Below are 144,179 nucleotides of genomic sequence, written 5' to 3' on the forward strand. Positions count from 1 at the left end.
AGCTAGCCGCCGTTCCACCGTGGAAGTCCATGTGCCTCGGTTTGTGACCATATTCCTTGCATTGTAGATAGATGTAATCCGAAGTTCTTGGCAGCTGCTTTTTATGTTGGCAAGCCAGCGTTTTGGGGATCTGCCTCTCGGCATTTGTCTAGGTATTCTACCTTCAAGGGCATATATGTTTAGGGTATCTATTCTGTGTCCAAAGTAGAACAGTTTGTATACCCTGTAGTTATTGATAATTGCACGTGTCCGGAGGATTTAATGAGATCTGGGCCCCCAATCACAAGCCAGATCCATTTAAAAATGCATTACATCAAGGCTATTAGTAATATAAATCAGAGTTTCATGGTTAAATGTACAAGTGGACAAGTGTATTATGGAAAGGTCTACTTTATTAAGGTTACTGTTAGTCAATATTACATTAAGCTTACTGTTGGTGAATGTTACGTTAAGGTTACTGTTGGTCAATGTTATATTAAGGTTACTCTTGCTGTCTTGCCCCCGCGGGACCATTATTATATTGGAACTCCATTAGTTCCACGTCCCCATTATGGGAGTTTCTGGCTTCAGTTCTACCGGGCTTGCGGCCTTGATGTTTTTTGATCTGGTCCATGGGGGCCAAAGGCGGCATTTTAGAAAATTGAGTTATTGTAATTATTATATTATACATACAATAGCAGGGCCGTGACATTCGTATTCAATCCCTGTATAAAAAATGAAGTCACTTCGCCGGCAGTTTGAGTGACAGTTGCTATGCCGGTTGCTATGCATCGAGGTGGTAAGCCTAAAACTTACGTACTTGTGAACGGCTATGATGCGCGTTACTGCTTTATTGGTCAAAAGGACTTATCCTGTATTTGATTAACAGTTGCTAGGGCATCCGAGTGCGCAAAATTTGATTGGTTAATTTAAGCATGATCGCGCATTGGCTGTATGACTGACTTCATTTGCGCAAACGAGTGGCGTATCCTATAGTATACTAGTACTCGAGAATCCTTGACAATAGGCTATCATTTACTAAAAGCACCAAAGGTCTAGCATACTTGCTTCTAAAGTTATGAAGTTTTTTGATGTCTATTTTCTTATGTATTTTATTGTCTTTTTACTCCATATTTTTAACTTTATCTCAGCTTTAATTTGCCGCCTTTGGCCCCCATGGAGCCGATCGTGTCACAAATGTACGAGTAGTACCTCGGTATGTAATTAAAGAAAATGGTATATAGCGAACGATTAATCACCGTGTGTTTACAAGAGGTTTTGGATGACGTCATATTTCAAACATATGCGTTAGGTAAATCACATAAATGTTTTATAGTGAATCATTTCAAAGATATATTGCATCCATGAAACATCTGTTGGCAACATTATTCCTGTGATTATCTCCAGGTTCTCGCATCACTTTGTTTTTTATTCACAAATATCCTGGTTTTTTCTTTTCATTTTATGGATGACGCACAATAGCGTTTCCTCAGATCAAGTTATTCTGATACAAGATGTATGTTTATTCCATCTGTTCGGAATATCACGTTGTTTTCAACACTGCAGCATATTGAGGAAATTAGAATCCTAATGGCGGGGCATATGTGTAACGATAAATTAAAGAATGTATAGTACCTTCACATTCGTCACAATAACGTAATCTGGAATAGTTGCCATGTCACGCTCAGACTGACGAATTCCTTGTAATAATTAAGTAGAGCGGTATTCCAGTACTGGTATTCCCTAATGCTTAGAAAAAACTTCTTGACATATATAAAAATTGCAGTCCACGTGAAGCATCAATTACATAATTGGAGTCACCTCCCATGGTACTTCTTCTTTATCCTCAGCTCTTGGTCAATAAAAGTCAAAGACCGATCGCAGGAGTAAGCAAACCAGACAAATTATCAACTCACTCAACGTACTAAACGCAAAATCACAGACTCTGTTACTGTACAATCCCAAGGGAAATATGTTTTCAAAATCACTGTTATTAACCATGAAAGTGTATTAACCAAACGAGCTTGCTAAAAGCAAAGTTCCTCACCTACCTCCATAAACGAGCAGCCTTCAGTTATTTTATTTTTATTTTTAGGTTCTCTTCTTTACTATCTTTCCCTGTGAATAGTTGCTATTGCGTGAATTATCCGACATATAAACCATAGGGGCCTTTCACCATCGTTTACGGTAAGGCAAGTGAGATGAGCACCGTAGAAAATCCCCAACCGATTGTTTGCAATGACATGAGACAAGTTTATTGTGCTGGAGTACATGACATCATAGTCCATTACTATAATGTGAAATATTGGGAAGATAAAAACTTTCTGAAGATATAAATAATTATTTTACTGTGGAAATATGCTATTAAGTTCTAGCATTTGGGACCCCGGGGATATTGGAATTGTAGCGAAGATGTTAAGCTGAATTCAAACTCGATCGCTTTTGTAGAAAAGCGATTCTCACGCATACTCACTGTTTACTTTAGTTTTCAGAGCGTCAAGCCGATCAATCGATACAAATCGCGGAGGCAAAAACGACGTCGCTTTTGCGGGTTCAAGAAATCTCAATTTTCGAGCGATATCGATTGACACGTGAATGCATTAACCAATCATTAACCAATCTCGAGCAAGAGTACAGCAATTTAAAGGCGCCGTTGCCAACCTAAAAGTGATGCAGACAGAGCGATTGCTAAATTAGATGTTTAGGAAGCGACAAAGACCAAGTTATTTTATTGATGTAACTGGAGTCTTTGTTAATGTGCTGTTGTCACATCTATTTAAATATTGGGTTCTCTGAAAAGCCTCAAATTCATACGAATACATTTTGTTGATATCAATTTCGGATTACTAAAATGCTTATGAATCAAGATTTAAACGTCTTCGGGGACACTGCACATTACAGTTCAATGTATTTAAAAGCACATGCTGTTAAAAACCGGGTACCGTGAGGAGTAATGCATTTTGCTCTAAGGCTGTTGTATTCATGCTGAACCATTGTGATTATTCATTGTGTTGTTAATTCGCTTTTTAATTTAACTTTTACAGCCGCTGAGAATATCTGCTGTGTCAATATATGGGATTAGATGGCTCCCAATGCCCGGTGTATATGTGATGCGATTAAGCAAAATCAGTAGGAATTCGGAAATATTAAATTTTCAGTTTCTTATGGGATAGTAAAAAGCATTTACAACGCTGCATTTTACAGAAAACCCCATTGAAATTAAACAACCAGTTCCAAAGATATGAGCAGTTAAAGAGGTTCTAAAACAAGATGAAACAACAGGAAATATTTCCTTTGTTTGGCTCTATCTCAAAATCAATATTTCCGAGTTCCGACTGATTTTGCTTGATCGCATCACATATGTAGCTGTCGTGGAATTAAACTTTATAACCTCAAAAGAATCACGTTGAAGAAAGGATAAGTACGTATTTTCCTTGCCATAAATGTTAAAAGTAATGTAACATTTCTGACAAAAGCACAAAAAATCCTATTCTGGCATCAAATATAGCTACTTTTCATTAAATGCTTCAGTTGTAATTAATTACATGCATGGCAAGAAAACAACAAACCTGAAAGGCATGAAATTTCGAAAAGTATGAAGCCTAATAATATTAAACTCCGTTAGTGCAACATGCAATTACAGGTAAAATGCGATACCGGAACAAACGGAACGTGTGTGTTTGTCTTACGGTGATGTAAACTAATAACATAGTTCTTATATCGATTTTTAAAATCAAAAGGATTTACGAGTCACTCGCGGTTATTTTATTCTATCGCTATCTCCGGCAAACTTTTTTCCCTTTCTATGTCAAATGTGAATGAGAAAAACTTCATTTCCAAGCCTGGCCTCAAGCATAATCTAAGAAATAAGCCGAGCCTGGGAGTGTAATATGTGTATAATACTTCACAGATTCCTTCTGAGATAAGTCTACAGTATGTTTAAAAATCGAGCAGGACTGTTTATGTAAGGCATCGCCTTCAGTATGATTTAAACGTATTTGTTGACTTTACTCCTTTTATTTTCATATTCAACTCTGTTTATATTGTATGATAAAGTACATTCAATGTGATTTACTGTACTCATAAATAAACGTTCGCCGTAGAAGTGACGTAGTTATTCGGATTAACTACCACAACAATAGAGGAACATAAAAATATTCATTTTATTATGTTTATCTACCTGGATGACTGAGAATATTCACAAACAATAGAGGAATACAATTTTGACTATATCGCCCTGTACTACAACGTTTACGCGGTACCGATGCATTGAACCATAGATGTCAAAGAAAGGCTGATCACTCGCACCTGTATGATTGGTATCTTTGAAAAGAGCGGTATTATATTCAATCTATGTTTGCTATAACATACAGAGGTGATTAGTGCAACCTGCTTCGGTAGTGCAGGGTGATCTATTCAAAATTGTTTTCCTCTCTATCTATTGCTATAGTAGTTAATCCGATTCTGACGTCACTTCTACGGCGAATTCCAAGTTGTGATGTCTGAATATGGCAAGGCAAATTGCAGCCATTTTACCAAGGTTTATTTGCAAAAAATGATTGGCTTAATTGTGAAGTTCATACTTTACCATCAATGACCCGTCAGCCATGCAAAATGGATCACGGGTGTCTTGCAAGATCTTAGGTACCATTCCATATCACACAATACGTAATGTAGGACAACGGCTTCTTATGCCTGACCAATGAACTATCGGGCATCCTTTTCGGAGTTATTTTAGCGATATGATTCATAAGGTTACATTGGCTTTTGTGTGAATAAACCAGCTTTACTTTGTTGCGTCTGTCTGTTATATACGATATTCCTGATCATGGGGTGCGAGTTGAGCGCATAGTTATACATCCGCGTCATTGACTTATATAATCACGGCCACAAACAGAAGGATATTGGTGCCGCTTTGGGAATTACATAAGGTGCCGTTTCTAAAATTTTGAAGAGACGTCAAGAGACCAGAACTACTTCACCTAGGTCAAGGTCAGGGAAGAGCGATCTCTCCAGAGACTTTGCCGTAATGGCCGCACGAAGCCTGTATCTCGGCTACGAACAGAATGGCTGAGGTCCATAAACGCGCCTGTTACCAGGAAACTTGTGAACAATAGACTAGTTAGTGCAGGTTTTCGCGCATGATGACCATTAAGAAAGCCGATACTTCTGCAAAGACATCATCATGCGCGCTTGCTTTGGTCACAGAGACATAGGACTTTGACAATAGGCCACTGGCGTAATGCGATCTTCAGCTCCTCCTCTACAGACAAGATGGTCGATTCAAGGTCCGAAGACAGGTTGACCAAGCCCTGCTTGGGGATTGTAGCCTGCCTAGAGTCCAGGTAGATGGCGGTGGAATCACACATGGGAAGCATTTCACAATAGGTTGAAATTGACATATCTACATGCTAGGAGGACACATGAACCAAGACAAATACCTGCATATTCTTGATACAGTTATGCTTTCGTTTACAAGAATACACTTCAGGAACAATTTCATGATCCAAGATGACAACACCACGGCGCACAGAGCCCTACTCGTGAGGGAATTCCTTGAAAATAAGAATGTAGAACACACGGACTAGTCGGCTTTGAGCCCGGATATGAACCCTATGGAGAACTGACGGGCAGAAGTATAACGCAGGTTAATAGGTAACATGGACAACCAATCAATCACCTGCAGGAACTTACACACGCCCTCATTGTTTGCTGACGAGATATTCCTCAAGGAACCTTGGCAAATCTGATCGAGGGAATGTCACGTCGCGTTCATGACCTTGAGCTGCCAAGGGATGGACACACCAAATATTGAGTTTTCACAAGCAAGAGACTTATCTGAACATATCACAGTGAGAGTTTAAGTTTTTGTTTAAGGGTGGTCTTAACCCTGGAATTATGGAAACTTTCGGGCTTCATAACTGCTAAATTATTAGTCTAAAGAATATAAAAGTATACATTTTTAGACTGGAAATGACTTGCTGAATTCATCTGTGAGGTCCAATTTGGGCCAAAATGCTCATTTTTGGAGAAAATCCCCAAAAACGGGTTTTTTGGCCCACATTTTTTCGTGCAACGTAACAAAAATATTGTTTCGCCCAAAATTTTTTTTTTATTAATTTTTAAAAACTAGATAAAAATATCTAGGGACAGTTTTTTCATTTTTTTGAATTTTGACCAACTTTGAGAAATTTGCACCAAAAATGGTCAAAAATGCAAAATTTTCAAAAAAATCATTTTTTTTTTCCAAAAAAGCCTGATTTTTGCCCAAATTTCAAATATTTTTGGTGAAGTTGGTCAAAATTCAAAAAAATGAAAAAACGGTCCCTAGATATTTTTATCTAGCTTTAAAAATTAATAAAAACAATTTTTTGGCCGTTTTGGGGGATTTTCTCCAAAAATGAGCATATTGGCCCAAATTGGACCTCACTGATGAATTCAGCAAGTCATTTCCATTCTGAAAATGTATACTTTTATATTCTTTAGACTAATAATTTAGCAGTTATGAGGCCCGAAAGTTTTCATAATTCCAGGGTTCAGACCAACCTTAAACAATAAAGTGTCGTCAATCTCATTTTGTGATACAAAGCGACTGTATTTAAAGTAGATATCATAGTTTGTGAATAAAAGTATCTTCAGTAGATAACAAAGTGCGAGTATTGTGAGTAAGTTAACTCATAATAACAAGTTCACGTTTGGGACCGTGAAACACCGAGTGCATTTATGCAATGAAACTAATAACGGTGTGATTTATTGCGAATATTCACAAAGTTATTGCAAATATTCGAAAAAAAATGCGAATGTTCGCAAAGTAATTGCAAATATTCGCAAAATTATTGCGAGTATTATTGCGTACTATTATGCTTCCGTAATATGAGGTTACGTTTTCTTCACTAACTGCCACATTTTTTTTCTTTTTTCGCCCTTGACACCATTTTTTCTGGTCCGAGACGGAGCAATTTTGTTTTTGGTCTGCGGTGGAGCAACCCCCCCTAGATGGAGAAACAACTGTTTTCAAAAGACTACCAAGCTCCCCGCCATGATATCTAAAGCTACGTCCCTTACAATGTTACAAGAAGTTTTGGATGACGCCATATTTCAAATTCATACGTCGTACGTTAGGTGAATTACATAAATGTTTTATAGTGTATCATTAAAAAGATATGTTGCATGTATGAAGCATCCTGTGACTGGGACATTATATAGCATGTTTTCGCTTGAGAGCTCTCGAGCAATAATCAAGCATCACTCGTTTATTCACATATTCTACACATTGTCTCTATTTTTCATTTTTATTGATGACATATGTTTTGTCTTATTATATGTTCATTCCATCTGTTTGACGTGTTACGTTGTTGTCAATGCGGCAATATAACATTGCGGAAAGAGAATCTTAATGCTTCGTTTGGGATACGATAAATTAAAATTGAAGACTGCCAGCGGAAGAAGTCGATTTTGCTATAAAAGTTGACAGACGCGTGTGGGTATGCTTGTGCACATGCGGTCTATAAATCAGTGCGCTTTTTGAAAGCCGATTACTGTACTGTGCGTAAGCATAAGCAAGACCCAAAAAGCGGAGGAGAATTTACTGATTTGCACAGTTTTTATGATTTTCTGTGTGGTTTATATTATCATAGCCTGTAGTAGTTAAAACGCGGAAAAGCAATATTTGTATGAATTGATTGGATCGCTTAACCCCCACATTTTTGAGATTTGTAAACATATGAAAATGCCATACCAAAATATTATGAAATTTTATCACGCAGATTCAGATGGAAATTGTTCCAAATATGCGAAAGACACTAGGGATATTTTGTTATACATGTCTGACATCTGATTTCTAAACACGTAATTCCTGACGTGATTGAATAGTTTGGTCCCGCAAGTAATAACAATATCCAAAATAATGATCGCAAGTTCTTACATATACTTGATCATGTTTGTAGAAACTTCTTTATTAATGCGATTACGTGTCTAGCTATACAGAAACCTGATACTGACTTATCGATTCAGAACATATGGCTGACATTTCATTTCAATGTCTGGTGATCGAACCATACTTCATTCTAATCAACCTACGAGCGTACAAGTACGTAGAAAGGTTTTCTTTATCAAACCTCAAGCGCGCGCAATGTATAAAAAAGCCTCAAGATAATAATTTACCAATTAAATAAGAACGATCATGATAATCAAATACGCAACCTGAATTAAAAAGCTTTATCGAGGGACTCATAAATGACCGTTCTGAGTGAACTATCAAATTGTCCAATTTCACAATAACCCGACCTTATTATAACTTAATTGCGTCAAATTAAATAACATACAGAGCAATGCACGAATCATGATGTTGTCATGTGGACCCCTTGCAGAATGAACCAACCTTATAACCTAATAGCATTAAATCAAATCACATACTGAGCAATGCACCAATCAGCAAACGGTATATTGCTGAACCATTTAGTTACAGTGCTGATGTCTGAAACGTTTCTCAACGATTTACCTAGTATCTTCACATTCGACATTAGTCAAAATAACATAATCCGGAATTATGTTTGGCTTTCAGAGTAACGAATCCTTTGTAATAATTAAGTGGAGTGGTATCCTATATTATTTAAGAAAATCACAATAGATAAGCTATCTTACATTCTCTTCTCACGTTTATTTGTCTTACATTTAGCATGTTTGATAAGTCACGAAGCTTCATACAGAACGTGACATATCTGATACGGTGAAATCTAATAACCGCCGGCGGGAACATCGTTACGATTGAAAAGTTATCCTCCCGCCGTATCCGTCCTTTATGTAACGATTTTATGATATTGCGGAAGCGTCTAGAATATTAAAATCATTAGCGCTCCTCCACTAAGTATGGTCTCATAATCCCCGATTCCATATAGAGTGTATGCAATAAACCCAAGCGGAACGAGAGTTGCTAAGTAACCGCTACCCGAACCATAAACACATGCATGATCAGACAACGAGTGTTCAATTTCCCCATAGCTTCCCACGTTGTACACATGTCAGTCGAATTTGGCGGTGTTGGTTTGTTTGTCCTCCAAGTTATAGCATTGTTCACTTTGTGTTGAACATTGTACGTGGGCCTCACTGTAATAACTCAAAGATAACTGTGATCATCATTTCAAGAGGTCACTCTCCCGATTAAGCTAAACAACCTATGTGGAGGAATTTTATGCATGAGCAATCACATCAATGACGTAGTAATGAATACCCTCTATTGCAGGCCTGTTAGGCCTGCATATTGAGTTTAGCACAATAAAGAAATTTGAAAAACTATACTTTTTATATTTTCACCAAAATGTCATCAAATAAATATTTCTTAACAATCATCAGTGGACTTCGGTTGTATATATAAATGCGCATATATAAATGCGCACGTGACCAGATGGCCAGTGCCATGTTCGTGTTACCTCACTGTCAATCACTGAAATTGCGACCACAGTTCCAGGTGGTGGCCGCATTGCATTCTCTAAATTCAGTAAATTTTCATCATCAACCGTGTAATTTAATGGGATTATTTTGAAATTTTAAAACGCTTGAAATATCACAAACAAATAGGCCTATGTTGATAAATAATATAAATACAAGCTAAAACCGTTGGGGTTCGATAATGAACCCCACAAAATTAACCGACTATAGAGTGTATGCAATAAACCCAAGCGGAACGAGAGTTGCTAAGTAACCGCTAACCGAACCATAAACACATGCATGATCAGAGAGCGAGTCTTCAATTTCCCCATAGCTTCCCACGTTGTACACACGTCAGTCGAATTTGGCGGTGTTCGTTTGTTTGTCCTCCAAGTTATAGCATTGTTCACTTTGTGTTGAACATTGTAAGTGGGCCTCACTAATGACATAAAGGTTACTGTTATATCATGTCAAGAGGCCACTTTCATGAATAAGCTAAACAGCCTATGTGGAGGAATTGTATGCATGAGCAATCACACCAATGACGTAGTAATGATACCCTCTATATTGGAAAATGCCATACGGCCGGGCGGTTTCACAAGTTGCCGGCTCGATCATGTCATCCGCCGCCTGCACAGTTCTGACCTTGTCCCTTTCATACTTTCATGCCGTTGCGACAAGAGGCATGACTTATCAGCCATTCACAAGTCTTGATTGTGTCTGTTTGTCTACAATGCGCGTGTGTCACGCCGGTCGGCGGCAAGCAGCATGATAGTATGAAACCAGCACTACGTCATAGATATGGCCAATTGGCACGCCCATTTAGCACAGAAATTATGAAATATAAGTTTGTAAATCAGCTATATCTAGCTTTTCCGTAGTTAATTTTTTTTTCCGTGATGGAAAACGTTAATAAAGAGTTTATCTTTCGGGTCAAGTTATTTTACCCTTTGCAATCAATGCCACTATTTTGCAAAAGCAATTTTCCTTGCGACCTGTCATTTTCCCCTATACTTTTACACGGGGAGTTTATGTACATCCGGGTACCTTATATCGTTTAATACGGTATGGCGACTTGTAGATGTCTCGTGCGCATTTATATATGCGCATTTATATATACAACCGAAGTCCACTGATCATACGTGTTATACTCTTATTTGATTATTTTGAGTATAAGTTAGTTCAGACATTGTTCACTTAGCCAAAAAAGTATCAACTGAGCATTGACAAAGAATTATTATATTTAAACCAATCAGTCTCTTTCTCCAAGAAACAGACTTCTGTCAGCACTGCTCCACTTTATTGACAGATGTGTTGTTTTATAAACCAGACTCCAGCAAGTCTCGAAAAATCTCCATTGTTGCTGTTATTGCATATACAAACTGGTTCAAATGTAACCCCTTTTAAAGCACAACGACGACCAACACACATATATATAGAGAGTCTGCAATCTCTCTTCATATTCCTCCAACAAGAATCTAAATTGCTTTCACTTTTATAATCACTTTTCTATTAATAGTCCATTCTGTCACATTCAGCTTATTTTAGAAATGGGAATTTCCCATGCACTTAGATATATGACCCGGCAGCACAAACGAGCCGTAAATTCCCTAAATTGTATTCTGTGTTACGGTGTAAAATGTGTACGAAGGTCGTATTCATCGATAACTTAAGCTGGCCCGACATCCGTCTTATTTTGATAGTCAAAAACTAATCAATAATCCTATTGTTGAAGTGGATAATAAGTTTCTACCTTAGATGGCCGGCTATAGAACTTTTAATAGCTCTGGTCTTTGTTTGCTTTTGCTAAATTCTGTTCAAGTGGTGGGTTACCAGGCATTGTATTTTGTACAGGTATGCATAACCAACAATTAACAATGAGAGAACTTTTTTAAACCTCGTTGACTTGGGGATGATTTGAAATGACCGCCAATTATGACTGTTTGATATATATTGCCAGCAATGTGGAAAAAGAGACACATGTAAAAACGCAAAAAGCTATAATTTTGTTGAAGGAGCAAAGTTTAACAAACCATAACCCCGCTTCTGGATATCGTTTGAAGTCAAATGATATACCATTTTAAGTTTATGATGTTTATTTTTAAACACGAAATAAAACAAAATTGACTGGGGAGGAATTTACGGCTCATTCGCCGTGGACGGTCACATATGCAGTCTGGGAATCCCAACAATCCAAAATTAGATATCGTCGCCCTCATAACCAAAGTGCCTAAGTCATTATTACATGTTTCTCATTTGCAATTTTGATTTTCTGAGTAATAAACCCATAATTAATCAAATTTCCAGCTGGATTGTGGAATACATCAAAAGAGATGAATTCCACTAGTAAATGAAGTAAAAAGGTTTCCAGTGGTATAAAATCTGAACTTAATTGTTTTGTGACAAAAGTGGAAGTATGAGGCGGTGAATCACAAAAATTCATCTTTAAGAAGTGAGCAAAGATAGACCTTTTTCAATTAAATCAACTCACTCAACGTACGAAACGTAAATAAAGATACTCTGGCGAAGTCATGTAATAATCGGATTAACTACCATAGCAATAGGTGAAAACAATTTTTGAATACATCGCGCTCCACTATAATCAGGTAAGCACTCATCGCCTGTGTATGTCTGCAATCATAGATTGAATACAATACCGGTCTTTCAAATATACTAATATTACAGGTGCGAGTGATCAGCATGATTTGGTTCAACAGAGGTACCTCGTGAACGTACCAGTGCAGCGCGGTATATTCAAAAATTGTTTTCACCTATTGCTATGGTAGTTAATCTGATTATTACACCACTCCGCCAGCGTATGAATTCAGAGAGTCTGTTAATGTACATTTTGAAAACACATTTCTCTTATTTGTAAAGTGTACAGTCATAAGGGAAATATGTTTTAAAAATTCACCGTTAATGCCCAAATGAGGTAGCTAAAAGTAAACTTGATCACATGTATCCACAAACGAGCAGCCTTCAGTTATTGTTTCTTTTCAGCTTATCTACTGTTGATATCGTTCCTTAAGTACAGTTACTATTGCATTATCGCAAATAATCATTCAAGCCTTTGGCCATTATCTACGAGAAGCAATTCAAAAGTTCATACTTCCAGCTCAATAAAGCAAAGGTTTGAAATTGCTTTAAGTACTGCTAAAGGAAGTTAATAACCAGTCTGGTGAGGTGATGGTAACAGTTTTCATTCGGAGAAGAAACAACACGTGACCGTATGAATGATTATCAAAATAGACTGGTTCTATTTGGGAAAAATCACGTTCCTAAGCGACAAGTTTGCGTAAAAGTTGGCAACTTTCTTAATCCCGTGAACTTGAGGAACAGTTTGTACCCATTTTTACGAAATTCGGAGCAACTTTAATTTTTCACCCTGTATAACATGCAAATTGACCTTGGGTCTGTTGAGCCTGATAAATGTTATTAGGCTTATGTCTTACGCGCAAATATTTTACATTTTTGTAATCCTTAGACCTAGACAAATAATTAATAACTATGTTTATATTAATTTATTTTTTATACTGTTTTTAGTGAGTTTGGAGCATATTTAATATTTGCCCCCTATGTGAGCATGCAGGGGGTTTGAGTTCTTTGTTAGGGTCGCGGAGTTCCAAGATTTTTGAATTCATGAATTAACCAAAATAATTGGTTTGCCAGCTTTTACGCGAACTTGCCGCTTGATGCTGAAATAAGCACATGTTTCCAAAATAGAACCAGTCTAAAACAGAAAGCTGGTGAACACTCGATATTACTGATTACACAATAATTCATATGTATCTCAAATTTCCCTGAAAGAGCTTTTATCGGGATGTAGAAAACTATCATGATGAATGATATTTGTGTGCCACTCTCATTATGCAAATATTAAATATAAAATGTTTTTTTGAATAACTCAAATATTAACTTGTTGAATATGCTGAATTTGAGTTGCTAAGAAATACATTAAATTATCTTAATTTAACTGCAAAAACAACTACTTCAGAATGATCACAGTACATTATGCTGAACTGTATTCTGAAAAGCGACTTAAATAATACTTTTAAGTATGGTTTAGCATTATTAAAAATCTCTATTAACATGACCTTTTTCCATAACTAGCAACTTAGCGCGATAAGTAATTAATTCAAGCAGCTTCACTTACCAGTTAAGATGTGTGTTTACCCCGTTTTAAAAATTAATGTGTTGCATAATACAATGGTAAGAAAATCTATTTAGAGCCATATTATAACATATGGTGAGGAGGACGCCCTCAAAGTTGTCAAAAATTCTTTTTTTACACGATTATATTGTACTTTATTAAACCAAAATCAAGACTCTAGGTGCTGTGGATTTTGAATAAAACGCAGGAACCGCCGATTTATTATTACGATGGAATTATTAGTCGAACGCATACACGATGTTCATAACCCAGTACGTACATGGCGTACGTTAAAGGATCGCACCATATCACGACCGAAGGAGTGATACGTATTGGTGACATCGGCGCTGGTAGTAAATTCCAATTTTCTTTGCTTTAATAGCTGTTCGGCTCAAAAATAAACGGGGATATATCTGACAGGAACAGCTAACATTTTATGGCAAAGAAATGCTAATCTATTATGTATAAAAATGTAATAATATGGATTTAAGGAACGCTACATGAAATATATGACATAAAGGAAACATTAAGCTTGCCGTTAATGAACTCGGCAAAAAGATGTAGCGCTTAATTCTTGCCCAAGATGTAGCCTAATGTTTGACATTTGCCAAACAGAATTCAAAACAAATACATAAGATTAGAAAAACCTACTGTTTTTTTCATTACAATCTCTGTGTTACACTAATACTCCACATGCGTCAACAATCGTTACTAAGACGACACTATTGGCTCTTGGCGGAAGTATTGAAGAGCAGTATATAGGGACTTTGGACAACGTCAGGTATAATCCGTTCACCTGATCCGAACACCTCCGGAAAACATTAATCCGCCCAACCACAAACCATCAACTGCTTCAGATTGGCGTCATGCGGTTTCTAAGGCTAAATAAACCTGTAACTCCCAAACAGCTTGATCCACTTAAATTGTTAATGTTTTTTTAGAATTAATTTCCTCGTGATCCAATGCTTATGAATCTTTGAAATGTTCACCACCAGATTCCTATTGCCGCCGCCTAGTGGTACACTACTGCACAGCTACTTTATTGGTACTCCAGAATACTTGGAATCACACAGGTGTCCCATAAAAAGCGGGTACCAACGAATGTGGTGATTTTTTAAACCATCATTTAGTGTTTAAATAATATGAAAGCCTCATCTTTTAGCTCTAATTTCCATACACCACCATATGGAAGATATGACCTTGATCTTTCACACAGGGAAAGTGTGAAATTCAAATGGGGGTTCACTGCATGGGTGGCTGCATTTGAAATCTATACCACAGGGAATTCTCATCTGGAAGAGCCCATTTGTAGAACCCACGGGGTAGAACCACTAGGCCAAAGAAAAGTTGTGTTGCCATCAGCGACCGACCCTAAATCCTGAAAAATCAGGCTAACATTGAGCTTGAATGATAATTATTATTGATACGTTCAAAAAAGGTTTTCACTACAATTAAAACTTTTATTGAAATATTAGTCTTAAATTTATTATACAACAAGTATCCAGTGGTCATTTAATATTTGTGGGGATTTTTGAAAACTGCAGGTTAAAAAAATCGACCGACTGACCCAACCTTTCCATTTTTTCCACTTGAGAGCAGACCAGCATTGTTTTGGCCCTATGTCGGTCTGTGGGATGAAATGAATTTCACTCCACCATGTTATTGTTGTTGTGGAAAGACCATCCTTTAATCTCGCAATAATGTTAATAAACAGTGATTCATCACGTCTTCTTACTAGAAAATTATGGAATTATATTTCATTTCTCTACGCTGTAAAATTTACACCATATTTAGCATTGATTTTGCGTGAAATTGGATAGCCTCACATATACAAAATACCATTTCAAATTATTATGAAATTCTTTTTAGGATATCTAACACAAAAGGAAGAGCCTGGGCAACCATAAGACTCTTACGTGGTTTGTTCCAAACACCATTTAAGGCACCATTAAATGTATAACTGAAACACATTGACATTCACATTTATTTGAAATAAGAGGAAATGTTCGTGCAACTACATCAACGTAATGATCGTATCTAAAAGACACGAGTTATCAGCTGTTCGTCCATTATTTTGTAGGAATGCCATTAATTCGATTTACGTGTCTAGCAAGAAAGCTGATATTGACTTATCAAATCAGAACATATGGCTGACAGTTTCAGTTCAATGTCTGGTGAGCAATACTTTGTTTTAAAAGGATATCAACCTACAAGTAGAATATAATATGCCGTATTTGTATTATCAAACATTATGTGTATAAATATATATATATTTTTAAAGCGCAAGAAACAAGATTCCAGATATGCACAGCATGCTCATGAGAAGCGTACGCAAAGCACTGGCATTGCCTTATGCTTAGATAAACTTCTTGACACATTGCAGTCCAGCGAATCTTCAATTAGATTATTGGCGTTAGGTCCCATGATACCACTTTCTTTTCCTCAGCCCTTAGCCAGCGAGAGTATGAATTTTAAAAATTGGATGACCAACGCCGAAAGCAATAATTATTCGAAAACAATTTTTTTTGCCAATGCATTGCACGTATAAACAACAAGAGTAAAGACAAAAATTAATAATATAATAGCATATGTACATTATTCCATTTGTAGAAAGCTTGCAATACATCCCGGGAGTCAAAGTCCGAATCGTATTTTTTTTCAACAGGGGAAATATGTTTTCAAAATCACTGTTATTACCCAAATGACCCAGCTAAAAGCAGAGTTGATCTCATGTCTCCAGACACCATTTAGGCTTTCTTCTTTTACTATCTTTCCTTGAGAACTGGTACTATTGTGTCAATCTCTGATTGACACAATAGTACCAGACACAACCGAACAAAAGCAGAGTAAAATTTAGGAAAATAATGGGCTAACACTCCACTAATTGCACGAACGTCCATTTAATCACTGGTTCATTTCAGAAAAGCATATTAAATAACACATCAAAAGTCCCCGAAAATCCAAAAAGTGGAATAGAGTGTAATTTGCATGAATCCAAAAAGATCCCTAAGCAGATGCAAAATGACGAGATTGGTCAAACATACCAAAGTATTCATCTAAATCCTTATGACGTAAGAAATACATTGGTATGGTTTTAAACAAGATTTTACAAACTTTGAAATTTTATCCTCTGCGTAAGCGGCCATTCGGGATTAACGCGAATTAGGCCTTTTTCCACTACTTGTATTTCCCGGGAATTTTGATATATTTTGTGTGACCTTTTAGAGATGAGTGCATGTAAAATGGATTTCGATGCAGCTAGTGGTGGGTCATTTTCTTCATTTGACTAGGCTACAAGGCTTTTCGCCATCATCTACATCTATTTAAAAAGTCTATACTCCCAGCTCTAGCAATACCAACAAAACACAAATTGTATACTTTCCCCCGTTTCTCGCCCGTCTATAGTCATGATAGTTGCTCAGTTACCCTCTTTACTGGTCAAAATATCCGAACAAAAAGTATTCATTAATTTGCTCTTTGTTTTATTTGTAGTACGGATTTTCTTCTTTAAATCAACAATAACCAAACCAGGAAGATAGGGTAGCAGCTTTCATTCGGAGCAGAAACAACATATCATTCCCGTATCAACACAGATAAGTGGTAAAAACACTCAATATTACTGATTATATAAAAAATTCAATTGTATCTCATGGGGCTTTCTCTCAATTTACTGGGTCCAAATTTCTAGAGTAACGAGGGTAAATAAATACCTGAAGAGGAACAGTAACGCTTTTGTAGGGATTATAAACACTAAAATGATTATATGCAATAGTGTGTCACTCTCATCGCGCAAGAAAATATAAAATGCCTTTTGGATATCTGGAAACAAACAGATGAAAAATCATAAAAGGATATTGTACACATACGTGTGGAACTTGGCCTTTAAAATAACTCAAGTATTTGCTTGCTGAAGTCTAAATTAAACATCTTTTTCTAATTGCAAATCAAACAGCCTCATGATTAGCAATGTCCTTGAAAGCGACTTCAGAATTGTGTAATACACTTTTACTATTTCTCTATTTTCTAGAAGTTTAAACTGACTTTCAGCACCAAAATTCACTAACCTTGAATTTTCGATGTGTGACACACATCCTCATCTGAAGAAGTCCTAAGACGTTGTGATGGACTTGCCCTTTTGTTGACCATTGGCAACTTTTGGTCGAATGAGGGCGTTGTATAAGGTTGGCAATTCCAGTCCTTGATCGCGATTTAGACCAACAGTCGCCAATGGTCAATAAAAGGGCAAGTCCATCACAACATCTAAGGACTTCTTCTGATGAGGATGTGTGTACACATCGAAAATTCAAGGTTACTGAATGTTGGTGCTGAAAGTCAGTTTAAGCTTCTAGAAATTGTTTGTCACCAGCACGTATGAACTTACATTCGAGTATTTCTCCGTTAGCATGATAAGTAATGGTTTCCAAAAGGTTCAATGACTAGAATTTGTGTTTGCCCCGTTTGAGAAATGAATGTGTTGCAGAATACAAATAAATTATTTATGATATAAAAATAAGGAGGGTGTGACAACCTTCTGATGGTATTATCTGGTATTGACGCTAACTAAAACGACTTAAGCTAATCGTAGATCCTTATTTTTTGCTCAGTTTAGTAATAAAACTTTCCCCCAACGCCTTACTCGGGGTAGGATAGACCATCAAAAATTACCATAGATAAGTAGTTCGCAAGGTTTTACTGGTAGTTAGTTTGAAATAGCCATTTCCTTTCATATTTAGGAGAAACTCCGGTGACAATCGCATGTTCGTAGAATATTTAGCCCAAATCAATTTTACCTTTTGCACATTTACCAATTTTGCATTGGCGCGCTCGCTTTATGACGTCATAGCGATATAAGTGATACATTTTTGTACTTATGTCGGTAAAACTTGAAAGATGATAGGTATATGTGATGCAATCAAGCAAAATCAGTCGGAACTCAAAAATATTGATTTTGAGATACAGGGTGTCCCAGAAAAAATTACCGAGTGAATAATAATGAACGTAGGTCGAGAAATAGACATCAGAATCAAAAAATATAAAATGTAGCACATAGCCTATTTTATTGTGCATCACATACGAACATTTTATTTGATTCGGTTGACTGGTTGTGAAGAAATTAATGATTACATAATGCGCGTATCAATGCAGTTCATTCCAAGTTTGATTAACAGGCATCTTTTTCATACTCGCTCACCGTTTCCAAAAGTGTATCTCATTAAATTTAGTCCACATTATCTATTTTATAATCCGACGGGGTTATGTTATTCATGCTTTCACTGAAGATGAATAACAGTTTGTCTGAGAAAACTTTGATTTCTGCAATTGGAAGCATTCCAACTTTAATAATTTAGGTTGTGCAAATATGTTATATTTTAACTTTCCAAAGAACATATGAGCCAAGAATGACAATGATCAAGTGTTTACAGCTTTACGTGTGATTTTGATACCATACAACATTAATGTTGAAGTTTTAAATGATTTAAACTTTGCAAATACAATATCTTGGAAATATTCCAAAAACATTAATGTCTGTGAGAAATTTTTAAACCGGCTGGAATTCTTTATGCAATAATTCTTTATGCAAAATTTGATATTAACATTAACGAAAAAAGATATTTTACAAGTACCGATCATCATTCATTTTCAATATCGGGAAGGTTTTAAAATTTGAACAAAACCTAATTAAATGTTTTGCAAGAAAAATATTGTTTAAAAAGAATGAAAAGGATTTCACCGAACAAAATATGAAGACCGTAACAATTAGCCACTAGTGCGCATTGTGTTGAAAGACTCAAACTTGGAATGAAGTCAATTGACGCATGCGTTATGTAATCGCTCATTTCTTCGCAATCAGTCAACCGATTCCAGTAAAATTAACGTATGATATGGAGAATACGATGGGCTACATGTAGATTGTTAGATTTTTGGATTCTGATGTCTATTTCTCGACTTACGTCCAAATTTATTCACCCGGTATTTTTTTCTGGGACACCCTGTATAGCCAAACAAAGGAATTATTTCCTTTTGTTTCCTGTTGTTTTGGAAACTCTTTAATTACTCATATCTTTGGAACTGGTTGTTCAATTTAAATCGGGTTTTTTTGCAAAATGCAGCTTTGTAAATGTTTTTTACTCTCATATAAGAAACTGAAATTTAAAATTTATTATTTCCGAGTTCCGACTGATTTTGCTTGATCGCATCACATAAATTATATGTAGGTCCTTAGAACAGGGTACGTAATCTGAGTACAAGACATATGTTTTAATATTTTAAAGTATTAGTTAAGAAATATCGATAATCAGTCCAACAGCTTTGTTCCGTTATCTAAAATAGCGTAAATTGATACGAAGTTCAATGAAACGAAATAATCTTATTAAACGTTGATTTAGCACGTATTTGGTCAATTACTCTTTATTTTATTCTGCTTTGCACTCAGTTATCAGTCACTTTGTATCTCGGGTTTACCATTGGAAACTTTCGAGATGGTAGAGTGACTGACTTATACGTACATCAAATTGCATAGTACTTTAATCGTTCACACAGGTCATTTACACACAATTTACAATAATGATCATTGACAAGGAATTCTAACCCAAACATATGTATTCTCAGTATGGTCACTGATATTGCATTTTAAAAAATCCAAATTTTCGCGCCTCCTTGAAATATTAAAAAGTCGTATATTAAAGGGGGAATGAATGCGAATAGAATGCAGTAACATTGCTAATGCTTTCAACTTTTAAAACCATTCAAATACATTGAATTCTAACGAAGCATCAATTCGGTTATTGGGATAACGTCTTATCGGGCATCTTTCTATTTTCAGTCCTTATCTAGCGAGATATGAATTTTGAAAGTCAAATACCGACGCCGATAGCAATATTGAATTCAAAACAACTTTCCGTAATCTGTGCATTGCACGCTAAGTTAGAAAAGCAATTAGATAAAAGCCACGCATTATTTATACGTCGCTCACGTATAACGTATACATTCCTTTTTTTGTGAACAAATTGCATACAGGATGGTATCTGGTTATAAACACGTATGTAGAGAAAGCTTACAATTCATTCAGGCCGTTAATTATCGCAGTCAAGCAGTCAAAAACCGAATCTCAGGAGTGAGTAAACCAACCAGTCCTACATTTTTGAATAACATTAAGGAATATCCCCTCAACCTCATCGCTATAGACGAATCCCATTTTACGCATTCCTACACCTCAATGGCAGCCATAGATGGGTCCCTGTAGTGTATATCCCACCTAAAATATGAAATGATGCGTCCTTGGCGGTGATTTTAAACAGCCTTACCCGCTGTACACACGCGCTACCTCGCAAAGTCCTTCCTTGACATGTTGGCACTTCATGATCACTAAAAGTTTCCAGTTGGCACTTCAAATAAACTAGTTGAGAAGGCCTGGTCTATACCCAAATGATGGTGATCAAATGTCTCCATACTAATTGCTGTCGGTTTACCTGTTTTCGTTTGTTTTCTGATCCTCTTCTTTTACTTTTTCTTATCTGTGACCTTTTTAAAAAAATCTTTCCTGATTATATCAGAAATTTTGTCAATCAGAGTTATCCGACATTCCTTTCACCTGTATCTACATTTCAATTAGAACAGACTAGAATTGGGAACCTCCTCACAGTAAAATACGGATGTTTCGCGCTCGTCCAACAATGGCTGACACGTCCTGACAAAACATTCAAATAATTTGCACGTTGTTTCATCTGTAGCAGAGGTGCGGGTTTTCTTTGAATCAACACTGACCAGTCCAGGAGGATGAGGTGATAGCTCTCATGTGGAGCAGGAAAAACAAAATCGTTTCCGTCTGAAATATTATCAAAACATTTATCTGTCAAAAACACTCGATATAACTTATTTGATAAAAATGCAAGTACATCTCAGATTTCTCTCAATAATTAACGTGGTCCAAAACTCTAGAGCCTAGTAATACCCAAAGGAAAAGAGAAAGCTTTTATTGGAGTCTGTCTGTTAAAACACTTGCATGATCATTGTCGAGCAAAGAAAATATGATAATTTACATAATAGGAATGGAACTTACTCAAACAATCTTCTTTCTCAAAGTCCAAACCGTAAATACAAAACCGCATTAGCACGGTAAACATGGTAAATGATACCGATTAATATTATACAAATATTGACTGCTATGAGGGACAGGGTTGAAATTATAGGTCGAAAGTGATCTCAAAACCATGCTATGACCCAAGGCGCATGGTTTTGAGATCACCGCGGGCCTATAATTTTAACCATGCCCCGAATATAAAGCAGTCAATATTTTTTTTTATATACCGAATGGATGTACGTTGCGATTGCGCATGCGTAGACTCACACCGGTCCAAAGTTCGTTTCCATGACCGGTTCATAGTTCATTTTGCGGACATAGCTAATTCAATGACCGCACTTTTAATCAATCAGATTACAGGAATCTATATGAGGTATATAATATTGATTATAACTAAAAATACACAATTCACTTCAGAATTCACAACAAAGCACACTGTTTGATTAAGTTAACAATATTTAAATCTTTAATGAAAAGTAAAGTATGATTTAACATTAATTTTGATGAACATAAACAATCAATCAAATACATTCAATTGTCCTGTGTCCTGCAAAGATCACTGTTCAGCGAAGACCACTGAAGTCTTTTATATCCTTAACGTATAAATCCTCGCACAGATGACAATCTCCAAATTAATGCTCTTTTCACTTTTCATGCAATTTCTAATTAAAAAGCATCACCGTTTACACCTAAATTGACAGATGTGTTGTTTCATAAACCTGCCTTCAGCAAGTCGACATAAATATATATTCTTTTCTTGGAAGAGGTACGCACTTTGACGTATTCTAGATCTTCGCGGCTGTTACTGGATAGTAGTAGTAAATTGACTACATAAGATATGTCTGGTTTGCAAATACCTTTCTTTAGGCATATGGACTGTAAGTACATTACCTAGCCCACAACAACACTGTAGTACTATCTCTCCACTAAAATCATGTTGACATTTGCTATGCCAAAATATCCCATTATATTAATAGCCAATTACTTCATTCACACTTTCACACATAAATATAAACATACACCTTTCACATTAAAACACTTCCACACCCCTGACTTTATTCATTGTGATTACATGGCAAATGGGAATTCAAACTTTCATTAAATTGCTTAAATTGTAAACATGGTAAACAAAGATAAGTGATCAAATTAAATTAGCCAGGGCACATCACAATATGCATAGTTGTAACATCATTAAAATATTTATTACGTAAATACAACAAAACATTTTCTGATCTATTAGCCTGATAAAATAATATGGCTTCAAAAGGGTTCAATCTGCAGGCTAGATTTGCTTTTGCATTAAGTTACCAGTATTGTCGTTTCAAAGCACCAAAATATATTGCATTAACGAGCCGCAATACATAGTATTTAGATAACATGTTAAACTTATGTGAATGCCACCATGTATATTCACAACTTCACTAAAAGGAGCCATTAGGAAATCTGGTTTGTTTTTCTTCTTTGCAATCTTGTGTTGTGTTTGCATCACTCAAACTATTATACATTTTTGTGGCTATATAAATACATTGGAGGGTTTTTAACAAGATCTAAAACACTTCACCCCTGTATCATGTAGTGTATCTTTAAAATCAAATCAAAATATCATGAGCACGTGCACATTTCAAAAAAATTAAATTTCTATATGTAGCAGGTTTGAACTCAGCACCCTTAAGGTGGTACTGCACCCCTTGATAAATTTGTGACTATTTTTCCATTTTTCTCAAAAGATAATAACACACTGGTAACAAAAGTTATGTATATTATAGGGACTAGGATTCCAGTTACTATACTGGAATTTCAGTGACTCAAGACAAGCGGTACGTTATTTATCATAAGAAAAGAGGTACCGCTAGAATGTACCTCGTTTCTTAACATAATGAACCACTTGTCTTGAATCACTGAAATTTCAGTGAAGTAATTGGATTCCTTACCCCTATAATATACATACCTTTTGTTACCAGTGTGTAGTTATTTTTAAAGAAAAATGCAAAATTAGTCAAAAAAAACTTATCAGGGGTGTAGTACTACCTTAAACATTGACCTAAATCACCAAAAATATCTTTCACATATTATATAGTTTTATGGTTCCCGAATAAACGCCACCTATATATGGGGCTCCTATTATTTATTATTAAAAAGGACTTTAACCGGAAACTTTACTCACACGAGATTGCCCTTTGCATACATGTACCATGATATTAAAGTAAAGGTCGTGATGGAAAAAAAATCACATACTACTGCATGTAGCATTCCTATAGCGATTGCACTGAATATTTTTACACACATGCAATGATAGTACCATAACTTGCTCCATTCCTATCAGCAAGAGAATGGATTACGTTTTGCAATTGCAATAATATCAAGGTCAAAGGACAACGGAGTTATGGCAGAAAACACAAAAAATGACTTGAGGACAAAGCTGGTCGACGGAGAGGGTGATTTATCGCCAGTATATAATGTTGAGAGTGAGCACTTGAAACCACGCGAGACGTGGAGTGGTAAATTAGATTTCATACTTGCCCTAATCGGATTCTCAGTTGGTTTTGGAAACGTCTGGAGGTTTCCATATTTGTGTTATAAAAATGGAGGAGGTAAGCTGCTGTAGTTTTCAGTTTATTTAATCCGGCCTATTTGTGTACAATAACAGATATTATAACAGAGAGGTTATTATTCAAAACCATTATCCTGTGCCGGTGCGAGGTTGCAAGTATTGAATATTTAGTACGTATGAAATGAACGCACAGGAGAAGTAGAAAAGGGACAAAATTGTGTCTATAAGAAATCATCATAATCATGATAATAAAGATTAGCTAGGTGTTAAAATGTGAGTTTATTCAAATTCCTATGTGCAGATTAGCCACTGGAATGTTGTTGGTAGAAAGAAGGTTTATAAATTTTGAAAATAACACACACAAAGCTTCGAAATTTGGAACGATTTTAACGCACGCTGCGGATTACGCATGGGGGACTTTTTTCCCCACGAAAAGTGTAGTTTTAAAATAGCGTCATCATATAAGCACGTAGTGGCCCGGCGTAGTGGTCCTTAATCTACCACAATTTCTTTTTTGCCACTATGAAAAGAACGAAGAGCGAAATACCAATGTTTTAAAGCGGCATGTTAGCCCTATGTAATGTAGCCTGAGTGATTTAATTTGGTCTTAGTTATTTCATGAGAAATGGGAATTCCTTTCATTTAATCCAAGGCTTCCTAAACTCCTCTCCGGTACTCGTGACCAAAATGTCCTAACAAAAAATATGGCACGACCCACAGCTTAGCGGCTGTGCAATAATTATGAGCCCCCGGGAATTCAAACGGCTCGCCAAAATCGCTTGCCCCCCCTCTCGGCCCGCCAAAATCGCTTGCCCCCCCCCTCTCGGCCCGCCAAAAATTCTTTGCCCCCCCTTGAACATGCCAAATTGTTGGGATCCCAAATTGCAAACCTTAAATGGTCTAGATGTATGTTGCGAGCGCAGCAAGCAGGAAAATTTGCATATTTAAGCGTTTCCGTACTGTTTTCCTAAGCCTTTTTAGAGCGTTTTATTAAAAAGGCGCCCCATGAATGCGTGCCAAAAATCGCTTGCCCCCACTCTCAGTTTGCCAAAAATTGCTTGCCTCCCCCCTTTCGGCTCGCCAAAAATTTCTTGCCCCCCCCCCAAGTTTACCCTCCCCCAGGGCTCATAACTATTGCACAGCCCCTTATTACAAATTACTAATATCAGTGGCGTACCTGGTAAAATTTACAAAGAGGGCACAATTTCCAAGTCGTCCCGCTGACTGGTTCCCACAATTACTGTACTGTGCTTGAAGCTTGCGAAAATTTGCAATTTCAATTCTAATTGATGCTTTTTGAAATCTGATTAAGTCTTACTTCAGATAAGTCTGTCGTAGGTGGCATACTTTCATATCACCGAATAATTACACCCCAAGTTTATTGTACGAAACATAAACGATGCATGATGATGGAGATGATTTGTAAACGATGCATGATGATGGAGATGATCTGATTATGAATTAGTTTATTGTCCCCGCTAAGCACAACCCATACATCTTACCTAGGCGCCCCTACCCCACCTATATAACCTCCTCTTCCCTAACCCAAGTCTTCTTCCCCCCTCCTTGCCCCTACATTGGGTATCTCCTCTACCCTACCCTCTCCTCCCCCTTCCCTTTCCACTTCCAATGCTCTCTCCCATCTATTTCTTTTGCTTCCTACCCTTACCCCCTACCCCCCACACACACCCTTCTTCCACCAATAATTAACTCGGTTGAATAAAGGTATACCTAGTCTATTGGCATACTGGAAGTAATATAGCTTCAATCTTCAATCGATCCCCGTGTATTCGATATGGATATGAATAGACACTTGAGTAGGCTTCAAGTGTCAATTCTTTTATAATCTGGGGTGAAATATTTCGATGGTCTGTATTATTTTGTTCGTAGAGTAATAGGCTAAATGGCTAATTTGGAAATCGAACCCACGCTTTCAAATGTAGATTCACTTGTTCGACTTATCTGCTCGTGAATATTGCACTAAGAAATTTAAACATTTCATTTGTATACTTAGATCAGGTAACTTCAAACCAAGTGATTATGCTCTTCACACAATTATATAACAAACTAAAATGAAAACCGAATCTTCTTGCTACAAATAAGTTTCTAACCAAGGGTAGAAACAAAGATATCGATAATCATGTCAGTCAAGAGCTTATAGGCAGGATAATAGGAAAGCACGTGATCAAAACCAAAACTAAAACTCAATATTTGAAATGAGGGAATGTCAATGGAAACATAGTGGATGAATCCCTGTTTCCTGCAGAATGTGTTTGTATGGTGAAAGCAGTATCCGTTTGTAAATTATCACCTGTGCGAGGATATTATTGTACGCAAATGCTATATATTACGCAAGTCAACAGTAGTCTTCGCTGGAAAAGTATGAAACAGGATACATCAGACGTCTGGAACATTGAGTGCAACACAAATTAATAATCAACATCAAGAAGAAGACTACTGTATAAGTAATTATTGTTATTCATGGTAATTCATTGTTTTTTATGCATTCATGTTTATGCAAGAATATAGTCCAATCATGCTATACTTTTTATTAATGATTAAAATTTATTGACTTATATCAATCGGAACCTCTCTATTATTTTATCGGTCAACATAATATGACCAAAGTCTAGTTCATGGTGTCATGGATAATGAGCATGTCTTGATATGCGTATATTGCTTTATGGATCGAATCATTGTTTACCTACTCAGGTGATTGATAGTTTTAAATATAAAGTTTTAGCACAGCAGTATGTAAAACATATCTACGGGTTCAAAATAATCAGATGGGGTTTGAAAACGGCTTCCACGTGGGTTTCCTTATGACCTGTAAACCTTATCAGATTTTTTGGAGTTATTTTATGAACAATTATGAGGTTTTAACATGCAGAGAGTCCCATGTCTATAGCGGCTCTGAAAAGGGCTGTAAATGACAGGCTGTGTCTTGCCTAATAATGGATATAAAAAGATGAATCAATGTGTAGAAAGCATTCTGCCACAGTAAATTGCATTTTCCAGTTATGCTGTGCTAAGAGCTTTTCAAATAAGGGGACCCATTTACCACCCATTACAAACCCAAACCAACACCACCTTTCCTCCCCCACCCAAGCGACATACACGCAGTTGACCAGACACATGTATCTGAGACACGCATTTAAACAAAAATGTCTTTCCAAACTGAAGGCCACAATATACACGATACTTTTTGGTGTTTTTTTTATCAAGAGAAAACAACCCAAATGGTATGAACTTCAGAGATCTGAAGGTAAGGTCACCTTTAAAGTACAACCTGCCTGATGAACTATAGGGGCAGTTGCTATGCCCGAATACATGTATGTAAACAGATAGGCAAATTACATTACCTTTCCTGAGTAGACATGGTAATTATAACAATATAATGGTTTCCTCGTTCTCATTTTGAAATTAAAATAAGTGTGTTAACATTGAAAGTATCCCAATTGCATCATTTTCTGATGCCCATAATTATGTTCAGTCATGTCACCACAGGATTTTGCAAATCGAGGGCTATAGACATGGAATTCTGACGGTTGTGATCGCTATATTTGTCTCCAAGATATCATAGAACCATATTTCAGATTGTGTGTTATTGGTGACGCGCTTTTGAAATTGTGTAAAATTATATTAATATATGTTTGTTCACATCAGGTGCATTTCTAATTCCATACTTCATATGTCTGGTCGTTGCGGGTATCGCAATTCTTATCTTAGAATTAGCGATTGGACAGTACATGCAGAGTGGAGGTATAACGGCTTGGAATTTAGTTCCGCTGTTTAAAGGTATCTGCAATTCAATACTTCATCTCAACTATTTCATTCTAAGAACGGTTCCACAATTCCTTTGAAACTTTACCTTTACAACTAACATTAAGAAACGAAACGTCGATTCAGTGTAACAATGAATCAGATGATTCATTTCTTCTTTTCCCCGAATGTAATACTTGTAAATTTAAGCAGTGCGCCAATAAGAACATTCTGGATAATCGTGATGAGGCTAATGAAAATTAATTGTGAGTTTCCCGTCGTTTACAAAACTAAGCATATCTATGGACGACGGGGATAATGTGTTAAGAGAAATAGAGCTTCCAATGGACAAGATTTATCCACAAAGTTTACGCTCGTTGAAATGACAAGCCGTCTGTGTTTATAAGAAGAAAAATATAACATATTTCGTCATGAAGTCCTGATCAAACGTTTGCTATGTTTGATTATCTTCTTCACAGGAACAGGTCATGCCAGCATCGTGATTCTTATATTACTCAACACTTACTACAATATCATCCTTGCTTGGTCCCTCTACTACCTTTTTATGTCATTTACCGCAAAGTTACCCTGGTCACATTGCGATAATGATTGGAATACAGAGAATTGTCTGCATCCGGATATTCAGTACAATAACAATAAGTCGGCATGTGCACCGACACCAGGCGCTACGGACATTCCTACAACAACAGAACCGATGATGACAACTGAGGTTACGCTTTGTATCAATGGGACGCTCAGGAATGCAAGTTCATACACACCAGCTAGTGTCGAATTCTGGGAGTAAGTGACACGTTACAATCGTAGTATCATTAAGTATCGCACATCGTCCACGCCAGGTAAAGGCATATATAGGCATCAAAACCATGAAAACACGTGTCTTTATAAACTGCCCGCCGGATAGCTTCTATACACCTATCCGACTTCGCCATTACTGCGGTGTCCCCGATGTAAAACTGCGGTGTCCCGAGGTCGGGGGTTCTATCCATTATTTATTGTGTGCTATACAGAATTGTACCCGGGAATTGTACACAACAGTGATATTCAATACACAATCATGAGTATTGAATTACGAATTAAATCTCCTGCTCTGGTACATCTGTGTTGCCGTCAATAGAGGGCCAAATACAGTAAACGCTTCTCGGATTGGTGTATATCTTACAAAATAAGCCTATACTTGTACTCCGCGCTCGGTGAGCGATTGGTTAACAACCAATCATTGAATAAAAACAATCGCTAATAGCTCAGCGATGTAATTAATTAAGCTATTCTTTCAAAATAAACTGGCTATTGTCACTGTATTGTTGAAAGTCGAGCCTTTCAATGGTCTGTATAGAATGGTAAACTCAGGGACAATAAGATTACATTACTCCGTTGCATATTGAGATTAATTGATTTTATTCCTATAATGAAAATAAACTACATGTACGTGATATGAAGGTGTAGATTATTTTGATATGATTACATTCTCAGAACCTTTAAAATATACCGTTAATTTGGCTATTTGTACAAAACTTTTGTAAGACTTGCAGAAGAATATATGTGTTGAAAGAATATGATAAGCCTTACTTATACACTTTCGAATTTTCTTGAGTTGGTAACGTTAAAGAGGATAATGAGCATGCGCAGAGCGTAAATATTAGTCACTTCAGCTGATAAATGGCAACGCTTCATTCGTAAAGGGGAAGAAGCTTGTATTTTTTTTATGGTAACCGGTGGTGTGCTTAGCCTGAGTCGATCGGCCTATCTCCAACAAACTCGCAATACGTGGTAGATTTATAACTATTGGATCCCCCTACTATCATGGCAATTTATGACACGAAGATATAGGGATGATGACTCTGTGTATCGTTAATGTATTGCAACCTATCAGTCAGTACCTGTACAACCAGACTGGCCCACGACGGAAATAGGTTCGTGACGATAATCCGGTAAAATCAAATGTAGAGGGCGCCAGATGGACATATTATTTATGTTCGTTTGTCTGTGAACCGATTAAGTCAGCCATCAAGTTCAACGGCATATTGTTGTTAAGTGATACCAAAACCGCGATTAAGGCGCCGAATTGGGCTTGTTGCTGCGATAACTGACGGCAAAAGATGGAAATACCTTAAAAATGTTGACACGATTATTTGGGAAATTATACGGACAATTAAATTACCAGATACTGAAGTAAACAAAATGTAAAAGCACTGCAAAGATAAGGAAACTTTTCACTGGCAAACCAGACTGTCAATACCTTGTGCTATGATTTGTCTTCTTTTCCTAATTATGGTATTCAACAGGCGCAAAATTCTACAAATTCATCTATCAGAAGGAATCGACGATCCTGGTGGTTTAAACTGGCAGATGGTTTTAAGTCTGGGACTCGCCTGGGTTATTGTATATTTATGCATCTTTAAAGGTGTCAAAAGTTCAGGAAAGGTAATGTGTCTGGTATGAGCGTTTGTGCAGTATTTTTTGTGGGACATGGGAGCATATGGGGAAAAATGTATATCTCAATATGAAAAGTCTAAATATTCAATTAATCGTTGGCTTTTCATCCAAGCCACATACACATTTCAAATTAAAAAAATATCAAATTTTAATAATTTGTCATAAAATTTGTATTTTATCGTGATTTTAAAAAAAAATCGAAATTGTTGGATATCAGAAGGTCATCTTAGTATTCAGAATGCAATTCAATGTCTGATATACTCTTTATACTGCCCAAAAGCTCATTCCAGAGCCCTTAAGTAATTTAAGCATTAAGAGTTCGGAAAAAATGTATATCTCAATATGAAAAGTCAAAATATTCAAATGATCGTCGGCTTTTCATCACAGCTACATACACTTTTAAAATTAAAAAAATATCAAATTTTAATAAGTTGTCATAAAATTTGTATTTTATCGTGAATTTCATAAAATCAGAATTAGTGGGTATCAGGAGGACATCTTAGTATTCAGAATGCAATTCAATGTCTGATGTACTCTTTATACTGTCCAAACGCTCATACCTGAGCCCTTAAGTCATTTAAGCATTAAGAAAATAATTATTTGCATTTCAGTGGGGTATAAAAGATCAACAATACGTAAGGACAAGAAATACAATGTGATTCCCAATGCTGTCTTTAAACTTAAAGTAGAAGCCCCACTTTTGGTTCAAGTTCCTTAGGGAATTAGTCAAGATTAAAATGTATCCATGTAAATTTTGTTCTGTCTGTCATCAAAGTAACAGGTGTAAGTCAATTCTTCTGTGGCGAACTGGGAAAGCGGGGCTTCCTGTTTAAGTACATTTCGTTGCTGTAAAAGATAGTAAAATCAAGTTTTTACAGACAGATATGTCATTTTTGTTCTTGACATATCTACATAAATACCCACTATCTATTAGATATAATTAACCAGTGTTAACTATGTATTTCGTGTCTTTGCAGGTTGTGTATTTTACTGCACCCTTCCCTTACGTTTTGTTAACAATTCTTATTTGTTTCTCCGTTACATTGGACAATGCTGTGGATGGACTTTCTTATTATCTTACTCCAGATTGGTCGAGATTAGCTGATTCTCAGGTAACGTACGACGAGAATGGCTAGCATAACACTGTTTTTCAAAACTATATCAAAAATTGTGAGCCGATTGAAATATTTGTTTTCGGTTTATTAAAGCTACCAAATAAAGGTTTCTTTTCATACCAAAATATAATTGATCAAATTGTCAAAAATAGGAGAAAAAGAGGCACAATAAGGGTTATGTGGGTGGTGTTTTTTTTTTTTTTTTTGGGGCACCTGTACTTTATCATTCTATTACGAAAACATTGAAATTAAAAGAAGTAACCCTCATTATTTTAGCACAGGTATGGTTAGACGCAACCACTCAAATCTTTTTCTCCTACTCACTTGGTTTGGGGACAATGATGGCTCTAGGAAGCTATAATAAACCAGATAGAAACTTCTTCAGGTACAGTTGATTGATTCATGTGTTTACTAATAATTTCTGTTTTGTAACATGCTACACGTAATTGAATATTAGTTTGGGTGCTCTTGTAACTTTTACAAATCTATGTGGTCATGAAAGTGTCAGTTTGTTTTCTTTGATATTTTGTTCAAAATGTTTGCATTACACACTAGTTGAAAGCATGATACTCGTCGCATTCATAACATCGTATCTTTGTAAAATGCATTCAACATAATCTTTCTTGTTCATGCAAAGACATGAGTCTACAATGCCAAATGGTAATTGCTATCAATATATGAAAAAATAAATGATCACTATATATCAGATTTTTGCAGAGTATATTACAATCGTGTAAAAACCAGAATTTAAACAAATTGAGGGCGTTCTCCTGTTATAATATGGCTTTAATACGTGGATTTAGGGTTTCTCTACCGGAAGTCAATTTTGCCGAAATTCCTTCCCACAATGCAATAGGCGCATAACAAATGAGATGGATTAACCTCTGAACTGTATCTATTGTTATGCAATACGCTTATTGCATTGTGGGGAGGAATTTCGGCACAAATTGACTTCCGCTAGAGAAACACTGAATCCGCGTATTGTGATGCAATGATTTATATACATTAACCTTTTTTAAATTTGATTAATTACAGGGATGGAATCATATTTGCATGTGTAAATAGTGCCACTAGTTTATATGCAGGCATCGCAGTGTTTTCTGTTTTAGGTTTTATGGCTGGTAAACAGGGAATCAACATTGACCAGGTGGCGGCGTCCGGTAAGACGTATTTGTACATTGATATTTCATATCATCATAACCATGTTTCATAATTTAATTAGGGATGAAATCAAAACTCGACCAACGGTTGGCAGGCGGTTACCGGCGATTGAATCGCGTTCCAGTGTTTAGAACAATAGAAACGGGCACCAACTGTATGGTACCGCCAGAAACCGGCGGTCAACCACCGGTCGAGTTTTAATTTTTATCACTTAATAGATAGCAATACAATTTGTATAAAGTGACAACAACAACAAGGGCAACGGTACAAATTTACAAAGGAATCTAATGTTTCTATTCCACCCAATAACATAGAACCAAAGAGTACCACCTCCGGCCATGTTTGCGTGTCGCACATGGAGGGCAAAATCTTATGCCTGTTTACGTTCTCGTCAAGAGCTGCATGGTTCACCTTTGTAACGCTCAAGCATAAATAAGTACCGTTCCATTTCGGGATGTAACCGATATATACCGGAGGTATTACCTCCATCTGCCGCAAACCAAAATGGCGGATGTACCTTTAGCATACGCGAGACAATTTTGAGTGAGTACTCTGGTCTAGTTCCATCATATTCATGTTGCACTTCAGTAGTAGTTTATGTTGTAATTCTGTAACTTTATTCCATTTCTTCATCCCAGGTCCCGGATTGGTATTCATTGTATATCCAGAGGGTGTAACACAAATGCCTATACCAACACTTTGGGCTATTTTATTTTTCCTCATGCTTTTGCTGCTGGGAATAGATAGTCAGGTAAACTGTTTTTCTAATACGCTTTTCAAACTGAATGACCAATGTTCTATTGCTTTTCCTACTTCTGCAACATCGCACATACACCTCATTTAAATGGATTGCTATATACACATAGTTTTATCCTAATTTACATGTACGGTATATTGGCATAGAAAGTTAAGCTGGATTCCGCCCGGTAAGATCAATAGTGAACTATATACCTCACCTATTCACGCTATGGCAAATATATACATGTATGCAGCGAGAAATACTTTGAAGGATCTATATTGCTGTTATATACTTCGAAAATGCCTTTGACTCTTAACTTTTACTTTGAATATTGCGGTACAAACTTGAATCCATTTCAAGCTACTAGATCTGGGAACACATCTTTTGTACATTTTATAAATTTTAACCAAAAACCAGACAGTTTATACAATATTCTGAGTCCGAGATTCCGAGCCATTCCTACATTAGACCTCTCCGTAGTCTAGCTGACCACACTGTATAGCTATATTTATACATAAAATCACAATTTATATTAATTTGTGCAGATTAGGTAAATTAGACAGATTTTCCACATCTAGTCTCTGTTTACTATAGTCTGTCTCGTCTCAAGTTGAGAGTAACGCATTGTTGGATTTCGTAGTGGCTGATTCGAATCTGCCACTACAAAATGCAACATGGCGTTACTCTCAACTTGTGACGAAACACAGTATAGCTCCCTAATATAAAGGTTATCCTTGAAACTGGATCTGGCTTGTGATTGGTCGTCCAGATCTCGTGATGATTTAAAAAGAAATATATTTATTACGGACGCGGGAAGCGTAATTTCTTTCTGCAACCATAATGGGCCGCAACAGCTCAAAACAGCACAAATGAGTCATATATGTACATTTTTTTATATAATGAATATTCATTTATGCAAATCAGTAACAGCAGACACAATTGGCACGAAATCCTTGCGATTAGATTAAAATTGATAACAAATAGATGTCGTGTATGAAGTCAAAAAAAAGTCCTGCTTAAAATCCAATGATCGTAGTCGATTTTTGACTCGAAGTTTCGCGGTCAATATAACCGACATCCCGAAAAATTGTATCGAGATATATTAATTGGATAACATTATTGTTTAATAATATAAACCGTTTTATGACTATTTATTGAATACTTGTGATATACATCTGTATAATTGCGAATAATTTAGGAAGCTTTGACAGAAAGATGCAGAAAAGTTAAGAACAGAAGCTACACCAGAGCCAAAAGAAAATAATCTCTCACAGAACAAAACAAATCCGTCATTACGGTCCATATCGCACAAGAGAACCATGTTACTGTGAGGGGGCAAAGATAATAGAGAAAGAATCGGACCATTCATTATAAAAATCCGTGAAGCCGTGTAGATCAGGTGAAAACCATGTGTCAAGACATAGAGATGTATTCTCTGGATCATGTCTTGGACTCGCTGCTCAACCAATCACCAACCTGTGGGAATGAGACTACCAAGTCCTACGGTGGGAAGTGCAGAGAGCCTGGACATCTGTGATCAAGATGACACAACCGGTCATCGAAAGCTCAGAAAAGTCTATCAAAAAATCACCAATAATCAAAGCTTTTTTTCATTCCAGTTTGTTGGTGTCGAGGGTCTGGTGACTGCCTTCGTTGATTTGTTTCCACATATCTTCAGGAAGGGCTATCGACGTGAAATGTTCGCTGCTGCAGTTTGTGTTACCTGCTATGTGGCTGGGTTGAGCATGTGTACATATGTAAGTAATATATCCAATATCCTTGAATCTCGATATAGCTGGTGATAACTAGTAATTATTGTTTAATATTCTCATCTCAAGACAAAACCTCCACAACAGCAAGATTACGCCAGCAATATAAATTTTGCGGAATTGTAAAATGTGGAAGAAACTCCTTCATATAAATGTAAAATGGGGCAATTAATTATAAATAACATGAATAACGTCATTCTAATCATCATATTTTAACTCCAATGTAAATCCTTTAAATGACCCTAGACTTTAATCCTATCACTGTAGAATTGAATGTTAATCCACGATAATTCATTTTTGTCTGATTCCAGGGTGGAATGTACCTGTTTCAAATTTTTGATTACTATGCCGCCAGTGGTACATCATTGTTATGGATAGCATTCTTCGAATGTGTCATAATTGGCTGGGTTTATGGCAAGAAAGAACACAAAGTATTTTTCTTCATTGTGTTTTTTTTTTCATCTTCTGCCAAATATACCTGTAATGCTTTTAGCAACATTTTATGTCAATGATCTTAATAGTTGCGCGAGGTGTTCAAGCAACTCAGTCGGACGTCGGGAATATTGATTTTGATAGTTGTAAAAAGGGCTGCAACAACATCACCATTATCATACGTAATTTATTACCAAAAATAAATCAAGCAAGTTTTCAAAGTATATGATTTGTAGACTGAACGTCTGCAAAACATCAATGTGTTATTTTTCAATAATATATTGATTTAAACAATAAAAATCTTTTTGGCTGCCTCAACTAACAAAACCTTGTCAACCCTTAATTAAAAGGCCCATTATTGTTACTATTCTCTTATTATACACTTTAAAAGTTCCAACCTTACACCTTTATTAATTTCATATCCAATTCCCCCTATCTGGGGCTCCAATGTGCATGTGACAAATAACTCGTTTGTTTGTAATTTCGTCTTGGTAAAAGGAGCCAATAGATTTGCAGAAGACATCAAGACAATGAATGGTAGAAAATTAGGCAGGTGGCTTCAAATATGCTGGGTGGTATCAGGACCCGGATTTACTGCGGTAAGTGGTCTCGTTTGCAAAACAACCCTTGTAGAATAATTTAAGGTTAGCAACTATTTTAAACTGTTGCGATTTTGGTAGTTCGCAGCATCTTGCGAATGGTAGTGAGCTTTGGTAAAAATTGCATTGATCATTTCATAGCGAGTGCATAAAAGAATTCAAATATCACAGATATACTTTTGTAGGTCCTGCGGTTCTATGTTGTAAAGAGTGCTGAAACAACAGCACTATTGTAAAACGTACTTAACTCATTAACAACAATAAATCAAGCAAGCTTTCAAAGTATATGATTTGTAGAATGAACTTTCTCAAAACATCAAAGTGTTATTTTTCAATAATATATTGATTTAGATAATGAAATTTGATTTGTTGGGTGCTTCGACCAACAATACCTAGTCTACCCTTAAAGTACTTAAAATATATAAGAGTGGTGAAGGGTAGCGTTTCCAAGTAGGAATAATTGTAATTTGCTATCTCCTCCAATGCAAATGTTTGAAAGTCTTTAAAAGTGTCTACGACAGCTAAAAGTTGAAGGATATTGCAATACCCAGAGATGTAATTTAAACCTATGAAACAATATTGGGCATGTGGTAGAAATTTTCACAAAATTTTAGTTACATTCTTTGTTTTAAATGTTCGTTTTTTCACAGGCTATATTTTTCTACACATTAATTGAGTATGAACCGTTGACGTATAACGATACGTACGTGTACCCAGCCTGGGGATATGCATTGGGTTGGGGCATGTCGGTGGCATCTATGGTACAGATACCCTTGTATGCCCTGTATAAGTTATTGGTTACAAATGGAACATTCCCAGAGGTATGTGTATTATAAAAACACAGTTCGATAATATTATTATCAACATATTATATGATATATTTTTAAAATGTGACCATACACCACGAATGAGCCGTAAATGTCCTCAATTGTATTCTGAGTTACAGTGTAAAAGGTGCACGAAGGTCGTATTCATAGGTACCTCAAGTTAGTGCTATACATGTATTTCATTTTGATAGCGCTAGTCAAACAGCCTTTAAACCAATCAATAATCCTATTGTTGTAAAGGATAATAAGCTTCTACCTATCTCTATAGAATTCTTAAATATCTCTAGTCTTTGTTTGCTTTGGTTAAATCTTGTTCAAGTGGTGGGTTACAAAGCATTGTATTTTGTCTAGGTATGTATAACCAACAATTAACAATGAAAGGACATTCCTGAACCTCGTTGACTTGGGGATGATTTGACTGTATGATATTTATTACAATCAATGTGGGAAAAGAGACGCACGTAGAACCGAAAAAAATATACCATTTTGTTGAAGGAGCAAAATTCAGCAAACCATAACCCAGCTCTGGATATCGTTTAAAGTCAAATGATAAACCATTTTAAAGCTTATGATATATATTTTCTAAACACGAAATAAAACAAAATTGACCGGGCAGAATTTACGGCTCATTCGTCGTGTACGGTCACAAATGAACATATTACTATATCCGTCGTATGTTATTTATTTGTGTGAATAATTAAATATGTAAATGAATAATTAATTCTTTCAGAGATGGAAACTTCTTACAACACCAAAAAATGTGCCAATATACCAAAAAGACTTTAAGGATCACGACACAAGCTTCCATGAAAACGTGGCCATTATCCAAAGCAATCCAGATGAGCGTAGTTACGGAACACTTCCACCAAATGATGCTAAATCCGAAACAGGGACATCAAGCGCATGAGTTTTATCTATAATCAAGACAATTTTATCAACGCAACAAGAAAAAAAAAACATTCCTGTAAGCCGTGAAATGTGTACGGAGGATATCCCAATAAACATTTCTGCGCATTTTATTTCTTTTGAAAAGAGGGGTATGAGGCGGGAATAAGTTATAGAGAAGTGTGTTGATGCGGGTGTGTGGAGATGAGGTGGAGATAAGTACTACTTTCTTAGGACTAGAATTTAAGGACGTTCTACAATTGACCGAAACGTCCTGACAAAACATTCAAATAAATTAAACGTTATTTCATCTGTAGCAGAGTAATGGGTTTTCTTTAAATCAACAATAACCAGTTCAGTAAGATGAGGTAATAGCTTTCATGCGGAGCAGGAAAAAAACAAGTCGTTCCTGTATGAATAATTATCAAAACATCTAACCGTCAAAAACGCTCGATTTTACTGTTTTTATAAAAGAATTGAAGTTGCCTACATCTTAGAGTTCTAGCGCAAAGAGGACAAGCAATGCCCAAAGGAGAACTTATATGAATATCAGTTAAAACACTCTCATGTCTGCAGACATGGCATATGCGCGTAAAGTATTAAATGCTGTTTGGATAAAACGCATACAATGGTAACCTTCATATGACTATAACTCCAGTATTTATTTGGTTTAATAACTTAAAAGAGTATTTTGTGATCCTAGCATCTTCTTTTATGACATTGTTCAGTAGATATCCACGAAAAAAGTTTATTCCCAACATTTCAGTTGATTCCGAATTTGCGTTTGCAAGTTATGCATGATTATGTGTATTATACTGCTCCATAGACAATGTGTTGTAATTTCGTTCTGGTGTACCAGAACGTAATTCAAATTTCACGATATGTTTGGTGAACGAGTTATTCTGCAAGACATTTTTTGTACATAAACAATATGTAGCCAGAGGTTTCCAGTGGTATATAAATCTCAACTATTTTTGAGAAAATGGGGGAGGGGTGATGTTGTGGATCACGAAATGCCCTTTTAAAAGGGCATTTCGTGATCCACAGCCTCATCCCCCCCACTTTTTTGTCGTGGATATCTAATGAAAAATGACATAAATAGAGGATGCTAGGATCACGAAATACTCCTTTAAGTACTGCGTTCTGAGGACTAGAATAAAAAAAGGACGTTTCGCGCCCATACTGACAGCTGCTCGGCTCGTCTACACATCTACAAATGACCGAAATGTCCTGACAAAACATTCAAATAAATTGCACGTTGTTTCATCTGTAGCAGAGTAATGGGTTTTCTTTAAATCAACAATAACCAGTTCAGAAAGATGAGGTAATAGCTTTCATGCGGAGCAGAAAAAAACAAATCGTCCCTGTATGAATAGTTATCAAAACATCTAACCGTCAAAAACACTGGTTTTATAAAAGAGTTCTGTCGATAAATTATTATAGTACAAACAATTCAAGCGCAAAGAGGACACGCAATACCCAAAGGAGAACGTATAGCTCATCAGTTAAAACACTTTCATGTACGCGTTTGGATAAAACACATACAATAACAATGGTAACCTACATATGACTACATGTTAACTCCAGGATTTACTTGGGTTTAAAGGCAATTATAAACAAATTACTTCGAACTTTCAATCGACCATCGATGCTTGGTCGATCCTTATTATTTATGAAATCAATTAATTGACCATTATTAATTGTGATAACATGTACATCTTTGCCTGTATGGATATTAAAAGTATAAATTTAGCATTAATTCGGATTAAATAGTTGTTCATTAATCATGTTAATAACAAGCATCGAAGCAGCATCGACAGTCGATCCAAAGATCGAACCAATTTGTTTCTGGTGCTTTAATAACTTAATAAGCAAATCTGACCTCATTGTTTTGATACATTAATCTGTTCTAAATCCTTTATAGTAAAAAAGTAATTATGGAAACAATTTGACTATGGGGATCAAAGGAAATTGTGCAACAATCAGAGTAAGAACCGGATTTGGTTCGACGTTTTTGTCCGAGTTTTTTTTTTCTTTTTTTTTCTTTTCTTGCGACAGACGTAAGGTGTTCTGCTCCAATTGACCGTTCTCGGTTGCTTTTCCACTCAAATGTTGAGTTTTGTTCTAAGCGTTGTTGTCATTATCCTCGTTATCCGCAATTACCGGTGCGATTCAATGGGAAAAAAACGAATGTAAAACCTCGGTATCTCGGTATCTTGGCCTTTAGGCTCAATAGCTCGTCGTCGTTTCAACACAATTACTATGCATGCTAAAGGCGTATTTATAATTGATCTGATATTCGCCAGTATGCAAAATGTACCACGAGGTAAGCTGGTAAACATAATTGGCTATAATGTAGACAAACATTAATCAAGGAGAGCTGTTTAAAACACAAGCACCATTCAATAATTCAACATTAATAATTCACTTTGACTGTTTTATTCACACGTACCCATTCTTTGATAGCGTCACGATAATTGGCTATTACAATTATACACTGACAGTATTTTATTCATGCTTAATCATTGTAAATATTATTTGATAGTTACACCTTAATTTATTACTTAATAGAGAGATTGTGATGTTCCAAACGCAGCATGTGGACCGTACGTTTTCACGTACGTTAATACGGTGTTAAATATTGCTAGACTCGGTTCCAAACTAGATTTTGTTCATTCGTCATGAAGGAGAACAAGTCGGCTGGAATAAGGACTATAAATCTTATCTAATCTAATCTAGTCGATAGAGGGCACAGTGATTGAAAAATTAACAGTAAGTGCAGGTTGCTGAGTCTCTGCCTAATTCAAACAGCCCGCTTTAGATTTTGACTAAAATTTTGACTTAACATACTGCTCAAACTTAATTGTATTTTTGTGCTCCCCAAATATTATAGTTGCTCAAAAACATATATTTTGGTAGATTAAAGATCACTACATCCATATATCATGACTTTACTATCAAAATGAGACTTTTTCATCCTGAAAATTGGGCGCGTTGCATGAACTTCGACATGAGGTAATATCAGCATATTTCAACGTAGCATCTGCGTTTTATACTACGTTGGAATTCAAAATGATTGAAAAGTTTGGTCCTGCAAGTAATAACAATATCCAAAATAATGATCGCAAGTTCTTACATCATATACTTGATCATGTTTGTAGAAACTTCTTTATTAATTCGATTACGTGTCTAGTTATATAGAAACCCGATACTGACTTATCGATTCAGAACATATGGCTGACATTTCATTTCAATGTCTGGTGATCGAATCATACACTGCAAGATTCTCATCTGTGTGACGCCGATGTCACCAGAATGTCACTCCATCGGAAACTACACCTCGGTTTTCCATATCGCCGGTCCGAAATAGCCGGGTAGCCAGCCTCCTAGGTTTCTACAGAGTGACTTCGCGGCGCGGTGACTTCGCAGGAGAGTCACACCGGTGTGACTACGCGACTGTGCCTGGGTGCTCACCAGTACCGGGGTTTTGGGTTGCCGGTTTTGCTTTTATTGCCATATTTTTTATATTCTCTTGATTTATTCAATTAATATTCTTTATTTCTTGCTTTTTTTAATGTATTAGGGAGGGGGAAATTACAAACTGCACTTTAAAAAATAAGGGAAATATTAGATGAATAAAATAAATTTGTTAGTAAAAGAAATAAACATGATAAGTAAACAAAGTATAATTCAATAAACTAACATGATGAATAAGATACATTTTTATTAATTGGTGGTCAAGTTATTTGAATAACTAAATAAATTTAAAAAAAAGAAATAAATAAACATGAAGAAACCAATAAACATGCAAAGAATGGAAGAAACAAAGAAACACTTCGAAAGAAAACAACTTGAGGAAAATTGCAATTAAAGAAGTTAAAAGTAGGAATATTATAAGAAGCATGTAGGCCTATTGATGAATTAAAATATTAAATGTGTAAAATAAATTAATAATAATAATTATAACAATAATAATTTGTAACAAGCATTAATATTTGCGTGATAAAAAATAAGACACAGTTTCAAACAAACACTGCAATAGGCCTATGTTGATGTGAATAATAAAAACAAAATTTAGTGAAATATATTTAAGTGAATATCAAACTCAAGCAACAAAAACAAGTTACCGTAGCTATTTTTTTTAAGTGCACGCATCAAGTTTACAAAAATACACAGCAAACAAAAGTTTACCTACGAGTCGCATAATTTGATAACGTAAAAAAAATCAACATGAAAAAGAAATCAAACTAATAGGCCTATAAAAAACACCATTTTGAAAAACGGAAAAAGAAAATAGCACAGGCCAAAGTTTTGCATAAACTTACGGCAGTAAAAGTATAAATTGTAGTAGGCCTTTATTCAGGAAAGTGACAAGAAGTAAAACAAAATGCATGCTAGGCCTATAAATCAATTAACAGAAAATTTCTTGCTTCAACATACATGTAAGTGAAGCTTTGGCAAATCAAAATGTATAAATTGAAAATGCTAGGCCTATAGGCATAGGCCTACTTTGCGAACTTCGGCTGAAAATAAAATTAATATCGCTTTTAACACAATTTATTTTAAATAAAAAAAAGTGTCAATAGGCCTATAACGTTATCATGCAAAAATATGAAAAATAGGCCTAATTTGATTGCAAAACATGCCATCTAACCACTGAAGTAAACAAAGCAATGATATAAGTTTAAGTTTTGGGAAAACAAACAAACAAATAAAGGAAATAAAAACGTTTGAAATGAAACAAACAAATAAACCAAGAACAAGAACTGCAAATAAAACACACGCAGTTGATGAGATTATTAAACATGCAGCACGAAAAGAATTAAAATATATAAAAGAGAACAATAAATAAACGAAACAAAATTAATCGGAAGTCTCACAGTTGAAATATAGGCCTAAATGATAAAGAATGCAAAAGCACGATAAAAAACACAAAGACGGCAGTACAGCTAGCCACGGACCCAGTGTACAGCATGCATCAATCAATTAATTATAAAACCAACTCATTCCATTCATGAGCGTATGCAAGCAGTAAACAAGCATGATACGCGTATTTTGTCATCATCAACGCGTATTTTGTAGATATACGCGCGCGTCCCCAGAGTGTTCGAACTCATACCAGGGCGCGGTCAACGACCTTTTGGCAGTGTAGTCACCTTGAAGTTCGCCGACTGGGCACCGAGCAGGCGACGCATGGGGGCACTGGCTACGGAAGTCACTTTGATGTGACTACAAGATGTGGACCACTGTCGGAATCTACTCAGTGGTGTACATCATGAGTCGCCGATGCGGCATCGAGCAGGTAACACATCGGAGGCTAGCAGTTGTAGTCACTGCGTGATGACACTGCTGCATAATACCCTACTGCCTTGTTTCCGATGTAGTCACTCTCCTGTAGTGACTCCGTCGGCCACCATAAGGTAGGTTATTCTGGAGTGACGGCGGTAGTGACTTTAGAGTTCCAGTGCGATATAGTCACTATGTCGCCAGGAATTTTGCAGTGTACTTCATTCTAATCAACCTACGAGCGTACAACTACGTAGAAAGGTTTTATACTGGGCTGCACTTTGTTTATCAAACCTCAAGCGCGCGCAATGTATAAAGCTTCAAGATAATAATTTACCAATTAAATAAGAACGATCATGATAATCAAATACGCAACCTGAATTAAAAAGCTTTATCGAGGGACTCATAAATGACCGTTCTGAGTGAACTATCAAATTGTCCAATTTCACAATAACCCGACCTTATTATAACTTAATTACGTCAAATTAAATAACATACGGAGTAATGCACGAATCATGATGTTGTCATGCGGAACACTTGCAGAATGACCGACCTTACAACCTAATAGCATTAAATCAAATCACATACTGAGCAATGCACCAATCAGCAAACGGTATTATTGCTGAACCATTTTGGTTACAGTGCTGATGTCTGAAACGTTTCTCAACGATTTACCTAGTACCAATTCACATTCGACATTTGTCATAATAACATAATCCGGAATATGTTTATACCGTATTACTTAAGAAAATCACAATAGATAAGCTATCTTACATTATCTTCTCACGTTTATTTATCTTACATTTATCATGTTTGGTAAGTCACGAAGCTTCATATAGAACGCGACATATCTGATATGGTGAAATCTAATAACCACCAGCGGGAACATCGTTACGAATGAAAAGTTATCATCCCGCCGTATCCTACCTTGATGATAACGATTGTATGATAATATTGCGGAAGCGTAAGAATATTAAAATCATTAGCGCTCCTCCACTAAGGAATCCCCGATTCCAATGTCAGGCCTGCATATTAAGTTTAGCACAGTAATGAAATTTGAAAAACTATAATTTTTATATTTTCACCAAAATGTCATCAAATAAATATTTCAATTACACGTGTTATACTCTTATTTGGTTATTTTGAGTTCAAACATTGATCGCGTAGCCAAAAAGTAGCAACTGAGAATTGACAAAGATTTATTATATTTAAACACTCTGTGACTCTATAATGTTTGCGTCTCGGAGTGGAAAGGCAAGATTTCAAATATTTATGCTCAGTATGTACAAAGAAAGCGTGCATACAATGCATATTTACTAATGCGTAGAAAAAACTTCTTGACACATTACAAAAATTGCAGTCCAGCGACGCGTCAATTACATATTAGAATTAAGTTACCTCCCATGGTCCCCTTCTTTTTCCTCAGCCCTTGGCCAATTGAATGGCCAACGCCGAAAGCAACAACAAATTTAATATAAATTTCTAATTACGTATGCGTTGCATGTATTTGTACATCGAATTAGAAAACAACAAAAGTAAAAACAAACATAATAAATTCCTTCTTTATTTGCAATTTTTTTTTTTAATTAGAGGTTGTTTTGTCTTTTTAACCCTAAATTTTAGATGTTGTTGTACATATTAAACAGTTTTTACCATTTATTTTCTTTGGTTATGTACACTAATTGAATCTTTTTAAGATCCATTTAAAGTTTCCCTGCTGGTCAGTTGGTACTGTTTTAGTTTCCTTTTTTTGCTCTTTGGTTAAAAGTAAAACATGATTGGTACATGAACAATAAATGCGCAATCATACAATATAATCACACAATCACAATTTTCATATTTATTAGTACTTAACCAGCAGTCTTCTTCTTGATGATTATAGTGTTCTGGTACAATGTTCTGGCTGGCTGATGTATATATCCTTATTCACTTGTCCTGCGAAAATCACTGTTCAGCGAAGTCCACTGTACACTTGCATCTATAATCCTTTGCGCATAAAATCCTCGCATAGAAATGGTGCTGCTTCCTCCAAATACTTAATTCCTTGTACAGATGACGATCTCCAAAAATGACGCCTCTTTCACCAATCACTCTCTTTCTCCAAGAAACAGGCTTCTTTCTGCACTGCTTAACTTTATTGACAGATATGTTGTTTTATAACCCAGGTCTCTCATAATCTCCTTTGATGCTGTTATTTCCTATATAAACTAGTTCAAATGTACCTTAATTTGAAGCACAACGACGACCAACACACATATAGAGAGTCTACAATTTCTCTTCATATTCCTCCAAGAGCAATTCAAATTACTTTCACCTTTTATACTCTCAATATATTAATAGACAATTCTGTTACATTCAGCTTATTTTAGAAATGGGAATTTCCAATTAGCCTTAGGCAATGCATTTAGATGAGCAATCTTGGAATTCCCAAGATTAATTTATAAACATAAACCTTTCTCATTACATCACTTACTGGGGATTCCAATATGGTATCATATTCAATTTACATTATCGGGGATTCCCCTAATGATGCAATACACTGAACATTAAATAGAGCAGTGGATTTCCCAACAATCCAAAATTAGGTGTGATTCAATTTGGTTTAATAACTTGATGAATGAGAAGGGATCCTCGCACATGTCATCACTCATGAAATAATTCTAATTTGAAAACAGAGATGAATAATCAAACTACTCGGGCACATCACAATATATACAGGAATTTAACATCCAAGCCATTAGTTATCGCAGTTAATGATCGAGTTTAAAGGAGTAATTCGATATCCTAGCATCCGCTTTTTATTTCAGTAAATCCACGAGAAAAGCTTATTCCCAAAATTTCAGTTGATTCCTATCTTACGTGTATGAGTGATGCATAATTATATAGGCCACTGTGTTGTACATTTCGTTCTGGTATACAAGAACGTAATTCAAACTTATTAATCTGCAAAAACGTTTGTGTACATGAACATCATTTAGCCAGAGGTTTTCAGTGGTATAAAATCTGAACTTTATTGTTTTTTGAGAAAAGTGGAAGTATGAGGCGGTGGATCACAAAGATTCATCTTTAAGAAGTGAGCAAAGATAGACCTTTTTCAATTAAATCAACTCACTCAACGTACGAAGCGTAAATAAAGATACTCTGGCGAAGTGATGTAATAATCGGATTAACTACCATAGCAATAGGTGAAAACAATTTTTGAATACATCGCGCTCCACTATAAGCAGGTTGCACTCATCGCCTGTGTATGTCTGCAATCATAGATTGAATACAATACCGGTCTTTCAAAGATACAGGTGCGAGTGATCAGCATGATTTGGTTCAACAGAGGTACCTCGTGAACGTACCAGTGCAGCGCGGTATATTCAAAAAGTGTTTTTACCTATTGCTATGGTAGTTATTACATCACTCCGCCAGCGTATAAATTCAGAGAGTCTGTTACTGTACATTTTGAAAACACATTTCTCTTATTTGTAAAGTGTACAGTCATAAGGGAAATATATTTTTAAAATTCACCGTTAATGCCCAAATTAGGTAGATAAAAGTAAACTTGATCACATGTATCGACAAACGAGCAGCCTTCAGTTATTGTTTCTTTTCAGCTTATCTACTGTTGATATCGTTCCTTAAGTACAGTTACTATTGCATTATCGCAAATAATCATTCAAGCCTTTGGCCATTATCTACGCGAAGCAATTCAAAAGTTCATACTTCCAGCTCAATAAAGCAAAGGTTTGAAATTGCTTTAAGTACTGCTAAAGGAAGTTAATAACCAGTCTGGTGAGGTGATGGTAACAGTTTTCATTCGGAGAAGAAACAACACGTGACCGTATGAATGATTATCAAAATAGACTGGTTCTATTTGGGAAAAATCACGTTCCTAAGCGGCAAGTTTGCGTAAAAGTTGGCAACTTTCTTAATCCCGTGAACTTGAGGAACAGTTTGTACCCATTTTTACGAAATTCGAAGCAACTTTAACTTTTCACCCTGTATAACATGCAAATTGACCTTGGGTCTGTTGAGCCTGATAAATGTGTAACTATTAGGCTTATGTCTTACGCGCAAATATTTTACATTTTTGTGATCCTTAGACCTAGACAAATAATTAATAACTATGTTTATATTAATTTATTTTTTATACTGTTTTTAGTGAGTTTGGAGCATATTTAATTTTTGCCCCCTATGTGAGCATGCAGGGGGTTTGAGTTCTTTTGTTAGGGTCGCGGAGTTCCAAGATTTTTGAATTCATGAATTAACCAAAATAATTGGTTTGCCAGCTTTACGCGAACTTGCCGCTTGATGTTTAATAAGCACATGTTTCTAAAATAGAACCAGTCTAAAACAGAAAGCTGGTGAACACTCGATATTACTGATTACACAATAATTCATATGTATCTCAAATTTCCCTGAAAGAGCTTTTATCGGGATGTAGAAAACTATCATGATGAATGATATTTGTGTGCCACTCTCATTATGCAAATATTAAATATAAAATGTTTTTTTGAATATGAAAAAGCATAATGATATTCTTGCGTACGAATGGAACCTGGATATTTTTCAATAACTCAAATATTGACTTGTTGAATATGTTGAATTTGAGTTGCTAAGAAATACATTAAATTATCTTAATTTAACTGTAAAAACAACTACTTCAGAATTATCACAGTACATTATGCTGAACTGTATCCTGAAAAGCGACTTAAATAATACTTTTAAGTATGGTTTAGCATTGTTAAAAATCTCTATTAACATGACCTTTTTCCATAACTAGCAACTTAGCGCGATAAGTAATTAATTCAAGCAGCTTCACTTTACCAGTTAAGATGTGTGTTTACCCCGTTTTAAAAATTAATGTGTTGCATAATACAATGGTAAGAAAATCTATTTATAGCCATATTATAACATATGGTGAGGAGGACGCCCTCAAAGTTGTCAAAAACATTTTTTACACGATTATATTGTACTTTATTAAACCAAAATCAAGACTCTAGGTGCTGTGGATTTTGAATAAAACGCAGGAACCGCCGATTTATTATTACGATGGAATTATTAGTCGAACGCATACACGATGTTCATAACACAGTACGTACATGGCGTACGTTAAAGGATCGCACTAAACACGACCGAAGGAGTGATATCGGCGCTGGTAGTAAATTCCCATTTTCTTTGCTTTAATAGTTCTAGTTGTTCGGCTCAAAAATAAACGGGGATATATCTGACAGTAAAACAACTAACATTTTATGGCAAAGAAATGCTAATCTATTTTGTATAAAATGTTATAATATGGCTTTAAGGGACGCTACATGAAATATGTGACATAAAGGAAACTTTAAGCTTACCGTTATTGAACTCGGCAAAAACATTCATGAAAGATGCAGCGCTTAATTTTGGCCCAAGATGTAGCCTAATATTCGACATTTGCAAACAGAATTCAAAACAAATACATAAGATTAGAAAAACCTACTGGTTTTTTTTTCATTACAATCTCTGTGTTACACTAATACTCCACATACGTCAACAATCGTTACTAAGACGACACTATTGGCTCTTGGCGGAAGTATTGAAGAGCAGTATATAGGGACTTTGGACAACGTCAGGTATAATCCGTTCACCTGATCCGAACACCTCCGGAAAACATCAATCCGCCCAACCACAAACCATCAACTGCTTCAGATTGGCATCATGCGGTTTCTAAGGCTAAATAAACCTGTAACTCCCAAACAGCTTGATCCACTTAAATTGTTAATGCTTTTTTAGACTTAGTTTCCTCATGATCCAATGCTTATGAATCTTTGAAATGTTCACCACCAGATTCCTATTGCTGCCGCCTAGAGGTACACTACTGGCCCGCTACTTAATTGGTACTCCAGAATACTTGGAATCACACAGGTGTCCCATAAAAAGCGGGTACCAACGAATGTGGTAATTTCTTTGAAACCATCATTTAGTGTTTAAATAATGTGAAAGCCTCATCTTTTAGCTCTAATTTACACACACCCCCATATGGAAGATATGACCTTAATCTTTCACACAGGAAGAGTGTGAAATTCAAATGGGGGTTCACTGCATGGGTAGCTCCATTTGAAATCTATACCACAGGGAATTCTCATCTGGAAGAGCCCATTTGTAGAACCCACGGAGTAGAACCACTAGGCCAAAGAAAAGTTGTGTTGCCATCAGCGACCGACCCTAAATCCTGAAAAATCAGGCTAACATTGTTTTGAATGATAATTTTTATTGATACGTTCAAAAAAGGTTTTCACTACAATTAAAATTTTATTGAAATATTAGTCTTAAATTGATTATCCAACAAGTATCCAGTGGTCATTTAATATTTGTGGGGATTTTTAAAAAACTGCAGGTTAAAAAATCGACCGACTGACCCAACCTTTCCATTTTGCCCACTTGAGAGCAGACCAGCAACTGTTTGGCCCTATGTCGGTGTGTGGGATTAAATGAATTTCACTCCACCATGTTATTGTTGTTGTGGAAAGACTATCCTCGCAATAATGTTAATACACAATGATTCATCACGTCTTCTTACTAGAAAATTATGTAATTATATTTCATTTCTCTACGCTGTAAAATTTACACCATATTTAGCATTGATTTTGCATGAAATTGGATAGCCTCGCATACACAAAATACCATTTCAAACTATTATGAAATTCTTTTTAGGATATCTAACACAAACGGAAGAGCCTGAGCAACCATAAGAATATAAAGTAGTTTGTTCCAAACACCATTTCAGGCACCATTGAATCTATCACTGAAACACATTAACATTCAAATTTATTTGAAATAAGAGGAAATGTACGTGCAACTACATAAACGTATTATAATGATCGTATCTAAAAGACACGAGTTATCAGCTGTTCGTCCATTATTTTGTAGGAATGCCATTAATTCGATTTACGTGTCTAGCAAGAAAGCTGTTATATTGATTTATCGAATCAGAACATATGGCTGACAGTTTCAGTTCAATGTCTGGTGAGCAATACTTTGTTTTAAAAGGATATCAACCTACAAGTAGAATATAATATGCCGTATTTGTATCATCAAGACGCAACGTGCAATGTGTATAAAAAATGTAGTTTTTAAAGCGCAAGAAAAAAACAGATTTCAGATATGCACTATTGCCTTATGCTTAGATAAACTTCTTGACACATTGTAGTTCAGCGAAGCATCAATTAGATTATTGGCGTTAGGTCCCATGATACCACTTTCTTGTCCTCAGCCCTTAGCCAGCGAGAGTATGCATTTTAAAAATTGGATGACCAACGCCGAAAGCAATAATTATTCTAAAACAAATTTTTTTGCCAATGCATTGCACGTATAAAACAAGAGTAAAGACAAAAATTAATAATATAATAGTACATGTACATTATTCCATTTGTAGAAAGCTTGCAATACATCCCGGGAGTCAAAGTCCGAATCGTATTTTTTTTTGCTACAGAAACATATTAATTCGTTCAACGTACTAAACGCTACAGTTCACGTTACTGTAAAATCCTAAGGGAAATATGTTTTCAAAATCACTGTTATTACCCAAATGACCTAGCTAAAAGCAGAGTTTATCTCAAGTCTCCAGACACCATTTAGGCTTTCTTCTTTTACTATCTTTCCTTGAGAACTGGTACTATTGTGTCAATCTCTGATTGACACAATATATAGTACCAGACACAACCGAACAAAAGCAGAGTAAAATTTAGGAAAATAATGGGCTAACACCCCACTAATTGCACGAACGTCCATTTAATCACTGGTTCATTTCAGAAAAGCATATTAAATAACACATCAAAAGTCCCCGAAAATCCAAGTAGTGGAATAGAGTGTAATTTGCATGAATCCAAAAAGATCGCTACGCAGATGTAAAATGACGAGATTGGTCAAACATACCAAAGTATTCCTCTGAATCCGTATGACGTAAGGAATACATTGGTATGGTTTTTTAACAAGATTTTACCAACTTTGAAATTTTATCCCTGCGTAAGCGGCCATTTGGGATTAAGGCAAATTAGGCCTTTTTCCACTACTTGTATTTCCCGGGAATTTTTGTGCGACCTTTTAGTGATGAGTGCATGTAAAATGGGATTCCGATGCAGCTTTTTTTCTTCATTTGACTCGGCTACAAGGCTTTTCGCCATCATCTACATCTATGTAAAAAGTCTATACTCCCAGCTCTAGCAATACCAACAAAACACAAATTGTATACTTTCCCCCGTTTCTCGCCCGTCTATAGTCATGATAGTTGCTCAGTTACCCTCTTTACTGGTCAAAATGTCCGAACAAAAAGTATTCAATAATTTGCTCTTTGTTTTATTTGTAGTACGGATTTTCTTCTTTAAATCAACAATAACCAAACCAGGAAGATAGGGTAGCAGCTTTCATTCGGAGCAGAAACAACATATCATTCCCGTATCAACACAGATAAGTGGTAAAAACACTCAATATTACTGATTATATAAAAATTCAATTGTATCTCATGGGGCTTTCTCTCAATTTACTGGGTCCAAATTTCTAGAGTAACGAGGGCAAATAAATACCTGAAGAGGAACAGTAACGCTTTTGTAGGGATAGATATATAAACACTAAAATGATTATATGCAATTGTGTGTCACTCTCTTCGTGAAAGTAAATATAAAATACCTTGAACTCAAGTATTTGCTTGCTGAATTCTAAATCAAACATCTTTTTCTAATTGCAAATCAGAAAGCCGCATGATTAGCAATGTCCTTGAAAGCGACTTCAGACTTCAGACTATAAATTCAAAACACTTTTACTATTTCTCCATTAGCATTACATTACATTACATTACATTACATTACATTACATTACATACAAGGCATTTATAGGGCGCCATTTCATAAAGACCACGGCGCCAAGATGGAACACAAAATATTTGAAAGAAAAATAAAACAGCAAACTGAAACAAAGCCACCAGATTATTGTGGGAACAGGAAGGTTTTGAGACCTTTCTTGAAACTTGGCAGAGAAACAGCAGTACGGGATTCAGATGGAAGTGAGTTCTAGAGTGCAGGTGCGATGAGAGGAAAACTCTTGTCGAATGCTGAATGCAGGCCTTTAGGGTTGAATTTTGGTACAGAGAGACGTGTAGTGTATGTTGCAGAACGCAAGTCGAGACGAGTTTGGTTGCCAACGAAGTTCTTGCAAATACTGGCTGGCATGGTCTTTATACTTAGAAGCAGAGAAAATTAATTTTGCACTCCAGTTCTGCAAGCGTTGTAATTTCATGATGTAAGTTGCATTAGTTCCTGCAAATGATAAGTAATGGTTTCCAAAAGGTTCAATGACTAGAATTTGTGTTTGCCGCGTTTGAGAAATGCATGTGTTGTAGAATACAAATAAATTATTTATAATATAAAATAAGGGAGGTGTTACAACCTTTTAAGGGTGTCATCCGGTATTGAAGCTATAACGTAGATCCATTATTTTTCTCATTTTAGTGATAAAACTTTCCATCAACACCTTACTCGGGGTAGGATAGACCATCGAAAATTACCATAGATGGGGAGATAGCATGGTTAGTTAGTTTTGTGTGACCTTTTAGAGATGAGTGCATGTAAAAGGGATTCCGATGCAGCTAGTGGTGGGTCATTTTCTTCATTTGACTGGGCTACAAGGCTTTTCCAAATCATCTACATCTATGTAAAAAAGTCTATACTCCCAGCTCTAGCAATACCAACAAAACACAAATTGTATACTTTCCCCCGTTTCTCGCCGTCTATTTTCATGATAGTTGCTCAGTTACCCTCTTTACTGGTCAAAATGTCCGAACAAAAAGTATTCAATAATTTGCTCTTTGTTTTATCAGTATACGGATTTTCTTCTGTAAACATTGTTAAATCAACAATAACCAGTGATAACCAAACCAGGAAGATAGGGTAGCAGCTTCCATTCGGAGCAGAAACAACATATCATTCCCGTATTAATCATTAATATATAAACACAGATAGGTGGTAAAAATATTCGATATTAATGATTATATAAAAAAATTCAATTGTATCTCATGGGGCTTTCTCTCAATTTACTGGGTCCAAATTTCTAGAGTAACGAGGGCAAATAAATACCTGAAGAGGAACAGTAACGCTTTTGTAGCGATAAAGTTGTTTTCTTTAAACTTCCGTGGTCCGGGTACGTGCTGGTGAATTGCGATCGCGTAGAAGTGACAAGGTCGCCTACTACGCGCCGCGCCGAAGACCAATGGGTCAGCCGGCTTGTTGTCAAGTGCGTTGATCAGCCAATCAGCGTGATTGTTTATTGCTTTTGCATTTACGCTCGTGTACGCGATACGCACAGGCACGACCACGGAAGTTTAAAAAAACAAACTTTAGATACATAAACACTAAAATGATTATATGCAATTGTGTGTCACTCTCATCGTGAAAGTAAATATAAAATGCCTTTTGGATATCTGGATACAAACAGATGAAAAATTATAAAAGGATACTGTAAACATACGTGTGGAACTTGGCCTTTAAAATAACTCACTAGGTATTTGCTTCCTGAAGTCTAAATTAAACAAAAAGTCTAAATTAAACAAAAAAATTCTAATTGCAAATCAGAAAGCCTCATGATTAGCAATGTCCTTGAAAACGACTTCAGAATTGTGTAATACACTTTTACTATTTCTCTATTTTCTACTAAGTTTAAACTGACTTTCAGCACCAAAATTCACTAACCTTGAATTTTCGATGTGTGACACACATCTTCATCTGAAGAAGTCCTAAGACGTTGTGATGGACTTGCCCTTTTGTTGACCATTGGCGACTTTTGGTCGAATGAGGGCGTTGTATAAGGTTGGCAATCCCAGTCCTTGATCGCGATTAAGACCAACAGTCGCCAATGGTCAATAAAAGGGCAAGTCCATCACAACATCTAAGGACTTCTTCTGATGAGGATGTGTGCACACATCAAAAATTCCAGGTTACTGAATTTTGGTGCTGAAAGTCAGTTTAAGCTTCTAGAAATTGTTTATCACCAGCACGTATGAACTTACATTCGAGTAATGCTCCGTTAGCATGATAAGTAATGGTTTCCAAAAGGTTCAATGACTAGAATTTGTGTTTGCCCCGTTGGAGAAATGAATGTGTTGCAGAATACAAATAAATTACTTATGATATAAAAATAAGGAGGGTGTAACAACCTTCTGATGGTATTATCTGGTATTGACCCTAACTAAAACGACAATAATGTGTGATTTGCATAAAGAATAGATTCTTATTTAAATGTTTGTTTTCACTGATCACATTATCCCTTTTTAATTTCGAGCCAAACAAATGAGGTATAACGAAGAAAATAGCTGGAAATTTCGATTCATTCCAACGCCTACAATGCGTGTACTACGTTCGCCGATCGTATTACATGTAACTGCACGGAGCATCGCGCTCGACGTGTGTGCATACAAGCTGACATCCACGGTACATGTTAGCGAGTACTCGATCGTTGAACTCTGAATCCACCCGGTTTTAATACAAAAAGTTACATTTTACTGTTATTAAAGCACTTCAGGCTTAGTCTTTTACGCGGTATTTTAGTATATACCACAGGGCATTATAATTATGCAAAAAGTAGAAATCCGAGTAAAATTGAGGGCGTTGCTGTGAAGCAAATCACACATTATGGCTTTAAGCTAATCGTAGATCCACCATTTTTGCTCAGTTTAGTAATAAAACTTTCCCCCAACGCCTTACTCGGGGTAGGATAGACCATCAAAAATTACCATAGATGGGGAGTTAGTATGGTTAGTAGGTTTTTCTGGTAGTTAGTTTGAAATAGCCATTTCCTTTCAAAATCCGGTGACATAGAATGTCGTAGAATATTTAGCCCAAATCAATTTTACTTAAACTTTTATACATTTACCAATTTTGCATTGGCGTGCTCACTTTATGACGCGATATAAGTGATACATTTTTGTACTTATGTCGGTAAAACTGGATAGAGGATAAGTATACATGTAGGTCCTCAGAACAGGGTACGTAATCTGAGTACAAAACATATTTTAATAAGTACAAGTCAAGAAATATCGATAATCAGTCCAACAGCTTTGTTCCGTTATCTAAAATTGCGTAAATTGATACGAAGTTAAATGAAACGAAATAATCTTATTAAAGGGTGATTTAGAACGTATTTGGTCAATTGCTCCTTATTTTATTCTGCTATGCACTCAGTTATCAGTCACTTTGTATCTCGGGTTTACCATTGGAAACTTTCGAGATGGTAGAGTGACTGACTTATACGTACTACATCAAATTGCATCGTTCACACAGGTCATTTACACATAATTTACAATAATGATTATTGACAAGGATTCTAAGCCAAACATATCTGTATTCACAGTAGGCTCACTGATATTGCATTTAAAAAATCCAAATTTTCGCTCCTCCTTGAAATATTAAAAAGTCGTATATTGAAGGGGGAATTAATGCGAATAGAATACAGTAACATTGCTAATGCTGCAAATTTTTGAACCATTCAGATACATTGAATTCCAACGAAGCATCAATTCGGTTATTGGGATAACGTCTTATGCTGCATCTTTCTATTTTCAGTCCTTATCTAGCGAGATATGAATTTTGAAAGTCAAATGCCGACGCCGATAGCAATATTGAATTTAAAACAACTTTCCGTAATCTGTGCATTGCACGCTAAGTTAGAAAAGCAATTAGATAAAAGCCACATATGATAGATTTATACGTCGCTCACGTATAAATTCCTTTTTGCACATATAGCCTACAGGATGGCATCTGGTTATAACTACGTATGTATAGAGAATGTTTAATACAATTCATTCAGACCGTTAATTATCGCAGTCAAGCAGTCAAAGACCGAATCTCAGGAGTGAGCAAACCAAACAGTCCTACATTTTTGAATAACAATAAGGAATATCCCTCAACTTCACCGCTATACCCAAATGATGGTGATCATTATGTCTCCATACTAGCTGCTGTCAGTTATCTTTTTTGTTTGTTTTTCGATCCTCTTCTTGTACTTTTTCTTTCATTTATCCACAATTTCTTTCACCTACATCTACATTTCCATTAGGAAATACAAGTATTGGGAACTTCCTCACTGCGTTATAAAATACGAGTGTTTCGCGCTGATCCAACAATGCCTGACACGTCCTGACAAAACATTCAAATAATTTGCACGTTGTTTCATCATGTGCGGGTTATCTTTGAATCAATAATGACCAGACCAGGATGATGAGGTGATAGCTCTCATGTGGAGCAGGAAAAACAAAATCGTTTCCGTCTGAAATATTATCAAAACATTTATCTGTCAAAAACACTCGATATAACTGATTTTATAAGAATGCAAGTACATCTCAGATTTCTCTCAATAATTAACATGGTCCAAAACTCTAGAGACAAGTGATACCCAAAGGAAAAGAGAAAGCTTTTACTGGAGTCTGTCTGTTAAAACACTTGCATGATCATTGCCGAGTAAAAAATATGATGATTTACATTATACGAATGGAACTTAACCATGCAATCGTCTTTCAAAGTCCAAACCGGAAATACAAAACCGCATTAGCACGGTAAGCATGGTAAACGATACCGATAAATATTATACAAATATTGACTGCTATGAGGGACAGGGTTAAAATTATAGGTCCAAAGTGATCTCAAAACCATGAGGGTCATAGCATGGTTTTGAGATTACCGCGGGCCTATAATTTTAACCATGACCCGAATATAAATCAGTCAATATTTGTTTTACATACCGAATGGATGTACGTTGCGATTGCGCATGCGTAGACTCACACCGGTCCAAAGTTCGTTTCCATGACCTGTCCCTAGTTCATTTTCAGGACATAGCTAATTCAATGACCGCACTTTTAACCAGATGACAGGAATTTATATATGAGGTATATGATATTGATTATGACTAAAAACACACATTTTACCCAAATTCACTTCAGAATGCTCAACAAAACACACTGTTTGATTAAGTTAACAATATTTAAATCTTTAATGCAAAGTAAAGTATGATGATTTAACAATGATTTTGATGAACATAAATACATACACTTTACAATCAATCAAATACATAGATCAGGAAAGTTACTTAACCAGCAACCTTCTTCTTGCTGTTGGTTGTAAAGTTCTGTTACTCAATGTTCTTACTGTATATCCTGCCTGATTTGATTCTCTTGTCCTGCAAAGATCATTGTTCAGCGAAGACCACTGAAGACTTTCTATCCTATAACATATCCAATATCATGAGAAATATTTGGACTAAAAAATAAAATAAAAAATATTTTGAGCTTAGAATTTCATCGTGATCAATCTCAGGCTAGTATATAAACCGTGTTAAGTCCACAAACTCATGTATCTGATTTCCCTGTGCGATATTGCAATACTATAGTTATTATATTTTCAGTGGGATGAAATATTACAAAGCAAACGATACTGTGTACGGCTTTGTTTCCCAAATGAGAACAATATTCTGTAATGTAATAATTATTCTCTTCGAATGGAGATAAACTTGTTTTTGCAATAGATCTGACCTTTAAAATCAAATCAAAATATCATGAGCACTTTTCACAAAATAAAAATTTCTACATGCAGCGGGTTTAAATTCAGCACCCTTAAGGTTCTACTACACCCCTTGATAAATGTGTGATTATTTTGCCATTTTTCTCAAAAGATAATAACACACTGGTAATAAAAGTTATGTATATTATACAAGGATTCCAAGCGGTACGTTATTTATCATAATAAGTCTTTATTTTCCACATCATCTACATTAACAACAACATTAAACAACAAGCATATAAAAAAAAAAAACACGAAAAGACAAAAAAAGACGAGTAAAATGACATGGAGGAGATGATCAAAAGGCCATGAAGGCCAGAAGTGATCATCCCCTAAGACATAATATAAACAAACATGATTTAAATAATGTTTATGTCACCACAATGAATATAACATCATTGAAATGACATAAGCATTAATGTATAAATATAGAATTAGCATACAAAATTTGAAGATAAATTAAGACATTAATCGCTCTAAAGAAGCATGTACATGAAATTACAACCAAGTTTGATTCAATAAATATTTCTTAAATTGATTTCTGAAAGTTTTAAGGGGGAATAATACCCTGATTTTCATCAGTACCCGTCTTCTCTTTTTTCTTGCAAATTTATGAACTACATAAATATGTTCATCATCTCATGTCCTAAACTTATAAAATATCTCTACCTACAAAGTGATTTTAAACCATTTTAGAAAATCATTTTAGCCCTATATATTTTTTTTGTTTACTGTAACCTAGTAACTGAGATGTGTGTTTCATAACAAACCATAATTTATTCTATTGAACATGTCCAAGTAGAATACATGAATAGAATACATTAAATCCTTTGTTATACTATCTATAGAAATGTACTCACTGATTATAACACTGAATAAATTAAATAGGCCTAATCTCTTCCACATAGACAATTTAATACTACACCATGTATGTATCTTCCATAATGTGTTGTTAGGAAAAGAGATTAAAAAAGGCTATAAGGTCATCAAAGGTCAGGTTATAGGTCAATTGGTTCAGGTCAAATTCAGGCATCAATTCTGAATACATGTGATAGTCTGTGATATCATACATGTCATAATGAGGCATCAATTTTGATATTTTGTCTGTTACTGGATATATAATGGAAATGTGTGAGGTAGATATACTAAAATACCTTGGGATGTAAATGGTGAGTACAATTTAGATTGCCTAGTTGAGATGGATTGGGCAAATAAATATAAAATAGTTACCAAAATCACAAAAATGAAGCTCAGTACGGAAAACTACCTAATATGGTGGTATAGGTGACAAAAAATACAATCTTTTTCAACATTGCTGTAGTGTGGTTCGGATAACCTGTTACCTATGGCTTAATTAAGTTTCAGTGAAATAGTGTCGCAAGTTCAAAATACAAAATATAGCTCAACATTGAAAATAGAAGCATTTTAACCGGTTCGTTTTTTGATAGTTGTGGAGCACCAAGTTCATGAAGTCATAAAAGAAATCAGGGACCACTTATTCCCATTTTACATATCAATATTATTTCCCTAATGTGTTAGCAACACATATCCAAAATTTTAACGAAATCCGTTGATAGTAAGCTTTCCAAAATGACGTGAATTTAAAACATCAGTGATGTACCACTTTTTGGCTTATACCATTAGAAGTATGTACTCGTCATTGATACTGATGCCACCAATTGAACGAGAAGATTTGCCCCTTCATTTTGCATACCACTTTGTCCCATTTCTTTTTCTCGTTTCTTCACAAAATGCAAAAAAATGCAATAAAATGCAATGGGTGTAGTACCCCTTAACATTCATAGCATTTTTTAATTCGAGAGGAAGGTCATTCCAAAGGGAAGGCCCTGATGTCCTGACACATTTACTCGCAAAGTTTGTTTTTCTTTTCTGAATATCATCGTTTTACCTAGTTTTGTGGCTATGAATTTCATGTCTTTTACAAAAGTATTCCTTAAATATGTTTGGCAAGTCATCATTAATATGTTTGTACATAAATACACCAAGTTCCAATTTATAAGATTCATATACATTCAATATAATAATGGTCTGCTATGGTGCCCAAAACTAGTTTTACATATGTTCCTAACACAAACAGCACGTTTTTGAAGTTTAAAAATTCGATCCAAATGTGTTTTACATGCGTTTCCCCACGCTATAATGCCATAGGTAACACATGGTAGAACAAGTGTACAATAAAGGGTATACAATACATGTCTTGGTACAAAATGTTTCAGTTTATTAATAATTCCAATTTGTGTTATAAATATAATGTAATACCGCTAGAATGTACCTCATTTCTTAACATAATGAACCACTTGTCTTGAATCACTGAAATTTCAATGAAGTAATTGGATTCCATGTCCCTATAATATACATAACTTTTGTTACCAGTGTGTAGTTATTTTTTAAGAAAAATGCCAAATTAGTCATAAATTATCAGGGGTGTAGTACTACCTTAATTGACCTAAATCACCAAAAACATCTTTCAGATATTATTTAGTTTATGTTTCCCGAATAAACGTCACCTATATATAGGGCTCCTATTATTTATTATTAAAAAGGACTTTAACCGGAAACTTTACTCACACGAGATTGCCCTTTGCAAACATGTACCATGCTATAGGTCGTGATAGAAAAAAAAAACTCGCATACTACTGCATGTAGCATTCTATAGCAATTGCAATATCTTTACACACGTGCAATGTTAGTTCTATAACTTCCATATCTAACTCCTAGCTCCTATAGTTTAAGTACTACCAGCAAGAGAATGGATTACGTGTTGCAATTGCAATAATATCAAGGTCATAATTCCAAAGGAGTTATGGCAGAAAATTCAACAAGTGAATTGAGGACAAAGCTGGTGGTGGACGGACAGGGTAAATTACCGGCAGTACATAATGTTGAGAGTGAGCATATTAAAGCACGCGAGACATGGAGTGGCGAATTGGATTTCATATTTGCCCTGATTGGATACTCCGTTGGTTTTGGAAACGTCTGGAGGTTTCCATATTTATGTTATAAAAATGGAGGAGGTAAGTTACAGCCGTGTTTAGTTTATTTAATCCGGCCTTTTTTTTGTATGATACTATATGCTACGATTAGAGCGGTTGCGATTCCGTGCGACCGTTTAACTATTCAAAACCATACACTCTCCTCAGTCTCCTGTGTCGAGAGAGCTAGGAATTCCCTTTTATGTAATCACATTAACAAAGTCAGTCAGACCTATTTATTGTTCGGGAATTTAGAGCTGACTCAAGGTTATCACTTCCATCATGTGAAAAAAAACGCTGTTTATTATTTACGACTGGGGGGAATGGGCATTTTGAGGGAGGAACCCGATATTTTTTGGGGGTGTTGAGGGGGAACGCGAATTTTTTTCGTTGAACCAGGAGAGAGGATTGTTAAGTTATAAACGGAGAAATTTGGGAAAACAAGGGGGATCCGAAAATTTTGAGCGGACGCGAGAGGGGAACGGGAATATTATATTGTCGATATTTTTCCCAAAACGCCCATTCTCCCCTGACGTAAATAACGATCGGTCCCTAATATGGATGTGAAGGGGTAAGCTTTTAACAGAACGGGTTTCTTTAGTATATAACAAAATGTAAACAGAATTTCGTGGCAGATGTGTTATTGTAGGCTATTTTAATGTTTTTGTAGTCTATGTGCCTTCATGGAAAGGATCTTGAAAGCCAGTAATATTGTTTTGTGTAGTCATTTGTAGATTTGTATTCAATCTCTGCCTTGATCTTCTTGACCAACACAGCCATCTGGGGCACTGCATGAAAGATTCATCAGTCAAAGCTTATGCTGATAACCTTACTTTAACTGCAAGAAGCCAGGAAGACTGTCAGAAACTGGTCAACGTCGTTAATGACTTCCTGAGATTGACTCGATCAATGAAGGCAAAGCCGATCCTATGCTATGAAGAGATTTGTCCCAAATAAGAAACAAAAGCAAGAGGGACGTAAAGTCCAATATATGGCATAAGATCCAAAGTTGACAATAGATGGAGTATCTACAACCAGCCCATTTGATTCCTCGGCAAGCTTATCTTCAAAGATCTGAAGCATAAGGAAATCAATGGAATCATGAAGTTGCTGATAAAGCAATCCTACCCAAAATGACATGTAAGTTTACCATCTACAACTTCCCAATTACGTACATCGATGGTTTGGCAGCAACCTGCACCAAATACTTGAAAAGATGGGCAGAAATAAGCAGATGTACCACCAACAGTGCTCTATCAGGAAGAAGTACGGGCTTCACCTTAAAAGACTCACCGCTTCTGTAAAATGCATGCAAGTCACCACACCATCTCAACAAGTATTCCATAGATGTGGAAACACAGACTCTCTACAAAGACTGCCTCCAATGGAATCAGAGAACTTAAAACAGAGAGAGCGACATCTGATACTGAATGAGATGTGCAGAGGCCAAACAGACAGAGCAGGCCTTGGTTTCAAAAAGAACCAGAAACTACCAAAGGACATGAAGCCCCAAGAACACAGGAAATGCCTCACTAGTCTGGTAAAAGATGTAGATGAAGATGACATGCTTGTGTTCCTCTATGGCTGCGCCAAACAAGGACAATGGCTCAGATGGGACTCTGCCATGCAAGTAGATACATCTTGGAAGAAGCTCCTTTATGTATGGACACCAGAGCTCCTATCTTTCCATGTCAATGCCATCCACGACCAACTTCCATCACCAGCTAAATTGAGACTCTATGGAAAGACCAACCTTGGATCCTGCCACTTGTGTCATCATAACAACTGTACTCTATTCCATATCTTAAATGGATGCAACTATTCTCTGCAGAGTGGTAGATACAACTGGAGACATGATCAGACACTGAAAGCTGTAGCGAATGGCATAATGTCCTTCATTGAAGAGGCAAATCAGAAGTCATACTTAGGCCTTACTATTGACCAGTGCTTGAATGGTGACGAAATGGGTCTTGGTGTCATAAAAAAGTAAATTTTAGACTCAAATTTCTTTACAGACAGGCAAAGTTTCTTGATCAAAATATCAAGACAATTTTATGCTCTGCTCTTGTACTTTGTTTGTTTGATTACTCTATTTCTTCTTGGCATGCTGGCACACATAAGCAGATGAGTAAAAGCCTTCAAATTGCTCAAAACAAAGTTATCAGATTTATTTTAAATAAGAATTGCATGTATCATATTACAGAAGATGATTTTAAAGATCTTAATTTCCTTAACATACAAAATAGGGCTAAACAACTCAGGTTGAACCATGTTTTTGATATTTTTAATGAAGTTGGCCCAGACTATCTTAGTTCAAATTTTACCAGAGTTTCAAACGTGCACCAATACAGTACTAGAAACAGTGCTCAAAATTTCCGTGTTCCAAAATCCACTACCATCACTTCTGGCTCTTTTTTTATTATAATGCCATTCAGGATTGGGCCAACTTACCAAGTGCAATCAAATCAATTTCTAATAAACCAAGTTTCAAAAGTCTGTAAAAACTCATCTTTTAACCAAATTTAGTTTCTAAGGATTTAAATCATGTTTAAAGATTTTATTTTACTTTTAATATTCACTTGTATATATATATTTCGTTGTATGTTTTTATATGTATGTATGCCTTTTGCCCTTCAATGTATAAAGGACCCCTTCGGAAATAAGCCTTTGGGCTTAAAGGGCTATCCTGTGATATCTCCTTGCTTTGTTTTTTGTGTATTATATGTTATTTATCTTAATGCATTTTATATCTATTTACCTTGTATTGTTGTATGTGCAATATGGAGATACCGAATCAAATCAAATCAAATCAAATACGTGTCCCTCCAGTCCCTAGGTACCAACTATGTGACGTCTATCAAATTCCGCACTGCAGATGGTGTAACCTACCGGAATCCAGCACTGCCTCTTCCATAAAGAGATCCAACAACAGAAGGCCAATGACTGGGAATTCCTGATGGATGAGGAACATAAGCAAGTAGTATTTCCTCCCATAATCACAGAGACTGTATATTCTAATCTGAAAGGACCAATACAGTTATCATCATTGAGCTGACAGTCCCAAGACAAGAAAACCTATCAAATGCCAATGCAAGAAAGAAAAACACATTAAAAAAAACCAAGATGGAGTACCAAGAGACGTAACATCATGGATGTGGCCCCTAAAACTGCACTCAGACCCAGCTATATGATATGGTAATGCGTCAAAACAAAGCATTCCGACAGATAGACCTGATTCAAAGCTGGGAACCGTCTCCAGTTGAAGATAAAGAAGACGTGCCAGCACAAGACACTCATACCTAAACATGCCAAATGACACTCCAACTGATTGTAAGACTAGGTTCCTGTGACCAGTCATTGTCCTTAATGACATTGCACATCCCAGTTCAAGCAGTGCAAGCTCTGCTCAGCTGACTCTAGCTCAAGGGTCTCCTAGGTAATATAGGGACATTGGCTTGGCACGCTGTTTTACGCCACTCTGATCCTAGCCTGAAAGTAGGATGGAGTGCCCAATATCTGATGAAAGTTTAATTAAATCTATCTCTGAAGGAAGCGGGACAGTTGGGATCCCTTAAAACCGGTTTAACCCACCAGAGTCTGGTCGTAAGTCCAGAGACCTCAGAGAATAAGATGCCTACCCAAGACAAGGAGATATGCAGTTCAAGAAATACTTCCCGAGTCACCTTCAAAGAGGCATAATAATGAAGTGCTCATCTGTATAAGGATGAAATAAGGCTCCAAAGCTGACTGCGCTGGAGCTCTAACAATGAATGAATCTCTTCTAATTCCAGTTTGCGAAGAGCTTCATCGAGGGCATTGGGTTCTTTAGAATTAAAAGATGTCAGAATCTGAGCGTCATCATGTGATAAGTTAGTCCATATTTGCGAATAATTTATCCTGTAGGAAGCGATAAGATGACATACATAAGCGGACCTACAACTGAGCCATGTGGTAGCCCATGTGGCAGAACCTGTTGTTAAGATATGAATGCATCCATTTCAGGACATTTCCAGAGATACCAAGGTTTTTTTCGAGACTAGATAGCAGCACATCATGATCAGTGGTGTCGAAAGCCGCAGACAAATCAAGAAGCACAAGTAGCACCCCCTCCCAATTGTCTACGGCATTCAACATCTCATTTTTGACTTTGATGAGCGCTGTCGCAGTGCTCCTGTTTGGTGTTTATGCAGACTGATTAATTTCACTATATTGATTAACTTGTTTACAAACAACCTTTTCAATCAACTTAGATACAAACTTTATTTGACACTGGCTTATATAATTGACCAAATCATTGCAATCCAGAGATGGTTCCTTCAGGATTGGGGAAATGATTTTTGGGAAAACACTTTGAGACAAAGACATGTTGATTAAAGCAGTGAGGTGTGTGGGTGATTTTTGAACACCTGATGTAACAACTGCCATTTTGATACATTTTTAAGAAAGTATTAGAATATGTAACAATACTGGGAATAGTTGCTCTAAACTTTGAGATAGTAAGCTTTCAAAGTGAATAAAGTTCTTTTTGGACCCCCCTGCATTATTTATCATTCCATCATGAGCAAAGTCTAGTTTTTGCTGTCATGGTTAATGAACATGTCATCACATGATATATTGATTGCTTTATCTATCAAATCTTTATTTACCAAATCAGTGAGTGTTATAGTTTGAAATAAAGTCTGAGTACAGCAGTATGTAGAACGTATCTACGGGTTAGGAATAATCAGACCGGTTTTAATATCGGCTTTCACATAGGTTTCAATTTGACCTATAGGCCCATATCACATCAGAATAATCTCATTTTTTCCGCACAGTCCAAATATATATGCATCTACCGTCAGAGTGCCATTATACACAATCAACGTACTTTTCTAACCGCTTTTGTGATTGGCTGCTTTGATATCGGAGTGTATGAATACATAATAAAACTACACGAAAGGGTTGTGCTCGGTATTTTTTTATACAGGAAATCATAGTACCATTTCAGATTGTGTTTTTTTTGGCGACACACTTTCAGATTTGAATTGCAGCACAGCTTCATTACACTGTTCGTTAATCGAAACTATTTACTTGTTCGTTTTTACGTCAGGTGCATTTCTAATTCCTTACTTCACATGTCTGATCGTTGCCGGTATCGCGATTCTTATCTTAGAATTAGCGATTGGACAGTACATGCAGAGTGGAGGAATAACGGCTTGGAATTTAGTTCCGCTATTTAAAGGTATCTGTATCTGCAATTATTCATTACTCTCACTCAACTATTTCATTCTGATTAAAAAAGTTCCACAATTCCATTGAGATTTACTTTTACAAATGACACCAAGAAACGAAACGTTGATTCAGTGCAAAAGGTGAATAAGATGATTCGTATTTTCCCGTAATATTTTACAAGTTAATTTAAGTTGTGCGCCCATAAGATCATTCTGGGTAATCATGATAAGGCTAAATGAAAATTGACGATGAGTTTCCCGTCGCCCGCAAAACTAATCATATCCACGGACGCGTGGTTAAGGTGTTGACACTTGTGCAAGAGGGTCCCGGCTTAATTCCCGGTGGAGACAAATATCATTATGTATTATATGCAAATTTTTCGGCTCGAGACAATATTTTTGGTATAATGTAGTTTCGTTCAAAACTAGCTCATGTACTCTCTATCGAACGTTTGCTATGTTTGTTTATCTTCTTTACAGGAGCAGGTCATGGCAGCATCGTGATTCTTACATTAGTCAACACTTACTATAATATCATCCTTGCTTGGTCTCTTTACTACCTCTTTATGTCATTTACCGCAAAGTTACCCTGGTCACATTGCGATAATGAGTGGAATACAGAGAATTGCCTACATCCGGATATTCAGTACAATAACAATAAGTCGGCATGTGCACCGACACCAGGCGCTACGGACATTCCTACAACAACAGAACCGATGATGACAACTGAGGTTACGCTTTGTATCAATGGGACGCTCAGGAATGCAAGTTCATACACACCAGCTAGTGTCGAATTCTGGGAGTAAGTGACATGTTACCATAGTATTGTTTAATAGCGTTAATGTATCGTCCAAATGTACAATTAGTCTGGTACACGACGGAAATAGGTTCGTGACGGTAATCCGCCGGCGCTCAAATCAATTGTAGAGGGTGTCAGATGGAAACCGAATAAAACAGCCATCAACGGCATGTCGTTGATAAATGATGCCAACACCGCGATTAAAGCCCAGAATTTGGCTACTTGTTTTTGTGACAACTAACGGCAAACCTGAGGACAAATTTCAAACAAGGGAAAATGCCTTTTTAAAGTTGACACGATTATTTAGGGAAATTATACTGCACTGCAAAGAGGAAGTAATTTATCAGTTACATACACGCATATTTGAAGGTATTTCCTGGGTTTTTTTCAAGGGCTCAAAGGTTGTATAGCCTATAGACGAATCCAAGTAGCCAAGTCATGGTCAGGATTTGGTCGAACATCTTTGGTAGTCGCTAGCACCAACCTGGTGCTTTGAGCGTCAATTGTGCAAATAAAAGCCGCCTAACACCTAGAGAAGATGCAAGGACGAGGAGGTTAATAGAATAATAGCTAATAATATATATAATGGAGATAATTCCGCAGGTAATCCCGTCGCATCTATTCATACATATAGTCCTTTTGTTCGCAAGTACATCAATGCATAGATACCGCGTGTAGTTAATCCGATTATTATGTCACTTCAACAGCGAATAGACCATGATGTGTGTTTTGTCGAAGGGAACTGTATTGTGTTATTCTTTTGTCTGCCTGTGTTTTCGCGGAAGGTGTAAAACGGGTGATGGAATGCAGTTTAAAATTTTTGGATTCCTCTATAGACGAATCCAAATACACGCATTTTGAGTGCATTTAGTTGGGTAGCCGTCAGCTACAATGCACTCAAAATGTGAAATGATTCGGCCTTGGCGGAAATTTTAAACTGCATTCCATCACCAGTTTTACACCTTCCGCGAAAACACAGGCAGACAAAAGAATAACACAATATACTATACAGTTCCCTTCGACAAAACACACAGCATGGTCTATTCGCTGTTGAAGTGACATAATTATCGGATTAACTACACGCGGTATCTATGCATTGATGTACTTGCGAACAAAATGACTATGTATATGAATAGATGCGACGGGTTTACCTGCGGAATTATCTCCATTATATATTATTATTAGCTATTATTCTATTAACCCTCCTCGTCCTTGCATCTTCTCTAGGTGTTAGGCGGCTTTTATTTGCACAATTGACGCTCAAAGCACCAGGTTGGTGCTAGCGGCTACCCAAAGATGTCCGACCAAATCCTGACCATGACTTGGCTACTTGGATTCGTCTATAGGGCGTCATAATTTGATTCCTTACCTATATGGAATTTTTTTGTTTAAGTGTCAAAAATACAAAAATACCACAAAAAACAAAAACAAAAAAAAAAAAAAAAAAACAAATAAAAACAACAACAAACAAACAAACAAACAAACAAAAAAAAAACCAAAAAAAAAAAGCAAAAAAAAAAAAAAACAAAAAAAAAAAAAAAAAAAACAAAAAAACAAAAACAAAAACAAAAACAAAAACAAAAACAAAAACAAATACAAACAACGATATACCTTGATATCCCAGAATACAACAGGGGACCGTTATCAATGTTGCTTGAATAAGTCTCTTTCTGGACAAGTCAATAACGTATAGTCACTCGATCAGTATACGGTAACATATTGGACGTCAGTACCGGTGATGCATAATTTGTCCTTTTTTTCTAAATATTGTTGCCCACAGGCGCAAAATTCTACAAATTCATCTATCGGAAGGAATCGACGATCCTGGTGGTTTAAACTGGCAGATGGTTTTAAGTCTGGGACTTGCCTGGGTTATTGTATATTTATGCATCTTTAAAGGTGTCAAAAGCTCAGGGAAGGTAATTTATTGAGTAATGTAATTAAGCTTTAAGAAAATAGTTATTTGCATTTCAGTGCTGTATTTTAAATGATCAACAATACGTACGGAAAAGAAATTCAATGTGATTTCCAATGTTGTCTTTAAACTTAAGTACATTTCGTTGCTGTAAATGTAGGCGAATAGGCCCGCGCACAATCACAGACCTGGATTTTGCAGACAATATTGCTCTTCTAGCTGACAACGCGCACGAACTGTTTCATCTTGTTGAAGCTGCTGCACAGAAAGTAGGACTAGGAATGAATGCCAAGAAAACCAAGGCAATGCTTTACAAGGAAACACCGTCTTCAATAAAAACATTGGACGGAAGCGAATGGGAGATAGTTCATGACTTCAAATATCTAGGTGCAGAAGGACTGCAACATCAGAAAGGTACTTGCTTTGAAAGCATGCAACAGCATGGACAAGATCTTGAAAAGTAATCTGCCAAGAGTTCTAAAGATCAAGTTATTTACCACCACTGTAGAATCGGTACTAACATATGGCGCTGAAACATGGACAATAACAACCAAAATGAGAAACGCTATGGATGGCTGCTATACTCATCTCTTGCGGAAGGCACTAGATATGTCATGGCAAACACACACCACCAAGAACTGTATGGGAATCTGTTAGCAATCTCTGAGAGGCTCAGGATTAGAAGGTTAAAGTTTGCAGGACACTGTGCAAGAAGCGAAGAGGAAACAGCTTCAATTGTTCTTATGTGGCAGCCCAAACATGGAAAGCGAACAAGAGGTCCACCCAAGAAGGATTATATCAAGATGTTGGCAGATGATACGTGATTAACAGGCCCAGACATCAAAAATTGTATGTTAGACATAGCAGTGTGGAGAGCCATTATGGGAGCCCGACTACAAGAGTCGACATAAGCAAAGCAAGTAAGCAAAAGATAATAAAATCAAGTTTTTACAGACAGATATGTCACTTTTGTTCTTGACATATCTAATTTACATAATGTTATTTCGTGTCATTTCAGGTTGTGTATTTTACAGCACCTTTCCCATACGTGTTGTTAACAATTCTTATTGGTTTCTCCGTCACATTGGACAATGCTGTAGATGGACTTTTTTATTATCTTACTCCTGATTGGTCAAGATTAGCCGATTCTCAGGTAATGTACGTTGGGTATTTCTATCATAAACTGTTTTTCAAATGTCAAGCAAAACCGAATCAATACACAAAAATCATTCAAAACGATAGCAGACCTATTGCCTCCATGTAAGCTACAGGCAATCGTTGATAAAGACTATTTTGATATATTATTCGGAATTAATAAGCTCATTAGAGTGGTAAAGTGTTGAACAAATAGTACTCGTCCTTTTATTATTGTATTACGAAACAGAATTAACCCTCATTATTTTAGCACAGGTATGGTTAGACGCAACCACTCAAATCTTCTTCTCCTACTCACTTGGTTTGGGGACAATGATGGCTCTAGGAAGCTATAATAAACCAGCAAGAAACTTCTTCAGGTACAGTTGCTTGATTGATGCGTTTACTAACATTTTCTGGAAACGGTTTGGTAACACGATTTATATTTTTATTGAATATTAGTTTCGGTTCTGTTGTAAATTTTGATAATTTATGAGACAAAAATGTATTGACACCATTTTGCTTTCTAAGATATTTGATTCAAAACGTTTGCATTGCACAAACCCTGATATGTATTTTGAAAGCGACGGAAAATGGTGCAAGATCTCTATCATATTTTGTATTTGTGATGTATTGATTTACATTAACCTGTAATGTTCTGAATATACAGGGATGGAATCATATTTGCATGTGTAAATAGTGCCACGAGTTTATACGCAGGCATGGCAGTGTTCTCTGTTTTAGGATTTATGGCTGGTAAACAGGGAATTAGCATAGACCAGGTGGCGGCGTCCGGTAAGACATATTGGCAATTTGTATTACATATGATCTTAACTATGCTTGTTTTTTCTGTTTTGTTTTGTTTTTTATTTGTGGAGGGAGGGCACATTCGTGTAGCTCCGGAGTATTTCGCCAAGCGTCCGGCAAACTTCGATTTCAAGTGCATTGTTGTCTGCGTTCTCGTGCCCCCAAAACGCGAGACATGTGCACACCTTTGTAACGCTCTAGCTCAAATACAAAAAGTGTCAGGAGTCCATTTCGGACTGTTGCCGATAAATGCCGGAAGTTCACTATTTGCCCTCCATGAACGACAAACCAACATGGCGGATTTACCATAGCATACGCGAGGAAATTTTGAGTCAGTCCTCTGATCTAATTCCACCATATTCAAGTTGCACTTCAGCAGTAGTTTATGATGTAATTCCGTTACTTTATTCCATTTCTTCATCCCATTATAGGTCCCGGATTGGTATTCATTGTCTATCCAGAGGGCGTAACACAAATGCCTATACCAACACTTTGGGCTATTTTATTTTTCCTCATGCTTTTGCTGCTGGGAATAGACAGTCAGGTAAATTGTGTGTCTAATACGCTTGTAAAACTGAATGGCCAATGTTGTATTGTTTTTTCCTGCTTCTGCAACATCGCACATACACCTCATTCCAGAAAATGGATTGTTATATTCACATAGTTTTACCCTAATATATATTGACATAGAAGGGAAAGCTGGATTCCGTCCGGTAAGGTCAACAGTGAACCAACTATTCACGCTGCGGCAAATACATGTACTCCCGCGCTGAACTGTCTTTCCGCACCCCCTATAACCGCAGAAAATGTTACAAAAATGTAGATTGTAATGATACTACTACAAATGGAAAACGTATCAAACCTAACTGTCACTAAAATATAAACCCTTTAATCAATAATAGTTATAATTGCAGGATTCTTAAAAAAAATATTTTGTCGGTAAATTACACAGTAAAATTTCATTGAAAAAAGTGGCGGCGCTGTTTAATGAGGCTCATTATGACGTCAATACCCTGTTAAAAGTTATCATGATCGATTTGCAGTTATTCCGACTGCACTGCTGGTCATCATCAACAATGATGGATACAAACGCTATTTGGGTTCGGTTGTTATTATTATCATGGTGTTGTTTGTTTCGGCCGTCCAGATTTCGGGCGATTGTCCATTGAGCCATGAATCTTCTTTTTTCTCAAATTATATCGAACAGATCCCTCGTCAATATTCAATTATCCTGCAATTTCACGGATATATTTTACTTCACTATGATATGCGTCTATCATTCCCTTCTGGTGATCGGTAATTTTTGGCATTTTGAGCCATTATTGTGTTTAATTATATAAACCGTTTTAGGACTATTTATTGAATATTAGTAATAGACATCTGTATACAGTAAACCAAAGAATTAAGGTACCAGTTATGTTCACCCCCTGTATTCCTGTATTACCAACAGCCAATAGCTGTATCTTTAAGCTCTAATTTAAGACCTCATTATTTAAAATTGTTCACGAAATAAAGACACGACGATCCAAAAAGCCATGGGAGATGCCATTTAAAAGTTGCAGTTTTATTTGCTCCACATACCCTATTGATTTATACACAAAGCGTTCGCGAACAAGAGGACTAGCGCCATGCTTCCTTTGATTAGCATATTAAACCTAGCGTCGCGTCGTGCTTTCATTGATTGGAACACAAAAGTGCAACTTTTGATTTCGTTTCTTCATTAGGTTTTAGATCGTCGTTTCTTTAATTCTCAACCAATTTCAACAAATAACGTCTTCAATTAGAGCTAAAGAGTACAGGTTTTGACATATTTGTCTTTATTTAGGATATACAGGGGTAAACACAACTGGTACCTTAATTCTTTGGCTTACTGTAGAATATTTCCAGTTCATGATTACTCACACATTTTTATACCCCGAAAATCGACTAGGACATAGTCTAGGCCATTCCCCAACCTTTAAGGACAAGTCATTGGCAATGTTGTTGTATTTCAAATTACCTAATAAGGGTTGTTTTTATGGCAGTTTGTTGGTGTCGAGGGTCTGGTGACTGCCTTCGTTGATTTGTTTCCACATATCTTCAGGAAGGGCTATCGACGTGAAATGTTCGCTGCTGCAGTTTGTGTTATCTGTTATATGGCTGGGTTGAGCATGTGTACATATGTAAGTAATATATCTTCAGCTGTTTTGATTAACTATATATTATAAGTAATATATCCAATATCTTTAAATCTCGAACTAAATTTAGTAATTATCGTTTAATTTTCTCATTTCTCATTTCAAGACAAAAACCTCCAAAGCAGCAAGTTTCGCCAGCAATATAAATTCAACGAATTAGCTTACAGAACTCACAAGATAATTATATGAATACAAAACCCACACTTTGGCCACATTGAGTTAAGCATGGGACATTGTTGCTATACATAGGCCTGTCATATGTAGGACCAGAGAAGATGTAAGGAGGGAGAACAGAATTACATCCTTGAGATAATCCCGTAGGTAATCCTGTCGCACCTATTCATAGTCCTTTATTCTCAAGTAGTTACACATCTACTTGAAAGTACCTTTGATCATGTTGATGTGATGTGTGTTGCCGACCACGGTTGATTAATTTTCACTCCAGAATTGGAAATACTTCCAATGTTTCTATAGAGAATTCCTTGAAAATATGACACGTGTGTGTTTAGTAGTTGTTGCTCTGATGGGATACCACATGTGGATACTACAAGAAAGAAATGTAGTTGTGTACAAATTTCCACAAAATCCGGCCATTTTGGAACATTATATTAACTATTTAGGGAGAGTGTTTTAGGATTTTGTTAGAAAAGGGATGATTGTTGATCATGTTTATTTTATTGTTTTATGTATTTTCCTGACATTTCCTGGAAACCTAATAAAGATATTTTGGTAATTGAAAATAGTCTGTATCATTAATCGTAGAGGTTGAAAGAGTCAACAAGTGTCAGAAATTATAATTTGCCATGGAACTTCGGTCATATTTTATTTGAAATATAACTGGATGTTAGGGTCTGCATGCATGGTATGCATAGTATGATGATATACAGACACTGCCTTTCCCCTAAAACTAGTAAGCACCCCCTTGTGTATCACACCCATCATGGGTTCGAACCCCTTTGTTGTATTTTATTGTTAAACCTGAATAGCGTGATTACTTTTGAATGAGCGGCAGCACACATATTTTATTTGAGGATAGCTGGATCTATCTCCTTTTCCTCACATCTTCTCTGGTAGGACAGAACAACTCAAATTCATCCTCTGTGTCTATTGAGCATGTGAAAAAAAGGATGTATGAAAGAATTCCATGATTTGAGTCTTGTAACACATTGATTGAAATCTAGTATGTATAAAAGTCCACTTGTAACACATTCATTGCTGGAAAGTGACTTTTTAAAAAAAAGGGTTTAATAAAGGAACGTGTGTGGTTTATATTATATACATGGCAGAATGCTTATCAACATTATACATACCTGTGTGCTTTATTTTGTATTATCTTACTAGTGGTAATCTCATTTAAACATTGTTGTCTTTGTATATAACTTACCATATTGACCAGGTAAATCTAACTGAAAGAATTAAAATGATACACAGGTTTTTATATCAAAATAACTTCTTATGGACGTGGGTGGCTTTTGTATTCATGTATTCAATTGTAAAATGTGAAGTGGGGCAATTATTATTAATTACTAGATATAAATAACGTTATTGTAATCGTTATTTTAACTCTAATGTAAATCCTTTTAATGACCCAAGACTTGAATCCTAACACTGTAGATTTGAATGTTAATCCACGATAATTCATTCATGTCTGATTGCAGGGCGGAATGTATCTGTTTCAAATCTTCGATTACTATGCCGCCAGTGGTACAGCATTGTTATGGATAGCATTCTTCGAATGTGTCATAATTGGCTGGGTTTATGGTAAGAAAAACACATAGTATGTTTCTTCGTCGTGCTGTTTCCCTTCTTCTGCCAAATATGCATGTAATGATTTTACATGTAGTAACATTTTATGTCAATGATATTAATGGCCCATTATTGTTACTATTCTCTTTTATACTTTTAAAAGTTCCAACCTTATACCTTTATTAATTTTATATCCATGTGCCTTCACCCGGGGCTCCAATGTGACAATTAATGCGTTTGTTTGTAATTTCGTCTTGGTAAAAGGAGCCAATAGATTTGCAGAAGACATCAAGACAATGAATGGTAGAAAATTAAGCAGGTGGCTTCAAATATGCTGGGTGGTGTCAGGACCCGGATTTACTGCGGTAAGTGGGTCTCGTTTGCAAAACAGCCCTTGGTAAAGTTGTAAAAATAACAATTTTAATAATAACTGGTGGATGGATCTCGTGTATTAGTTTGAATCACAACAAGTGGTGGAGTATCCGAGCAAAGTTTTCAAGTAGGAATGATTGTAATTTGATATCTCCTACAACGCAAATGTTTGAAATAATCTGGTAAAAGTCTTTAAATGTTTCTACGAAAACTAATTATTGAAGGATATTGCGATACTCAAAGATGTTATTTAAATCTGATAAATAACAGACTTGGGCACGTGGTAGAAGTTTTTACAAAATTTTAGTCACATTCTTTGTTTTAAATTTGTGTTGCTTCACAGGCTATATTTTTCTACACATTAATTGAGTATGAGCCGTTGACGTATAACAACACGTACGTGTATCCAGCCTGGGGATATGTCTTAGGTTGGGGTATGGCTGTAGCATCTATGGTACAGATACCCTTGTATGCCCTGTATAAATTATTGGTTACAGATGGAACATTCACAGAGGTACGTGTATTATTTATACAAACACAGTTCAATACATTTTTATTAACATATTAGAGGCCGTACACCACGAACGACCGGTAAAGTCGGTAGATTGTATTCTGAGTTACATTGTAAAATGTTCATGAAGGTCGTATTCAAAGTTACCTCAATTTGGTGCGACATGTATCTCATTTTGGCAGCGCCAGTCAAACACCTTTTAAACCAATCAATTATCCTATTGCTGAAGAGGATAATAAGCTTCTACCTATGTATATAGAATTCTTAAACAGCTCTCGTCTTTGTTTCCTTTGGCTAAATCCTGTTCAAGTGGTGGGTTACAAAGAATTGTATTTTGTCTAGGTATGTATAACCAACAATTTACAATGAGAGGACATTCCTGAACCTCGTTGACTTGGGGATGATTTGAAATGACCGCCAATTATGACTGTTTAATATTTATTACCAGCAGTGTGGAAAGGGACACATGTTGAACCTGGATATCGTTTGAAGTCAAATGGTATACCATTTTAAAGCTTATGATATATATTTTCTAAACACGAAATAAAACTAAATTGACCGGGGGCTGACTTTACGGCTCATTCGTGGTGTACGGTCACATTATATGATATATTTTTAAATGAACATATTACTGTATTCGTCACACACAATGTTGCACACGCACGAGTAATCCTTACCTGAATTATTAACTTTTTTGACTAATATGTGTAAATGAATAATTAATTCTTTCAGAGATGGAAACTTCTTACAACACCAAAAAATGTGCCAATATACCAAAAAGACTTTAAGGATCACGACACAAGCTTCCATGAAAACGTGGCCATTATCCAAAGCAATCCAGATGAGCGTAGTTACGGAACACTTCCACCAAATGATGCTAAATCTGAAAAGCGGACATCAAGCGCATGAGTTTTATCTATAATCAAGACAATTTTATCAACGCAACAAGAAAAAAACCCATTCCTGTAAGCCGTGAAATGTGTACGGAGGATATCCCAATAAACATTTCTGTGCGTTTTATTTCTTTTGAAAAAAGAAAGGTGGTGTGAGGCGGGAGTACGTTATAAACAAGTGGGTTGATGCGGGTGTGTGGAGATCAGGTGGAGATAAGTACTACTTTCTTAGGACTATAATTTAAGGACGTTTCGTGCCTGCATAACTGACAGCTGCTCGTCTACACTTCTACAATTGACCGAAATGTCCTGACAAAACATTCAAATATATTAAACGTTATTTCATCTGTAGCAGAGTAATGGGTTTTCTTTAAATCAAAAATAACCAGTTCAGTAAGATGAGGTAATAGCTTTCATGCGGAGCAGAAAAAAGAAGTCGTTCCTGTATGAATAATTATCAAAACATCTAACCGTCAAAAACGCTCGATTTTACTGGTTTTATAAAAGAATTGAAGTTGCCTACATCTTAGAGTTCTAGCGCAAAGAGGACAAGCAATGCCCAAAGGAGAACGTATAGCTCTTATATGAATATCAGTTAAAACACTCTCATGTCTGCATATGCGCGTAAAGTATTCAATGTTGTTTGGATAAAACGCATACAATGGTAACCTTCATATAACTATAACTCCAGTATTTATTTGGTTTAATAACTAAAAGAGTATTTTGTGATCCTAGCATCCTCTTTTCTGACATTGTTCAGTAGATATCCACGAAAAAAGCTTATTCCCAACATTTCAGTTGATTCCGAATTTGCTTTTGCGAGTTATGTATGATTATGTGTATTATACTGCTCCATAGACAATGTGTTGTAATTTCGTTCTGGTGTACCAGAACGTAATTCAAATTTCACGATATGTTTGGTGAACGAGTTATTCTGCAAGACATTTTTTGTACATAAACAATATGTAGCCAGTGGTATATAAATCTCAACTATTTTTGAGAAAATGGGGAGGGGGTGGGTGATGTTGTGGATCTCGAAATGCCCTTTTAAGTACTGCTTTCTGATGACTAGAATAAAAAGGACGTTTCGCGCCCATACTGACAGCTGCTCGGCTCGTCTTCACATCTACAAATGACCGAAACGTCCTGACAAAACATTCAAATAAATTGCACGTTGTTTCATCTGTAGCAGAGTGATGGATTTTCTTTAAATCAACAATAACCAGTTCAGTAAGATGAGGTAATAGCTTTCATGCGGAGCAGAAAAAACAAATCGTCCCTGTATGAATAGTTATCAAAACATCTAACCGTCAAAAACACTCAATTTTACTGGTTTTATAAAAAAATTTGAAGTAGTCTATATCATAGAGTTCTGTCGATAAATTATTATAGTACAAAAAATTCAAGCGCAAAGAGGACACGCAATACCCAAAGGAAAACGTATAGCTTATCAGTTAAAACCCTTTCATGTACGCGTTTGGATAAAACACATACAATAACATTATGACTACATGTTAATTCCCGGATTTACTTGGGTTAAGGCAATAGAAACAAATTACTTCGAACTGTCAATCGACCTTCGATGCTTGGTCGATCCTTATTATTTATGAAATCAATTAATTGACCATTATTAATTGTGATAACATATAAATCTTTGCCTGTATGGACATTAAAAGTATAAATTTAGCATTAATTCGGATTAACTAGTTGTTCATTAATCATGTTAATAACAAGCATCGAAGCAGCATCGACTGTCGATGTTTCTGGTGCTTTAATAACTTAATAAGCAAATCGGACCTCATTGTTTTGATACATTAATCTGTTCTAAATCCTTTATAGTAAAACAGTAATTATGGAAACAATGTGCAACTCTCTAGAGTTCTGACTATGGGGATCAAAGGAAATTGTGCAACAATCAGAGTAAGAACCGGATTTGGTTCGACGTTTTTGTCCGAGTTTTTTTTTCTTTTTTTTTTTCTTGCGACAGACGCAAGGTTTTCTGCTCCAATTGTCCGTTCTCGGTTGCTTTTCCACTCAAATGTTGAGTTTTGTTCCAAGCGTTGTTGTCATTATCTTCGTTATCCGCAATTACCGGTGCGATTCAATGGGAAAAAACGAATGTAAAACCTCGGTATATCGGTATCTTGGCCTTTAGGCTCAATAGCTCGTCGTCGTTTCAACACAATTACTATGCATGCGAAAGGCGTATTTATAATTGATCTGATATTCGCCAGTATGCAAAATGTACCACGAGGTAAGCTGGTAAACATATTGGCTATAATGTAGACAAACATTAATCAAGGAGTGCTGTTTAAAACACAAGCACCATTCAATAATTCAACATTAATAATTCACTTTGACTGTTTTATTCACACGTACCCATTCTTTGATAGCGTCACGATAATTGGCTATTACTCGCATTTGCAGAGCCACTTTGAATATTTGATAATGTTTATGTGTTGAATGGAATAAAGGATTTGCACCTCACATGCGTTCCTGTTATGGAAAAGACAACATTTTAATGTCTCAAAAATGATAATAAAGAACAATTATTTTCTTATCCTCAGTAAATTTCATTTCTGAATTAGGTACGTTTGTTGCCTACCTGTATACCAATTACAGCTATATAACGTATTTAAAGCATTCTTAATTGAAAAGGAAACGCGCAAGAATTCGTTGAAGGTTGATTAAGCTCGTATTTGGTCGATTACTCGTCTTTCCATCTGATATGCACTCAGTCGTATGATTACCAATCAATCACTGTGCCATTTGGTAGTGTCTTTGTAAACTAATTAGATGGTATCGTGACTTGTACTTAACGTCGAAATCCATGCAACCAATCATTTTATCATCCATTAAACAAGAATATAGAAATGGCACCATACCGTAAAGATTCGCCTAATGGCGCACATGGGCACCTTTGCCGTAAGGTAAATTTCACGCACAAATAATTAGCTCCCTCCTCTAAAAATTCCAACAAGAGTTTAAGTATCGTGCCCCTTTTATATATTTGCTGTTGGGATTTTTACGGCTGGGCTCTTTTAGTTTATGCATAAAATTCCAGTTATGTCAAGGGAACCCATAATGCGCCATTAGGCGAATCTTTACGGTATATCGTTTGAATGTTAGTTGAAATATTTGTAGGTTATTATTATGGTAACCATAATATATCATATTTTGGCACCATTTATCTATAACAATGATAGGGATGACAGTAAAAGCATAATAGGTCTGTCACACTATAGACTATGCCATAGTCGATTTTTGATAAATAAAAATGTTATTAATCATGATGAACGCATTCAGTTGAACTCGAAATTATACTGATATCCTACATCAAAATACTAGTATAAAATGGTTATGAAAAAGTTTAGGCTATATAATTATATTTGTGACAGTAAAAGTAAAGTATAGGCCCTACGTAGGCTTATATTATTTAATGCAACATATCATAATGGCATAATTATAATGACACTTCAATACTGAACAATTCTAATTTTAGAATCTGCCAGTTTATTATCCGAAAAACCGACTATGGACTTTCACTTTTAAGCAGAACTTTACCCCGGGACTCACACACTGTCAATCATACTTGTTTATCAATAAAATCTAACCACAAGACTAAGCATGGTGGTACAATACGCGCTAGATGCATACGTTCATCCACCAGCACAAAAGCGCCGCATTCCCTAGATCGTTGTGTACCATGTATAGTTATAATGGTACCAGTACGCGTCGGGAGGATTTAAACAATAACGAGATCTGGGCGACCAATCACAAGCCAGATTCAGTTTTAAAGATGCATTACATCATCACCAATTTTAGTTAGGCCAGAAATTGGCCTAACTCTCAAGGCAAAGTCAGTAGTCCACTTGGGAAGCTAACACACAGAGGGCGTACGGTGACTGAAAAGATCAGTTGTGAAAATCTATCAATTGTGCACTCATTAATTAAATCAGAGTTTTAAGCTTAAATGTAATAGCCAGACTGGTAGGAATTTGATATTGCGTCCTCTACCCTTCAGAAAGTGCCCCTCCCTCAATACTACTTACATGCATAGGCCTACTAAATTACGTGCAATTTAACTTTTTCTCTTCTCTTCTCTCTTCAATTTTTCTCACTTTCTTTTCTTTTTTCTCTCCTTTTCCCCTTTTTCTACCTGTCAGTCACTAAAGTACTGGGGGAAATATGATATTGCGTCACACACCCTTCAGAAAGTCCCCCCCCCCATGATCGATGCACATGTTCGCCATAGCCCTACATCCGGTACAAGCGCCTGCGAAACCTTGCAAACACCTGCGGTATATAAACGAAAGAATAACGAACAAACCCAGGGTATATATACAGAGCAGTACGAACACACATCGGACAACTTCCGAACATGTGTATTCGGCACACTCCGTTTCAAGTTTTGTGCATGCAATTGGCAAGTGGACTACGGAGAAGTCTAGTCACACTACGACGGACTGGATCAACGTACATCACCGAATACAAAAATATTTTATTCGGTGGAAAAATCACCAGTCCGGCAGAAGATTCGGTGGGATTTTGGGTCCGATTCCCGTTCGTTTCTCTATGCGTTGTGGCCGCTAATAATCCTGCAGGCGTCTTATATTCGATCGTTCAACGTCCGACAAATGACCGGATTTGGGGGTCAACGTCCGACAAATGACCTGCTCCGATTCCCGTTCGTCTCTCTATGCGTTGTGGCCGCTAATAATCCTGCAGGCGTTTTATATTCAATCGTTCAACGTCAAACAACTGACCGGCGAATCCGTCGCATGTGGCACCAACAGAGACGTCCACCCTATCAGAAAAGTGGGGGAGGAGAGGGTGTTTGAGAGGGTTTTTGACCCCTTAGAGGCAGTGACGTAGCAAGCACTTTTTCAGAGGGTGAACAAAGTGGGGAAAGGCAACTTTTAAGGGGTGAAACTTTGACGAAAATGGTCAAATATTGGCTAATAAGTACAAAAGGGCTACAAATCTGATATATCAGGGCATCCAGCGTCCGGGGGCAATAGAGGTGAGAAACCTTTGGACAATGAAGGCCCAATTGAAGCCATTTGTCATTTTTTTGATAAATTTTAGCACTATTATTGGGTACTATTTTAGTTTGAAACAGCCGCAAATTGGTGAAACGAAAGCCTAATTGAAGCCATTGAAAAGTTTTCACCATTATTGTATAATATAAACAATTGTTTTAAAAATAACACGTGGATGTTCATAGCAGAAGCAAAAAGGAAGACTTGTCCATTTTTCAAAATGAAGGTCCAATTTGAAGCCATTTGCATGGGGACTGTAGGGCCTATTTACATTATTAGGCCTAGGCCTATTGTGTAAAAATTTAGTTTTAAAAATGGAAAATTTGGAAAATTGTTTTTGGTGCATCATTTTTACACTAGTATTGCTTTAAACAAAAAACAAAGAAGGCTCGAACTGAATTTGCAAAATTTAAAATGTTACACTGATCCACTGAAGACTTCAGACTCGTAATTTCAAGTAAAGCATGCATGGATTGATAATTATGTTAAAGTCAGTAATAGACCTAAGTCCGTCTTAAATACTGACTTTGGTGACAAAATGTCACGGGCCCTATATATCGATGGGCCGGCATTAATTTTCACAGGCTTTTGGGCCAAGGAACCACATTAATTTTAAGCACTGCCTATAATAATCACAGGCCTATACTTAGGCTTACTACTATCCTGGGCCTACTCAATAACGTACAATTTAACCTTTTCCATGTTTTCTCTTCTTTTTTTTTTCTTGTCAATCACTAAAACTGGTAGGAATTTGATATTGCGTCCTCTACCCTTCAGAAAGTGCCCCTCCTCAATACTACTTACATGCATAGGCCTACTAAATTACGTGCAATTTAACTTTTTCTCTTCTCTTCTCTCTTCAATTTTTCTCACTTTCTTTTCTTTTTTTCTCCTTTCCCCCTTTTTCTACTTGTCAGTCACTAAAGTACTGGGGGAAATATGATATTGCGTCACACACCCTTCAGAAAGTCCCCCCCCCCCCATGATCGATGCACATGTTCGCCATAGCCCTACATCCGGCACAAGCGCCTGCGAAACCTTGCAAACACCTGCGGTATATAAACGAAAGAATAACGAACAAACCCAGGGTATATATACAGAGCAGTACGAACACACATCGGACAACTTCCGAACATGTGTATTCGAGACACTCCGTTTCAAGTTTTGTGCATGCACAAAACTTGAAACGTATTGTCGACGGACTAAACAAACATCACCTAACACGAAACGCATTTGGCGGATAATAGCAGGACATATGAAGAACATAAAACGAACATTGACGAACACTAACGGATTTGCTAAAATATCATCCGTTTCTTATACGGAAGACCGATCCGGTGTAGTGTGACACTAAGACGGTCTGGGTTAACGTACATCACCGAATGCAAAAATATGCTATCCGGTGGTGAAGGCCTCACAGGAACGTATTTGCAACGAACACGGGCCGAGTGCAACGAACAAAGAACGAACATGAACGAAAGGAGAGCGAACAAACTCCGGCAATATGCAGCACCATACGAACACACATCTGATAAATACCGAACATGTGTATTCGGTACACTCCGTTTCAAGTTTTGTGCATGCACAAAACTTGCCGACGGACTTAACGAACATCACCTAACACGAAACGCATTTGGCGGATGATAGCAGGACATAAAAAGAACATAAAACGATCATTGACGAACAACAACGGATTTACTAAAATACCATCCGTTTCTTGTACGGAAGACCTATTCGGTGTAGTGTGACAGGCGCATAAGCAAATGCTACTTTAACTTATTGCACACATTGGTAGTTGAGAAACAATTTTTTAAACACATCAAAACATCTGTATTCACAGTAGTGAGCCAGCATATCAGTGACACTGTATTTACTGTTCCAAACGTTTGCGTTTCATTGGCAATTTGAAACGGTCTCACATTGAAAGGGCAAGATTTCAAATATCCATAAAGCGAATAATAATAATAATAAATCACTCTTATTGCCGAATACTTAGATAAACTTCTTGACACATTAAAAAAATCGAAGTCCAGCGAAGCACCAATTGGGTTATTGGAGTGACGTCCCATGGTGCATCTTCTTTAGCTAGCGAGAGTATGAATTTTAGAAGTCAAATACCAACGCCGATAGCAATATCCAATATTAAGTACATATTTGAATGCATTGCACGTAAAGTAAGAAAAAATATCAGATTAACGACACAAATTATATTGATGTGCCTCACGTATAAAGTCTTTCCGTGTACTAAAGCTGTTCAAAACTTTGACCTATTGTGGCCAAGTCAAATACCCTACAATGAAGGCAATAAGAGCGATGAAACAAAACGTGCAGCTTAAGAGACAAGGCACCATTTAGCGCCACAATTAATTATACACTTACACTCTTTTATTCATGTTTAAGGGAGGTGTAATGAGCGAACCGTGGTTTGGATTCCAGAGGGAGGGAGGGTGTCTGTAAGAGGCACAGCCATCAGAAAATGAATAACTGAGATCGCGCGCCAAATAAACTTACTGCAGTAATTTTCCAGTCTTTAAAAAAATTAGGCATAGTAATCGAACCCGGCACCTTTCGGTTCTGAATCAACGGATAGTACCACTAAGCCAACTTCCTATCTGCACTAAAACCTGTGATATTAATTCTTGATAATGCTTAACGGAGAAATCAAATAGAAGTTCCACAACTAAAGTAGCAATCGATAAATCTGCTCACTCAATCATCAAATAAATAAATAAATAAATAAATAAATAAATAAATAAATAAATAAATAAATAAATAAATAAATAAATAAATAAATAAATAAATAAATAATAAATAATACAAAAAGAAATTATAAATTAGTTTTTCTAGCCCCTACGCTGGAAAAATAAAGCAGCATAAGAAAAGTGGTAGACGCACGGTTTCGAACAAGCGACGCTCAGAATAGCAACTAAGACATCACAACGCCTTAGAGTTTAGACCGCTAGGCCACAGAATCACATAGCCTAATCAATGTCAAAGAAATATATTAACCTTTAACGTTACCCAATATTGGCAAATGACACGGGCAAATGTCTGCGGGTAAAGATTCTGCATAATAGAAAGGCGCACAAAGGGTCTATCCTGAAGTCATACTAACCAAATGGTCATTGACATGTAACCAATTCTTTGTATACTAGCTACAGTCAACATATAAAAAAGAAGTATATTATTAGGCGTAGACGCCACTCGTGCACTTGTTTGAGTCCACTGTTATTACGAAAACAGCCTTGAACCCTGAATTCAGAGGTAGAATTTGGGTTGTTATATGCAAATACAAACTAATTATATCATGAAAAAACCCACCGAGAGGACTACGATACTTATTCAGAGCCAATCTACATTATGTTATTTACAAAAGCCGACGATCAAAGTAAAATTATAAAAGGAGTAAGACCAGATATCAACGTTAAATCACGGTAAGCCTAAAATCGCATCGAAAACGCCAAAATGCAGTCACAAAATTTATAATATTACTAAATCACCAAAACGAATTGTAACGTAGGTATGCAGAAAAGAGTTGTATTAGCAATAACAAAGTATTTGCAAAAAGATTTGTCTTTGGCATGTCGCTTTTTTGAAATATCACCAAAAATATCAAATTTTGGAAAAACGCCCCAAAATTTAAACAAACAAGAACCTTCCAAAATAAATATATATTAGCACTCGGCGGTCCAGTCACTACCTGTCGCTGTGATTTGGAGTAACTCGTTGCTTCCCTTCTCCAGATACATGTACTTCAAGTTTGCTCATACCCCACGCCTTAATCATTGTAAATATTATTTGATAGTTATACACGTTAATTCATTACTTGATTACTGACAATCACACCATTTAAATCAGTATAAATGACATGAAAATGTATTGCTCCGTTTAATCTAATGAATTACCTTTGGTATGTATCTGGGTTAACTTTTATGACAATGTCATTAAAATGCAAAAAGGGAAAGCTCGTCATATTCTATCTTAAATGAATGTGTATCATCCATCACAACCAGGATGCAGCAATTACACTATATTTTATTCGAATGCCAGCTGATCGCGTCAAATCATTTATGAAATATATACAATTTATTTCTACTGTTAACCATAATTTACTGAATAAATCATCTGTTGACACCATTATCTAGATGATAGAGATAGCACATTAGTAACGACCTATAAACTACGACTTTGTTGTTCACAAATGCCATAAATTGAGTCGAGCCAGCATGTCAGTGACATCATATTTTAAAAATGCAAAAGTTTGCGTTTCACTGGAAAATTAAAAACGTCCCACATTTACCGAATGCTTAGGTAAACTTCTTGACAGATTAAAAAAAATTGAAGTCCAGCGAAGCATCAATTATGTTATTGGAGTAAACGTCCCACGGCTAGCGAGGCTACGATGAGTTTTAGAAGTCAAATGCTAACGCCGATAGCAATATCTAATTTTTGTTCTTATGCATTGCACATTTTTTCCCCAAATGTCCTAATGTTTTTGGTGTTTTGGGGACAAAATCTATATCTTCAATATGAAAGGTTAAACTTTTCAATTGATCGTCGGGTTTTAATCCCAGCTACATAAACTTTAAGTACATACGTGTATCATTAGATTTATACAATTTACTTCGCGGACTGTTCAATTTTAAAAACATCAATTTATAATCATTTACCATAAAATGTGCATGATATAGTGAATTTCAAAAAAATCAAATTTATTTGATACCAGAAGGACTTTCCTCGAATAAAAATGCAATTCGATATTTCTGGTGTTTGAGCGTAAACTCGCACGTTTCTTTATGTGGAATATCAAAATTTCATAGCACACTAGGGTGCCGAGCACCATTTTGTGCAGCATACATTAACCCTAACGCTAAACGTGGTTTTTGGCTATCAGAAAGGAAAGAAGGAACGAAAAAGAAGAGAAGATGAACAAAGAAGTTACCTGGCACACCCGAGATTCGAACCTTAGACCACTCTTATCCTCAGAAAATACCGAATATAGCTATGATTATTAAATGCTTTTAAAAACTGAGCCTGAAATACACTTCTTGAAATTTAGTACCGTGTATTATAAGATACAATGATTAGGAACAATAATCCAACAGCTTAATACTACATTAAGTGATATCTAAAGCATTCTGAATGGGAAAGGAAACGTAAAAATACGTTTTAAGGCTAATTTAATTCGTATTTGGTCAATTACGCGTCTTTCAATCAGATATGCGCTCAGTTGTATGATCACTAATCAATCAATCACTGGACTGTATCATTTGTTAGTGCTCTTGCCAACTGACTAGGTTTTAGCATGACTTGCACTTAACTTCTAATTCCATCTTATGCAACAAACAATAATCAGGCAAAAATTTAGGCATGAGCCAAGATCTTGAGATATCTTGCTAAGAACATGTCAAGAACACTTCCATGTCCATGAATACCTTATTCAAGGGCGTCAATTATATTTTTCAACATTAATTCACAAATTCGCCCCCTAATTCCATGCCTATGAATCCTGAATAGAGGATTGTATGGCATTTCATTTCATTTCATATTTATTGAAAATAACATCGTGGCAAATAGCCAAATTGCGTCACTTTTTACAATATATTATATATTATTTTTATATTATATTATATATTAATGTCACAAACATATACATCATACAATATACAACATATACATCATACACATCATGAGTATTAGAAAACTATTTTGATGTTCACTAGTGTATGTAAAATGCCGCCTTCCGCACGAAAAATTGGGAAGATTAGTTCCCAATTGATGCACGATATAAATACAATTTTAAATCCTTTTCTATAGCACGTTTGTGTGTAAATGGTTCGTCATGGATTCTGATCGTACGGTGAAATTGATCTTAAATATTTTTTAAAATTTTAATCCAAGTATTTCTCATCAAGTTGATATGCATATGAATTTTAATATCCCATTTTATGTAATAACCGGCTTGATATTATCCATATGTGTAAAAACCATTAAAAACATGATTTTTTCTCAAAGTGGACCAGAAAAAGTTCATTTTTTAAGTTTATCGATGACGACAACGTCGTCGTCTACCGACGCGCGCACGGCGGCGCGGAAGCGGAACGATGGGAGTTATACGCGTTTCGTGAATTTTGCTGGACGCGTCTCGGTCGTCTCGCTTTCGACACTATTCTAGACGTACGCGGTTGTCATTTCGCGACGTCGGGCGTCGACTTCAAAATTAGGTTAGGGTTTAGAATTAGGGACGGCTATACGTTAGAGGTACATATAGGATTTAGGGTTATTGCGATGGTTAGATTAGGGTATGATTGTGGGTGTAATTTTAGGGCACCCCCCATTTATAAAACATTCTTCCATTTAGACAACATGGGATATTTTTAGCATGCAATAACAAGATCCATTGTGCAAAATCACAGGTCCATTGCAATGCAAACAGACAATGTAAACAGCTAGCCCTCATTTCATATTCATAACCTTGGATTAAGGTGTAAATTACAAAATGTGTTACATAACAAGCATCTATGGTCATGCAGAATCATATGTTATGTGTGTACTGTAGTACATTGTAGTATTGGTAAATTTGCCTACTGAATAGAATGCTAATGCACAAAAATTAAATGAACATCTGGGAAAAGTTCAATTATATTTTTTTTAATGAAATGCAGGCTTTTTGCTAATCAATGGTTCGTTGGATGTGTTCGCCATCTCACGATGCGTCACAAATTACAAATAATTGACGCTACATGCAGTTTCGGTCAAAGAAGAACGGCACTTGTTTACATTTTGAGAGCGTGCACAGCGTAAACACGGACGTGTGTTTCTGATCGGTGATTCAATCGTCTGACAATCATAACAACAGACGCGGTAATCTGAATGGCCGTTTACGCGTCAAAATGTTGCGTCAAAATGTCGCTCATTAACAGGGCGCTTGCGTCAATCTGAGTAAGGGACTGCCGTTCTTCTCTGAAACTGAGTGTGGTTCAACATGCATGCATGTATATGTGTACTGTGTAAGCTTAAACAAATTGTTGTGTACTCACTACATCAAAATTGAATTCACTATAAATCCATTATAACTTGACTTCGACGAAAACATGGAATTGAAATCAGGCCTTATAGTTAAAATATATAGACCTACAACCTTTGCGGAAAAGGTTGCCACACCTGAACGTTAATTGGCCAACATCCTTCCCCGCTCCCCTATTGCAATGTTACAGTCTCCCAACATTGAAAAAGGGGGGTGGGGGTGGGGAAGGGGCGAGTGTAAGCTGCATGTACATTTGCAACTATTATACAAAATAATACGGAACTATCACATATTTGGCTCCGATTGCGTGCTTTTAACACCAGAACGTGCAGGTGTGGCAACGAATTTCCGCCAAGGTTGTCTGAATGAAATGTAAAAAATTCATCTGAAATTACGTTTTCGTTCATATCTTTAGAACGGAATGTCGGATTCACGTGCAATTTTCACAAAGTCTTAGCCTGTTTATGTACTCTATACTGAATATAACTATTTGCATGTAATTTTCACATGGCTTGGTCTATGTATCCTATTAATTATAAAGATGCCAAAATAATGCAAAATATGTGAAGAAAACATCAATCGCCATTACATGCTGTCTACTGAAGATAGTACACGAAAAATTTTAAAACTATTTTAATGATGACGAAATAGCGTGAAGTTTAAGTATTAGCCCTAATAATAATAATAGCAAGGATCAGAAGAGGAAAATTATAATCATAACAAAGTCATCAGACAGATTCGAACCCCTGATTTCACTGATCTATAGATTACAAGGCGACGACTTAACCGCTTAGCCACGAAGAAGTCGATGATTACGTGAGCATTTCTCATGTATTAATGCTAATTTAAAATTATGCAATGCTTATATGTACATTAAAACAGGTGATTTAATTCTCATTCACCTACAGTTTCAATTGTTATGCCGTTCCGGTTGGTTTAACCTAATGTAGAGATGTTATAACCTCATAGTAGAATGAACATGTCATACAAATGCATTTAAGATCAGTAACCTATTGCACATATGGAAATGAGGTTGTTGGTTTAACGGTCGACGGTCGACACAAACAAATTAAAAGAAATTTAGATTATTTTTTTATTTAAAATTTGTCCAACGTGCGGAAAGTGCGTGAATCAAATTTCAAGTTTATTTTTATAACCCTAAATACATTGCCAACATATATAATCGTTGTAAATCGATGCAATTATGTGTATTTGGAACGTTTCAGGTCAATTTTCTACCATATGCATTGCATAATTTTAAACTAACATTAATATATTAGATATGGCTACAAAATTCATTCACTTCTACGTGGCTCGGCGGTAAAGGCGCCGATTTGTATTCTACAGGCTACGGGTTCGAATCCCTTTGTTAGTTTTGTTAAAAATTAATATTTTTCCTCTCTTAATCCTTCGTATTATTGTTGGCCTAATAGTTAAACTTCACGCTATTTCATCATCATTCAAAAATTATGAAATGTTCGGTGTACTATCTACAGTAGACAGCACGTAATGGCGATTGAGAAGTTTTTTGACACATTTTGCATTATTTTGGCATCTTAATAATTAATAATATACATAGGCCGATCCGTGTGAAAATGATATGAAAAAAGTTATCTACGCTTAATTGTAACATGGATAAAGGATAAAACGGACATGATCCACTAAAAACCTGTGTGTAGCAGCAACTTGATACGATTTTCCGTTACTGATATTTAACAGAAAATCATGCAGTTTAGAGGCCTAATTACAAAATGTGTGTAATTTAGCATAAAGGGTGATTTCAGTGACCACTCCCTAAATAAACCAAGTTCTTTGTCAAAATTTTTATTATGAATCATAAGAATATTATCTACTCCCAAATCGTGTGCAATATGAAGCTCATACGACATTCCGTTTTTGAGTTATGAGACAAAAACGAAATTTAGATGAAATATTTTGCATTCGGCTCAGACAACCTTGGCGGAAAAGGTTGTCACACCTGAGCGTTAATTGGCCAACATCCTTCCCCGCTCCCCTATTGCAATGTTGATTTGGACAAAATCGTCATCATTTCTACATTACAGTCTCCCAACATTGAAAAATGGGGGAAGGGCGAGTGTAAGCTGCATGTACATTTGCAACTATTATACAAAATAATACGGAACTATCACATATTTGGCTCCGATTGCGTGCTTTTAACACCAGAACGTGCAGGTGTGGCAACGAATTTCCGCCAAGGTTGTAGCCTTTCAAGCACATGACACTGTTCACTTTCAAGTTTCAACTCTTATTATTTGATAAAACCGCCACTTCGCAATAGATAGGATGTCGCCATTCTTATTTGATTTGTTTTTCTTGTTGCACACCACTATACATGCAAAAATCCTCATTGAACGACATGTTCATATTGAACTACAAATGAAATTTGGTATCAAAATAAAGCTATTCATAAGTGATAATGTTATTATATTATCTGTATACCATGCTAATCATCAACTTCTTTTAATCATCAACCTTACAACCCCCTCCCCCACCCCACCCCCATTTTTTTCCCATTAAATCAACCTGGTGTGGTTCTCAGAATAAAACACTGAGTTCGGAGTTTGATTCGAACCCGATTTGGTGGTGTGTAAAATCAAGATTTGTTCAAGTCTACTCACCACATACTCACAACAAGTATGCATTTCTCAATAGGCTAACTTTTTAGCCTGATTACAAGTCTGTCCTTTTTAAACAACAATTTCTCGTTCAATTAAAGCATCAAAATAAATTGCAAATTTCTAGATTTTTTTATTTTTTATGAAACACTATGGACTTTTCATGGTCCATTTCAAGAGTATTTTTCTGATAGAAACACCAGTATACTTTATGTGCATTGACAGTTTTGGTAGCCCATTCTCTCAAAGCTGGCCATTTTCATATTTTTACGTCACTGTAGTTTCTAGGTCAAATCTGTCTCGTTCTAAGGAACTATGAATAAACTGTGAAATATCAATTTTAAACGACTTATTTTCTCAATAAAGGAGTCATTTTTTGTCCTCATAAAATTAGCTTGCCAATGATGTGATGTTGTCCGAGCAATATATATGACCTTTAATTGTCATGCATTACGCATGAATATAGAAATGACACCATAACATTTCATTTGAATGTTAGTTGAGCACGTCGAATCAATTAGACAAAATATTTGTATCTTACTATTGCGGTGACTATAATTCATTGAGTATGAATCATTTATCTTTGATCATTTCTAGGAACCATTTATCAATTGGGATGGTAGTATATTGTGCCCCATATGAACCATAGAATTTTTGAAACCCATCAACTGTTTTTGCAGTATTGGGCCAGCATGTCAAATGGTCTCATTTGGGCCAGCAATTGGGCCAGCATGTCAAAAAAGGCTAAGATTCAAATATCCTCCGAAAGCGAATGTAATATTGCCGAATGCTTAGTCTTGAAACATAAAACAAATATCAAGTAGGTTATTGGAGTATTAACATTCCATGGTACATCTTCCTTAGTTAGGGGGAATGAGCGCTTTGGAAAAAAATATCGACAAAAAAAATCGCGTTCCGCTAAAAATTTTCGGATCCCCCCTTGTTTTCTCGAATTTCTCCATAAAACTTAACAATGCCCCTCCTGGTTCAACAAAAAAATTCGCGTCCCCCCTAAAGAAAAAAAAAAAATCGGGTTCCCCCTCAAAATGCCCATTCCCCCTGTCGTAAATAACGATCGCTCCCTTAGCGAGAGTTTGAAATTTAGAAGTCGGTGCCATGCCGATTGCAATATCTAATTTGAAAATAATGTTTTGTTCATCTATGCATTGCACGCAAAGTTAGAAAAACAACAAGATTAAAACACAAATGATAATGACGTTGCTCACGTATAATTTTCTTCCATGTGTATAAATGTATATACCTAAAACTCAATGAAGAGAAAGCTTGCAATGCATCCCGGCCTTTAATTATTGCAGTCAATGGTCAAAGACCGAGTCTCAGGAGTGAGCAAACCACTACGAATAAGAAATAATGACTAAATGCGTGATAAAATTCGGTCAATGATTTTAATAATATTTTTTTCATGTGCTGATAACAAATGGGGTTTTGGAGTCAGATTTTATTGAATTAATTCCAAAATTGCGTTTTTCTAGAAGCTGCTAAAGAAAAATTATCAAAATGTTACTTGAACTCTTCATAACTTTCATAATCTTTCATAGAATTTGCGTGTTTTCACAGATTTTCAGATTTCAGATTTTCGATTTGCATCAGTTGCACGTATACGGATAGGTAAAGCGTGGGTCTATGATAGTCGCGCGCGTTATGACACAAAATGCGTGTTTCATCTATATATAACTTGCTCATGTTCTGAACCACATTTCGTGCAATTATCAACCTATGCTTGGTCGGTCGAAGCTAGTATTGATGATTGATCCCAGAAACTCAAAAATCTGCGCCTCTTCTATAACACCATTTCTAATTTGAAAATAAATTTCTGTTCATCTATGCATTGCACGTAAAGTTAGAAAAACAACAAGATTAAAACACAAATGATAATGATGTGGCTCACGTATTAATTTCTTCCATGTGTATAAATTGTTATACCTATAGGATCAGGAGGTTAAAACTTATGAAATGAAAGCTTGCAATGCATCCCGGCCTTTAATTATTGCAGTCAAAGACCGAGTCTCAGGAGTGAGCAAACCAGCTACCGCGAATAACAAATAATGACTCAACTTACTAAAGCGTGATAAAATTCGGTCGATGATTTTGATAATTTTTAAAGATTCGCCTAATGGCGCACATGGGCGCCTAATTTCACGCACAAATAATTAGCTCCCTCTTCTAAAATTCCAACAAGAGTTTAAGTATCATGCCCCTTTTATTTGCTGTTGGGATTTTTACGGGTGGGCTCTTTTAGTTTATTCATAAAATTCCACTTATGTCAAGGGAACCCATAATGCGCCATTCGGTGAATATTTAAGGCATATCATTTGAATGTTAGTTGGGCATATCAGATGAAATATATGTAGGTTATTATTATGGTAACCATATGTTGGCACCATTTATCTATAACATTGATAGGGATGACAGTAAAAGCATAAGCAAATGCTACTTTAACTTATTGCACACATTGGTAGTTGACAAACAATTTTTGAAACACATCCAAACATCTGTATTCACAGTAGTGAGCCAGCATGTCAGTGACATCGTATTTTTACAATTCCAAACGTTTGCGTTTTATTGGCAATTTGAAAAGGTCTAACATTTTAAGGGCAAGATTTCAAATATCCATAAAGCGAATAATAACAATAAATCACTCTTATTGCCGAATACTTAGATAAACTTCTTGACACATTAAAAAATTGAAGTCCAGCGAAGCATCAATTAGGTTATTGGAGTGACGTCTCATGGTGCATCTTCTTTAGCTAGCGAGAGTATGAACTTTTGCTTCAATATGGTCGCCAAAAGGTGCTGGATTCACTATACTGCAAGAAGTTTTTCAAACCCCATTCCCCTAATGTCAAAAAGAAATCTACGCCACCGATTTGTAGAGAACCACACTGAAGAATTATTTGACAATGTTGACAAAAAGGTCTCACATTGAAAGGGCAAGATTACAAAATATACTCCGATAAAGTAAATAATAAATCAGTCTTATTGCCGAATGCTTAGACAAACTTCTTGACACATTATAAATAGTGAAGTCCAGCGAAGCATCAATTAGGCTATTGGAGTAACGTCCCATGGTGCAGCCAGTGAGAGAATGGATTTTAGAAGTTAAATGCCAACGCCGATTTGAAAATAAATTTCTGTTCATCTATGCATTGAACGCAAAGTTAGAAAAATAACGAGATTAAAGACACAAATGTGATGCGATCAAGCAAAATCAGTCGGAACTCGGCAATAATAAATTTTCAGTTTCTTACAGGATAGTAAAAAACATTTACAAAGCTGGATTTTGCAGGAAAACCCCATTGAAATTGAACAACCAGTTCCAAAGATATGAGCAATTAAAGAGTTTCCAAAACAAGAAGAAACAAAAGGAAATATTTCTTTTATTTGGCTATATCTCAAAATCAATATTTCCGAGTTCCGACTGATTTTGCTTGATCGCATCACAAATGATAATGATGTGGCTCACGTATAAATTTCTTCCTTGTGTATAAATTACTTTACCTAGCATCAGGAGATTAAAACTTATGAAGAAAAAGCTTGCAATGCATCCCAATTATTGCAGTGAAAGACCGAATCTCAGGAGTGAGTAATCCGCAACCACGAATAACCTATTCACTAATGATATACTCCACTTTACTAAAAGAGTGATAACATGATTTTCATAATATTTTGATACATGGCATTTTCATATGCGCTGATGACAAATAAGAAAGAACTTAAAAAATAGAATTTACTTGTCTTCACAGTTTTCAGATTATTACTTTAGGCAAATTTGCGTATACGGATAGGTATAGCATAGGTCTGTGATGGTCGCGCGTGATGACTTGGACGCTGAAAATGTCACGCCACAACCTGCGTGCTGTACATTACTTGTGTAACAGTTTCAAGCGATTGCTGGTTTGTCTTCGGATGGACAAAATGTTTTCCGATGTTTGTTTGTCTTGTTTTGTATTTACGGATTCTCGTCAATAAGTCCGACAAGAACTGTGTGGCGTGGAGTGTGGTATATAGTTTTTTGGCCCTAACGCCCCATGGCGCCTATTTTAAAGTGGAGGAAAGGAAAGAAAGAAAAAAAGATAGAAGCAAAGAGAAAGCCTTTTTTCTTATGTTTGGTTTTGAGCCAGGGATCCCTCCGGTGCCAGACACGCGCTCCTTGCCACAGGGGACTACCTTGGCCGGCCAAGCTTTCCGTGCCCATATGACTATTCGCATAATCAATAACGCAATCGCATCACGATACCCGCGCTTGTAGATGCTTTGTGAATGAGGTTTTTGATGTTTGGCACGGGTAGGGTTAATGAAACACCCGGGGATGAAACACAATAAATATATTGTAATGAAGAAACCAGCATATTTCCATTTGGCAGAATTGCACAGAATATAATCATTCATGCAATCAATTTTGATGTCAAATTAATCAACTGTAAACTTTTAAGGGCGTACTACACCCATATATTGGTTTGATTGGTCTAAAAAAATATTTTTTCATTTATAGCGAGGCGATATATGCACGGATCATGTGAAATAAAAAAAAATTAAAAAAATAAATAAAAAAGGTGCTTTTAAACCATATAGTAAGTCATTTTAGCCCTGTATATTTTTTGTTTATACTGTATCCTAGTAACTCAGATGCGTGTTTCATAACAAACCATAATTAATTCTTTTCAACATGTTCAAGTAGGGTACATGAATAGAATACATTAAATCCTTTGTTATACTCTCTATAGAAAATCTAGTGGTGCTTGCAAAATATATAACACTGAATAAATTAAATAAACACTTACACAATGGAAGCATAGTCATTAGTCATAATGTGTTGTTAGGTGAAGACAAGGCTATTAGGTCACCGTATGTCAGGTTATAGGTCAATTGGTTCAGGTCAAATTTAAGCATCAATTTTGAATACACATGTGAGAGTCTGTGGTATCATAATGAGGAATAATTTTGATATTCTGTCTTTACCTGGATATATATCGAGAAGTGCAAGGTGGATATACTAATATACCTTGGGATGTAAATGGTGAGTACAATTTGGAATGCCTAGTTGAGATTGATTTCACAAATAAATATAAAATAGTTACCAAAATCACAAAAGTTAAGCTTACGGAAAACTACCCAATATGGTGGTATAGGTGACAAGAAATACAATTTTTTTCAACATTGCTGTAGTATGGTTGTGGTAACCTGTTACTTGTGGCTTAATTAAGTTTCAGTGAAATAATGTCGCAAGTTAAAAATACAAAATATAGCTCAACATTGAAAATAGAAGCATTTTAACCAGTTCCTTTTTTGATAGTTGTGGAGCACCAAGTTCATGAAGTCATAAAAGAAATCAGGAACCACTTATTCCCATTTTACATATCAACTTTATTTCCCTAACGTGTTAGCAACACATATCCAAAATTTTAACGAAATCCGTTGATAGTAAGCTTTCCAAAATGAAGTGAATTTTAATCATCAGTGATGTACCACCTTTTGGCTTCTACTTTTAAAAGCATGTAAGCTACGTTGATACCGATGCCACCAATAAAACGAGAAGATTTGCCCCTTCATTTTGCATACCACTTTGTCAAATTTTTTTTGTAATTTCTTCACAAAATGCAAAAAAAAGCAAAAAAAAATCAATGGGTGTAGTACCCCCTTAAGGGGCTGTGCAATAATGATGAGCCCGAGGAGGGGGGGGGGTAACATTTCCGAACGGCCCGCCAAAAAATCGCTTCCCCCATCGGCCTGCCATAAATCGTTTGCCCCCCCCCTCGGCCCGCCAAAACAAGTTTGCCCCCCCCCCCACACATGTTTTTTCAAAATGTTATAGTAAACTATTTTTGCAAACATTTTTGCCAAATATTTAGTCAACACTTTAAAATAACATTATGTTAGAATATTTGCACCCAGCAAACACATAAATATTCTTAAAATGTTTTTTACAAAACGTTTTAATAACATTTAAACGTCGGGTCATGAAAACGTTATTGCAAATATTTTGGGCAAACATTTTTGCAAAATATTTTCTGTTTAGAATGTTTTGTAACACGTTTCAAAAATGTTTTTGGAATGTTATTAAAACGTTTTTATACCCTTTATATATATACAAAGGTTTTCTGTGATACATTTGTGTTGTAAAATGTGTTAATGTGATGATACGTTTTATACCCTTAATATACCCTTAACATAACCCGACATTTAAACATTTTCTGACAACCTTTTGCGGATGATGTCGAAAACGTTTGGTGTTTGCTGGGATGTGTATTATATAAATTATATTGCACAACTCTGATCGACACAATAAACTGTTCTTATGGAAGATTTTGTTTTTAAAATAATCATGTTTCAGATTGGGGTCCAAGCGTGATTCGGTATCCAAGTTTGTCCTCTGAGTTTGCGGGTAAAATGCATAGCTAAGTAGCCGCGTATTAGGTTATGGGTAATAAAGTTTTGGAAGATTTGCCTTGGACTGAAATGAGGAAAATAATTTTCATTTATTACGATTACGGTAAACTAAAGATGTTCAAAGCTGTGACCTATTGTGGCCAAGTCAAATATGTACAATGAAGGCAATAAAAGCGATGAAACAAAACGTGCAGCTTAAGAGACTAGGCACCATTTAGCGCCACAATTATACACTTACACTATTTTATTCATGCTTAATCATTGTAAATATTATTTGATAGTTACACATTAATTCATTACTTAATAGAGAGATTGCGATGTTCCAAACGCAGCATGTGGACCGTACGTTTTCACGTACGTTTTTACGTACGTTAATACGGTGTTAAATATTGCTAGTCTCGGTTCCAAACTGGATTGTGTTCATTCGTCATGAAGGAGAACAGGTCGGCTGGAATAAGGACTATAAATGTTATTTAATCTAATCTAGTCGATAGAGGGCACAGTGATTGAAAAATTAACAGTAAGTGCAGGTTACTGAGTCTCTGCCTAATTCAAACAGCCCGCTTTAGATTTTGACTAAAATTTTGACTTAACATACTGCTTAAACTTAATTGTATTTTTGTGCTCCCCAAATATTATAGTTGCCCAAAAACATATATTTTGGTAGATTAAAGATCACTACATCCATATATCATGACTTTACTATCAAAATGAGACTTTTTCATCCTGAAAATTGGGTGCGTTGCATGAACTTCGACATGAGGTAATATCAGCATATTTCAACGTAGCATCTGCGTTTTATACTACGTTGGAATTCAAAATGATTGAAAAGTTTGGTCCTGCAAGTAATAACAATATCCAAAATAATGATCGCAAGTTCTTACATCATATACTTGATCATGTTTGTAGAAACTTCTTTATTAATTCGATTACGTGTCTAGTTATATAGAAACCCGATACTGACTTATCGATTCAGAACATATGGCTGACATTTCATTTCAATGTCTGGTGATCGAATCATACTTCATTCTAATCAACCTACGAGCGTACAACTACGTAGAAAGGTTTTATACTGGGCTGCACTTTGTTTATCAAACCTCAAGCGCGCGCAATGTATAAAGCCTCAAGATAATAATTTACCAATTAAATAAGAACGATCATGATAATCAAATACGCAACCTGAATTAAAAAGCTTTATCGAGGGACTCATAAATGACCGTTCTGAGTGAACTATCAAATTGTCCAATTTCACAATAACCCGACCTTATTCATGTTATTATAACTTAATTACGTCAAATTAAATAACATACGGAGTAATGCACGAATCATGATGCGGTGGATCACAAAGATTCATCTTTAAGAAGTGAGCAAAGATAGACCTTTTTCAATTAAATCAACTCACTCAACGTACGAAACGTAAATAAAGATACTCTGGCGAAGTGATGTAATAATCGGATTAACTACCATAGCAATAGGTGAAAACAATTTTTGAATACATCGCGCTCCACTATAAGCAGGTTGCACTCATCGCCTGTGTATGTCTGCAATCATAGATTGAATACAATACCGGTCTTTCAAAGATACTAATCTTACAGGTGCGAGTGATCAGCATGATTTGGTTCAACAGAGGTACCTCGTGAACGTACCAGTGCAGCGCGGTATATTCAAAAAGTGTTTTTACCTATTGCTATGGTAGTTATTACATCACTCCGCCAGCGTATAAATTCAGAGAGTGTGTTACTGTTCATTTTGAAAACACATTTCTCTTATTTGTAAAGTGTACAGTCATAAGGGAAATATATTTTAAAAATTCACCGTTAATGCCCAAATGAGGTAGATAAAAGTAAACTTGATCACATGTATCGACAAACGAGCAGCCTTCAGTTATTGTTTCTTTTCAGCTTATCTACTGTTGATATCGTTCCTTAAGTACAGTTACTATTGCATTATCGCAAATAATCATTCAAGCCTTTGGCCATTATCTACGAGAAGCAATTCAAAAGTTCATACTTCCAGCTCAATAAAGCAAAGGTTTGAAATTGCTTTAAAGGCCACTATAAATATCTGGAAAACACATTAAGTTGGGAGCTGTACACAGTTTGGTGGTATAGAGGTGAACATTGACTTGATTATATTTTAAGCCTACTTAATTGGGTTGTCCTTGAAAGTTTGCCTGGTCAACTGGATCCCCCTTTAAGTTATGCTAAAGGAAGTTAATAACCAGTCTGGTGAGTTGATGGTAACAGTTTTCATTCGGAGAAGAAACAACACGTGACCGTATGAATGATTATCAAAATAGACTGGTTCTATTTGGGAAAAATCACGTTCCTAAGCGGCAAGTTTGCGTAAAAGTTGGCAACTTTCTTAATCCCGTGAACTTGAGGAACAGTTTGTACCCATTTTTACGAAATTCGAAGCAACTTTAATTTTTCACCCTGTATAACATGCAAATTGACCTTGGGTCTGTTGAGCCTGATAAATGTGTAACTATTAGGCTTATGTCTTACGCGCAAATATTTTGCATTTTTGTGATCCTTAGACCTAGACAAATAATTAATAACTATGTTTATATTAATTTATTTTTTATACTGTTTTTAGTGAGTTTGGAGCATATTTAATTTTTGCCCCCTATGTGAGCATGCAGGGGGTTTGAGTTCTTTTGTTAGGGTCACGGAGTTCCAAGATTTTTGAATTCATGAATTAACCAAAATAATTGGTTTGCCAGCTTTTACGCAAACTTGCCGCTTGATGCTTAATAATAAGCACATGTTTCTAAAATAGAACCAGTCTAAAACAGAAAGCTGGTGAACACTCGATATTACTGATTACACAATAATTCATATGTATCTCAAATTTCCCTGAAAGAGCTTTTATCGGGATGTAGAAAACTATCATGATGAATGATATTTGTGTGCCACTCTCATTATGCAAATATTAAATATAAAATGCTTTTTTGAATATGAAAAAGCATAATGATAACTTGCGTACGAATGGAACCTGGATAGTTTTCAATAACTCAAATATTAACTTGTTGAATATGTTGAATTTGAGTTGCTAAGAAATACATTAAATTATCTTAATTTAACTGCAAAAACAACTACTTCAGAATTATCACAGTACATTATGGTGAACTGTATCCTGAAAAGCGACTTAAATAATACTTTTAAGTATGGTTTAGCATTGTTAAAAATCTCTATTAACATGACCTTTTTCCATAACTAGCAACTTAGCGCGATAAGTAATTAATTCAAGCAGCTTCACTTACCAGTTAAGATGTGTGTTTACCCCGTTTTAAAAATTAATGTGTTGCATAATACAATGGTAAGACAATCTATTTATAGCCATATTATAACATATGGTGAGGAGGACGCCCTCAAAGTTGTCAAACAATTTTTTTACACGATTATATTGTACTTTATTAAACCAAAATCAAGACTCTAGGTGCTGTGGATTTTGAATAAAACGCAGGAACCGCCGATTTATTATTACGATGGAATTATTAGTCGAACGCATACACGATGTTCATAACACAGTACGTACATGGCGTACGTTAAAGGATCGCACTAAACACGACCGAAGGAGTGATACGTATTGGCGACATCGGCGCTGGTAGTAAATTCCCATTTTCTTTGCTTTAATAGTTGTTCGGCTCAAAAATAAACGGGGATATATCTGACAGTAAAACAGCTAACATTTTATGGCAAAGAAATGCTAATCTATTTTGTATAAAATGTTATAATATGGCTTTAAGGGACGCTACATGAAATATGTGACATAAAGGAAACTTTAAGCTTACCGTTATTGAACTCGGCAAAAACATTCATGAAAGATGCAGCGCTTAATTTTGGCCCAAGATGTAGCCTAATATTCGACATTTGCAAACAGAATTCAAAACAAATACCTTAGATTAGAAAAACCTACTGGTTTTTTCATTGCAATCTCTGTGTTACACTAATACTCCACATACGTCAACAATCGTTACTAAGACGACACTATTGGCTCTTGGCGGAAATATTGAAGAGCAGTATATAGGGACTTTAGACAACGTCAGGTATAATCCGTTCACCTGATCCGAACACCTCCGGAAAACATTAATCCGCCCAACCACAAACCATCAACTGCTTCAGATTGGCGTCATGCGGTTTCTAAGGCTAAATAAACCTGTAACTCCCAAACAGCTTGATCCACTTAAATTGTTAATGTTTTTTTAGAATTAATTTCCTCGTGATCCAATACTTATGAATCTTTGAAATGTTCACCACCACATTCCTATTGCTGCCGCCTAGTGGTACACTACTGCACAGCTACTTTATTGGTACTCCAGAATACTTGGAATCACACAGGTGTCCCATAAAAAGCGGGTACCAACGAATGTGATGATTTTTTAAACCATCATTTAGTGTTTAAATAATATGAAAGCCTCATCTTTTAGCTCTAATTTCCATACACCCCTATATGGAAGATATGACCTTCTTTCACACAGGGAAAGTGTGAAATTCAAATGGGGGTTCACTGCATGGGTAGCTGCATTTGAAATCTATACCACAGGGAATTCTCATCTGGAAGAGCCCATTTGTAGAACCCACGGAGTAGAACCACTAGGCCAAAGAAAAGTTGTGTTGCCATCAGCGACCGACCCTAAATCCTGCAAAATCAGGCTAACATTGTTTTGAATGATAATTTTTATTGATACGTTCAAAAAAGGTTTTCACTACAATTAAAATTGTATTGAAATATTAGTCTTAAATTGATTATCCAACAAGTATCCAGTGGTCATTTAATATTTGTGGGGATTTTTAAAACTGCAGGTTAAAAAATCGACCGACTGACCCAACCTTTCCATTTTGCCCACTTGAGAGCAGACCAGCAACTGTTTGGCCCTATGTCGGTGTGTGGGATTAAATGAATTTCACTCCACCATGTTATTGTTGTTGTGGAAAGACCATCCTCGCAATAATGTTAATAAACAATGATTCATCACGTCTTCTTAGTAGAAAATTATGTAATTATATTTCATTTCTCTACGCTGTAAAATTTACACCATATTTAGCATTGATTTTGCATGAAATTGGATAGCCTCACATATACAAAATACCATTTCAAACTTCTTTTTAGGATATCTAACACAAACGGAAGAGCCTGAGCAACCATAAGAATATAAAGTAGTTTGTTCCAAAAGGCACCATTGGATCTATCACTGAAACACATTAACATTCACATTTATTTGAAATAAGAGGAAATGTTCGTGCAACTACATAAACGTATTATAATGATCGTATCTAAAAGACACGAGTTATCAGCTGTTCGTCCATTATTTTGTAGGAATGCCATTAATTCGATTTACGTGTCTAGCAAGAAAGCTGTTATATTGACTTATCGAATCAGAACATATGGCTGACAGTTTCAGTTCAATGTCTGGTGAGCAATACTTTGTTTTAAAAGGATATCAACCTACAAGTAGAATATAATATGCCGTATTTGTATCATCAAGACGCAACGTGCAATATGTATAAAAAATGTAGTTTTTAAAGCGCAAGAAAAAACAGATTTCAGATATGCACTATTGCCTTATGCTTAGATAAACTTCTTGACACATTGTAGTTCAGCGAAGCATCAATTAGATTATTGGCGTTAGGTCCCATGATACCACTTTCTTGTCCTCAGCCCTTGGCCAGCGAGAGTATGCATTTTAAAAATTGGATGACCAACGCCGAAAGCAATAATTATTCTAAAACAAATTTTTTTGCCAATGCATTGCACGTATAAAACAAGAGTAAAGACAAAAATTAATAATATAATAGTGCATGTACATTATTCCATTTGTAGAAAGCTTGCAATACATCCCGGGAGTCAAAGTCCGAATCGTATTTTTTTTTGCTACAGAAACATAATAATTCGTTCAACGTACTAAACGCTACAGTTCACGTTACTGTAAAATCCTAAGGGAAATATGTTTTCAAAATCACTGTTATTACCCAAATGACCTAGCTAAAAGCAGAGTTGATCTCAAGTCTCCAGACACCATTTAGGCTTTCTTCTTTTACTATCTTTCCTTGAGAACTGGTACTATTGTGTCAATCTCTGATTGACACAATAATACCAGACACTAACTCGAACAAAAGCAGAGTAAAATTTAGGAAAATAATGGGCTAACACTCCACTAATTGCACGAACGTCCATTTAATCACTGGTTCATTTCAGAAAAGCATATTAAATAACACATCAAAAGTCCCCGAAAATCCAAGTAGTGGAATAGAGTGTAATTTGCATGAATCCAAAAAGATCGCTACGCAGATGTAAAATGACGAGATTGGTCAAACATACCAAAGTATTCCTCTGAATCCGTATGACGTAAGGAATACATTGGTATGGTTTTTTAACAAGATTTTACCAACTTTGAAATTTTATCCCTGCGTAAGAGGCCATTTGGGATTAAGGCAAATTAGGCCTTTTTCCACTACTTGTATTTCCCGTGAATTTTTGTGCGACCTTTTAGTGATGAGTGCATGTAAAAGGGATTCCGATGCAGCTTTTTTCTTCATTTGACTCGGCTACAAGGCTTTTCGTCATCATCTACATCTATGTAAAAAGTCTATACTCCCAGCTCTAGCAATACCAACAAAACACAAATTCTATACTTTCCCCCGTTTCTCGCCTGTCTATAGTCACGATAGTTGCTCAGTTATCCTCTTTACTGGTCAAAACGTCCTAACAAAAATATTCACTTATTTGCTCGTTGTTTCACCTGTAGTACGGATTTTCTTCTTTAAATCAACAATAACCAAACCAGGAAGATAGGGTAGCAGCTTTCATTCGGAGCAGAAACAACATATTATTCCCGTATTAATCATTATATAAACACAGATAAGTGGTAAAAACACTCAATATTACTGATTATATAAAAAAAAAATTCAATTGTATCTCATGGGGCTTTCTCTCAATTTACTGGGTCCAAATTTCTAGAGTAACGAGGGCAAATAAATACCTGAAGAGGAACAGTAACGCTTTTGTAGAGATAGATACATAAATACTAAAATGATTATATGCAATTGTGTGTCACTCTCATCGCGCAAGTAAATATAAAATACCTTTTGGATATCTGGATACAAACAGATGAAAAATCATACAAGGATATTGTGGAACTTGGCCTTTAAAATAACTCAAGTATTTGCTTGCTGAAGTCTAAATTAAACATCTTTTTCTAATTGCAAATCAAAAAGCCTCATGATTAGCAATGTCCTTGAAAGCGACTTCAGAATTGTGTAATAGACTTTTACTATTTCTCTATTTTCTAGAAGTTTCAACTGACATTCAGCACCAAAATTCACTAACCTTGAATTTACGATGTGTGACACACGTCCTCATCTGAAGAAGTCCTAAGACGTTGTGATGGACTTGCCCTTTTGTTGACCATTGACGACTTTTGGTCGAATGAGGGCGTTCTATAAGGTTGGCAATTCCAGTCCTTGATCGCGATTTAGACCAACAGTCGCCAATGGTCAATAAAAGGGCAAGTCCATCACAACATCTAAGGACTTCTTCTGATGAGGATGTGTGCACACATCGAAAATTCCAGGTTACTGAATTTTGGTGCTGAAAGTCAGTTTAAGCTTCTAGAAATTGTTTGTCACCAGCACGTATGAACTTACATTCGAGTATTTCTCCATTAGCATGATAAGTAATGGTTTCCAAAAGGTTCAATGACTAGAATTTGTGTTTGCCCCGTTTGAGAAATGAATGTGTTGCAGAATACAAATAAATTATTTATGATATAAAAATAAGGAGGGTGTGACAACCTTCTGATGGTATTATCTGGTATTGACGCTAACTCAAACGACTTAAGCTAATCGTAGATCCTTATTTTTTGCTCAGTTTAGTAATAAAACTTTCCCCCAACGCCTTACTCGGGGTAGGATAGACCATCAAAAATTACCATAGATAAGTAGTTTGGATGGTTAGTAGGTTTTACTGGTAGTTTGAAATAGCCATTTCCTTTCATATTTAGGAGAAAATCCGGTGACAATCGCATGTTCGTAGAATATTTAGCCCAAATCAATTTTACCTAAACTTTTGCACATTTACCAATTTTGCATTGGCGTGCTCACTTTATGACGTCATAGCGATATAAGTGATACATTTTTGTACTTATGTCGGTAAAACTGGATAGAGGATAAGTATACATGTAGGTCCTCAGAACAGGGTACGTAATCTGAGTACAAAACATATTTTAATAAGTACAAGTCAAGAAATATCGATAATCAGTCCAACAGCTTTGTTCCGTTATCTAAAATTGCGTAAATTGATACGAAGTTAAATGAAACGAAATAATCTTATTAAAGGGTGATTTAGCACGTATTTGGTCAATTGCTCCTTATTTTATTCTGCTATGCACTCAGTTATCAGTCACTTTGTATCTCGGGTTTACCATTGGAAACTTTCGAGATGGTAGAGTGACTGACTTATACGTACTACATCAAATTGCATCGTTCACACAGGTCATTTACACATAATTTACAATAATGATTATTGACAAGGATTCAAGTATTCACAGTAGGCTCACTGATATTGCATTTAAAAAATCCAAATTTTCGCTCCTCCTTGAAATATTAAAAAGTCGTATATTGAAGGGGGAATGAATGCGAATAGAATGCAGTAACATTGCTAATGCTGCAAATTTTTGAACCATTCAAATACATTGAATTCCAACGAAGCATCAATTCGGTTATTGGGATAACGTCTTATGCTGCATCTTTCTATTTTCAGTCCTTATCTAGCGAGATATGAATTTTGAAAGTCAAATGCCGACGCCGATAGCAATATTGAATTTAAAACAACTTTCCGTAATCTGTGCATTGCACGCTAAGTTAGAAAAGCAATTAGATAAAAGCCACATATGATAGATTTATACGTCGCTCACGTATAAATTCCTTTTTTTATTTTTATCTTACAGTATGGCATCTGGTTATAAACACGTATGTATAGAGAATGTTTAATACAATTCATTCAGACCGTTAATTATCGCAGTCAAGCAGTCAAAGACCGAATCTCAGGAGTGAGCAAACCAAACAGTCCTACATTTTTGAATAACAATAAGGAATATCCCTCAACTTCACCGCTATACCCAAATGATGGTGATCATTATGTCTCCATACTAGCTGCTGTCAGTTATCTTTTTTGTTTGTTTTTCAATCCTCTTCTTGTACTTTTTCTTTCATTTATCCACAATTTCTTTCACCTACATCTACATTTCCATTAGGAAATACAAGAATTGGGAACTTCCTCACTGCGTTATAAAATACGAGTGTTTCGCGCTGATCCAACAATGCCTGACACGTCCTGACAAAACATTCAAATAATTTGCACGTTGTTTCATCATGTGCGGGTTATCTTTGAATCAATAATGACCAGACCAGGATGATGAGGTGATAGCTCTCATGTGGAGCAGGAAAAACAAAATCGTTTCCGTCTGAAATATTATCAAAACATTTATCTGTCAAAAACACTCGATATAACTGATTTTATAAGAATGCAAGTACATCTCAGATTTCTCTCAATAATTAACATGGTCCAAAACTCTAGAGACAAGTGATACCCAAAGGAAAAGAAAAAGCTTTTACTGGAGTCTGTCTGTTAAAACACTTGCATGATCATTGCCGAGTAAAAAATATGATGATTTACATTATACGAATGGAACTTAACCATGCAATCGTCTTTCAAAGTCCAAACCGGAAATACAGAACCGCATTAGCACGGTCAGCATGGTAAACGATACCGATAAATATTATACAAATATTGACTGCTATGAGGGACAGGGTTAAAATTATAGGTCCAAAGTGATCTCAAAACCATGAGGGTCATAGCATGGTTTTGAGATTACCGCGGGCCTATAATTTTAACCATGACCCGAATATAAATCAGTCAATATTTGTTTTACATACCGAATGGATGTACGTGCGATTGCGCATGCGTAGACTCACACCGGTCCAAAGTTCGTTTCCATGACCTGTCCCTAGTTCATTTTCAGGACATAGCTAATTCAATGACCGCACTTTTAACCAGATGACAGGAATTTATATATAAGGTATATGATATTGATTATGACTAAAAACACACATTTTACCCAAATTCACTTCAGAATGCTCAACAAAACACACTGTTTGATTAAGTTAACAATATTTAAATCTTTAATGCAAAGTAAAGTATGATGATTTAACAATGATTTTGATGAACATAAATACATACACTTTACAATCAATCAAATACATAGATCAGGAAAGTTACTTAACCAGCAACCTTCTTCTTGCTGTTGGTTGTAAAGTTCTGTTACTCAATGTTCTTACTGTATATCCTGCCTGATTTGATTCTCTTGTCCTGCAAAGATCATTGTTCAGCGAAGACCACTGAAGACTTTCTATCCTTAACGTATAAAATCCTCGCGCAGATACCAATCTCCAAAATAATGCTCTTTTCACCCCTTTAACGCAATTTCTAATGGAAAACAGGCCTGCCTTGCATCCCCGATTCCACTTATATTGACAGAAGTGTTGTCTCATAAACCTGACTTCAGCAATTGGACAGAAAAACATAGTCTTTTCTTGGAAGAGGTACACACTTTGACGTATCAGTTCTAGATCTTCTCGGTTGTTACTGGATACTAGTAGTAAATTGACTAAATATATGTATGGTTTGCAATTACCATTCTTTAGGCATATGGACAGTAAGCAAATTACCTAGCCCACAACAGCACTGTAGTACTATCTCTCCACTAAAATGATGTTTACATTATGTCATACTTAGCACCAAAATATCCCATTATATTAATAGCCAATTACTTCATTCACACTTTCACACATAAATATAAACATACACCTTTCACATTAAAACACTTCCAGGGAGATTTCCAAAATGATGTCATATCCATTTTATATAGGGAATTCCCAACCCATAAATAGCAATGACTTTGTTTATTGTGATTACTTGACAAGTGGGAATTCCAACTTTCATGAAATGAAGTGTAAACAAAGATAAATGATCAAAACAAATTACTAAGGGCACATCACAATATGCACAGCATATTTGTAACATCATTAAAATATTTATTACGTAAATACAACAAACATTAGCTGATTTATTAGCCTTATAAAATATGGCCTCAAAATGTTTCAATTACCAGGCAAGATTTGCTTTTGCATTAATTTTCCAGTAAATGTGAAAAACACCATGTCCCGGGCACCATGTATATTCAAAACTTCACTAAAGGGTGACCATAGGGAAATCTGGTTTGTTTTTCTTCTTTGCAATCTTGTGTTGTGTTTGCATCACTCAAACTATTATGAATTTTTGTGGCGATATAAATACATTGGAGGGTTTTTAACAAGGTCTAAAAAGCTGTATCATGTAGTGTATCTTTAAAGGTCATATATATTGCTCGGACAACAATGGAGAATATGGCTACGATGGCTCGTTTGACAGAAGAAAGAAAGAAGAAGAACTGACCAAAAACAGAACACTCGCAAATTGGAAATTTGCGATTGTAATGACTCCTTTTATTAGAAAATAAGACGTTTAAAATTGATATTCCGCAAAAACCAACTTATGCGATGAGTTCCTTCGAACGAGATATATGTGACCTTGAAAAAAGTTGACGTCATGAAATGAGATGTGCCTGCTTTGAGAGAAAGGACTATAAACTTTCTCAATGCACAGAACGTATACTGTTGTTGTTGTCAGAAAAAAATCTCTGAATTAAGTATTACAAATTTAATGGTTTTAAACATAAGGATAAAATCAGCCGCTTCTTTTTTCATATGTTAGTAAATTGTGATATTACAATTCATATGTATATCAATATCATGAGAAATATTTGGACTAAAAAATAAAATAAAAAATATTTTGAGCTTAGAATTTCATCGTGATCAATCTCAGGCTAGTATATAAACCGTGTTAAGTCCACAAACTCATGTATCTGATTTCCCTGTGCGATATTGCAATACTATAGTTATTATATTTTCAGTGGATGAAATATTACAAAGCAAACGATACTGTGTACGGCTTTGTTTCCCAAATGAGAACAATATTCTGTAATGTAATAATTATTCTCTTCGAATGGAGATAAACTTGTTTTTGCAATAGATCTGACCTTTAAAATCAAATCAAAATATCATGAGCACTTTTCACAAAATAAAAATTTCTACATGCAGCGGGTTTAAATTCAGCACCCTTAAGGTTGTACTACACCCCTTGATAAATGTGTGATTATTTTTCCATTTTTCTCAAAAGATAATAACACACTGGTAATATAAGTTATGTATATTATACAAGGATTCCAAGCGGTACGTTATTTATCATAATAAGTCTTTATTTTCCACATCGTCTACATTAACAACAACATTAAACAACAAGCATATAAAAAAAACACACGGAAAGACAAGAAAAAGACGAGTAAAATGACATGGAGGAGATGATCAAAAGGCCATGAAGGCCAGAAGTGATCATCCCCTAAGACATAATATAAACAAACATGATTTAAATAATGTTTATGTCACCACAATGAATATAACATCATTGAAATGACATAAGCATTAATGTATAAATATAGAATTAGCATACAAATTTTGTAGATAAATTAAGACATTAATCGCTCTAAAGAAGCATGTACATGAAATTACAACCAAGTTTGATTCAATAAATATTTCTTAAATTGATTTCTGAAAGTTTTAAGGGGGAATAATACCCTGATTTTCATCAGTACCCCTCTTCTCTTTTTTCTTGCAAATTTATGAACTACATAACTATGTTCATCATCTCATGTCCTAAACTTATAAAATATCTCTACCTACAAAGTGATTTTAAACCATTTTAGAAAATCATTTTAGCCCTATATATTTTTTGTTTACTGTAACCTAGTAACTGAGATGTGTGTTTCATAACAAACCATAATTTATTCTATTGAACATGTCCAAGTAGAATACATGAATAGAATACAATAAATCCTTTGTTATACTATCTATGGAAATGTACTCACTGATTATAACACTGAATAAATTAAATAGGCCTAATCTCTTCCACATAGACAATTTAATACTACACTATGTATGTATCTTCCATAATGTGTTGTTAGGAAAAGAGATTAAAAAAGGCTATAAGGTCATCAAAGGTCAGGTTATAGGTCAATTGGTTCAGGTCAAATTCAGGCATCAATTCTGAATACATGTGATAGTCTGTGATATCATACATGTCATAATGAGGCATCAATTTTGATATTTTGTCTGTTACTGGATATATAATGGAAATGTGTGAGGTAGATATACTAAAATACCTTGGGATGTAAATGGTGAGTACAATTTAGATTGCCTAGTTGAGATGGATTGGGCAAATAAATATAAAATAGTTACCAAAATCACAAAAATGAAGCTTACGGAAAACTACCTAATATGGTGGTATAGGTGACAAAAATACAATCTTTTTCAACATTGCTGTAGTGTGGTTGTGATAACCTGTTACCTATGGCTTAATTAAGTTTCAGTGAAATAGTGTCGCAAGTTCAAAATACAAAGTATAGCTCAACATTGAAAATAGAAGCATTTTAACCGGTTCGTTTTTTGATAGTTGTGGAGCACCAAGTTCATGAAGTCATAAAAGAAATCAGGGACCACTTATTCCCATTTTACATATCAATATTATTTCCCTAATGTGTTAGCAACACATATCCAAAATTTTAACGAAATCCGTTGATAGTAAGCTTTCCAACATGAAGTGAATTTAAAACATCAGTGATGTACCACTTTTTGGCTTATACCATTAGAAGCATGTACGCGTCATTGATACTGATGCCACCAATTGAACGAGAAGATTTGCCCCTTCATTTTGCATACCACTTTGTCCAATTTCTTTTTCTCATTTCTTCACAAAATGCAAAATAATGCAATAAAATGCAATGGGTGTAGTACCCCCTTAACATTCATAGCATTTTTTAATTCGAGAGGAAGGTCATTCCAAAGGGAAGGCCCTGATGTCCTGACACATTTACTCGCAAAGTTTGTTTTTCTTTTCTGAATATCATCGTTTTTCCTAGTTTTGTGGCTATGAATTTCATGTCTTTTACAAAAGTATTCCTTAAATATGTTTGGCAAGTCATCATTAATATGTTTGTACATAACTACACCAAGTTCCAATTTATAAGATTCATATACATTCAATATAATAATGGTCTGCTATGGTGCCCAAAACTAGTTTTACATATGTTCCTAACAGCACGTTTTTGAAGTTTAAAAATTCGATCCAAATGTGTTTTACATGCGTTTCCCCACGCTATAATGCCATAGGTAACATATGGTAGAACAAGTGTACAATAAAGGGTATACAATACATGTCTTGGTACAAAATGTTTCAGTTTATTAATAATTCCAATTTGTGTTATAAATATAATGTAATACCGCTAGAATGTACCTCATTTCTTAACATAATGAACCACTTGTCTTGAATCACTGAAATTTCAATGAAGTAATTGGATTCCTTGTCCCTATAATATACATAACTTTTGTTACCAGTGTGTAGTTATTTTTTAAGAAAAATGCAAAATTAGTCATAAATTATCAGGGGTGTAGTACTACCTTAATGCCTAAATCACCAAAAACATCTTTCAGATATTATTTAGTTTATGTTTCCCGAATTAACGTCACCTATATATATATATATATATATATATATATATATATATATAACGTCTCCTATTATTTATTATTAAAAAGGACTTTAACCGGAAACTTTACTCACACGAGATTGCCCTTTGCAAACATGTACCATGCTATAGGTCGTGATAGAAAAAAAAAACTCGCATACTACTGCATGTAGCATTCTATAGCAATTGCAATATCTTTACACACGTGCAATGTTAGTTCTATAACTTCCATAACTAACTCCTAGCTCCTATAGTTTAAGTACTACCAGCAAGATAATGGATTACGTGTTGCAATTGCAATAATATCAAGGTCATAATTCCAAAGGAGTTATGGCAGAAAACTCAACAAGTGAATTGAGGACAAAGCTGGTGGTGGACGGACAGGGTAAATTACCGGCAGTACATAATGTTGAGAGTGAGCATATTAAAGCACGCGAGACATGGAGTGGCGAATTGGATTTCATATTTGCCCTGATTGGATACTCCGTTGGTTTTGGAAACGTCTGGAGGTTTCCATATTTATGTTATAAAAATGGAGGAGGTAAGTTACAGCCGTGTTTAGTTTATTTAATCCGGCCTTTTTTTTTGTATGATACGATTAGAGCGGTTGCGATTCCGTGCGACCGTTTAACTATTCAAAACCATACACTCTCCTCAGTCTCCTGTGTCGAGAGAGCTAGGAATTCCCTTTTATGTAATCACATTAACAAAGTCAGTCAGACCTATTTATTGTTCGGGAATTTACAGCTGACTCAAGGTTATCACTTCCATCATGTGAAAAAAACGCTGTTGCTTAAGGGAGCGATCGTTATTTACGACTGGGGGGAATGGGCATTTTGAGGGAGGAACCCGATATTTTTTGGGGGTGTTGAGGGGGGAACGCGAATTTTTTTCGTTGAACCAGGAGAGAGGATTGTTAAGTTATAAACGGAGAAATTTGGGAAAACAAGGGGGATCCGAAAATTTTGAGCGGACGCGAGAGGGGAACGGGAATATTATATTGTCGATATTTTTCCCAAAACGCCCATTCTCCCCTGACGTAAATAACGATCGGTCCCTAATATGGATGTGAAGGGGTAAGCTTTTAACAGAACGGGGACTTTCCGGTTTCTTTAGTATATAACAAAATGTAAACAGAATTTCGTGGCAGATGTGTTATTGTAGGCTATTTTAATGTTTTTGTAGTCTATGTGCCTTCATGGAAAGGATCTTGAAAGCCAGTAATATTGTTTTGTGTAGTCATTTGTAGATTTGTATTCAATCTCTGCCTTGATCTTCTTGACTAACACAGCCATCTGGGGCACTGCATGAAAGATTCATCAGTCAAAGCTTATGCTGATAACCTTACTTTACTTGCAAGAAGCCCAGAAGACTGTCAGAAACTGGTCAACGTCGTTAATGACTTCCTGAGATTGACTCGATCAATGAAGGCAAAGCCGACCCCATGCTATGAAGAGATTTGTCCCAAATAAGAAACAAAAGCAAGAGGGACGTAAAGTCCAATATGTGGCATAAGATCCAAAGTTGACAATAGATGGAGTATCTACAACCAGCCCATTTGATTCCTCGGCAAGCTTATCTTCAAAGATCTGAAGAATAAGGAAATCAATGGAATCATGAAGTTGCTGATAAAGCAATCCTACCCAAAATGACATGTAAGTTTACCATCTACAACTTCCCAATTACGTACATCGATGGTTTGGCAGCAACCTGCACCAAATACTTGAAAAGATGGGCAGAAATAAGCAGATGTACCACCAACAGTGCTCTATCAGGAAGAAGTACGGGCTTCACCTTAAAAGACTCACCGCTTCTGTAAAATGCATGCAAGTCACCACACCATCTCAACAAGTATTCCATAGATGTGGAAACACAGACTCTCTACAAAGACTGCCTCCAATGGAATCAGATAACTTAAAACAGAGAGAGCGACATCTGATACTGAATGAGATGTGCAGAGGCCAAACAGACAGAGCAGGCCTTGGTTTCAAAAAGAACCAGAAACTACCAAAGGACATGAAACCCCAAGAACACAGGAAATGCCTCACTAGTCTGGTAAAAGATGTAGATGAAGATGACATGCTTGTGTTCCTCTATGGCTGCGCCAAACAAGGACAATGGCTCAGATGGGACTCTGCCATGCAAGTAGATACATCTTGGAAGAAGCTCCTTTATGTATGGACACCAGAGCTCCTATCTTTCCATGTCAATGCCATCCACGACCAACTTCCATCACCAGCTAAATTGAGACTCTAGGAAAGACCAACCTTGGATCCTGCCACTTGTGTCATCATAACAACTGTACTCTATTCCATATCTTAAATGGATGCAACTATTCTCTGCAGAGTGGTAGATACAACTGGAGACATGATCAGACACTGAAAGCTGTAGCGAATGGCATAATGTCCTTCATTGAAGAGGCAAATCAGAAGTCATACTTAGGCCTTACTATTGACCAATGCTTGAATGGTGACGAAATGGGTATTGGTGTCATAAAAAAAGTAAATTCTAGACTCAAATTTCTTTACAGACAGGCAAAGTTTCTTGATCAAAATATCAAGACAATTTTATGCTCTGCTCTTGTACTTTGTTTGTTTGATTACTCTATTTCTTCTTGGCATGCTGGCACACATAAGCAGATGAGTAAAAGCCTTCAAATTGCTCAAAACAAAGTTATCAGATTTATTTTAAATAAGAATTGCATGTATCATATTACAGAAAGATCTTAATTTCCTTAACATACAAAATAGGGCTAAACAACTCAGGTTGAACCATGTTTTTGATATTTTTAATGAAGTTGGCCCAGACTATCTTAGTTCAAATTTTACCAGAGTTTCAAACGTGCACCAATACAGTACTAGAAACAGTGCTCAAAATTTCCGTGTTCCAAAATCCACTACCATCACTTCTGGCTCTTTTTATTATAATGCCATTCAGGATTGGGCCAACTTACCAAGTGCAATCAATTTAATTTCTAATAAACCAAGTTTCAAAAAGTCTGTAAAAACTCATCTTTTTAACCAAATTTAGTTTCTAAGGATTTAAATCATGTTTAAAGATTTTATTTTACTTTTAATATTCACTTGTATATATATATTTCGTTGTATGTTTTATATGTATGTATGCCTTTTGCCCTTCAATGTATAAAGGACCCTTTCGGAAATAAGCCTTTGGGCTTAAAGGGCTATCCTGTGATATCTCCTTGCTTTGTTTTTTGTGTATTATATGTTATTTATCTTAATGCATTTTATATCTATTTACCTTGTATTGTTGTATGTGCAATATGGAGATACCGAATAAAATCAAATCAAATCAAATACGTGTCCCTCCAGAAGGTACCAACTATGTGACGTCTATCAAATTCCGCACTGCAGATGGTGTAACCTACCGGAATCCAGCACTGCCTCTTCCATAAAGAGATCCAACAACAGAAGGCCAATGACTGGGAATTCCTGATGGATGAGGAACATAAGCAAGTAGTATTTCCTCCCATAATCACAGAGACTGTATATTCTAATCTGAAAGGACCAATACAGTTATCATCATTGAGCTGACAGTCCCAAGACAAGAAAACCTGTCAAATGCCAATGCAAGAAAGAAAAACACATTAAAAAAACAAACAAGATGGAGTACCAAGAGACGTAACATCATGGATGTGGCCCCTAAAACTGCACTCAGAACCAGCAATATGATATGGTTATGCCGTCAAAACAAAGCATTCCGACAGATAGACCTGATTCAAAGCTGGGAACCGTCTCCAGTTGAAGATAAAGAAGACGTGCCAGCACAAGACACTCATACCTAAACATGCCAAATGACACTCCAACTGATTGTAAGACTAGGTTCCTGTGACCAGTCATTGTCCTTAATGACATTGCACATCCCAGTTCAAGCAGTGCAAGCTCTGCTCAGCTGACTCTAGCTCAAGGGTCTCCTAGGTAATATAGGGACATTGGCTTGGCACGCTGTTTTACGCCACTCTGATCCTAGCCTGAAAGTAGGATGGAGTGCCCAATATCTGATGAAAGCGGGACAGTTGGGATCCCTTAAAACCGGTTTAACCCACCAGAGTCTGGTCGTAAGTCCAGAGACCTCAGAGAATAAGATGCCTAGCCAAGACAAGGAGATATGCAGTTCAAGAAATACTTCCCGAGTCACCTTCAAAGAGGCATAATAATGAAGTGCTCATCTGTATAAGGATGAAATAAGGCTCCAAAGCTGACTGCGCTGGTGCTCTAACAATGAATGAATCTCTTCTAATTCCAGTTTGCGAAGAGCTTCATCGAGGGCATTGAGTTCTTTAGAATTAAAAGATGTCAGAATCTGAGCGTCATCGTGTGATAAGTTAGTCCATATTTGCGAATAATTTATCCTGTAGGAAGCGATAAGATGACATACATAAGCGGACCTACAACTGAGCCATGTGGTAGCCCATGTGGCAGAACCTGTTGTTAAGATATGAATGCACCCATTTCAGGACATTTCCAGAGATACCAAGGTTTTTTTCGAGACTAGATAGCAGCACATCATGATCAGTGGTGTCGAAAGCCGCAGACAAATCAAGAAGCACAAGTAGCACCCCCTCCCAATTGTCTACGGTATTCAACATCTCATTTTTGACTTTGATGAGCGCTGTCGCAGTGCTCCTGTTTGATGTTTATGCAGACTGATTAATTTCACTATATTGATTAACTTGTTTACAAACAACCTTTTCAATCAACTTAGATACAAACTTTATTTGACACTGGCCTATATAATTGACCAAATCATTGCAATCCAGAGATGGTTCCTTCAGGATTGGGAAAATGATTTTTGGGAAAACACTTTGAGACAAAGACATGTTAAAAGCAGTGAGGTGTGTGGGTGATTTTTGAACACCTGATGTAACAACTGCCATTTTGATACATTTTAAAGAAAGTATTAGAATATGTAACAATACTGGGAATAGTTGCTCTAAACTTTGAGATAGTAAGCTTTCAAAGTGAATAAAGTTCTTTTTGGACCCCCCTGCATTATTTATCATTCCATCATGAGCAAAGTCTAGTTCTGCTGTCATGGTTAATGAACATGTCATCACATGATATATTGATTGCTTTATCTATCAAATCTTTATTTACCAAATCAGTGAGTGTTATAGTTTGAAATAAAGTCTGAGTACAGCAGTATGTAGAACGTATCTACGGGTTAGGAATAATCAGACTGGTTTTAATAACGGCTTTCACATAGGTTTCAATTTGACCTATAGGCCCATATCACATCAGAATAATCTCATTTTTTCCGCACAGTCCAAATATATATGCATCTACCGTCAGAGTGCCATTATACACAATCAACGTACTTTTCTAACCGCTTTTGTGATTGGCTGCTTTGATATCGGAGTGTATGAATACATAATAAAACTACACGAAAGGGTTGTGCTCGGTATTTTTTTATACAGGAAATCATAGTACCATTTCAGATTGTGTTTTTTTTGGCGACACACTTTCAGATTTGAATTGCAGCACAGCTTCATTACACTGTTCGTTAATCGAACCTATTTACTTGTTCGTTTTTACGTCAGGTGCATTTCTAATTCCTTACTTCACATGTCTGATCGTTGCCGGTATCGCGATTCTTATCTTAGAATTAGCGATTGGACAGTACATGCAGAGTGGAGGAATAACGGCTTGGAATTTAGTTCCGCTATTTAAAGGTATCTGTATCTGCAATTATTCATTACTCCCACTCAACTATTTCATTCTGATTAAAAAAGTTCCACAATTCCATTGAGATTTACTTTTACAAATGACACCAAGAAACGAAACGTTGATTCAGTGCAAAAGGTGAATAAGATGATTCGTATTTTCCCGTAATATTTTACAAGTTAATTTAAGTTGTGCGCCCATAAGATCATTCTGGGTAATCATGATAAGGCTAAATGAAAATTGACGATGAGTTTCCCGTCGCCCGCAAAACTAATTATATCCACGGACGCGTGGTTAAGGTGTTGACACTTGTGCAAGAGGGTCCCGGCTTAATTCCCGGTGGAGACAAATATCATTATGTATTATATGCAAATTTTTCGGCTCGAGACAATATTTTTGGTATAATGTAGTTTCGTTCAAAACTAGCTCATGTACTCTCTATCGAACGTTTGCTATGTTTGTTTATCTTCTTTACAGGAGCAGGTCATGGCAGCATCGTGATTCTTACATTAGTCAACACTTACTATAATATCATCCTTGCTTGGTCTCTTTACTACCTCTTTATGTCATTTACCGCAAAGTTACCCTGGTCACATTGCGATAATGAGTGGAATACAGAGAATTGCCTACATCCGGATATTCAGTACAATAACAATAAGTCGGCATGTGCACCGACACCAGGTGCTACGGACATTCCTACAACAACAGAACCGATGATGACAACTGATGTTACGCTTTGTATCAATGGGACGCTCAGGAATGCAAGTTCATACACACCAGCTAGTGTCGAATTCTGGGAGTAAGTGACATGTTACCATAGTATTGTTTAATAGCGTTAATGTATCGTCCAAATGTACAATTAGTCTGGTACACGGCGAAAATAGGTTCGTGACGGTAATCCGCCGGCGCTCAAATCAATTGTAGAGGATGTCAGATGGAAACCGAATAAAACAGCCATCAACGGCATGTCGTTGATAAATGATGCCAACACCGCGATTAAAGCCCAGAATTTGGCTACTTGTTTTTGTGACAACTAACGGCAAACCTGAGGACAAATTTCAAACAAGGAAAATGCCTTTTAAAGTTGACACGATTATTTAGGGAAATTATACTGCACTGCAAAGAGGAAGTAATTTATCAGTTACATACACGCATATTTGAAGGTATTTCCTGGGTTTTTTTCAACCTCGGTTTTTTTTTCAAGGGCTCAAAGGTTGTATAGCCTATAGACGAATCCAAGTAGCCAAGTCATGGTCAGGATTTGGTCGAACATCTTTGGGTAGTCGCTAGCACCAACCTGGTGCTTTGAGCGTCCAATTGTGCAAATAAAAGCCGCCTAACACCTAGAGAAGATGCAAGGACGAGGAGGGTTAATAGAATAATAGCTAATAATATATATAATGGAGATAATCCCATTCCATCACCCGTTTTACACCTTCCGCGAAAACACAGGCAGACAAAAGAATAACACAATATACAGTTCCCTTCGACAAAACACACAGCATGGTCTATTCGCTGTTGAAGTGACATAATAATCGGATTAACTACACGCGGTATCTATGCATTGATGTACTTGCGAACAAAAGGACTATGTATATGAATAGATGCGACGGGATTACCTGCGGAATTATCTCCATTATATATTATTATTAGCTATTATTCTATTAACCCTCCTCGTCCTTGCATCTTCTCTAGGTGTTAGGCGGCTTTTATTTGCACAACTGACGCTCAAAGCACCAGGTTGGTGCTAGCGGCTACCCAAAGATGTCCGACCAAATCCTGACCATGACTTGGCTATTTGAATTCGTCTATAGGGCGTCATAATTTGATTCCTTACCTATATGGACTTTTTTTTGTTCAAGTGTCAAAAATGCAAAAATACCACAAAAAAACAACAACAAAAAAAGCAAAAAAATAAAAATAAAAAACAACAACAAACAAACAAACAAACAAACAAAAAACCCAAAAAAAACAAAAACAAAAAAACAAAAAAAAATTAAAAAAACAAAAAAAAAAAAAATCAAAAAAACAAACAAATACAAACAACGATATACCTTGATATCCCAGAATACAACAGGGGACCGTTATCAATGTTGCTTGAATAAGTCTCTTTCTGGACAAGTCAATAACGTATAGTCACTCGATCAGTATACGGTAACATATTGGACGTCAGTACCGGTGATGCATAATTTGTCCTTTTTTCCGAAATATTGTTGCCCACAGGCGCAAAATTCTACAAATTCATCTATCGGAAGGAATCGACGATCCTGGTGGTTTAAACTGGCAGATGGTTTTAAGTCTGGGACTCGCCTGGGTTATTGTATATTTATGCATCTTTAAAGGTGTCAAAAGTTCAGGGAAGGTAATTTATTGAGTAATGTAATTAGGCTTTAAGAAAATAGTTATTTGCATTTCAGTGCTGTATTTTAAATGATCAACAATACGTACGGAAAAGAAATTCAATGTGATTTCCAATGTTGTCTTTAAACTTAAGTACATTTCGTTGCTGTAAATGTAGGCGAATAGGCCCGCGCACAATCACAGACCTGGATTTTGGGCAGACAATATTGCTCTTCTAGCTGACAACGCGCACGAACTGTTTCATCTTGTTGAAGCTGCTGCACAGAAAGTAGGACTAGGAATGAATGCCAAGAAAACCAAGGCAATGCTGTACAAGGAAACACCGTCTTCAATAAAAACATTGGACGGAAGCGAATGGGAGATAGTTCATGACTTCAAATATCTAGGTGCAGAAGGACTTCAACATCAGAAAGGTACTTGCTTTGAAAGCATGCAACAGCATGGACAAGATCTTGAAAAGTAATCTGCCAAGAGTTCTAAAGATCAAGTTATTTACCACCACTGTAGAATCGGTACTAACATATGGCGCTGAAACATGGACAATAACAACCAAAATGAGAAAAGCTATGGATGGCTGCTATACTCATCTCTTGCGGAAGGCACTAGATATGTCATGGCAAACACACACCACCAAGAACTGTATGGGAATCTGTTAGCAATCTCTGAGAGGCTCAGGATTAGAAGGTTAAAGTTTGCAGGACACTGTGCAAGAAGCGAAGAGGAAACAGCTTCAATTGTTCTTATGTGGCAGCCCAAACATGGAAAGCGAACAAGAGGTCCACCCAAGAAGGATTATATCAAGATGTTGGCAGATGATACGTGATTAACAGGCCCAGACATCAAAAATTGTATGTTAGACATAGCAGTGTGGAGAGCCATTATGGGAGCCCGACTACAAGAGTCGACATAAGCAAAGCAAGTAAGCAAAAGATAATAAAATCAAGTTTTTACAGACAGATATGTCACTTTTGTTCTTGACATATCTAATTTATATAATGTTATTTCGTGTCATTTCAGGTTGTGTATTTTACAGCACCTTTCCCATACGTGTTGTTAACAATTCTTATTGGTTTCTCCGTCACATTGGACAATGCTGTAGATGGACTTTTTATTATCTTACTCCTGATTGGTCAAGATTAGCCGATTCTCAGGTAATGTACGTTGGGTATTTCTATCATAAACTGTTTTTCAAATGTCAAGCAAAACCGAATCAATACACAAAAATCATTCAAAACGATAGCAGACCTATTGCCTCCATATAAGCTACAGGCAATCGTTGATAAAGACTATTTTGATATATTATTCGGAATTAATAAGCTCATTAGTCTGGTAAAGTGTTGAACAAATAGTACTCGTCCTTTTATTATTGTATTACGAAACAGAATTAACCCTCATTATTTTAGCACAGGTATGGTTAGACGCAACCACTCAAATCTTCTTCTCCTACTCACTTGGTTTGGGGACAATGATGGCTCTAGGAAGCTATAATAAACCAGAAAGAAACTTCTTCAGGTACAGTTGCTTGATTGATGCGTTTACTAACATTTTCTGGAAACGGTTTGGTAACACGATTTTTATTTTTATTGAATATTAGTTTCGGTTCTGTTGTAAATTTTGATAATTTATGAGACAAAAATGTATTGACACCATTTTGCTTTCTAAGATATTTGATTCAAAACGTTTGCATTGCACAAACCCTGATATGTATTTTGAAAGCGACGGAAAATGGTGCAAGATCTCTATCATATTTTGTATTTGTGATGTATTGATTTACATTAACCTGTAATGTTCTGAATATACAGGGATGGAATCATATTTGCATGTGTAAATAGTGCCACGAGTTTATACGCAGGCATGGCAGTGTTCTCTGTTTTAGGATTTATGGCTGGTAAACAGGGAATTAGCATAGACCAGGTGGCGGCGTCCGGTAAGACATATTGGTAATTTGTATTACATATGATCTTAACTATGCTTGTTTTTTCTGTTTTGTTTTGTTTTTTATTTGTGGAGGGAGGGCACATTCGTGTAGCTCCGGAGTATTTCGCCAAGCGTCCGGCAAACTTCGATTTCAAGTGCATCGTTGTCTGCGTTCTCGTGTCCCCAAAACGCGAGACATGTGCACACCTTTGTAACGCTCTAGCTCAAATACAAAAAGTGTCAGGAGTCCATTTCGGACTGTTGCCGATAAATGCCGGAAGTTCACTATTTGCCCTCCATGAACGACAAACCAACATGGCGGATTTACCATAGCATACGCGAGGAAATTTTGAATTAGTCCTCTGATCTAATTCCACCATATCCAAGTTGCACTTCAGTAGTAGTTTATGATGTAATTCCGTTACTTTATTCCATTTCTTCATCCCAGGTCCCGGGTTGGTATTCATTGTATATCCAGAGGGCGTAACACAAATGCCTATACCAACACTTTGGGCTATTTTATTTTTCCTCATGCTTTTGCTGCTGGGAATAGACAGTCAGGTAAATTGTTTGTCTAATACGCTTGTAAAACTGAATGACCAATGTTGTATTGTTTTTTCCTGCTTCTGCAACATCGCACATACACCTCATTCCAGAAAATGGATTGTTATATTCACATAGTTTTACCCTAATATATATTGACATAGAAGGGAAAGCTGGATTCCGTCCGGTAAGTTCAACAGTGAACCAACTATTCACGCTGCGGCAAATACATGTACTCCCGCGCTGAACTGTCTTTCCGCACCCCCTACAACCGCAGAAAATGTTAGATTGTAATGATACTACTACAAATGGAAAACGTATCAAACCTAACTGTCACTAAAATATAAACCCTTTAATCAATAATAGGTATAATTGCAGGATTCTTAAAAAAAATATTTTGTCGGTAAATTACACAGTAAAATTTGATTGAAAAAAGTGGCGGCGCTGTTTAATGAGGCTCATTATGACGTCAATACCCTGTTAAAAAGTTATCATGATCGATTTGCAGTTATTCCGACTGCACTGCTGGTCATCATCAACAATGATGGATACAAACGCTATTTGGGTTCGGTTGTTATTATTATCATGGTGTTGTTTGTTTCGGCCGTCCAGATTTCGGGCGATTGTCCATTGAGCCATGAATCTTCTTTTTTCTCAAATTATATCGAACAGATCCCTCGTCAATATTCAATTATCCTGCAATTTCACGGATATATTTTACTTCACTATGATATGCATCTATCATTCCCTTCTGGTGATCGGTAATTTTTGGCATTTTGAGCCATTATTGTGTTTAATTATATAAACCGTTTTATGACTATTTATTGAATATTAGTGATAAACATCTGTATACAGTAAACCAAAGAATTAAGGTACCAGTTATGTTCACCCCCTGTATTCCTGTATTACCAACAGCCAATAGCTGTATCTTTAAGCTCTAATTTAAGACCTCATTATTTAAAATTGTTCACGAAATAAAGACACGACGATCCAAAAAGCCATGGGAGATGCCATTTAAAAGTTGCAGTTTTATTTGCTCCACATACCCTATTGATTTATACACAAAGCGTTCGCGAACAAGAGGACTAGCGCCATGCTTCCTTTGATTAGCATATTAAACATAGCGTCGCGTCGTGCTTTCATTGATTGGAACAAAAAAGTGCAACTTTTGATTTCGTTTCTTCATTAGGTTTTAGATCGTCTTTTCTTTAATTCTCAACCAATTTCTACAAATAACGTCTTCAATTAGAGCTAAAGAGTACAGGTTTTGACATATTTGTCTTTATTTAGGATATACAGGGGTAAACACAACTGGTACCTTAATTCTTTGGCTTACTGTAGAATATTTCCAGTTCATGATTACTCACACATTTTTATACCCCGAAAATCGACTAGGACATAGTCTAGGCCATTCCCCAACCTTTAAGGACAAGTCATTGGCAATGTTGTTGTATTTCAAATTACCTAATAAGGGTTGTTTTTATGGCAGTTTGTTGGTGTCGAGGGTCTGGTGACTGCCTTCGTTGATTTGTTTCCACATATCTTCAGGAAGGGCTATCGACGTGAAATGTTCGCTGCTGCAGTTTGTGTTATCTGTTATATGGCTGGGTTGAGCATGTGTACATATGTAAGTAATATATCTTCAGCTGTTTTGATTAACTATATATTATAAGTAATATATCCAATATCTTTAAATCTCGAACTAAATTAAGTAATTATCGTTTAATTTTCTCATTTCTCATTTCAAGACAAAAACCTCCAAAGCAGCCAGTTTCGCCAGCAATATAAATTCAGCGAATTAGCTTACAGAACTCACAAGATAATTATATGAATACAAAACCCACACTTTGGCCAAATTGAGTTAAGGGTAGAGACAATAGAAATTTTTACCAAAGGAACATATTCTTGTTTATACCATGATATTGTTGTATCTCAATACTATCACAAGTTCAGCTGTGTAACTTACCTAAAAAGTGGTTCTTTTAATTAAAAATGCAATAAATAAAATCACTCTGCGCTTTTAGTACTGACCAGACTATAGTAATATTTTTAAATCACTCTGCGCTTTTAGTACTGACCAGACTATATTTTTTCCGATAGAAAACGCTTTACAATATTATGCAATACTAGCAGCTATTAATCATGCTTCAGTGGGCAAGTACCTCGAGCTTTAAATGGTATTGAAATTTGTCTTGTCCGGGGACTTCCATAATAGCTCAGTGGCGTTATTTTCTAGGATGGCGAAGGTGACTGATGCGTAGTAGGCCTATGTAGGGCTGTAAAAAGCCTGTTCAGTAATTTCATCCGGAGAATGTAGAAATCCATGAATCAGCAAAATTTAGATTTTAGCACCTTGCCCAGCACCTTTGTTAGTTTCGATGTGCAAACATTAAGCCCTGTATTAAAGACAAAATAAGTTATTTTACATAAATCTGTAATTTCTGTACATAGTATGTAAAGAAATCAGATATTATTATTATATTCGGTATTTTATTTTTCACATATCGTGGCCAAACGGCCAAATTACATGTAAAATTACTTATTTGAACATACATATAAATATTAAAAATATTAAAGACTTTAAGAAATTTTAAAATACATCAAAAATTGCATCTATAGGGAAAAAAAGTATTAGATCAGAAAAGCATCATATTGCACGCAAATATTCATTTGACCAAAATACTATTGCACTATGAAAAACATCAAAATATACTAAAATCCAAAATATGTCAAACATATTATAACAGTACTGTTGTACCAGACTATAAAAAGCAATCATGGCATTGGCAATGAAGAACAATCCTAAGAGGAGATAACTGATTTAAAAGATTAACAAAATATAGGACAGGGCTCAGCATTTGAACGGGGCTTAAACTTTATCAATACTGCTGCTTTCCTCGGTTCTTGCCAAAACGTTTTAAAATATCTAATGACAATTTTAATGATTTATCCTTCACTTTTAGGCATTTTATATACAATTTAAATTTGTTTTACCATTTTATACTTTAGCTGGGATCACTGAATTAAGACCCCCCCTTTCGCTATCACCCAGATCACATGGTTTGTCATCCACCCCCCACACACACACACACGCTTGTTTCCCATTGGATCTATCGTCATCCTGATTCAGACGCTTTTATTGTTTCATTTACAACTTTTATTATATTTATCACTGATTATGTTGCCGAATAGTCTTTTGAAATTAGTAGGCGTCATTAGTAGTGCTCCCCCGAATAGCAAGATAATGACAGGCTTATGCTTAGTTTTGACATGTAAGAATACAAAATGATTTCCTGAGTTCTTAATGGGGAGTTATAAGCTCCATTGCAAAGTGAAAGCAGAGCGAGGTGTGTGGATGTGAGGGGCATGCATGTGTTGTGTTTATGGCCCGGGGTTTATGGGGGAGGGGTGGGTTAGGCAATTAACAGCTGCCTGGTATCATTCAACATTTCTGATACTGTTACGGCTTGAAATTTGAAGGCAGCGGGACTTAAGATGCTCTCAGGAACAACTTTTACCACCTGATGAACAATCTCAAATGCTCTACTTTGCACCAACATGACAGTATAGATTAGGCCCATGAAAGTCAATTCCGAGTTTATCGTCCTTTTTTCCAGGTGAGGTGACTTTTTCATTTTTCACTATTTCATCAGATTTCATTATTGGCCTATAAAATGCGTGTTGATTTAAAGCCAAACTCATACATGTGATTTATAAACATGTTTTTATATGGGTAAGGACTAGGAAAGTTAGAAAAGAGCCTGGTTTTGCTTCCAAGTTATGAATATATGTTTTACAAACAAAAATATATGTTTCCAATTGCTAAAACTGGTGAAAACACTGATACTTTGGAAATAATGAATTATTTTGGCATTTTGAAAATTTGACACGGGTATTTTTGGTTTCCAAAAAGTGACGCGGGCGGGGGACGATAAACTCGTAATCGACTTTCACGCGCCTTATAGGAAATATATTCCATAAGTTAATGGTTTTATAGTTTATTATTTCGGTTTACCAAAAGTCAAGAAATAATATCAGTAATAACTGTAAAAAATGGTTTTATGTCCATTTGAAGCCAAAATAATGGGATGAATTAAAAAAAAATAAAACGCACTATATATTTTATCTTGGAGCTGTGCATAGTGATAAACTAAACCAAAAAACATATATAGAACTCACGATAATAAACTCTCTTTATTTCCCAATCATTTATCTAATGTAAATAACAAAGAGACGCTTATTATACGACAGACTGAGCACAGCTGTTGCACAATTGATCAAGATCCATAAACTTCTGAACACATTACAGTAGAATCAAGGACGTTGGTTCGAATCAATTGTTTCAAATCAATAGGACAGAATATGAATTCCAATACGCTTACGGCATTCTGTCAAAATCGGAAAGGACAGCATGACACGTTGTAACTAGATGTTAAAGTATGGCTGGTGGAGTAGACAGTTTTGCAATATTTTCGCCATTTTACAAAATACAAATATGCTCATAAGTTTGCCAATAGCAAAGATCAAGGATCTGGAATAAGTCATAGTCGAACCGGAATATATTGGCCAACTATGTTCTATGTTTGAGGTAAGTTCATAATGTTCTTCATAGCAAGAACAGAATAATCACTGGCAAAAATGCAACTTTTTACTAAAACGCCATATTCCGCGATAGTCCATATTTACATGACTTTGGCGAACACTTTTGATTCTAGTTTAAATTCTACCGATAGCACAGTCGATCTAATGTTATCTGCGGTTAGAGGACAGTTTAGAGAACTCTTTTTGCTGGTTGTTTGGTTAAAAAAAACATAATTTTTAAAATATCGGGATTCAAGCAGGCGACCCGCATGGTGTGCAAAAGACGTTGCAAATTGTCAATGAAAGAGCTTATAAATTAAAATCACGGACATTAAGCTCCACAATAGGCATCTACATTCCAAGCGGAAACGCTTTTCAGAAATATACCCGTCTTTTTCAGCAATCGCTAAAACCTAAATATGCAATTCCAGGCGATTTGTAAAAAATAGCGTCAGCATATTTTACTATGAATTTGGGACACCGAAACAAATGCTTGCATTGGTGCCAGACCTATTATAATGATACGATAATTAGGCCCCCAATAATGGCTTTCATTTTAACCGTTATTTATTAAACTGAGATTTTTACTTTTTGAGAAATTAATGAATTTATCGAAAAACTTTTCGGAGAACGCTACTTTAATGAACCCATTCCTTAAGCATGGGACATTGTTGCTATACATAGGCCTGTCATATGTAGGACCAGAGAAGATGTAAGGAGGGAGAACAGAATTACATCCTTGAGATAATCCCGTAGGTAATCCTGTCGCACCTATTCATAGTCCTTTATTCTCAAGTAGTTACACATCTACTTGAAAGTACCTTTGATCATGTTGATGTGATGTGTGTTGCCGACCACGGTTGATTAATTTTCACTCCAGAATTGGAAATACTTCCAATGTTTCTATAGAGAATTCCTTGAAAATATGACACGTGTGTGTTTAGTAGTTGTTGCTCTGATGGGATACCACATGTGGATACTACAAGAAAGAAATGTAGTTGTGTACAAATTTCCACAAAATCCGCCCATTTTGGAACATTATATTAACTATTTAGGGAGAGTGTTTTAGGATTTTGTTAGAAAAGGGATGATTGTTGATCATGTTTATTTTATTGTTTTATGTATTTTCCTGACATTTCCTGGAAACCTAATAAAGATATTTTGATAATTGAAAATAGTCTGTATCATTAATCGTAGAGGTTGAAAGAGTCAACAAGTGTCAGAAATTATAATTTGCCATGGAACTTCGGTCATATTTTATTTGAAATATAACTGGATGTTAGGGTCTGCATGCATGGTATGCATAGTATGATGATATACAGACACTGCCTTTCCCCTAAAACTAGTAAGCACCCCCTTGTGTATCACACCCATCATGGGTTCGAACCCCTTTGTTGTATTTTATTGTTAAACCTGAATAGCGTGATTACTTTTGAATGAGCGGCAGCACACATATTTTATTTGAGGATAGCTGGATCTATCTCCTTTTCCTCACATCTTCTCTGGTAGGACAGAACAACGCAAATTCATCCTCTGTGTCTATTGAGCATGTGAAAAAAAGGATGTATGAAAGAATTCCATGATTTGAGTCTTGTAACACATTGATTGAAATCTAGTATGTATAAAAGTCCACTTGTAACACATTCATTGCTGGAAAGTGACTTTAAAAAAAAAGGGTTTAATAAAGGAACGTGTGTGGTTTATATTATATACATGGCAGAATGCTTATCAACATTATACATACCTGTGTGCTTTATTTTGTATTATCTTACTAGTGGTAATCTCATTTAAACATTGTTGTCTTTGTATATGATTAAAAAAACCACCAAGTCCAGCATTTAAAATGAACCCCACGAACCCCATCGTCATACCTAATACAGCTTAATCCACTCATTTGCACGTAAAACTTACCATATTGACCAGGTAAATCTAACTGAAAGAATTAAAATGATACACAGGTTTTTCTCTCAAAATCACCTCCCATGGACTTGGGTGGGTTTTGTATTCATGTATTCAATTGTAAAATGTGAAGTGGGGCAATTATTATTAATTACTAGATATAAATAACGTTATTCTAATCGTTATTTTAACTCTAATGTAAATCCTTTTAATGACCCAAGACTTGAATCCTAACACTGTAGATTTGAATGTTAATCCACGATAATTCATTCATGTCTGATTGCAGGGCGGAATGTATCTGTTTCAAATCTTCGATTACTATGCCGCCAGTGGTACAGCATTGTTATGGATAGCATTCTTCGAATGTGTCATAATTGGCTGGGTTTATGGTAAGAAAAAACACATAGTATGTTTCTTCGTCGTGCTGTTTCCCTTCTTCTGCCAAATATGCATGTAATGATTTTACATGTAGTAACATTTTTATGTCAATGATATTAATGGCCCATTATTGTTACTATTCTCTTTTTATACTTTTAAAAGTTCCAACCTTATACCTTTATTAATTTTATATCCATGTGCCTTCACCCGGGGCTCCAATGTGACAATTAATGCGTTTGTTTGTAATTTCCTCTTGGTAAAAGGAGCCAATAGATTTGCAGAAGACATCAAGACAATGAATGGTAGAAAATTAAGCAGGTGGCTTCAAATATGCTGGGTGGTGTCAGGACCCGGATTTACTGCGGTAAGTGGGTCTCGTTTGCAAAACAGCCCTTGGTAAAGTTGTAAAAAATAACAATTTTAATAATAACTGGTGGATGGATCTCGTGTATTAGTTTGAATCACAACAAGTGGTGGAGTATCCGAGCAAAGTTTTCAAGTAGGAATGATTGTAATTTGATATCTCCTACAACGCAAATGTTTGAAATAATTTGGTAAAAGTCTTTAAATGTTTCTACGAAAACTAATTATTGAAGGATATTGCGATACTCAAAGATGTTATTTAAATCTGATAAATAACAGACTTGGGCACGTGGTAGAAGTTTTTACAAAATTTTAGTCACATTCTTTGTTTTAAATTTGTGTTGCTTCACAGGCTATATTTTTCTACACATTAATTGAGTATGAGCCGTTGACGTATAACAACACGTACGTGTATCCAGCCTGGGGATATGTCTTAGGTTGGGGTATGGCTGTAGCATCTATGGTACAGATACCCTTGTATGCCCTGTATAAATTATTGGTTACAGATGGAACATTCACAGAGGTACGTGTATTATTTATACAAACACAGTTCGATACATTTTTATTAACATATTAGAGGCCGTACACCACGAACGACCGGTAAAGTCGGTAGATTGTATTCTGAGTTACAGTGTAAAATGTTCATGAAGGTCGTATTCAAAGTTACCTCAATTTGGTGCGACATGTATCTCATTTTGACAGCGCCAGTCAAACACCTTTTAAACCAATCAATTATCCTATTGCTGAAGAGGATAATAAGCTTCTACCTATGTATATAGAATTCTTAAACAGCTCTCGTCTTTGTTTGCTTTGGCTAAATCCTGTTCAAGTGGTGAGTTACAAAGAATTGTATTTTGTCTAGGTATGTATAACCAACAATTTACAATGAGAGGACATTCCTGAATCTCGTTGACTTGGGGATGATTTGAAATGACCGCCAATTATGACTGTTTAATATTTATTACCAGCAGTGTGGAAAGGGACACATGTTGAACCTGGATATCGTTTGAAGTCAAATGGTATACCATTTTAAAGCTTATGATATATATTTTCTAAACACGAAATAAAACTAAATTGACCGGGGGCTGACTTTACGGCTCATTCGTGGTGTACGGTCACATTATATGATATATTTTTAAATAAACATATTACTGTATTCGTCACACACAATGTTGCACACGCACGAGTAATCCTTACCTGAATTATTAACTTGTTTGACTAATATGTGTAAATGAATAATTAATTCTTTCAGAGATGGAAACTTCTTACAACACCAAAAAATGTGCCAATATACCAAAAAGACTTTAAGGATCATGACACAAGCTTCAATGAAAACGTGGCCATTATCCAAAGTAATCCAGATGAGCGTAATTACGGAACACTTCCAACACATGTTGCTGAATGTGAGACGGGGACGACGAGCGCATGAGCTTTATTTATAATCAAGACTACTCTTTATCAACCTAACAAAACATCAACAACAACAACAACAAACAACATCCGTGTATTTCCGTAAAATGTGTACGGAGCACATCCCAAAAATAATTTCTGCTCATTTCATTTCTTTTGCAAAGACGGGTATATGGGGAGGAAATACGTTACAGACAGGTGTGTCGATGCGGGTGTGTGGAGATGAGGTGGAGATATTTATATATTAAAGGAGTATTTTGTGATCCTAATATCCTCTTTTTATGATATTTTTCAGTTGATATCCACCAAAAAATCTTATTCCCAAAATTTCAGTTGATTCCGATTTTGCGTTTTATGCATGATTATGTGTATTACACTGGTACATACACAATGTGTTGTAATTTCGTTACCAGAACATAATTCAAATTTCACGATATTTTTGGGAAACGAGCTAATCTGCAAAAAAAAATGTTTTTTACATAAACAATATGTAGTAAGAGGTTTCCAGTGCCATAAAAAATCTAAACTATATTTGAGAAATGTTGGGGATGATGTTGTGGATCACAAAGTGCCCTTTTAAGTACTGCTTTCTGAGGACTAGAATTTAAGGACGATTCGCGCCCATATACTGACAGCTGATCATCTACACTTCTACAAATGACCGAATAACAACTAATTTGCACGTTGTTTCATCTGTAGCAGAGTAGTGGGTTTTCTTTAAGGGGAAGCTGCACTGAAAAAAGTGATTTTCTAAAGTATTTGACCTGTGCACTTGTAAATTGGTGGGAATGTGTGTGCTGATCAAACTTAGCGATTCCAGCCAAAAAAATGATCGTCGTTATAACGGTTGCCATGGTAACGGCGGCCATGTTGGATTTTCACATGATGTCGTTGCGCGTCATTTTTCTCAGTCGTTCTTTGGTATTTTTGTCTGAAATTTGTTTTATTTGACAAATTTAGGTCTAATTAAAAAATGTATAGAGGGAATTTTCAAAAAAAGGTTGTACGGTTACGCTACGGTGTATAAAAATTGGTAAATTTGCGCATTTTGGCGGAAAATTTACAAAAACGGGTCGTTTCCATGGTTACCAGATGTTTTTCAAAATTTCCTTCTATAAATATTTAGATACAGGTATGTCCAACATACTTGCCAAAAATAAGCTCAAACAGATACACCATTACCAAGAAAAGTGACGCGCAAGGTAAAAAATGACGCGAAACAACATCTGGCAGAAAATGGCATTTTAAGTCTAGAAACACTTAATATGTTAATTAGGCAGCAATTATGCATATCAAATGTTATAAAATCATGTTTCTGACAACAATAACATTTATACTAATTATTAGCACTCTTTATAGACAATAAACATATTACATTATTCAGAAATTAATTTTTAGCTGGAAATTCCTTAAATATCGCCCCTTGAAAACAATACAATACATAAGAAATACATTACGTGTATTAGTATAGGACAGAATTCAATTCGCGACTTTTTCGCGTTACCTTGTTCCCTTTGATTGCTTGCAACTTCTGAACCAAATGTCCGATTTGAATCAAATAAAAAGCAAATAAAGGCCCAAATTCTATAGATTTTTAATTTAGAAAAAACATAAAAAGACTAAAATACCCCTATTTCTTAACAATGCTGGTGCAGCTTCCCCTTAAATCAACAATAACCAGTCCAGAAAAATGAGGTAATATCATCATGCGGAGCAGAAAAAAACCCAAATAGTTCCTGTATGAATAGTTATCAAAACATCTAACCGTCAACACGCTCGATTTTACTGGTTTAAAAAAAAATTGAAGTAGCCTACATCATAGAGTTCTGTCGATATGGTACAAAAAATTCAAGCGCAAAGAGGACACGTAATACCCAAAGGAGAACTTATAGACGAATCCAAGTAGCCAAGTCATGGTCAGGATTTGGTCGGACATCTTTGGGTAGCCGCTAGCACCAACCTGATGTTTTGAGCGTCCAATTGTGCAAATAAAATCCGCCTAACACCTAGAGAAGATGCAAGGACGAGGAGGGTTAATAGAATAATAGCTAATAATATATATAATGGAGATAATTCCGCAGGTAATCCCGTCGCATCTATTCATACATATAGTCCTTTTGTTCGCAAGTACGTCAATGCATAGATACCGCGTATAGTTAATCCGATTATTAATATGTCACTTCAACAACGAATAGACCATGCTGTGTGTTTTGTCGAAGGAACTGTATTGTGTTATTCTTTTGTCTACCTGTGTTTTCGCGAAAGGTGTAAAACGGGTGATGGAATGCAGTTTAAAATTTCCGCCAAGGCCGAATAATTTCACATTTTGAGTGCATTGTAGCCGACGGCTACCCAACTAAAGGCTGCTAGTCAGGTGTAGGAATGCGTGAATTTAGATTCGTCTATAGAGGAATCCAAATTCAGCATTCCTAGACTAGCAGCCTTTAGTTGGGTAGCCGTCGGCTACAATGCACTCAAAATGTGAAATGATTCGGCCTTGGCATAAATTTTAAACGGCATTCCATCACCCGTTTTACATCTTCTGCGAAAACACAGGTAGACAAAGGAAAGATTAAAGTTTACAACACAATACAGTTCCTTCGACAAAACACACAGCTGGTCTATTCGCTGTTGAAGTGACATAATAATCGGATTAACTACACGCGGTATCTATGCATTGATGGACTTGCAAACAAAAGGACTATGAATAGATGCGACGAGATTACCTGCGGAATTATCTCCATTATATTATTAGCTAGTATTATATTAACCCTCCTCGTCCTTGCATCTTCTCTAGGTGTTAGGCGGCTTTTATTTGGACAGTTGAACGCTCAAAACACCAGGTTGGTGCTATGGCTACCAAAGATGTCCGACCAAATCCTGACCATGATTTGGCTCGTTGGATTCGTCTATAGACGAATCCAACGAGCCAAGTCATGGTCAGGATTTGGTCGGCCATCTTTGGTTTCCCGCTAGCACCAACCTGGGGTTTTGAGCGCCCGATTGTGCAAATAAAAGCCGCCTAACTCCTGGAGAAGATGCAAAGACGAGGAGGGTTAATAGAATAATATATAAATAGAGGTAATCCTGTCGCATCTATTCATACATAGTCCTTTTGTTCATCCATTTGTACATCTATGAATAGATGCGACGGGATTACCTGCGGAATTATCTCCATTGTATTATTCTATTAACCCTCGTCGACCTTCTCTAGGTGTAAGGCGGCTTTTATTTGCACAACTGTTGGAACTGTATTGTGTTGTACCTGTGTTTTCGCGGAAGGTGTAAAACGGGTGATCTGGTGATGGAATGCAGTTTAAAATTTCCGCCAAGGCCGAATCATTTCACATTTTGGATGCATTGTAGCCGACGGGGACCCAACTAAAGGCTGCTAGTCAGGTGTAGGAATGCGTGTATTTGGATTCGTCTATAGCTCATCAGTTAAAACACTTTCATGTGCGCGTTAAGTATAAAACAATGGTAACCTACATATCCTACATGTTAACTCCCGGATTTATATACTTGGTTTAATAACTTAATAAGCAAATCGGACCTCATTGTTTTGATACATTAATCTGATCTAAATCCTTTATAGTAAAAAGAAAGTAATTACGGTAACACCGTGTATAAACTCATCAATGCAACAATCACAGTAAAGACCAGACTTGGTTACACGTTTTTGCCTGCGTTTTTTATTCTTCTTCTTCATTTCTTGCAACAGACGCAAGGTTCTCTGCTACGACAATTGTCGTTTTTCGGCTGCTTTTTTCACTCAAATGCTGAGCTTCGTTCTAAGCGTTTATTTTAATATTGTCATTATCTTCGTTATCCGCTGTTACCGGTGCGTTTCAATGGACAAACGGATGTAAAATCTCGGTATCATGGCCTTTAGGCTCATAGCTCCTCTGCGTTTCAACACAATTACTATGCATGCTAAAGGCGCATTTTTAATTGATCTGATATTCGTCTGTATTGTTGTGGCGATATATTTTATATCCCGTGCCCTTATGGTATCGTTCACCCCGAGTGAGAAATCACTCTCCCGTATCATTTCGATTAGACCATCGGAAAACGTCATAATTGTCTTTTGCTAACAGAGGTCTTGTGGAAGACGCGAGCTATGATTTGGTTGTAGGTTGTAGCAGTCACTCAGAGAGATAACACCTCTCTCTAAAATCTCCGTGTGCGTCCAGATTTGGAAACAACCGGTTAGACCGTAGAGCGAGAATAATTCTCGTTATTTATTAACTTGGATAATGGAGTTTGTTATACTCCCAGTTCACTTGGCTGAGTCTGAACGCCTAAATACGACCCTGGTCGAACCCCTAGTTCTCTGGAGAGCTTTGTATTAGCGCCTATACAATGCCAAGTCTATGATGAAGAGCCGGCAAACCGAACTACCAATCTGAGGGACTAGCCTAGACGAGCGGGCCAAGACGCCTCTACCAAGCCGTGTGATTTATCCTGTACCAACCTCGCCGCCTAAAGGCACATTCTCCGATAAAGTGTCCAAAAAGCCAAATTTGTGTCGCCCATAGTTTCAAGTCGTATTCAGACATGTTTCGTCAGAAAGAAATGACTTTTATTAATATAACTAATACTTAGGAGTTGCTTTCTAAAATGTGTGAGGCTAGAGGTTGTAACATGCCTAGAAAGTATAAAACAATAAAGCTGATTATGCATATCCATTGTTTTCATCCATGTCGCCAGCCAAGGTGCGATCCGTATAATGTGTCCCTGTTCGCTATACATGCGCGCATAATAATGGATTATAGGTACTTTTCATTAGCTGGTATCATGCCCTAATTATAAAGTATAAAACATCACAACGCAGGTTATTAAATTATTCCAACAGGTCTTTGAGACTATGTCGCCAATATTGTTCACAGATACGTTACCATATTTCTAATGGATAGCAATCTGTCAAAATAACTAGCTATATGAATGTTCTCATATGTGATGGATCAAGCAGGCTCCATAGTTATATTATATATGTGGTGCATAACACAATGGTTTCAAGTAAAAAAAATCAGGTCTATTAATGGCAAAAAATCCTGACGTTACGTTCATGTCGTCACAGATACGTTACCTAAATTCTACTCCCCTCGAAAAAAACGCTGTAATAAATGAAGCCAAATACGATACCAGACTTTAGTACATTGGGTGATGACTGATCAAGTATAAGTATTAAGTCGGTAAGTTTTTACACTTGCACGATTAAGACAAAAGTGTGAAAGGGCTTCACAGATACGTTACCACTGATACGTTACCACCAATGCGTACAAGTAATATTGCTCAAAAATGGAGTATTGTTGAAAAATCACCCATGTATTGTTTTGTGCTCTGAAACTATTAAAGTTTACGATTCTGAATGATTTTCATGAATTTTTCGTGGTTGGAATTTTGCAATTACCGAGACCAAACTTGAACGCTTTATCGGAGAATGAGCCTAAAATATTTAGCGAGTCATATCCCCCAAAGCTCTTTATCAGAGTATGCACAAGTTATCACGATATAGGCTGGTAAACATATTGGCTCTAATGTAGACAAATATATTAATCAAGGAGTGCTGTTTAAAAGTCCTAGCACCATTTTGTGCAATACACATCACTTTCACGATTTTATTCACACGTACCCATTATTTGATAGTGTCACGTTAATATTACTTGCATTTGTAGAGCCACTTGGAATATTTGATAATGTTTATGTGTTGAATGGAATAAAGGATTACAAATACTATGCTGTTATTCAAATAACAACATTTTAGTGTCTCAAGAATGGTAATAAAGAATAGTTATTTTCTTATCCTCACTAAATTTCATTTCTGAATTTGATACGTTTGTTGCTTGCCTGAATACCAATTACAGCTATATAATGTATTTAAAGCATTCTTAATTGAAAAGGAAACGCGTAAGAATTCGTTGAAGGTTGATTAAGTTCGTATTTGGTCGATTACTCGTCTTTCCATCTGATATGCACTCAGTCGTATGCTTACCAATCAATCACTGTACCATTTGGTAGTGTCTTTGTAAACTAATTAGATGGCATCGTGACTTGTACTTAACGTGAAAATCCATCTTATGCAACCAATCATTTTATCATCCATTAAACAAGAATATAGTAATGGCACCATACCGTAAAGATTCGCCTAATGGCGCACATGTGCACATGTGCCTTACGGTAAATTTCACGCACAAATAATTAGCTCCCTCCTCTAAAAATTCCAACAAGAGTTTAAGTATCGTGCCCCTTTTATTTGCAGTTGGGTTGTTTACGGGAAGGCACTTTTAGTTAATGCATAACATTCCATTTATGTCAAGGGAGCCCATAATGCGCCATTAGGCGAATATTTACGGTATATCATTTGAATGTTAGGTTAACATCAGATGAAATATTTGTAAGTTATTACTGCGATAACCATAATGTATCATATGTTGGCACCATTAATTTATAACATTGACAGGGATGACAGTAAAAGCATAAGCAAATGCTACTTAAACTTATTGCACACATTGGTAGTTGAGAAACAATTTTTGAAACACATCCAAACATCTTTATTCACAGTACAGTGTGGGCCAAAAACAACTTTACCCAATTTCAGAGGGTGGTTGCTCGAATTATGGAAGAGCTATTCATGATAATGTTACATATTCGAAATGTATATCTTTCTAAGAGTGTGTGATGAAGAAATATTGCAGCGGTTCAAAGGGAACTTGCAGCTAACCCCAGAGTCAGTTGTCGACGAAACAATTTGCCGGCCGAACATACCACAAACGCAAAAAATGCAAACTTTCTTGTAGATAACATTTGACAAAAAATGACAAAAAATGAGGTCTCAGGTTACAATTGCTTTTGCGCATATTTGAAGAGAATTGTTTTTTTTTATATCTTTGCAGCATGAAAGCTGCAATCATGACGAAAATTTTATATCGTAGCTTGAAATTTAAATTGTTTATGTTTGATTTATTTGGTTGATTGCTGAACAAATTTGTGCGTATACTGAGTGGATCTCATTCTCTATCGAACTCGGTAAATTGCAAGTGATGCGACGCGACAGCTAGGAGGCCTTCGCGTGGACAAAGTTAATGTTGACCCTTTGATTTAAAACTAGCGTCACGTTTTTAATGTAATACATTTTTGGATAGTTTTTTCACCAAATACTCTTAAGAAGATGTTCTTTACGAATATGTGAAAGCAGACTTTTCAATTTTGAGATATGAACCTTTTTAATTGGGTAAAGTTGTTTTTGGCCCACACTGTAGTGAGCCAGCATATCAGTGACATCGTATTTACAATTCCAAACGTTTGCGTTTCATTGGCAATTTGAAAAGGTTCAAATATCCATAAAGCGAATAATAATAATAAATCACTCTTATTGCCGAATAATTAGATAAACTTCTTGACACATGAAAAAAAATTGAAGTCGAGCGAAGCATCAATTAGGTTATTGGAGTGACGTCCCATGGTGCATCAATTAGCTAGCGAGAGTATGAATTTTAGAAGTCAAATGCCAACGCCGATAGCAATATCCAATTTTAAATAAATATTTGAATGCATTGCACGTGACGAAAAACAATCAGATTAACGACACAAATTATATTGATGTGCCTCAAGTCTTTCCATGTGTATAAATTGTTATTATCTGAAAAATAGCATCTGGAGATTAACACTTTTGCAAAGAAAGCTTATAATGCATCCCGGTTCTTAATTATTGCAGTCAAAACCGAGTCTTTGCAGTGGGCAAACCAGCTGGAGTTTTTTTTATAGAATTCAATTGTAGAATTTCATAATATTTTGATATTTGGTATTTTCATATGTGCGTAATGCATCAAAATAGCTCAAGGTCAATAGGCCTTAAAGCTACTAGACGACCTATATATTTTGATGTGTTATCTAGGTAGGTGTCGAACATTCTAGATTGTGTAATCCTATCTTTTTTTTCGAATTATTTATTCAAAACAAAAATTTGACACCTTTTTTTTTGTGAAAAGCGGAGCACTTTGATGTTTTCTGAATCGTTGTGACTAGAGTAATACATGGGATTTTTTTTAAATGTAGCCCGTGATGTCAACTACATTGTGCAGATTACTCCGATAAAGCGAATAATAAATCACTCTTATTGCCGAATGCTTAGTTAAACTTCTTGACGCATTATAAATAATGAAGTCCAGCTAAGCATCAATTACGTCCCATGCTGCAGCCAGTGAGAGAATGGATTTTAGAAGTTAAATCCCAACGCCGATTTGAAAATAAATTTCTGTTCATCTATGCATTGAACGCAAAGTTAGAAAAATAACGAGATTAAAGACACAGATGATAATGATGTGGCTCACGTATAAATTTCTTCGTTGTGTATAAATGACTATACCTAGCATCAGGAGATTAAAACGTATGAAGAAAAAGCTTGCAATGCATCCCAATTATTGCAGTCAAAGACCGAATCTCAGGAGTGAGAAAACCAGCAACCACGAATAACCTATCACTAATGACATACTCCACTTTACTAAAAACATGATAACATGATTTTCACAATATTTTGATACATGGCATTTTCATATGCGCTGATGACAAATAAGAAATAACTTAAAAATCGTTCATAGAATTTACTTGTCTTCACAGTTTTCAGATTATTGTTGTATACTTTAGGCAAATTTGTGTATATGAATACATACGGATATGTATAGCATAGGTCTATGATGGTCGCGCGTGATGACTTGGACGCTGAAAATGTCACGCCACAACCTGCGTGTTATAATTACATGTACATTACTTGTGTAACAGTTTCAAGCGATTGCTGGTTTGTCTTCGGATGGACAAAATGTTTTTCCAATGTTTGTTAGTCTTGTTTTGTATTTACGGATTCTCGTCAATAAGTCCGACAAGAACCAATCGTGTCGTGTAATTCACGATTGTTGTGTGGCGTGGAGTGTTGTATATAGTTTTTAGGCCCTAACGCCCCATGGCGCCTAACGCCCCATGGTGTGGTTTTGAGCCAGGGATCCCTCCGGTGCCAGACACGCGCTCCTTGCCACGGGGGACTGCTTTGGCTGGCCAAGCTTTCCGTGCCCATATGACTGTTCGCATAATCAAGAACGCAATCGCATCACGCATCACGATACCCCCGCTTGTAGATGCTTTGTGAATGAGGTTTTTTTGATGTTTGGCACGGTTAGGGTTATTGAAACACAATAAATATATTGTAATGAAGAAACCAGCATATTTCCATTTGGCAGAATTGCACATATAGACGGATCCAACGAGCCAAGTCATGGTCAGGACCCGGGGGGTCACTCCCATTATGGCCTGTACACCATCCGCGATAATAAACTTTTGAAAAGCACCCTAAACAAGGATTTAACCCTTGGTTAAAACGATACCCTAAACAGGGATTTTATTCCTTACATCAAATTTCATACCGTAAATTTCATTTCCGCGTATTTAGCAATTGCAATTTTGCTACCCTTTTTCCCCATTTTTCTTGTTTTTAACACCCTAAACACGATACGCGCGTATCGAACCTATCCACGAAAAACGACCCTTTTTACGCGTTTTCATTATCGCGGATGGTGTACATGCCACAATGGGAGTGACCCCCCTGGGGGTCAGGATTTGGTCGGCCTTCTTTGGGTCCCCGCAACACCAAAAAGCCGCTTAAAAATCGATGTTAGATTCTTTTGTGTTGTAAACTGTCATCATTCTTTTGTCTACGTGTAACATGGGTGATAGAATGCAGTTTAAAATACCCTCCAAGGCCGCATTATTTCACACTTTAGGTGACTGGGACCCAACTTTGGCAGCCATTGAGGTATAGGAATGCATGAAATTGGATTCGTCTATATAATCATTGATGCAATCAATTTTGATGTCAAATTAATCAACTGTCAACTTTTAAGGGGCTGTGCAATAATTATGAGCCCGGGGGAGGGGGGGAAATTTCTGAACGGCCCGCCAAATATCGCTTGTGCCCCCCCCCCTTCGGCCTCTGCCATAAATCGTTTGCCACCCCCCTCGGCCCGCCAAAAACATTTTGCCCCCCCCCCCCCTTACACATGCTACAGCAATATTTTTAAAATGTTTTTTCAAAATGTTATAGTAAACATTTTTGCCAAATATTTAGTCAACACTTATAAATAACATTATGTTACAATATTTGCACCCAGCAAACACATAAATGTTCTCATGTTTCAGATTGGGGTCCAAGCGTGATTCGGTATCTAAGTTTGTCCTGTGAGTTTGCGGGTAAAATGCATAGCTAAGTAGCCGCGTATTAGGTTATGGGTAATAAAGTTTTTGGAAGATTTGCCTTGGACTGAAATGAGGAAAATAGTTTTCATTCATTACGATTACGGTAAACTAAAGCTGTTCAAAACTGTGACCTATTGTGGCCAAGTCAAATATGTACAATGAAGGCAATAAAAGCGATGAATCAAAACGTGCACCATTCACCATACACTATTTTATTCATGCTTAATCATTGTAAATATTATTAGATAGTTACACGTTAATTCATTGCTTAATAGAGAGATTGCGATGTTCCAAACGCAGCACGTGGACCGTACGTTTTCACGTACGTTTTACGTACGTTAATACGGTGTTAAATATTGCTAGTCTCGGTTCCAAACTGGATTGTGTTCATTCGTCATGAAGGAGAACAAGTCGGCTGGAATAAGGACTATAAATCTTATTTAATCTAATCTAGTCGATAGAGGGCACAGTGATTGAAAAATTAACAGTAAGTGCAGGTTACTGAGTCTCTGCCTAATTCAAACAGCCCGCTTTAGATTTTGACTAAAATTTTGACTTAACATACTGCTTAAACTTAATTGTATTTTTGTGCTCCCCAAATATTATAGTTGCCCAAAAACATATATTTTGGTAGATTAAAGATCGCTACATCCATATATCATGACTTTACTATCAAAATGAGACTTTTTCATCCTGAAAATTTGGCGCGTTGCATGAACTTCGACATGAGGTAAAATCAGCATAATTCAACGTAGCATCTGCGTTTTATACTACCTTGGAATTCAAAATGGGAAATCGCAATGTCATTTTTTGTACGTAACGTATCACACACATTTCAATGGGCAATCTTTGCGTATGGACATCGCGTATAGATTTAGTCGACTTTCAACACATCGCTGTACCTTTATTATAATGATTTGTTACAAACAAAAAGGATCATAATAGTAATTAGGCTTTCCTTCGTATGTTCATTATCATTGACTGTCTTTAACATATTGTAAAATGAACAAATTTTGTGCATTTTCAACGAAATATCTACGTTCATTTCGCACGTGGAAAATCTTCAAAACTGGCTAAATACGTGACCTCGCTTCGATACAGGAGAGTGGTTTTGACCCGGCCCCCGCACTCCGTGCATCCGCAGGTATTCATGCTTGTCGGTGAACTTTAAAAACACCCCCTTTTGCATCTCTTTTCGCGAAGTTTTTAGGGGAAAACACCCCTTATTTGAGCGATTTCACGAAATATTTGCCCTTCGACAATACCCATATTTTCGCTCAAACGCGAACAATATTTCTAATATACCCTTTTCTGGCAGAAACGTGTAGGCTGCTCGATGAAAATACCCTTTTTTTCAATTTCGCGAACACGTGGTTTTAAAAAACACCCTTGTTTGTGTGTTTCGCGAATCGCGTTTCTTCATCTGAAAACACCCCTTATTTTGCGAAATTTTCGACGAGCATGAATCAGGGATGTGCATGAATACACGGATGCACGGAGTGCGGGGGCCGGTGTTTTTGAATAGATCAACGTACGTCCGATACCTACGTTTGGAAATCGCAATTTCTGTTACTTGCAATCACGCCATTTAAATCAGTATAAATGACATGCAAATTTATTGCTCCGTTTAATCTAATGATTTACCTTTGCTATATATCTGGGTTAACTTTTATGACAATGTCATTAAAATGCAAAAAGGGAAAGCTCGTCATATTCTATCTTAAATAAAATGTGTATGATCAATTACAACCAGGATGTAGCAATTACACTATATTTCATTCGAATGCCAGCTGAGCGCGTCAAATCATTTATGAAATATATACAATTTATTTCTACTGTTAACCATAATTTACTGAATAAATCATCTGTTGACACCATTATCTAGATCACTGATAGAGATAGCACATTAGTAACGACCAATAAACTACGACTTTGTTGTTCATAAATTGAGTCGAGCCAGCATGTCAGTGACATAATATTTTAAAAATGAAAAAGTTTGCGTTTCTTTGGAAAATTAAAAAAAATTACCGAATGCTAATAGATAAACTTCTTGACAGATTAAAAAAAATTGAAGTTCAGCGAAGCATCAGTTATGTTATTGGAGTAAACGTCCCACGGCTAGCGAGGCTATGATGAATTTTAGAAGTCAAATGCTAACGCCGATAGCAATATCTAATTTGTGTTCGTCTATGCATTGCACATTTGGTGTTTTGGGGACAATATCTATATCTTCAATATGAGGTTAAACTTTTCAATTGATCGTCAGGTTTTAATCCCAGCTACATAAACTTTAAGTACATATCATTAGATTTATACAATTTACTTCGCGGACTGTTAAATTTTAAAAACATCAATTTATAATCATTTACCATAAAATGTGCATAATATAATAAAAAAAAAAAAAAATCAAAATTATTTGATATCAGAAGGATAATCCTCGTATTCAAAATGCAATTTTATATTTCTGATGTGCTCTCAAGTCCCACAAAACACTGAAAACGTCGATATCCGAGCCCTTAAGTTGTTTGGGCGTAAACTCGCACGTTTCTTTATGTGGAATATCAAAATTTCATAGCACTAGGGTGCCGAACACCATTTTGTGCAGCATACGTTAACCCTAACGCTAAACGTGGTTTTTTGGCTATCAGAAAGGAAAGAAGGAACGAAAAAGA

General features: G+C 36.1%; 3 protein-coding genes across 3 annotated transcripts; all 3 read left to right on the forward strand.

Moving 5' to 3' along the window:
• The first annotated feature begins 23,860 nt into the window (after positions 1-23,860).
• LOC140166348 (sodium- and chloride-dependent taurine transporter-like) lies at positions 23,861-38,948 on the forward strand. The gene is made up of 13 exons (XM_072189792.1): positions 23,861-24,226; positions 27,853-27,984; positions 28,428-28,749; positions 30,252-30,390; positions 31,380-31,514; positions 31,799-31,902; positions 32,553-32,677; positions 33,317-33,429; positions 35,037-35,174; positions 35,498-35,600; positions 36,117-36,217; positions 36,868-37,038; positions 37,775-38,948. Exons 1-13 carry the CDS (start codon positions 24,019-24,021, stop codon positions 37,949-37,951), a joined length of 1,968 nt encoding a protein of 655 aa, XP_072045893.1. The 5' UTR covers positions 23,861-24,018; the 3' UTR covers positions 37,952-38,948.
• Positions 38,949-60,463: 21,515 nt separating this feature from the next.
• Positions 60,464-76,678, forward strand: LOC140166347 (sodium- and chloride-dependent taurine transporter-like). The gene is made up of 13 exons (XM_072189791.1): positions 60,464-60,811; positions 65,859-65,990; positions 66,460-66,781; positions 68,559-68,697; positions 69,712-69,846; positions 70,104-70,207; positions 70,498-70,622; positions 71,066-71,178; positions 72,659-72,796; positions 74,470-74,572; positions 74,822-74,922; positions 75,273-75,443; positions 76,173-76,678. The coding sequence occupies exons 1-13, from the start codon at positions 60,601-60,603 to the stop codon at positions 76,347-76,349; spliced, it is 1,971 nt and encodes a 656-aa protein (XP_072045892.1). The 5' UTR covers positions 60,464-60,600; the 3' UTR covers positions 76,350-76,678.
• A 35,703-nt stretch (positions 76,679-112,381) lies between these two features.
• LOC140166349 (sodium- and chloride-dependent taurine transporter-like) lies at positions 112,382-131,977 on the forward strand. The gene is given in 14 exon segments (XM_072189793.1): positions 112,382-112,667; positions 117,687-117,818; positions 118,288-118,609; positions 120,034-120,172; positions 121,189-121,273; positions 121,276-121,322; positions 121,580-121,683; positions 121,974-122,098; positions 122,537-122,649; positions 124,121-124,258; positions 129,398-129,500; positions 129,753-129,853; positions 130,205-130,375; positions 131,105-131,977. Coding segments are annotated over 14 exon segments (1,968 nt in total). The 5' UTR covers positions 112,382-112,456; the 3' UTR covers positions 131,282-131,977.
• Positions 131,978-144,179: the final 12,202 nt, after the last annotated feature.

This window comes from Amphiura filiformis, chromosome 12 (assembly GCF_039555335.1).
Source record: "Amphiura filiformis chromosome 12, Afil_fr2py, whole genome shotgun sequence".
Classification (NCBI taxonomy): Eukaryota; Metazoa; Echinodermata; class Ophiuroidea; order Amphilepidida; family Amphiuridae; genus Amphiura; species Amphiura filiformis.

Bases quoted from the DNA above. Each gene is read 5' to 3' on its own strand.
- LOC140166348 (XM_072189792.1), top strand. From the start codon at position 24,019: ATGGCAGAAAACACAAAAAATGACTTGAGGACAAAGCTGGTCGACGGA. The intron at 31,515-31,798 runs GTAACGTACGAC...ATTTTAGCACAG, and splicing joins CGAGATTAGCTGATTCTCAG to GTATGGTTAGACGCAACCAC. The intron at 35,601-36,116 runs GCAAGAAAGAAC...TCTTGGTAAAAG, and splicing joins CATAATTGGCTGGGTTTATG to GAGCCAATAGATTTGCAGAA.
- LOC140166347 (XM_072189791.1), top strand. From the start codon at position 60,601: ATGGCAGAAAATTCAACAAGTGAATTGAGGACAAAGCTGGTGGTGGAC. The intron at 71,179-72,658 runs GTAAATTGTGTG...TTTTTATGGCAG, and splicing joins TGCTGGGAATAGACAGTCAG to TTTGTTGGTGTCGAGGGTCT. The intron at 75,444-76,172 runs GTACGTGTATTA...TAATTCTTTCAG, and splicing joins CAGATGGAACATTCACAGAG to AGATGGAAACTTCTTACAAC.